General features: G+C 45.4%; 2 protein-coding genes and 1 long non-coding RNA gene across 3 annotated transcripts; 2 read left to right on the top strand and 1 right to left on the bottom strand.

Moving 5' to 3' along the window:
- Window positions 1–32,053: 32,053 nt before the first annotated feature.
- On the bottom strand, window positions 32,054–78,770 carry ERGIC1 (endoplasmic reticulum-golgi intermediate compartment 1). Its single transcript, XM_078855467.1, has 10 exons — window positions 78,473–78,770; window positions 71,241–71,302; window positions 52,557–52,629; window positions 51,626–51,720; window positions 47,266–47,390; window positions 46,315–46,419; window positions 45,345–45,405; window positions 44,339–44,439; window positions 39,680–39,802; window positions 32,054–33,921 (listed from the first exon to the last, which is right to left on the bottom strand). Exons 1-10 carry the CDS (start codon window positions 78,490–78,492, stop codon window positions 33,814–33,816), a joined length of 873 nt encoding a protein of 290 aa, XP_078711593.1. The 5' UTR covers window positions 78,493–78,770; the 3' UTR covers window positions 32,054–33,813.
- Window positions 46,262–53,686, top strand: LOC144931527 (uncharacterized). The gene is made up of 3 exons (XR_013636576.1): window positions 46,262–46,333; window positions 53,115–53,233; window positions 53,663–53,686. It is a non-coding gene; the product is annotated as an uncharacterized LOC144931527 (long non-coding RNA).
- A 17,764-nt stretch (window positions 78,771–96,534) lies between the features above and the next one.
- On the top strand, window positions 96,535–104,901 carry LOC144931525 (dual specificity protein phosphatase 1-like). The gene is made up of 4 exons (XM_078855466.1): window positions 96,535–97,658; window positions 100,480–100,622; window positions 102,253–102,472; window positions 103,017–104,901. Exons 1-4 carry the CDS (start codon window positions 96,932–96,934, stop codon window positions 103,529–103,531), a joined length of 1,605 nt encoding a protein of 534 aa, XP_078711592.1. The 5' UTR covers window positions 96,535–96,931; the 3' UTR covers window positions 103,532–104,901.
- The last annotated feature ends 39,278 nt before the right edge of the window (window positions 104,902–144,179 follow it).

Genomic DNA, 144,179 nt, shown 5'->3' with positions numbered 1-144,179 from the left:
AACACCGTCATGGCGTGGGAAGGTATTCATTAATTGTCGATATAGAATGGAAGACATGTACGATGTAAAAACAATGTTCTTTGTATATATGAACTTTAAAGATCATAGCCACACGCACTCACTCAGTAGGACGACACACGTTTTGCGAAAACGCCTTCCCTGTGCAATTTTGACAAATCGCAGAATAAACCGCCGGGTGATTTCGCCGGTGATATTCGCCGGCAAAATTGCCACGCAGGGTCGGAGCGGCGGCGGCGGCATGAAAAAAAATTAACCCGTAAAAACAAAGTTTTTCACTATAAATCCTTTATATGCGTGGCATCGGTTTAATTTTATTATTCATTTCTGTTTTTCTTGAGTAAGAGTTTCATTTTTATCACATTGGTATTTTAAATTAAATCTGAAAAAAAGTGGAAAATTTAGGAAAATACATTTTACGAAAATAAATTGTCACGCACAACGAGTCCGTGTGCAAAATGTCAGCTCGATTGGATCACGGGAAGTGGGTTAAAAAACGACCGAAATATTTGCACGGTCGTAAGCGCGCAAGCAAGCAAGCAAGTGAACTTAATATAAAGGATTTTTAAAAATCCCGTCCCCCCCCCCCCAACATACAAAGCCGTTCTGCGGGAGGTGGCGCGTTTCGGGATGGCAGGAGGGATGTGAGGCACGGGGCGTTCGTGTCGGCCGACCATGCGGAGGCAAGAGGTAAGGGAGCTGCCAACTGCGATCGCCAGCCTGCCCGTTCCCACACCCCAACAGCGCGCTGTCACAACTTTCGTGCTCAGACGCGCGCGTGTGTCTGTGCGCCCAGTGTCGAGGTTGCCACCTGTGAGGTACAAAAACTAAAACAATTATAGCAAGAACCCGGAGGTATTGTGGGAAGAAAGTGCGAGTCGAAACGATCTCTTTCGCAAATGAGAATTGAGGTGGCGGGTCAACTCCCGTGGACAGAACCGAGCCAGTGGTGGAAATTCCACACTTCTGTGATGTCGGGGTCGGGGGGGGAGGGCGAGGCTGTCCATTGGAGAACCACTGTTGACTTGGATACCTATTTTATCGACCCCAAAGGGTTGATGGGCTCCATCGCCCCAACCAGAATTTCACATTGCGACCTTCTGATTGTGAGCTGCTCGCTCTACTGCTCAGCCACCAGGCCGGTTTATGGTAAGGCAAATATTTCATAATTACTATACAGAGGGGAGAATTATAAATACATTGTCTAGACTGCTGTATTGTTAAACAATTGACAAAAACCGGGCAGGTTAGACCACCACCTGAAAATGAGCAAAAATTGTGTCCATATCATTAAGTATAGCAGTAGTAACCGTTTAATAATGATTATGATTAATTCTCCTATAAAAGCCTCACTGAGTGTCAATACAATTTTACGAGTGTCCAGTTTGAGACGAATTTACGAATGTCCCGTGGCGTGGGCATGGTTGCCACCTCCGGGGTATAATCAAGCTGGGTCATGTCATGCATGGTAAGCAAAATATCTGTCAATAGCGGAAGAGGGGAGATCTCATTCGTGGAACAAGGCACACGCTTAGGGCCCCAAGTAGACTCACGGGGCCCCGCATTCGTGTAAAGATTGAGATGCACAAAATATAACTTCAAATTAAGATCGTGCTCAACATAAAACGTCAACACACACGACTCTACACAGTCTGCATCAATATTCTCTCATCTCCACTGGAGCTATGCACTTTGAAATTGAAAACTAGTTTCTTTAGAACTGCATTTTGTGCTTAGTTTGTTGTCCGATTAGCACGGTCGGCTACGTACGGTGCGAGAGAAGTTCAACGTGCACACACACACACACATCTCGCTTCATCTCGTCTGTCACCGCACTCGGAGTTTAGACATTGAAAGGGGTGCGAGGGGCTCCCGATGGCTCACCACCATCACCGAGACACCACCACACAAATACGTCGCCTTGAGTATTGTTGTTGTTGTTGTTGTTGTCATGTACTGGCGAGACGTACACATCGCCCCAGGGCAGCGACTGCACAAAGAGGACGTCCTGACGAAACCAGGACAGGTGGCAACCCTCAACAAAACAAAGACAAAGACCCCCCCGCCCCCCGTATAGCCTTAACAGCGTGTTGGGGCAAGTGCTGTTAGCGAGCACCTATGAAGGCCACCGCGGCACACGAGGGGGTAAGTGGCCAGCGCCACGCCCGGCCGCCTTTGTCTCCCTTAGTGGCGATGTTTTTACACACCGCATCAGAAGGTACTCATTTGAGTCTGAATAGACCTATGATGGAGGAGATCCCACCACCCAGGGACCGGTTCAGACAATCGTCACCGCGGTGTCGCGTCCCAATCTCCCCCCCCACCACCACCACCACCCCTCTCACCGCCAGCTATGACGGAAGAGCGTTGCACCTTTTGCGAGACCCCCCCCCCCAAACAATGGGGAAACCCGACCCGCGTGACGCCGAGGCTCCCACCTGCGCCGGTTTTACATTATTGAGTCGTGCAGATGTCCGCTTGTTCCCCCAACACAAAGGCTTCGAACGGGTTCCGCCCTCGCACGCCCGCACATCAAACTAAGCATTTTGTCAATGAAAGTAGAGAATTGGACTGTGCTGTCATTTTTTGACAGAACAGGTTGCGCGCGTGTATGTGTGTACACACGTGTGTGCGTGGGGAGCGGTAGTGTAGTGGTTAGCGCGCTGCGCTATGAACCTGGCGACCCGGGTTCGATTCCCGCTCACGGCTAACACCAGTGACGATTATCTGAACCGGTCCTGGGCCTCCCCTAGGTCGACTCAGCCTTAAATGAGTACCTGGTGCGGTGTGTAAACATCGCCACTGGGGAGACAAAGGCGGTCGGGCGTGGTGCTGGCCACCCACCCCCTCGTGTACCGTTCCGGCCTTCATAGGTGCTCGCTAACAGCACTTGCCCCTACAGTCTGTTAAGGCTATACGGGGGATCTTTGTCTTTGTACACACGCGTGTGTGTGTTTTGTATACCGGGAGCGGTGGGCGTAGTGGTTACAGCGCTGCGCTACGAACTCGGTGACCCCAGATATTTCAACTCGACCTGGGCCCTCCCCTACGTTAACTCGGCCTCAAATAAGTAGCTGGTGCACTGTGCAAAAATCGACACTCGGAAGTCAAAGACGTGCTCTTGACTGCACCACCCCGTAGTGCAGCGAGCAGGCCTTATTAGGTGCTCGCTAACAACACTTGCTCCCAGGGGATCTGTGTCTTTCTACCACAAAATAGAGTTCTGTGAGACCTAAATAAGCTTAACTGATCGCTCACAACTCCCTATGCAATCAGCCACAGGATACTCAGCATTATCATTTCCCCTGGTTGATCATATTTCACACGGAGATACCAGCTTAACTATACCGGCAGTGTACAAAACACATTCCACAGGCAAAGCCCTTGTATTACTCTGCTAAGGCATACATCCGACGAGACACAAACTTGTGTTCAAACTTGGAGCTTGAGTTAACATAAGTGGTATAACTACATAATTCCGTGTTTGTTGGAAAGTTAATTATATGTGTGTATCGTATGATATATCATTTCCGCGGTGTGGGTATAACTTAGGCTTACTCTTTTCTCTTTTCATGAAGTCAAAAAAACCTGCATACAGATTTCCGATTTGGTCTGTCCATGCATTTAATAGCTTTGCTGCCTTTTGAGCTGAACCTGCTATTTAAATATGCTCATCACATTTATCAAGTTAACTTCGCAGCTAAACTGCACGTCTCGCCACGAACAGGGACAAGAAGTGACTTAGCAACCTTGCTAGGCGCACATCATAACTCATCAAACATCTGCAGACACCAAGGACATTGAGCAATTTTCTTCAAGCCCTTGCATTGCGTTTGTGTTTAACTTTAGTTGCTTCCTATTCACACACGTGCAGTGCGGAGGCCTTATCCAGCAGTGGATTGACGAAGGACCATAGATTTTGTGTCCATTGTTATGAGACAGCTGGAGAACATGTCTTATATTCCTCCACCTCTACCCACCCATCAGTATAAAGGGGTGCACCACAATTAGTTTGGTTATTATAGGCAGAGGTGGGACAAAGTCATTGTTATGCAAGTCCAAGTCGAGTCGCAAGTCATCAAATTCATGACTCGAGTCTGACTCGAGTCCAAGTCACATGACTCGAGTCCACATCTCAGAGGTGGGACAAAGTCATTGTTATGCAAGTCCAAGTCGAGTCGCAAGTCATCAAATTCATGACTCGAGTCTGACTCGAGTCCAAGTCACATGACTCGAGTCCACACCTCTGATTATAGGTCACCTATTGTGAGCACTTCCGCCTCTTCCAAGACGTCTGGCCAACGTGACAAAGTAGGCCAAATAGTTGTAAAATTAATTCAAATAAAATGAACAAAAAACTACGACGTTTCGATCACAACACGAAGCGATCGACATCAGAAGGAAAAAAAGAGGGGAAAGCTGCCGAAGGCAGGCTGATGACGATCGTTTGTGTTGTGATCGAAACGTCGTAGTTTTTTGTTTATTCTATTTTTATTAATTTGAACCTTTCTACGTGACTTTACCGAAAGACCCAAAGAGTATGAACTCCTGCAGTCACGAAAGCCAAGATTTCGGCCAAATAGCCTTTAATGCAGCTCTCTAGAGATCCCTCTACACGAATGAAGGGGAGACCGACCCTTCCACCATCCGATGAACGCCGTTGGCTACACACGGTGTGAAGGAAGTTCAGCATACGTGCATGAGCATGACATTTCCGAGCTGCACTTTTACCTCTGTACACGAGACTGTCCCTAAAATGCCCTGAACGGTGTCACAGAGAGCCACGTGCAAAATTGCGTTCCATTGAGAATTATTTTCTTCCACTGCTCCACCTTGCAGCTTTTGTTTGTTTGATTTTCCGTGACGCGTCTGCTATTCATAGGACTCATTTGTTTACAATGGCAATATAATCGGTCCACAATAAATAACCGGAGGAAATTGGAAAAAAATTCATGCAAAATATGACACCGCTGCACGTGTTTTTTATATTTGCTCCAGTATCACATCATGCTTTCCATATATATAGCAATTGAAGGCACGGGCTAAATATAGGCAGGGTCTCCTGTGCTGTGGGTGCATCGAGGTGGTTAAATTCTTGGTGCGGAATGCTCGTCAACCAGCTCCACATTGTCCCTCCACCGAGTGACATCGCTGCAAAAATGTGAACACAGAAGTGTGACACCCGGTGAACTGTAGCGGACTGCTGTGGCAGTCTGACGTAGGCATTGACAAATGAATGAATAATTGACGGCGTCTAAATCATCAGTGTTACATGTAATTAAGATATGTTTTTTCTCTTCTCCCTCTGTAGTCCCCAAAGGCCACCAAACACTGCATACTAATGCGAGATGCGCATACCAAATAAGTAAATTTCCAACATGCTGTGCTATTCATAGCCACGGTCGCTGGTGTGACCATACCTCACCACGATGGCCGGTGTGGATTACACTGTTTAGGGAAAAAAAATGTAATACTTAATTACCAATTGCTTAATGCTGCCAGACAATCATCTGACCCATAGGTGGCAGCCATCTCAAGTCAGAGGACGAGAGGACTCTAGCCGCCACGCATATAAAGGATTTAGAGTGAAAAACTTTGTTTTTACGGGTTAATTTTTTACTGCTTCGGGAGACCTTTTATTTTTTGTTTGGCGAGACTCATTTCCCTTATTTGTTTCAAACCCGCACGCCCCGGAACATCTCGTCGTTTAACAGGCAGCGTTAGAATTGATTGGTTCATTGCTTTATCCGGGCAAGGTGTCTGTCCTCCGCTGTCGGTTCGGGCAGTTTCGGCAGCCCTGCAGTTGTGAGAGAGACAGAGAGGGGAGGGCAACGAAGGCGCTCGGAGCGAAAGTCAGAAATCCAAGAAGAATTTTTTTGTTTAAAACCCAAACCTACCTCGCAGAGCCGGCATCGATTTCTAAACATCGATTTTGCAGCTGTGCACACCGCATCGGTCTTCATGAAACCACCCAGCTGCTGGTAATTGGAGGAAGATCGCTTTATCCTTGTAGTGGTCTTTTTTTGGGCTGGTATTGGCTTACCTTCTTGGTCAGCTGGCGACAGGCGCAGGTGTGAGCTGTAATTATGGGCAAAAGGTAAACTTAAATTGAGGCAAAGTTAAACTTGTTTTGCGTTGGGCTGTTGGTTTAGACGACCGAATTCGGAGACTAGCCAAACAATAAATTGGGACAACTCTTTCAAAGGAGTCTGTAGCCTCATCGAGACATTTCTGGGTACATAATTAAGAAACGATTACTAATATCTATATATTAATGTAGCCACAGTTTTCACTTTATTGCTCCTCTGGTCGAAAACAAGGTTGTGCACATTATACTCCCAGTCTGGTGATGTCACGGGACATGCAGGGCATGATGGGACGACCAATTCAATGGTCACAATTACACCTTATACTCTGATAACTGACCTATTTAGTGTACTAATACTCCGACTGCTGCTGTGAATAATATGTAGCTGTTAAATAACAACAGTCGGGCGTTAATGAATACGTTTCACCTTTTTGAACGTTTTATAAACTGATGCATATAATTATCTTCATATAATTAATTAGTGGACAAAATGGATTTGGTTGACAGAGAGAGATTAAGTATTGCCAGATTGTCTTAAGTCTGATGCTGTCCACAAATTATTTAGATTACAGTGGTCCACATGAGAGATTCCAGCTTTGGAAGGATTTAATCCAGCAGTTGATAGAACTGGAGTACAGTTATCCATATGCCCCTGTCCATGAAAGTTGTACTTTCTTTTGTTTGGTTTAATCTTGTAAAGTAGGATTATTCGTAAAAAAAACATGCAACGAATAAACTTAGCTCCCAGCTAATGATGAGGCTAAATCTTATTTTTTTAATATAAAATTTAACTCAATGTATGAAACATTGCCGTGAATTAACAAATTAAAAGTATATATATATAAGTTAGCATATACAGTGCATGATGCCGGCTCCCGGAATGTCCATTTACGAATGTTACATGAGGTAATTTGTAGAGTCAGTGGGAATAAAACTGCTGAAATGTACACAATGCCCGTGGCAGGACCCGATTATACTGGGAGAGCGATTGCCCGAGAGGCAGATGGCACAACGAGGAAGTGACGTGGGTTTTGTCACGCAAAGCTGACATGCGGTGACCCAAATCTGGTGGGCCATCTAAAAATAGCCCTCTCAGCTTGACTCATGTCCAAAGCCATGTGTTGGGCCATCAAACGTACGTGACCCTCACTGCATACGTACGTATATTATACGTGAATCACTGACACACTCTGTACCTCGTTCACCGCTTGAGTAATCACCACCACCATCATCGTCATCGTTATCACAATGGCCATGCCTCGACCGAATGTATAGCAGCAAGAATGATGCGTTCCCAGCTTTTAACATTCCATACCACCCAGAAAGATTTGTAAAATTGATTGAAAAATCGGCTTTACTGCAGTGTGTTGATGATGGCATTATGGTTCCACGATTGGCCTCTTCAGCCACCTGCATACCCACAAACCCTGACCATCATTGCTGCCCATGGAGGACCATCCTACTTGACCTCGAGGTATCCCAGATGATGATGATGGCATTGCCGGTCCAAAATAGTCATACCCTTTACCTAATATAGCCAATACTTGTTTGTTATGTCTCCTTTAAATTGTCTATGATTGTCAATCCTTAATATAGCATTATCATAATCGTAAATTTCCATTAATTACCGTGAGCAATAATACATAATAATAACAATCACCACCATAACGGTCACCGTCGCCAACAGCATGAATCGGCGTGGCCGCTGTGGTATTTTAAAAGCGGACTGCGACGAAATCACCGATCGCGTGAGATAGTGACCAATCACAAAAGGCTGATCGCGGCTTGAAAACGGATTGGTGATTTCCTCACATGTCGTATTTTATAGTATTCCAGCACGGCTGCCAAAGCGCTCACATCGCGTGGGCAGGCCCTTGTCCTCTGAGACCAAGTATTTATGAGCGAACGGATCGCCCCTCAGACCTCTGGCCATGAAAGTGATAATGGTCCCAGAAGCACGTCGATTTAAATTCAAATTTCATTCACCAGTTTTTTTTTTTTGCAAACAGAACCAAGTAAAATCTACATCGACCACAGCTTAACGTTATGCCGATCTGCGTTATGATGGGAAGGACCACACGTACACGCGGCCCTCTACGGTACGCATCACAAGCACTGTGAATGGCATACGCATTAGCATGTGCTCAGTGAAAACAATTCGCATGACACTCGACTGTCGGTATGAGATTTTCTTTTTTTTTTTAAAGGGGTGGGGTGGGAGAGAAGTGGAAGAATTGTGATGAGTGCGTTAATGACAAATGGCTCACTCGAATGATGCAGAGGTGAGCGTCTAATCCTTGTGCTTAGCCTGCGATAGGAGATATTGATTAAAACGGAGAAAGATCCCTCGCATGTGACTAATGCTGTCTGGGGCAAAGTGAATGCCTCTTAACAGACGGACGGGGATGTTAGGCTGAGCTTGCTGCGGTCGTAGGGCTATTGTAGCGCCGGTAACCTGTTTAATGACACACCAGCGTTGACGTCACGGTGCAGGCTCGTGGCATGGAACGGTGGCACACCGAGAGTCCGATCCGCGCGTCGCAGTCATGAAACGCGATCGGCGGGCGGATTGCCCGGCGGTTTGAGGTCACCTGTCGCTGGAGACAGTCTCTCTTCGCGGGGTCAATGATTGAATTCATGTGTTCAAACGAGGTCCGTGCAGGTGGCCAGGTGGCTCAGAGGTCAGAGCGCTGAACTGGCTAGTGCTGAACACCTTGGGTTCGAATCCAGGTTCCCAACAACTGCGTTCGCAATTCAAGGCCGTAGCCATGGAGTGAACATTGTGGGGGACCAAATCTTCCAGGGGGTCTGGGGGTCCCCCCCCAGAATTTATTTTTTTTATTTGAAAATGAATTTCCTGCCATTTCCTGCCTAAAATATTAAAACATTTACAATAATGTCTAATAGTGTATTGTATTACATTGCTCTGTTTGTTCTTTTTAATCTTTTGTTGTTTCATTGTGTGTAATGGCAGAGATTAGGGATTAATAATGTACAACCATAACCACAATCATATAAACAGAAATTTATTTTATAGAAATATATTGGAGGGGGGGGGGGGACATTTTGAGCATATTTGAATATTGGGCGGGGGGGGTCCCCACCAATATATATTATAATTACGGCCTTGTTGCAATTGCAGGAGTGAGTCACCAATGCATGCGCACGCAAACAAAAATGCGGTAATGTTGATTTTGGTTCCGCACTTAATTTTTCCAAATCCCACATCTGAGAATGACGTAAAATATATAGTTTTATTGTCATGCGATGAACGTCACTCACTGTGGCTGTGGCAGGTTGGGTGTAAAACTGCTACCCCCTATAATGTGAACTCGAGGTAATTCGAAGTAATCTCAGCGGTAGCTCTGTAATATCCGCTTTCGTGGGCCAATATCTAACACAAAAAGTTGCACTCCCCTATGAGATATCGAAATGGATTCTTCATCTCGTGTAGACTCTGGTGCACTGGTCTGAGCTAAATATGAAATTGATAAAAAAAAAAATGTATCTCTCCGTTGTGCAGTTCCCAGCGTGTCCCTTGCAAATGAGATATTTCTCGAGGACCGACTTGAAAGTAAAGGACAATGAATTATTATGCACAAACCTTGACGCATTGCGAGGGTGAACACATACATATATGCAGCCGAATTAATTGTCTGGACACATCTGAGCAGTTGTAATCACCCAGGGTTCCTAAGTGATTGCATGTGCTGTTCATGAAACATGATCTGATGTAACATCGTGGTCTCTATAGCAGCTCATCTTTGTGCAAAAACAATTTGACACGTCACAATGGGGGCTATGCGCTCACTCCAGAGTGCTCGTCCGCTGAATGACAAACACTCTACAAGAAGGTTGCGCAAGAGTGACGTTTGCTCAATTAAGTCGCTCATTCCATTCCAAGTGTCCATCGTTAGTCTTAAGAGAAATGCCCTCCTGCGGAAGATAAAATAATACTTCCTGGTAATACGTTTGCATTATTCTGTTTGTAACAAAAAAAATTTGTCTTGAAAAGATTACTCTACATTGGTCCAGAAGGCCTAATGAGTCGGCGGATTAAAGTTATTTAATTTCAGAAGTTAAACAAATGCTTTTGAGAACCTGCGTGGTCCTCTAAAACCTTTGGACTTAACGTGCATTCACACACAGAACCTACACAGCAAAGCCTCTGGAAGCTCAGCGAGGAAGCACCATGTCACCACGAGCTTGGTGCGTGATCGACCGACGATTATCCGACGCAAGTCTATAGGTCCTCGTCAATCCATGGACCCGAATTAATTCAAGGCAAGTTCCAACTCACTATGCATCATCATCGGCCTTGATCAATCCACTGCTAGATGAGGGCCTCCAAGACCCACTGCCTCTTCTCACAATCCTACGATGTCTTCCTCCACCTAATAGCTACACACGAGCGGATTTCATCGCTCCATCTCCCCGATCGACGTCCCCTCGGACGCGTTCGTTCGGCGCTCGCTCAGCCGCCGAGGCTCCACGCTCCCTGCAGTCTGCGGGCAGCTTCTTAGCCGACGGGCGCGGCACTTTGCGTGCCCTCGACCGCCTTCTCTACCCAACCCTGAGCTCAGGGCCGGAGCAGAGGAGCTGAGCCGCAGAGTCATCGGCGCACGGCACGCAGCGCGCCGATGAGATCCAACGAGCGGCGAGCGTCTCATCCGGCACCTCTCATCGGGGATGAGAGCAGCCAGCCGCGAGCCGCCAACTGGGATGGTCCCGCGGTTGCCGTGGCAACCTCATCCCCCTGGCACTGCCTCTCCACCGCCGTGCCAGGGGGTGCTAGGGAGGCACCGATGGGGGGGGGGGGGGGTAGCTCGTTATTTTGACGCTCGTTAACACACTAATGAGGCCACATATGGTTTCCTATTTCTGTTCGGGTTCGAAGTTGGATTTTTTTTATTTCGTTTTTTTTTACCGACAGAGATTGCACAGGGTAAATCTGTAACTATTTTCACTCGTATTGTGCATCGTGACAGATGACAAAATGGACAGAAATGTGTAGATTTATCGTTTATAAAAAAGGACCGTTTGACTATTTTGCTATATCCTTTCATCCTAAAAGTAATTCTCAATTGTGAAATACAGTATGTTTTATTCATATCCCTCTGTTAATCTGCTGCTGGATGAAGGCCTCCCAATGCTGTGTCGGTCATGGGTGCTATTGAAACATACTTCACCACGCTGATCACAATGGGGGTTTGTAAAGAGATGCCAAGGACCGGCTCTGATATCACTCCCCAATGATTTTAGCTGTGGCCCGCAGCCAAACGAAGGTCGCGAGCTACATCGCTCTGTGCGCAACGCACCGAGTCACTCCTCCACTCCCAATTGTATAAACGTCACGTGAAATCGAGTTCCACGTTCATGATTATCTATTTATTCGTAAAAAAACAATCACACACACACGAGACGAATAAATCAGCTCACGTGCAAGCATGAGACAGATTGTTACATTGCAGGACCAATGAGAGATGACAGCGGATTCGGGGATTCTAGATTTGAAGCTTTCGTGACTGCAAGGATTCATATTCTTAGGTTTTTTTCGGTAAAGTCACGTAGGTAAAAAATTTAAATTAATAAAAGTAAAATAAAAATAACATAAAAATCACGACGTTTCGGAGGCAACACAAGCTTCTGTCTTCAGGTGGAACCGTCACAGCACGATTGCTGATACAGCTATCGTGCTGTGTAATTTAAAATTTTTACCTACGTGACTTTACCGAAAAAACCTAAGAATATGGATTCGGGGATGTCTTAATCCAGCAGTGGATTGATGATGGCTGCTGCCGATGAAAGAACACACATTTGACATGTAGTCTTGAATGTCACAAGAGCTTATTGCTGAATTTTTTTTGAGATTACGGTGTTTTTTTCGGCTGGTAAAAAGGAAGCCACAGAGTTCCCTTTCCATATCCCCATTGGGTTTTCCCAAACCACCGACTTTTTGGTATTTACAGGAACTAGATGGTAGCCACAAACTACGAGCCTCCAGCACCGGAGGGTCAAGTGTAGCGCCGCGTGAGTGCCTGGTATGTGACGGCACAAAACATTTACCCGCTTCAGAAATGAAAACACAACAGCCTCTGACATTGTTATATTTCATGCATGCCGCCCACGATAATGTTATGCCTACTTCAGTAAAGTTTCCCTGAGGTTTTCTTTTGTCGCAACAATTTCCAAGCAATTATGCGGGATGTGTGTGCAGTATCACAGAATGAAATTGAGTGCGAAATGTTACACCCCCCCCCCCCTGGTGGGTAAAACGATTAAGTAAGCTCGTCTGCACGTGGATATTCTTCTCCATTTAAGGATCGCGAGAGATGGTGGCAACTTGGGAAGGGTTTCATCCAACCGATGACGACGGGTCTGTACATTTATAATCATTTTTCGATTTAAAGCTTTCGTGACTGCAGAGAGTCATCTTCTTGGTTCCTTCGTGACTTTACCGAAAGAACCAAGAAGATGTATAATCACGTTTTGTTTTTGACAGCAAGCTGTCATTGTTCTTCAACTCTCAACAACACGGCTGCAATCGTATCTCTTCACCCAAATGAAACATACGTATCACGTACTTTCTCTACCCCCCCCCAAAAATGTATATAGACCCCTTCGACTATCCCACAATATAATGTCATCTCATTCAATCTTATCGGGTGAATTGTTGTTTGGAATATACGTTTATTTTAAAACATGATTTGAAAGGCTGATGCATCCGGGGTCAGGTATAGATTTCTGCCATATGTTCAGAGTTGATTCTTTAGATGTTTGTTTGTGAACTCTTCCACAACTCGTGTACACCGCACACAGCGACGTTGCGTGTGTGCATATTTGCGAACTGAACTCGCGGATCACCTTCGTGTGAAAGCCTCCAATTAGAAATTCAGAAGCATGTTTTTTTTTCTAATATTCATGTTTTGTCTCTTTTTACACAATGTCATCCCGATTATGGTATGGGCATCGTATCATGAATTCAAGAATCCATTCAGAACTCTCGCCAAACAGCACAACCGCCGGTATTAGAGAATATGTCCACGGATTCGGATCCCACAGAACTACTTCTGAGATCCATTTATTAAGTCACCTCTTATCCTTACTAGGGGGTAGCACATCCCTACTTGACTTTGATACGGAGTTATGTTTGTCACAAGACAGGGAAAGCGATGTAGTTTTTTTTTATTTTCGGAGCTGGAATTTAGGTGAATTAAAGTGCAGAAGCGAATTTCGTGCTCTGGTTTTTTTTTCTTGTTGCAATTATTGGTGACCAGGAAGAAGGTCATCAACTCACTACAGGTGAGGACCCAGTTAAATCCCGGGTGGCTGAAACCTAGATTGAAACCCAATTTGTTTCCAGTGCCACCTGGCAATGTTCTGAATTTACAAGCATTTTAATAGCATGAACCCGTTGGCCAATTTAAAAGTATAACTTTGTTTTAATAGAGCTGCAAAGAAAAAACTAAATAAAATTGGCAGACTGCTGGAGTTCAGACGATGTCTTCCACTGTGCATCGAGCGAGCGAGTGAGTCACCAACCAGTGACAAACGCGTGACCGATTCAAAGCCCCTAGCTTGGCAAATGGACATGAAACCATCCAATTACAGAGCACCGGCGTAGGAACACATACACAGCTAAAGCGAAGGAGGCGCTATTATTATTACAGCAACGTATTGCAGTAAACGCTTTGTTAGTGATGCAGTCAAATGGAGAATTTTCCCCATTTTCCCAAAAGCCACGCTTGGTAACCTTCACGGGTTTAATCCAGCGACTGTCCTGATAATTACCGTGGGTGTAAAAGCCATTATTATAATAATAATAATACATGCCACCTGCTTCACAGCGTGAATTCATTCACACGAGTAGGCCATTGTGTGCCAGTGTCAAGGTTAAAATTTGCCCAATTCGAAAAACTATTCAATCTGGTTATACACGACAATCATCGCCCCCGATCGGCAGACTAGTGCTCCCCAGGTCGCTTTTGGAAGACGAGACTCATCCTGGTATCTTGAGTCCACACCTGGTGTGAACAAAATCTACCTAAAACTTGAACCATTTTGAACCCGGGCTCACTCGTTCTATGTGAATACGGTGAAAGAACAACAGGCACACGCAGTGCTGCAACAATCACACATCATCAAAGTACAGCATTGTTGTAAAAATATATAAAGAACGTGAAGGAGCAGTACAGAAACTTGTAAAATGGATGACGATTTCTAATCGACTTCATTGTCGTCATTGGCTCGTTGCCTATCTACCGCTGGATGAAGGCCTCCCCATGCAGTTGCCACCCCTCACCGTCTCGTGATGCCACAATCCACCCCACTCCTGCACATGAACTGATATCATCGTTCCGTCTCCGCAAAGGGCATCGTCCCGGGCGTGTTCTTCCCTTTTGGCTGCTATCTTGGCGCCAGTCTCGTGCTTCGCCTATAAACCCAATCAACCACCCAAGCCACCGATTTCCTTAATAGTTGACAGAATTCCGCTATTCAAGTTTCTTCCCTGATTCGTGTCGTTTTCTTTCTTGTCTCTCCTTGTCATTTCCAGCGTGCATCTTTCCACGTTTCTGTCCATAATTCTCAGCTTTCAATCACTAATCTTCTTAGTCAAAGATTCTGGTGCAAGTCACAGTGAGCAATATGCACTATTGGGTACATTGGTTTGTTGATTTTCATTTATTACATTTTAGACTTCAGCCTTCTCTTCTTCACCTATTTATTGCATTCCCTGTGTTTCCTGATGTGCCATCAATAATCCCCCAAGATATGCATATTCGGCTGCTTTTTCCAGTTGTTTCCGTCCGTAAAAAATGTTTTAATGCACCAAATAAAAACAAAAATTATCTAAGTAATAATAACAAAAAAATAACGACCGCATTTTAGTGAAAAAGTGTGGGGTCTGTTGCACTGCAAAAGCACAATCTCAAGGCTATTGCAGTGGCTAGCTTATGTGACCGTACTGTATTGAATAACTCTGCACACTGGCGGTGGAGTAATACGTAAATAAATATGTGGTGGTGTGTCCCAGGTGAAGCGTGTTGGTTTCTTTATTTATTTAGTGTGTGAGCGAGAAACTAAAAATAAAACGGGCCATTGGAGCTACACGATGCATCATACATGCAGCTGTAAGAGGCGTGCTCGGGTTGCCCTCTCATGATATAGGTGCTAGGATGCGTGGCTATCTTTAAAACATCGTGCGAGAACACGCGCCTTGGTGTTGTTTGTTGCTGTGGCGTGATAAAGAAAACAAAAAAAAAGACAAAAATATAAATTGGCCAATCAATTGTTACGCTCTGAATAATTGTCTACAATGGCGTATGCGCTTTGCTTGTCAAGATCTTAAAGGTGTGTACACAAAATATTAAATACGATCACAAAATACCTTGCTATTTGAAGTCACATGAGACGGTGCCTCTTTTTTTCCCCGAACACAAAGGAGGCGAGATGTTAATTACCTCGCCTGGTATGCAGGAGGTCGTGGGTTCGATCCCGACCCTCACGATGCCTGTATATTTGGAGTTTGCATGTTATTCCAGTGGTCGCGTGGATTTTTCTCCGGGTCCTCCGGGTTTTTCCTTCCACATTTAGAATCCACACGCGTTTTAGAGTAATTTTGCTGCTGTACATTTCCACATGATAAGCCATTTCGTTGGGCTATCATTTGTGGCCAGGTCACTTCTGAAAAAGAACCATATAGTTCAGTGGGCCTTACCTGGTAAATAAAAAATAGATATATTTCACTTATTTGCCCATGTGCAACACCTGACACTGTCACAGTTGTGATGGTTCTCGTGAAACAAGGAAAGGTGGCGCTCACCCCACCAAAACCCATCTCAAAAAGTCATCTCGAGGCTTGACCGGTGGACATCCCGCACGAGGTCACGCTTGTTCTCTCTGCGCTCACGTGGCCACGAACGAACAAAACAGACCTCAACAAAAACGCAATGCTCACATCGATGCGTGCAAAAGAGATAAGGCCGACAAATGAAACGCAACCAGCATTCATTGGCGTTGCAAAGTCTGGTGGCGACACAATAGACAAACGCGTGGTTTTTTTTATTCAATCGACGAGTGTAAAGTTCTTCAGTGTATTACGGGCACGATTTTGAATGCATTCTTGCTTCTTGGTGGTTACAACATTCTGTTGCCACGTACGCAGTAGCCGCAAGAAACGCGTACAAACAGAAAAAAAAAACACATTAAAAACTCACTCTCATGAACAAAGACAGCTAAGACACGCAGAAGGAAATTTCATTCGCTTTGTTTGTCAATTCCGAACACGGCGCAGGTGTTTGTTTGTTTGTTAGCATTCACAGCGGACTCGCAGCAGACGGCTCAAGCAAAGGGGGCCATTAAGCCACCGGCGTGAGACATTATCTCACTGCCTCGAAAGAGCTCGGGGAGCACAACAACGGCCAACCGCTCTCGACTGCTGGATCAAAATGATTGGCAAGCAGCGATGCGAAGCGGCGGCCTTCCCTTCGACGCCCTCCCTCGCCGCCTTCAAGAGCCGCCTTGCCCAGATGCCCGCCACCGCTGCACCGCCCGTGGAAGCGCGCGGCTGTCTCGTTCCAGGGCCGAAGCCGCCCTCCAACACCGCACACGTAGCACCGCGATGCCTCAATCTCACCCCACCGTAGAAGGCAAAGGTGCAGCCCTGAAACGTCTTGTTCACGCCACCACTGGATGGCGGAAGGGGCATCTACGAGAGGAAGTTTTTGAGAGGGCATCGGGACTCTAAGAGGGTATTTTGGCCTATTCTTCTACGCTGGAGAGACGTCTCAGCATAAAATATGTGGGAGCGCCTACACTTCACCCCACCACGTGCAACCTGCCAGTGCCTTAATGGCAAGAGGCGGAGGGAGATCGAATCGGTGATCTCTGGCTTGCGTCCCACGTGCTGACCATCACACCACGACAGCATTCGTGTCACTGAACGCAATGCCAGACTTGATCAACGGTCACCTCTGGCGCAGCCCGCTGCCGTGTCCACCCTCCTGGCGTGTGAGGCACGAGAAGACGCTGCGGATTGTGCACTGCACGCTGATCTCAGCCACCCGAGTTCGATTCCCGACCACGGCTACCATCGGTGGCGAATGATATCTGAACCGGTCTTGGGCCACCACTCCCCCCCCCCCCACCCCTCCATCCATCTCCTTCTCCAACGAGTACGAACCAAGGTGGTGAAGTATGGTCATACAACCCCCCATGACCAACATCAGTGTTGGGAGGCCTTCATCCAGAGCACTCAATAAAAAAAATGGCCGTACATTGCATCACAATGCATTTTACCTGCACATTTATTTAATGTAATAATTATAATGCTTTTTTTTTTACAATTATTTGCTCGTTGGTGATATGCTCATACCGTATTCCATATGCGACATGCACCAATGTTTCTGTGGCTGCGAAGAAAATAAACATTCATCATTTCATTTCGCCCGATGACCTTTGGGATATAATAAATAACGTAGTGAATATTGCTGTGTGTGTATATATATACAATAATCTACACATCCGTTGTTGCAGAACGCATGGTGTTTAAGCACAATTAAATGCATTAGCTGACACCCACCACTATCAGCTCTCAAATGTCTTCCCTACACCATCACGATGTCACACAAATTTGCAGACAATTGCTCCCATCTGGTTTGCCAATCCAAGCTGCGCATGCCGCGTGAATGCGAAAGTGCAAACACGTGGCAGTGGTGGCAGCAGTGACGGCTGTGGTGGTGGTGGTGTCGGCAGTGGTGGTGATGTGTAAAATGTGACTCGCCCTCCTTTTTAAATCCTTTATATTAAGTTCGCTTGCTTGCTTGCTTGCGTGCTTGCGTGCTTGCTTGCTTGCTTACGACCGTGCAAATCTTTCGGTCGTTTTTTAACCCACTTCCCGTGATCCAATCGAGCTGACGTTTTCCATACAGACTCGTTGTGCGTGACAATTAATTTTCGTGAAAAAAAAATTCCAAAATTTTACACTGTTTAGGGAAAAAATGTTTAATTACCAATTGCATAATGCTGGCATACAATCATCTGACCCATAGGTGGCAGCCATCTCAAGCCAGAGGACGAGAGGACTCTAGCCGCCACGCATATAAAGGATTTCGAGTGAAAAACTTTGTTTTTACGGGTTATTTTTTTCAGACTTCAACGGAGGTTGAAATTAAATTGGCATCTCTGTGCACGTGTTACGTATAATCACAATGATGTAAGCTCTTTGAAAAGTGACATTGTGCGTCTGCACGCATTCCTGTCTGCAATAGCGCTTCTTCCGCAAAGCTGTGCAGAAATCCTGCACGATCCTTTGTGCTACATTATCTATACATATACCTAATATAAGAATAGGGTTTACCCTTTTTTCTGGCAACAAAACAGGTGTTAAGATGTGAAAAAAAAACTGAAACAATTTTAAACAAGGAATCATGTCTGCATTAACTACAATACTTGTGGTCAGAATGCAAACAAAAAACATACTCTGATAATAAATGCATTGTCCTTGAAACTGATTGGTCCACACCAGAGACAGCTTTCTTTGTAGCCTAGTCTCAAATGGAGTTAGACCATTTGAGACTAGGCTCAAAGACAATGCATATATTATCAGAGTGTGTTTTTTGTTTGCATTCTGACTACAAGTATTGTGTTAATGCAGACATGATTCCTTGTATAAGGTTTCAGTTTGGTGTTGTAACATCTTAACACCTGTTTTGTTGCCAGAAAAATGGGAACACCTATTCTTATATTTTGGTACTGGCAAAGGAGGTCCCATGCTAAATACCTAATATACGTAATTTTTTACGAGTATAATGTAAATATTCTACGGAAAAGGACAAATATATACATTTATACATACATTCAAGAGATTCATTCAATCCTTTATTGATAACCAGATGAGAAGCAATTGACACGTAAAAACATCCAAGGAGACCCGAGCTCACGCGTACACAGCGATACATTTTATACGTTTAAGTTTTTACACATCTATTTTATAGACGGAAAATCGCAGTCATATCTGTATATATATACATACAAACACAAGAAGAAATTACCTTATTATCAGTGCAGTTTGAAAGTATGTGTGCAAGAATGATTACACCGGCAGCGTGACGCCGTCACGAGTGGTGTGACGCCATCGCAGCTCACAAGGGAATGTGAGCGAGTAGAGAGAGAGGGGGGGGGATTTAATTCCTGCAAATTACACAGTAGGAGAGAGAGAGTGAAAGAAAATGGCATTGGTATGTCACGCCTGGCACAGTGTCGTAGCTTAAAGATCCTTTGACACACAAAAGCCCTGCATCATCAGCGCTGATTTCCGACTTTCCGCTGAAAAGTGCTGCTGGCAAGCGTGGCCCCAGCCCTGCTCACGCTCAGATTGTAAACGTTGTCCCAATGTTTGTATTTTCAACCCACTCACGACAGCACGAGATGTGTACTAACATTAACAATTTAACCGTGACTCTTTGTATATAATGCTGAAAATAATATCCTTAGAGAGAGAGAGAGAGGAAAGGTACATATTCTGTGTGTGAGATCGAATTACATTTTGGAAGCTAAGGTTATGAACCTTGGCGTTTTGAGAAATTGCTCAGCCATAGAGCTATCAAAGAACTTAACCATCCTTAACCACCCGAGCATCATGGGGTGAACTGGTGGCGCAGTGGTTAGCATACTACACTGTGAATCCGGTGACCTGAGCTCAAGTCCCAGCCAAATCTAGGATCAATGACGAGTGATATAATTGAACCAATACTGGTCCCTGCCCCTTGTCTATTTATTAAACGCCTCTGACCAACGTGGCGAAGTGCGATCAAACCCACATGACGGACGCAGTGTATGGATGCCTTCATCCGGCAGTGGATTGACAAAGGACTGTGACTTTTTTTTTTGCACCACCCAGACACGTCTATATTGAGCCATCCAGTCACTCCACCACTAAAGCACTCACCCACCCACCCACTCATCCGCGCACCCAACCGCAGCATCAAACCTTTCACTCCATCACCAACCATACACACCCCCAGGCGCGATGGTGCTGCGTTTTTCCAACATGTTTAAATCAAAAACCTCTGCTCCCTGTGTGCCGAGATGGGTAATGAATGAGAATAATGCGCGCCTGCCCGCATTAAACTCACGTTGGTTTCTGCAACCAGTCTCCGAAATGGGAATGCATTTACAACTCAAATAATTAAGCAAATAAAAAGACCTCCGGCACACTCAACTTGAGCTTAAATGCTATTTAGGCTGATCATACTCTCAAACTTGTGCCAAAATCTGCTGTGTGGGTATCACTCTCTTAACGGACTGCCACATCCATTTTTTTAAAAGCTGCGTTGTTCTTTTCACGTAACACCGAGCACACCTTACCAGGTGAAGCAAATGCTGATGGCACAGACACCATATCATATGCAAAATAAAGCAGAGATTCTCTCATTCTCATCGCGTGTGGATCAACGGTGTCGGACAGACTGAAATAAATGTGGGATGTCACTACCATTCATGTCCAATTTGTCCTCACTGCTCACATTAAGCGGAACGTGCATACGGCGTTCAAGCGCGCAGGCTGCCTTATTATCCACAAGCACCCAATCAGGTGCTGACAAATTAGCGACCTATAATACATGGGGGTGACGCAGTGGCACAGTAGTTAGCACATTGCACTACGAACCCTGCTGCTGATCCGGGAGATATAACCTGTGTGCTTCTGGACTGTTGGTCCAGTGTGCAAACCACTAACACCACGGCCGGCATTCGTTTGAATGTGCGCCATGCCATATACTGTATACAGGGTGCTTCAAAAACATGTGAACACTTCTGAGAATTTGTAACAATACCACAGGAAATGTGCCTCCGGGCTCTGGAGAGCAGCTTGGAGAAGATTCCAGGCGTGCGTTGACAACGACGGCGAACAATCGGAGACTCTTTTGAAGCTATTAACATACATGCGTTATCATCTTAACACGTAGGCTTTCGCGACCATTATCATCCATAATACAGGTTTGTGGGCAGGGGCGGTTTCTTCATTAGGGCGATTGGGCGACGCACCACCAATGTCATTCAACCACAGAGTCATGCTAGCCGTCACTGTCAGCCTCTGGATATAGTCCAATCAGCGTCATGCTACGTTCTGTGGAGTACCGCCTCTTTTTGGGCGATTTCACTCCGGCTGAGAATCGCCCCGAGTGGCCCCATAGACTTACATTCAAAGATGTTTTTTTTCTAACGGGGGCGCTGCAATGCATTCTCTATGGCTTCCGGGAGGGCTCGCACTAACGTGCTTACGTCATCATACGTAAGCACGTTTCATCCAACAATATAATGTCGCCACCTAGTGGAATCTTTAATAAAATAAACTTGAGTGGATTGTATTAATAGTGAGTATAGAAACAAACAAGATGTATTGTAAGAGTCACTTTATTTTTCATTAATATTAAAGAAGTGAAGTTGCCTTTACATGCTTAAGCTGTTAATTTATCCATTGCATGGGTGGACCTTATCCTTATCAATCATCCAGACATTTGCCCCCCCTGAGAGATTTTGCAGGAGCCGCCACTGTTTGTGGGTTAGATCGCGTAAATAAATATTTAAATACATATTTACATGATCTAACAAAAAAAGTATGATGGATTTGCTATCATGTTACAGTGCACCTTTTTCATTAAAAACGATAGTCATATATAAGTGTTAAAACATTGCTTTAAGTACCCTGGCCCAAATAGTAACGTCAAGGTGACCACTTGCCTGTTGGGAGGAGGGGGGGGGAGAGGCGTCGTGGTGCACTCACTGCGTCTGAAATCTCGGCACCTGAGTTCAATTCCCGGTCAAGGCTGAAAAACGGTGGCGAGTGATTTCCAGTGCTAACATGAAAATAAAACAATTGTGAGACGAAAGGGTGCGGCGATTTCAACGAAACAACGTCCCAACCAGCAGACGGCTTGGTGCATGCGTGCCTGCGTGTAAAATGCGGTGGCGTTGCGACGTCTTGAAGACATTCACGCACGTGTACGCGTAACACGCGCGTTTCAAGCTGCTGAAACTGGCACTGGAATGTGGTTGAGTCACGTGTGGTATTGCTCACTGATTATCACGGTTGGCTACGTACGGTACGAAAGAAGTGCAACATACATACACACCCTAGAGATAACACAATTAAGAAAGCGGAGATCTTCCCGTAACAGTAGTCTGGGAGGGCCAGTGTTTATGCATCACTTAATATACGTTCATGGATATTGCCCTTGGCTATATCTGTGCTCATTCACAACAGTTCCATGACAGCAGTGCATGCAAATGTCACAGACACCGAGGAATTAAGTGTTTCGGCTTTAATCTAATTACTTTCGCAGATACATTCTGCATGTAATAATCGTTGTCAATGCAATTATGAACGGCTCCTCAATTCATATTTTTTGGGGTGTTCTTTCATTCTCATAATTTTTGTGATTTCTAAAAAATGTTTTTGTCGTTTCCCCAAAAAAATGTTCCCCAATCGTGCTAGCGGTGATGGCAGCGTGCATTGCAACGACGGCGCAAATTCTCACTTTTCATTCTTAGCCAAACGAAGTGCAAGACCACATTGATTGCAATGGTTTTCGCTGTGCAGGCATTGGTGACAGGGCTGAGCCCATCAACTGGCAAGCCTTTGTTGAGAACTCGGTTTAATCTCGGCTGACTTGCTTGCTAATTAAGCACCTTCATTCAATTTTTTTTCCGTATAAAATTTTTGTTACGTTATTCCACATCCTCCCTCGCATCGTACATTGCAACATCCTGACGTTCTGGACGGCATTACCAGGGGCATCGACGATATCAGGCAAACCGGGCTCGTCACAGCAGGCAAGGGAGGGGGGGCAGGACATTGCTGTTTTGGGCCCAGGTATCTGAGACCGTTCTAAGGATTAAGGAATAGACCCCCATGGACGTGTTGTTTTCTTCTTCCTTGAAGCATCTTCATTGATAGACATGAAACAATTCAGCCTTCCGGCCCGCACCCCGCAGTTCGATGTATTGTCACAATTCGATGTGGCATCTCATGAGGATCTATTTTTTTTCGTTACAAATATTTTCAAAGCCTCTTTGTATCCCTCATCGTCCGTTGCGTTTCACGTGCCCGGCTTCGCTCGCCCCGTTAGCCCGCTTAGTAAGATTTGCGTATTATTTCCCACGTGCAGAAAACAACTGATCCTTGTAAACGCACGATTCGATGCGTCTACCTCGAGTGAGAGAATCTATTGCAATTGAAGGATAAAACGACTGTTGCATTCCTCCGCCTGTTCCAGCACCGCACTTGTGCCACCTGTCCGCTCACTCGGCTCATGGCAGCGGGTTTCGGGAACCCTGCTGATGTTGACCAGTACCTGACGTTGCAAGGCTCTCATTTTACCAAACACTTAAACTGCTCCATTTAAAACTTTCGTGACTGCAGGGATTCATATTCTTGGTTCTTTCGGTAAAGTCATTGCTTGTGTTGAAATTGAAACGTCGTGAGAATTGTATTGTTTTATTTTATTTGTATTATTTCCCTTCTACGTGACTTTACCGAAAGAACCAAGAATACTCAAACTGCTGCTTCACTCTGCAAAAAGACAAGTAAAAATAAGAATGTACCCCCCTCCTCTTCCCCCCCAGCCCCCCCCCCCCCGATTCGATAAATTGTCACAATCCAAGGTCGTGATTCCATTGGAAAACACGTGCTTGTTATTCTCTGTTTCTCGGTATCGTTCGGTCTTGTTTGTTCCATTAACCTAAACGTGATACGAGCATATCATTCGCATACATCATCAATAATAGATATTCGCACATGCTCAATGAACTGTCTGTATTGTGGGCGTAATAATCTATTTTAATCTGTGAACCCATGTACCATTACATGTGTATTCTGCAATGAGCTAACAGTTCACGTCATCGTTCCTGATAAAGTCGTATTCACAGCAGCAGCAGCAGAAACAATTTCAGACAACGCAAACAACACAACGGGCAGAGCGGCAGTTGCGCGGTGATTCGCGCGCTGTGCGATGAACCTCACGACCTGAGTTCGATTTCCAACCAAGGTTAAAACATCGGCGGAGAGTCGTGTCAAAATCCGGTTCTTATTATTTTATTGGTTTATTTTTATTATTTTATTATTTCCCTTCTACGTGACTTTACCGAAAGAACCAAGAAGATGAATCCGGTTCTAGCTTCCACCACCTCCACCCCACCACTTGACCACACCGCAGCGTCCAGCACCGTGACGTGTGATCGATCAAACCCCACTTGCCGACACGTTACCGGGAAACTTTCATGAAGTAGTGGATTAAGAAAAAACGTTGTACAATGAAGTATAGCCAGCCATGTAGCCATACGTTTTTTTACGAACCTCTGTAAACAACAGCGGTAGAGCAAATTTCGATTTAAAGCTTTCGTGACTGCAGGGATTCATCTTCTTGGTTCTTTCGGTAAAGTCACGTAGAAGGGAAGTAAGTAGTACTAATCACAAGTAGTACTAATCACATACCTGCATTTCCCATAAATATGCTAAATTCCTCTTGATATGCAAATTATTTTGTCAAGGCGCCCTTCCCCCCTTCCAACCCAGCTTAAATATACGCTCCAAGCGTGGTGGTGTTTCATTCAGACGCTGTCTCCCCGACAGACCTGTTCTTCACCTGAGGACGGCTGCTTGCGTTGTGGCCGAAACGTCGTGATAATTATTTTATTATGTTTTATTTTTATTATTTTATTACTTCCCTTCTACGTGACTTTACCGAAAGAACCAAGAAGAAAAAGTGGTAGAGTAATGGTATTGTAATCAACTGCTGCTGTATAAATAATAATTTTTAAAAATAATGTAGAGTACAGTCCTTTCTCACTGATGGACCAAGGACTCCCCATGTCCATAACCAAAGCAGCACGGAGAGGCATTCATCCAGCAGTGGATAGAGAAGTGCTGTATGTAGGGATGGGGAAAAAAGAACATGGACACATTGGTGACATTCATGTTGTGGTTTTGATACATCGATGCTTTAACATCCACGTTGGTCCCTCTGTTGACATCAGAACTTCGATGTTTTTACCTCTTGAGGTTGTGTTTATAAATATCCTCCGCCTAGCTATCAGCCACCTTCATGAAGATATTTGATAAAAAAAATCAATTATAATTATTGATCCCGCCTCCAAATGTGGTTGACAGTATAGATTGTAGATATGTGTAAAGTTAATATAAGTAGAATTAATTTGCTGTTTGCTTGAGTGTTGGCCCTGAACCAACACATTTGTGTATAATATCATACTTATATTTTCGACATATTTTGGAAAGCAGACTTAAGATTGCGATTGAGTGTATTTTCCTTTAGAAATGTTCATCATCATATTTTTCGAAATATTATGGGGTTATCTCGTCACTATTTTCTTCGATAATAAACATTGCTTTTTAATATTTAACATTGTCCTTTCCTGTAAAATAGCTCGCAAAAAAAACCACCGATGTTTTCGCTCCGATCCTTTCACGTGCATCGACGTTTGCATTAAAAACATCATCGAGTGTCCAATATAAAAAATATATATAAATATCAGTACAAATTAAATAAATAAAACTAATTGTTGTTGTTCTTTTGAATGCCTCTTCCCCTTCGTCTCTGAGCCCAGGCCAGCGGGCAGGGTCACAGCGACGTTGAGCGCGCAAGAAAATATCCCACCAAACCCCAAACCCCAAACCAAGGACTTCCCAGTTTCCACTGCCACACAAACACAGTTTGGGTTTGAACACTTCCTTTTTTTTGGGTTCTTTCTGGTCGTCAGAAACCAGACCGAGCTTCCCTTCTGAGAATTGCGACACGGCAACGAATTGCGTGGAGCTGCCCCCCCCCCCCTGTTTTTCTTTCGAGCGTAAACCGTGCGGCCGCTTACGGGGGGTAGGTCACTTGGGAAATAAGAGGAAAAAAAACCGCAGCACCGCCCGTGGCGACGTAATGTGAGCGTTGGTAAACGTGCGTCAAGTTATTGGGGAAATGCCACCTGTGGAGCGAGTAACGCAAGCGGTTAGCGAAATGAAGGTCGCATATAAAACTTGACCTTTTCTGCGGTATAATAACAATACTGCCCTTTTGACTCGATAAAGCCTGAGTCGTAAGAATCTTTGTTTTTTTTTTGGTTCGGAGGGACCTGCTAGATCATTAGGATGTTTGGCCGATTCTATCAATGAGTGCTTGTTTGTCTTCGTGTGATGGGGGAAACAGGAGAACCCAGGGAAAATCAGCCGAGCGTTCGAATTGAGTAATCGTTGCACTTGTTTACCCAGCCAAAACCTCGCCGAGTCTCGCGACTCATTTCCTGGGTGGTCCTGGCCAAGCAGATTGCCAAGCATATTCCAAATGAGCAACTTGCTGTGCATCATTGTCAAGTTTTGACCCTAACGCCGGCACACAACGGCCCTCAATTGCAAATAGCACCCGGGGATGATTTTAACATCAGACTGTAAAGTAGACGACGTGTATTATTTCGTAGTCATTACACGACGCAGCATTAATCAATCAGGGGGGCGGCCGCAGGATTCGAACCGCGAACCTCCGAGACAAGCGGCGAACGGCGCTGCGGCTGGGCCGCCAGTCCAAGGGGACTGCGCCGCCAGCTCCGTGTCATGCGTCGCAAGCCCCGTGGCCACAATCAAGCCCCCCCTCCCCCACCCCCAGGTGATCGCCCATCCAAATACGAACACAATTCCACCTCCAGGGCAGATTTAGAGCGAACGAGTGGGTTTGTCAGAGGCGAGGTATTTCAGTGACCGTTTAACGCGTGAGAAATGCATTCCAATAGCTAAGAGTAACTAAAGGAAAACTGCTTAGTTTATTTTTTTTACAGCAAACACAGCACATGGAATCCCAGAGCAACGGTCTTGTTGTTTTATTTTTATTTGACCACAAAACCCGTTAGGAAAACACGCGCTTGGGGAAGTACGATGCATGGTCAACACTTCCCACAGTAGCAAACTCTTGAAACACAATTTCTGTTTGACGGTATTAGCAAGATTAGAATGCGCATTCATAATTAGTTTTAAAACTGCGTGCATTTCATTTATATATGAAACAAGAATAAACGGCACCGAATTTTCTAGGATTTTCTTTTAGTATGAGAAAATATTGTATTTAACGATCCTACATTTTTGTTGCCAAAATTAAATTTTCAGGGGAGAACGTAGTCATTAGCCACGTGTGTTGGTTGCCAGGTTTCCTTTGGCCAAATCCAGATCAATGTGACCCATCCTGTCAGATGTCCTATCGTGTTGTATTGCTTGCTGTTGTCACTTTCTGACCCACCCCCTACCATGGACATCTGCGAACAAATAGCTTGATGGCTCATCGGACTCCTCCAGTATACGTGAAGATTCTGATGAGCTGTGGCTCTGGTTCGTACTTCAACGATGACCATCGGGGCCTGCCGGATGTTGTTAACGCGCAGTTCGTTGTAAGGTGCTCGGGGAGTTGCCAGTAGCGAGTGCCGCCCTCCTCGTATGCTCGGTGGGTTTTTTTCCGTGTCCTCCGGGTTTCGTCTCGCATGAAGCCAACGTTTTTCATTCGTGGGATTGGGCAAACATCACAATGCAGCAGGACCCTCGTTAAAAAAACAAACAAAAAGTATTGCCACCCGACAAGGTTTTCCTGCGTTACAAGGACGTTATTTACTTTTCTATTTTTATTGTGTCGCATGTAATCATGTTGATGGTTCGCCAGGCTTGTTTTTAAGCAGCAATGACACCTCCGGAAGCGAACTGTAAACGTTTTTTGCATTTCAAGCGCACATCCCCCTTCTTGGGTGGGTGGGGGGAAAAAGGTGGAAGATTGAGTGGGGAACAAAATTATGAAAACCTTCAAATAAAATAAAATGCAGAAAAACATGTAACAATAAGCCACTAACTCGACGTATTAACGCCACAGCCTTGTGCACATCGGCCTTTCACCATGACCTTCTGTCCGACCTCATCCAAATTTTTACAGGAGCCAGGCATGTAATTACCGCAAGGCCACATGTAATTTCAGCTTTGGTGCCCAGGAGGATTCAGTGGCATGTTTAACCATGTCGCATTTCCTTCCCAGTGACCGTGAATCATTTTCGACAATGGCAGCACAGCATTGGGACGTGCATTAAAAACACGCGGATGCACTGCGCATGTAAAATAATAAACTGTTGCTGAAAAAGGTTTGTTCGCTCGCTTCATTATTTTTTTTACAACCGACCCTACGTGAATGCCTGTACGTGTTACGCTCTTCATGGAGGTTAAGTATGCTTCTGGAAGATGGGAAGTTGGCAACGCGCATGGGAGGGCCAGGAGCGGTTCTGTTATCACTCGCTACTGATGTTAGCCCGCCAATGTTATCCCGATCCCGGCTTCGCTTGCACGATCCAGTGACATCTGAGCGCATTCTGGGTGATTTGGTCCGAGACTGTTAAACACCACCATCCCAATCTGCAGCACTTTTACAACCACAGTTGGATGGTCTCTCCATGCTATGTTAGTCACAGGGGGTTGTTTGACCATAACTTCCCGAAGCTGGTCAGGACCGGTTCGCGCATCACCACTCGCTCACGCATGTTCGCCGTTGCTGGAAATCGATCTCGGTTCACCGGGTTCATTAGCGCATTTTTAAAATAAATAAATGACCGCCATCACCACGTTCGTTGGCGACCGAACGGATGACGACCATCGAGGCAGAACCATCCCTTCTTACGACGCGTGCCACACCAAGGACACTTTTCTAAGTCACCACGCTTGCTGGGGATGGTGGCGTGAGTGCAATATCATCAGCGCTGCACCCCTTCGCCTTTTTACCTCGAAACCACATTTGTGCGACTGACATTTCTGGCGGACATCCGGAATGCGTGCGAGTGCCCCGGTGTGCGCGTGAATCGGCAGCTCACCGCGGGATCGCATTCGGCGTGCGCTGGATACCACGCGGACGCGGCGCACATCTCTATCGGTGTGGAGCAGCTGTGGCCACCGTGGACGTCGGGACAGATAAGCCCAGTGGCTCGGCCACAAAGGAAAGACGGTATTAGCACAGGGATGCACCATGGGGAGAGCGGGGGGGGGTGTGAAAAACATTGGGGAAGTTTGTGAATGGAGCACGGTTGTTCAGAGAAGAATCGAGCGCTTGGAGCGAACTTCGTCTAAAGCCTGCGAGGTCACTGTCGTGAAACCAATGTTGACTTCATCATCAGTCATGATCTATCCACTGCTGGATGAAGGCCTCCCCAAGTCATCGTCCTAAAGTAGATCACTCTCTCGCGATGTAACAATCTCGTCTTGCTCCTGCCTGCACACAAACGGATTTAATTGCTCCGTCTTATGTGCACGACATCCTATCAGGCGACTTCTCTGCTGTGGCTGTCACTCCATCGTTCGTCTTGGTCACCGGCAGTCGTTCTCCCTTCTAGTGATGTGTCCTGTCCAAGCCAAAATTATTTTCTCAAGTCAATGCCGCGTCTTTAGCTTGCATACTTTACACTAAACCACGCGTTCCTCTTCCCGTGCCTGCTTGAAATCACACTGAGACACAGGAAGAGTGAGTTAATTAGTCTCAGGCACAATCTCATATTGCACCATAAATTTTCAGTTATGTTTCCACAAGTAAAAACAAATATATATAGTTCATAGTCCATCAGCAGATTGGTTTTTTTTTATCTTATCAAGCAACATTGGTTTGTCACACTCTTAACTTAGACAAAACAAGACCATTAAAAGTCCACCTTGACTTTCACACGTGCACATATTGGCGCGATCATTCATTCCGAACACACACTTTAACTTACTCTTTATTGAAGGAAACATACTTAAGGCACACCATTTAAAACACCAACGACAAAAAAAAACACAACATGAACATGGATTCACATTTCATTGTCAACGAACTGGGCTGTCTTTACAGCTAAGAAGAAGACGCATCTTTTAGTGCAGAAACTTTGGAACAACGAAGGTTGTGGAGTGTATTTAGCAGAGATTCAAAGTTTAGTTGCAAGAGATGTGCGTGGGTGGAACACGATCTTGTTTACTGCAACGAGTCTTTACTGCAACAGTCCCTGCATAATGCGTCAGTAACAGCCCCATTGCGCAGACAGGATATGAAATTTCAGTTTTGTGGTCGTAATGTCAATTAAATAAACGGAACATTCAATGACTGTCCAGTAGTTCTGCACAAAGTTGAAGGTAGAATTCTGCAATTGTTATTCATAAACGGCTCGGCAAACAGAGCAAGGAATCCATATATGTCTTAAATGAACAGGTCGAGTTCATCAATAATAATAAAAAAATAATTCCTGGTTTAACCATAAATTGCTAGACATGTAAAACTAAATATTTGACATCTATGTAGACTTTTAATGCCACAAACTGTACTTATTACCCTGTTTAAACAAAATGAGCATTTACTTTCTGCGTAAATATGGTTTTCATTGGTGCATATTTTAACTTGGGTATTGTTTAAATATTTTTTTATGGATTCTATTGGTCACTAGGTGTGGCCCCAATAATTTCCTTGTTAATTAGTACACACTGAAGAAGATAAATATTTAGTAAGGCCAATTAGTATTCATAATATCAGTGCTTGCGTCCCATGGAGAGTAATGAAACAACTTGCCCAAGACAGGCATGGCCTCCAGGGTTAATTTCCGATTATTTATGTGACCTCAACACGCTATGTCAGCAAAATAAGCTCTTCCAGATACATCAGAAAATCGTGACAATTTACTCAAACCAAAGCACATTCAGTGGCTTAAATAAAATTAAACAAATGCACCAAAGTGTGTAAGCTTTTTTCGAAAAGACTTCAAAAGCCAACTCAAAGCTTCCACTGATGCGAACTGCAGTTAGAAAGTGTTAGATGCATATGAGAGCGAGATTCGTCGCATGCCAGTCGAGATATATGTTTAATTCTCAGAGCGGGAATTTAGCCAAATTGAGCACAGAACCAAATTGAATGCGACAGATTGCTTGTGCAAATTTCGATTTAAAGCTTTCGTGACTGCAGGGATTCATCTTCTTGGTTCTTTCGGTAAAGTCACGTAGAAGGGAAATAATAAAATAATAAAAATAAAACATAATAAAATCATTCTCACGACGTTTCGGCCACAACGCAAGCAGCCGTCCTCAGGTGAAGAACAGGTCTGTCGGAAAGACAGCGTCTGTCGGAAAGACAGCATCTGAATCAGACGCTGTCTTTCCGACAGACCTGTTCTTCACCTGAGGACGGCTGCTTGCGTTGTGGCCAAAACGTCGTGAGAATGATTTTATCATGTTTAATTTTTATTATTTCCCTTCTACGTGACTTTACCGAAAGAACCAAGAAGATTGCTTGTGCAGTTATTGGTGACCGGACCATCAACTCGCTACACATGAGGTTCAATCGCAGGCAGCAGCCTGGATTGGAACCGAGGATCTGAATGGTGCCAGCTTTAGTGTTTCACTATTGCGTATTTAAAATACATATATCTGACATTCATGGCCGGTTGATATCAGTAGAAACTGCCAGAGGTGGGACAAAGTCATTGTTATGCAAGTCCAAGTCGAGTCGCAAGTCATCAAATTCATGACTCGAGTCTGACTCGAGTCCAAGTCACATGACTCGAGTCCACATCTCAGAGGTGGGACAAAGTCATTGTTATGCAAGTCCAAGTCGAGTCGCAAGTCATCAAATTCATGACTCGAGTCTGACTCGAGTCCAAGTCACATGACTCGAGTCCACATCTCAGAGGTGGGACAAAGTCATTGTTATGCAAGTCCAAGTCGAGTCGCAAGTCATCAAATTCATGACTCGAGTCTGACTCGAGTCCAAGTCACATGACTCGAGTCCACATCTCAGAGGTGGGACAAAGTCATTGTTATGCAAGTCCAAGTCGAGTCGCAAGTCATCAAATTCATGACTCGAGTCTGACTCGAGTCCAAGTCACATGACTCGAGTCCACATCTCAGAGGTGGGACAAAGTCATTGTTATGCAAGTCCAAGTCGAGTCGCAAGTCATCAAATTCATGACTCGAGTCTGACTCGAGTCCAAGTCACATGACTCGAGTCCACATCTCAGAGGTGGGACAAAGTCATTGTTATGCAAGTCCAAGTCGAGTCGCAAGTCATCAAATTCATGACTCGAGTCTGACTCGAGTCCAAGTCACATGACTCGAGTCCACACCTCTGGAAACTGCATCCCCGAGGAACGACACATCACTCAGAATAAAGACTCTCTGTACTTGAGCAGAGTAGTGCCAGTAAAATTAAAGAGCGATTGCCACAACGGAAGTTGAATTTCTCTACATAAATGAGAATTTCCCTTTCACCTAACATGAGAGGCGGAAGTAGCCATTAAATAATCCGATCTTCCTATTCAAATCAGCCTACGAACGGCAAAGCGGACAATTTGAAAGATGCTCAGGTCAAGGTGAAGGATTTACCAAAGCAATGTTGTTGCGATGCACACGTCTGTCACTTGCCACCGAACTGTTGCTACTTAATGCGTCGTGACAACACAAGTGTTTATCATTCGTCATTCGCAAAACAAGCATTGGGGTAAATTGAATGCACCGCATCTTTGCGGGCGATTCACACGCGTCATTTCCTGTTGACAGCTGAGCCGGTGGTGGGCATTCCACACTATCCTATGGCGGGGATGTGTCTGTCCATAAAGACAACCGCTGTTGGCTTCCCTCACAAAGTGGGTAACTTACTTTAACAACCCCGGAGGGATGATGGGCTGTGTCAACTCCCAAGCACGATATGAACTCGTAAAATTTTGATTGCGAACTGCTCGCTCTGCCGCTAAGCCAACTGTCAGGTCGGGTTTTGAAGAAATGCCCCCATCCTTGCTGGCCTATTCGAATCGAAAACTATGGCATGCATTCAAAAGCAGGACTTTTCAACGGTGACCGTTAGATTCTTCCACCTCCCAAATAAATACCTCCCTTTGGTGAATGAACATGGAAAAGAATATTGCCGTAGACACGCTATCTTTTTAGCCAGGCCAACATCCTGACTTGGGCTTAAATTTGAATGAAAAGAGGCCGTTAAAATGTGTCCACCAAAACTGACTGTTTAAATCTGCACACAACGTTTTTAAAAACCAGGCTAAATGCAAGAAGAGAAAACCCCGGCACAACCTGCAAAACAAATGAAGCGATGTGGACGCAACAGAAGGCAACTTCTCTACATATAGTCACCAACTTCTCTAAACAAGATAATTTTGGAATAGCCAAATGGCTTGCAACCAATGTTATTTTAGTTAATCTATTATTTACAAAATGCAATACTCAAGCGCGAGTGCTTCCCAATTCCTATTTTAGTAAACTGATAACATTCGCTGGGGAATGTGCCAACATTCCTTTGGCCTGAAAACAAGTACATTTAAATAATGTTCAGTATCTGTATTCCACCCATTTAGATGAATTACTTTACGTTGAAACAGAGCAGTGTTTTAAAAATTATTCCAAAACTAAATATATTTTTTTAAAGTTTGCAGTGTGACGACGTGCATTTGAGGCCACGGTGCCAATTGAAATTAAGCCTTTTACTACTCCCATCGCAGGGGGATTTATACAGAAATGCTTTTTTGCCGCTTACCCTCCACCCAGTAAACCCCCGAATTTCACTTCCCTCCACCTTCCCAGCAAGTTAATAATTAAATAAAAGTCCAACAACGAGTCCGAGGGGGGTTCATCAGGAGGGCCGGACCACGTCGGAGGAGCTTGGCGACGTTCACTGAATCTTGCCGAGCTGCACTTTCCTCCAGGCCTCGGAGGCGGTGAAGATGACCGAATCGATTATCCCGGCCACGGTGAAGGTACCTCCCACGATGGCGCATATCTGGCGAGGAAAACAGAGAAGCAGCGTTTTGGCAGAAAGGCGATACAAAGGTGCGGGCCCTATATTGACTTGCTCGTGCCACTGCTCATGGAAGAGCCTTTACGAAGAGAGAGTTATTGACAGACAGTGCATTTGGCCTACTCTTCCGCGTTGGCCAAGTGTCCTGGAAGAGGCGGGGAGTACTCACACTTTATCTGACCGCACGCGACCTGCCACTCGACTCAATGGGGCGTAACCACTAAATGTTGCTGGATGGACAGAGGTGGGAATATTGGGTTAACTCGCACCATTATTTCAACTGCCGCGCCAGGAGTTCGAAACCGATGATGTCCGAATTACAAATCCAGTGTGCTGACCGACGGCATCCCATCGTCGTGGTGGTCCTGAACAATGCATTGGCAACGTACTGTTGTCCTGTATTCAGGCTGTGCTGTTAATGGGCGACACTGCTGGAGGTGGCCAGGTAGCTCTGAGGTCAGAGCAGTGAGCGGGAGCCGCTAAGACGCCAGGTTCAAATCCAGGCTTGAGCGTGCAGAGGCAATCATCCAACAGCGTGGATTGAAGAGGGTTTAGAAATGTAATTTTTTTTGCATGTTTTACGTAATTGGTTCACGTCACCTTAGCAGCTATCATTCAATGAACTTTTAAAATCACCCCGCCCCCCACCACCCCCCAAAGAGAATCAAGATCCGGAATTGCAACAGTTCATCAAATCATCCTACCCCCAACTAACAGGCGTACATAACAGCAGGCTTGGCGATACCTTGGAGGTTGCATTGGCAAGCGAGTTACTTTCAAGCTAACCTGATACGGAATGATAAATAGCCTTGCATGCACGTTCCGACGGCGCATGCTCCGAAATTATATAACCGTGATGAAACTCTTATTTTCATCACAGCCCTTCCCTGGGGAACGATAGAGGGCACCCACACTCCTCCCCCTTTTTCCGATGGGGCCACTTTCCCCCATGTAACACAAAACAAATTTAGATTAATGTAAGACGCCGTGCCTAAAAATACACGAGGCAATCAACACATTGTTCTACTACAAATTCTACTATTGCTCATGGCACGAAATGATTTATTTGTATTGGTGAGTTTGTACTCAGTAATTATCTCCCGCTCATTAAATCAATGCAGGGTTATCAACTGAATGCAGACCCCATTGGCTAAACACACTCACATGTGCGGATACTAGAAACATATTACAGGACTGTTTTAAATGTTTTGAGAACAGTTATTATACATACAATTATACATTATACAAACTTTATATGCCGATTGAAACCAGGTGCTCTAGTTATCATCCTTCACGAATGCTAATAATACGTGACAATCTTCTTGGTTCTTTCGGTAAAGTCACGTAGAAGGGAAATAATAAAATAATAAAAATAAAACATAATAAAATAATTCTCACGACGTTTCGGCCACAACGCAAGCAGCCGTCCTCAGGCGAAGACCAGGTCTGTCGGGGAGACAGCGTCTGAATGAGCAGTGGACTGACCTTGACCAACATTCAGACGCTGTCTCCCCGACAGACCTGGTCTTCACCTGAGGACGGCTGCTTGCGTTGTGGCCGAAACGTCGTGAGAATGATTTTATTATGTTTTATTTTTATTATTTTATTATTTCCCTTCTACGTGACTTTACCGAAAGAACCAAGAAGATGAATCCCTGCAGTCACAAAAGCTTTAAATCGAAATTTAAATACGTGACAATTTACTACATTTGCACGAGGAGCGCACAGACAATAACATATGCAGTTTAATTACATTCTTCAAACTGTTAAGAGAAGTGAGTGGGCTTGGTCATGACGCGTCTCTAGGGTGGTAGCCAAGCCATTTGCAAATCCACTAATTCACATGACTCGTATGCCGATGTAATGTCTGTCTAACGGAGACTTTCGTGAAGAACGATGACTCGTATACAACTCTTCAGGTAAGGCCTTGGCTTCATCTCAAGAATGTTTTATTTTTTTCCCCATTGCACAGGTGCTGGTTGGATTGTTACGTGCCAGAATCATCAGAGACGGCGGTGGTTAGGGAGGCCATCATCCAGCAGTGGACTGACCTTGACCAACAGTGATAGTTTTAATGTACAAAGATGGCACGGAATTTACGCAAGATTTCATCTGTACAACATATTCCACGAGTTCATTTCCAAACAGGCTTTGATAGTGCCTTCTGATGTGTAATATTACCGCATCTCTTATATTTAATAACCCTTCCTTGTCATGTATGTTGCACTTCTTTCGCACTGTATGTCATGGAAATTAAGACCAATCCTTCAGTTAGTATGAATGCAAGTGATTTTTACCATTACTTGATGCCGTGTGTAAAATGTACTTAATACAATGAGTATGATTTACAGCCTTCTGTCAATCCACGTCTGGATAAAGACCTCCTCCCTGCACTGTGTTGCTCATGGGGTTGTGTTACCATACTTCACAACGCTGACCAGTGCGGTTTGGTGACAGGCCATATTCTACTTAAACTAAAGTTCTATTTAAAGTCTAATGTTCGACTGTCATTAATGCTTAATGCTTTTTGCATCATTTAAGGTTCTGTATGCCACTGCTATTGACCTTCATCGCACGTTTACTGCACTGCTTTCTTTGACCCAGGTCCTCCCTGGGTGAGCACACGGTAAGTCTCACCGTGCTCTCGCCTGCTTATAAAGTAGTCGATAACAAATAATCAACACTCACATAAGCGCTTATGACCATACACATCCACGCACTCACGCACGGACAAACCCACGACCCGCGTACTCGCATCCCTACATAATGCAACACTTGCAGAGGGCATCTGAATTTAGCCACGGCCCAGTCCAACCCGAGGGTGTCATGGAATCTTTAACATCCGCATGAAGACAGGAGCCAATGAACGCCTCCACGGAGGGGGTGGAGGGGAATTTTCTTCTTCTTTTTTTGCTGTTGTTGTGCTTCATGCAAAGCGGCCGGATTGGGTTTCAGTCCGGAGAAGCCAGAGACAAGAAGGGCAGCACCGGGAAGAGCCCTGGGCCAGCCTCTTGTCTGTATCGAGTTCGGCATGCGGATGGCCACGTCGGGGGGGGAGGGGGGTGGCCGACACGGTCGCTTGTAATCGAGTCGGTGGTGCCGTCACAGGAAGTGCGTACGCTCGACAGGCGGGGTGGCGAGGGGAGGGGGGCGGTCCACGTCAACTGCCGTCAGCATCCCGGCCACCGAGCGCCCGACCCGTCGCCACCGCCGCCCCCCCGGTGCCGGCTCCCACGACCAAAGCTTCCGCGTCGTGTCGGCAACAGCAGCAGATCAACAGCAACAACCATCAACAGCAGCAGTAGCAGCACCATTGCCAACACCAACAATAACACCACCAGCACCACCACATCTACCAGCACCACCGCAAAATACAAAGATCCTTCGGATAGCCTTAAAAGACTGTTGAGTGAAATTCTGTGAGCAAGCACCTATGAAGAAGACCGTCACGGCACACGAGGGGGTGGGGGTGGCCAGCATCACGCCCGGCCGCCTTTGTCTCTCTAGCCGCGATGTTCACGCTAATGCGAGCTCAGGGAGGCCTGCGACCGATTCAACGGGAATCCAACTCGGGTCAACGGGAATCCAACTCGGGTCACCGGGTTGATGGTGCAGCGTGCTAGCCACTACCACCACCACAAGCAGCACCACTACCTCAAGCACCACAAACACCAGCACCACAACTACCTCTACCAACAGCAACAATCAGCACCACCACTACAACCAGAAGCTGCACCACCGGCACGACAACCAGCACCAGCACCGCACCACCACCGCACCACCACCGCACCACCACCACCACCAATACCATCAGCAGCACCATCACTACGAGCACCACCACCTGCTCCTTTCCCCGCAACGTCCCATAAACCCGCCCAGCATCTCCCCGGCACCCTTCCAGCACCTTAAAGTGCCTGACTGTGCTAATCCACACCGCCGTCTCACACCCAAGCATGTTTATCACAGCAGTGTGTGAAGCAGGTGCGCTCTCGCTTAAACAAAGAGCTTTTGGCAACGGGCGCCACACATTAGATCGGTGGGTTTATCGCCAAAGCTTTTGCCGGCGCCGGAAATTCAAGCACAGAAATGTCACTGGCAGTGTTGCCAAATGGTGGCATCCACAGTACGCCATTCCCATTTGTTGATGGTGAACGGTGGCTTTTGTGTGTGTGCGCGTTTTTTTATGGTGTCGGAGGAAACGAGAGAGAGAACGGTGCAGAGAGCCGCACTTAAATCGTTTTTCGGCGATCAAAATGGAGGGGTAAAACACGGTATAATTTTCACTTAAGGTATCAATTTTGCGAAATTAAATTTTCTCCGTAGGACAAAAGAGAAGTTCGGCTGCGTTATGGGGATACAGGCAGATGGAGGCCATTGCCTGTACACTGCTTTCCCAACGGTGACTGAACGTTATTGTGTACACCAGCACCCTGATGTACATCTTTAGTGCAAATAAGAATGTTATTCGGTATTCTAATATACCAACACATACCGTCAAAGAATATATTCATGAAACAACGCTCACCGACACACTCTTGCCACTGTTCAGCTGCTGTTTCAGTATCAGCGTCCCGACAGAATTGACATGTGAACACCTGTTCACGTGTCAAGAACCCAATGCTCTCTGTACCGAAGGCGTCAGATGCCACAAAGTGAGTGGAAGTGAGAATAGGATGTGACAGCTTAGCTCGTGGCATTTCATTTTAAAAAGTCGCCACAGCCTGCGCAGATGGCCGGAGCCGCGACACATTTCCCCAAACGTGCATGTTTTAGATCCCCTTCCACTCACGGCAACTTGTCTTTTTTCCAGAGGCCACGGCCACGGAGGGCATACCTTCCTGCAGCCTGACCTTATTGGCATCCTTCAAGCCAACAAGCACGGTCCAAACCTGGCCAGGGCCGGGATAGGTGACCACACAAGGTTTAGAGCCAGGTGACCACAGATGGTGGCATTGGGGCCGGGATTAGCAGGGGACAAACTCGCCTCCGAGGCCGCAGTCCTCAGGAGAGGGCGATCGCGTCCGTGGGGCGAGTCGGACGGGATGAGTCGCCCCCGTTCCCGTCTAAAGAGCCGGTGGCGTGCTCCGAATGCTGTGCATGATTCACGAGGACAGTGGGAATTAACCCCTGCTGACCCGGATACAAAAAAATTTGCAACTGTGAGTCACCAAAGTCAATCTCTGAGCTGGACAAATCCTCCCCTCCCCCACCACCACTTCCCCCTCCCACCCCCCCCACCGACTCCCTTGATACCTAATTAATTTTCAACAATAAAACCGGAGAACGAATTTTTGGGCGCGCAAACGTTGCTGCCCTGGACTCAATGATTTTAGATGCAGAGTTGGTAGATCGCTCATCCTCCATTGTGTGCATGAGACTGCCAATTTACATGTCTATGGATGTGTCAATATATACATGACAATGTGTGTGCATGTGTGCTTCTGATGAGCGTTGACGCAGTCTGGTTAGCACAGCCAGTGACCTAAGTTTCGATTTGCAACCATGGCTAACATCAGTCGGCAAGCGGTGTTGGAGCCCGTACTGTGACTGGCACTAGGTTTACTCAGCCATGAGTTAGTGACTCGTGTGGGGTGTGTTACCATTAGCACTGGGGTGCAGCACCTTTCCTATACGCTCACTGACTTCGCATGCATATGCGAGAGATCTTTGTCCTTCGTGCGCAAATAAACAAAAATCCGACCATTTTGAAGCAACACTGGTGGTGCCGGCGCTCACTCACCGTGGTGATGAAGCGGTACACGGGCTGCCTCCTCTCCACGTGCTTCACAGTGATGGGGCTCAGGTCGTAGCGGAACCAGATGGCCGGGATGATGCGCCCCGTGTGGCTGTATGCCATGTACTCCTGACCACGCGTGGGTAGTGGACAGGGGTGGACGCACAAAGCCACACCAAGTAAGGCGAATGCCGTTAGCGAGCGCCTAAGAAAGGCCGCCGTGGGCGTACGAGGTGGCCTGGCCGGCAACACGCACGGCCACCTTTGTCTCCCCAGTGCTGATGTTTTACATACCGCAGCAGGTACTCATTTGAGGCTGAGTCGACCTAGGGGATGGCCAAAACTGGTTAATTTAATCACCGCTGTGCACCAACCACCGCGCCACCGCTCGGCACATGGATGCACGTCAATGCCGGCACAGGCCCCCCGCACCTCCGATGAGCACACATTGGCTACGTACAGTGCGAAAAAAGTTCAACATACATACGCACACACACACACGTGCACACACACACGTGCACACACACACGTGCACACACACACGTGCACACACACACGTGCACACACACGTGCACACACACACACGCACGCAAACGCGCGATGACACCACCCCAGGATGGCACGAGAAAACACGCGCACATGTGCGAGGGTGCTTACGAGAATGGCGCGGAAGTGCGCAAACGATGCCGCCATTAAACAGTGGCCGGAATGGCACCAAGAAAAAAAGCTCAGCTTAATCCCCTTATGGGCTAAGCAGATTAATAGATTTAAATGTATCCTTACATCATAACGATAATTGGAATTCTTTCCGGTGGGCAAATGCCACCTCGGAAAAAAAAATTGATCCTTCGTTTCAATACCTCTCGTTCCTTTTGACATTCCCCGCAAAGCCACTTTGAGCAGTTTTAGCTCCCTTCCTTAATAACGAGCAGGATATATGTTGGTAATTAGCAGAGGTGGGACAAAGTCATTGTTATGCAAGTCCAAGTCGAGTCGCAAGTCATCAAATTCATGACTCGAGTCTGACTCGAGTCCAAGTCACATGACTCGAGTCCACATCTCATAGGTGGGACAAAGTCATTGTTATGCAAGTCCAAGTCGAGTCGCAAGTCATCAAATTCATGACTCGAGTCTGACTCGAGTCCAAGTCACATGACTCGAGTCCACATCTCATAGGTGGGACAAAGTCATTGTTATGCAAGTCCAAGTCGAGTCGCAAGTCATCAAATTCATGACTCGAGTCTGACTCGAGTCCAAGTCACATGACTCGAGTCCACACCTCTGGTAATTAGATTTGTTTTTGAGGCACAAGGGAGAACACGCAATGTGACAATGAAGCAGACATGCCTACAATCGAAGACAATTGTAGATTTTTTTCAAAATAACTTTCAATCCCAACTAATCTTTACGAACAAAGGCAGCAACATTGGGATGACTCATATACGCACGTAGCTCGATGCTTACCTCCTTTGTTTGCAGATGCTAAGTGTAATTCCTCTAAAACTCGTTGACATTTTGGCTAAGGATTTAGGCAGTGATGCACACTGCACGTCTTGTGGAACCTTTCAGGTCCGAGTTAATATCACACCGCAGGGCCATTTCTCTTGATGGCCTGCGGCTGTTTAAAAAAAAAAAAGGGGACACACACTTCCTGGACGAATGTCCCATCTGGCAACAAAGTGCTTGGTCGTTTTCACAAGTAAGCCAATTCACATCCCCAGTCAAGTGGCCGAGTTCCACACCGACTGCCTTGCATCAAAGTGGCCAGCGCCTTGGCAGGTGCTATCTGCTGATGAGCATCGAGAGCCAAATTAGCGGCCTGCGCCGCGTGAAATCCAATCAGGAAAATGCCCCCCCCCCGCCGCACCCCGCCCCCACCACCCCCAACTGGTGGCTCCCGTAACCTCCATTCAATCTCCCCACTGAACAGCACCTCTCCCTCTGCCTGAACCTAACACCACACACACACCCACCGATCCACCCACCCCTCCCCTTCTCTTCCTCCTGGCCCATATCCCATCCCATTCCTCCCACCCCCCCCTGCCCCCCGCCCCCCAGCTGGAGATTAAAAGACAACTGTGATCCTTTTAAAGCCACATGAAACACCAGCCGTGCCGAACCGGAAGGAAATGGACATTTTTAAAGCCGAGTGGTGCCTGTGTGTAAACAGAGACTGACTTTGTCAACAGATCCGCTGCGTATCGTATCCAGTCTCTCCGAGCCGTCAGCTCACTGGGCCACCATGCACTGTACCTGGGGTTTTTTTTTTCTCAAGAGAGGGTGCCGTGAATTTGTCCCAGTTACACAAACAAACCTGCTGCTGCCATCAATTAGCAAATTGCTTTCACGCCCTCCTGCACAACTTAGCTTCGATTCAGTTCCGTTAGCTATTACACATTTGACAGCGACACTTTACAGAGGCCAACTAAACTAAACCAGGACATTAGGGGCGGCCTTCATGATAAATGTAACGTTGAACAGCGAGGAAAATGAAAATGTGGGCCCTTTGCTGGCGTGGAAGTTAATGATTGCACATGTTGATAATCAAATCAATGTATTTACTGAGCGTAATTATAACCCACATCGTGCAGGAAGTGAACGCTGAGCCTCATCTTTTTTTTCTGCAGTGACTAAAATAGAATGTGCAAAGTTTATTGGTGCTATATTAAATTATATAGCTGATATATTTACATGGGAGGCGTAAACAAAATGTGAGCAGCCGATAACATTAACACCGTGCCACAGCCAGGCTTATTTTCCAACTATTTTAGTATACATCTAATTAATTTTAAAAAATACTTTAATAATAATAATTTAGTAATTGTCCTTTATTTAGCTTTCATTTACATTTCCGGGCAAAGATGAAAGAGACACGGTGACTAGAGACAAAACGGATTTCTGCTACCGAATCTCTCTCATCGCGTAGCAGAGCGGGTGTCGTCCAAAAATGTGTAAAGAACGAAGGCAAACAATCTGAAAAGTTAACAGACATTTGATTTCTGTGTTAACAAAAAAATAGTGACACGGTAGCGAGATGTTAACTATCTCGCCTGGTATAAAGGAGGTCGTGGGTTCGATCCCAACGTCTGTATATTTGGAGTTTGCATATTCTTCCCGTGGTCGCATGGATTTTTCTACGAATCCTCCGGTTTTTCCCCTTTACATTTATAAACATGCGTTTAGAGTATTTGACTTCGATAAATTTCCGCTTGATATGCTACTCCGTTCAGCTATCATTTATGGCCTGGTCGCTATTGAAAAAAAGCTACACACCTCAGTGGGCCTTACCTGGTAAAATATAAATGGTTTAGTTGTAGTTTGATTTCAAGCTGGAAGAGCCCCAAGCTTGGAGTAGGCGGCAGTGGCTGAAAAACCACGGAGGAACTCGAGGGCCCTGCTCATCATCTCTGTCTGAAAAAATGTGCCTCGACTTTTGGACTAACACATGCTTATGATGTTGATGCAAATACCTATTGTCGTTTTTATATTAAGAATAAAAAATATATATGTCCTGTAAATAACCATGTACGCTTATTGTGGATTAACTCATTCTTGGGCCACCCTGTATGAATGAGGGGGGAAACTATGTTTTTTATAAAAACAAGCTGCTACATGTCTGTGTATTATTCTAACACCTTGCTATGAACATTTTTAACGGTCGCCACATCAGTTATAAACCACATACGATGCACGGAAAGATTCGTTTTTTTAATTTAAATTGAAAACGTAAGACACAGGTGTGCCGCTGAGACCTGGGTCTAAACACCGTGAGCATCTGTGATTCAACCGGGTTCTCCCAAGTAGCAGCGGGTTCAGATTCTCACCCCGGCCACCAATGACTGTACAAAAGAAAAACCCAATTATATTAAATAACTTTTTTACTTTCCTTGGTTAACAATTTCCGCTGTGGGAATAAAAAAAAAATTGTTTCGGCAACCACGTAACAAATATCTCTACAGCAGGGCGCACGGGAAAGTACGACACCTCGATTTTGATAAAGGGGTCACGTGTAGAGATTTCGGAAGACGTTCTGCGATGGGACATTCTACATATCAGCCCTGGAAGAGTTACAACTGGCCACTTCATCTCACGACGTGGCACTTGAGGTAGTGGATTTCCTCTTTAGCAGCCCATCATTAACCATTGCTACACTTTTTTGTGACAATATACCAAGGATCGGAACGAACATCCTAGAGGATACCCACCGAGGAGGTGGGACCCATGAAAATCAGCTGGCGTGCAAGCAGGTGCCAAGTGGATTGTTACATCACAGGATCCTGAGAGGAGGCGGTGGCTTGGGGAGGCCTTCATCAGAGGTCGCAACCGGGTACCCGATACCCGTACCCTACCCGATACCCGGCTACCCGTACCCGGCCGGGTACGGGTAGCCGTTTGCGACCCTGGTGCGGCCGGGTACGGGTAGGCCGTGAGTCACTGGTGAATAACCGTTTGTCACTCATTTCGGGTAGGGTACAGGTACGGGTACTCGTACCCGGCCGGGTACGGGTACGGGTACCCATTTGCGACCCTTGTGCGGCCGGGGCCGGGTACAGGTAAGGAATCAAAACCCGTTTGCGACCTCTGGCCTTCATCCAGCAGCGCATTGACCATGGTTGACAATGATTGGCATGGTACACTGCCATCCAAGAAGCTCCTTCAACTGACCTTGAATCCTGCGGTGTACTGGTAAGAGAGTTGTTGGTGTCCTTTAACGTCTTCATAGACCGTCGGCACAATCTTGATGATGTAATCGTAGGAGGAGAGGGCTGTGAAGAAAATAAGAAAAACAAGTACTACAGCTCATCGTTTATCCTGAATCAGTCCGTAAAGGTGACTGACTGTTACATTTCATGGTGGGCACTGCTGCCGAGTCGGATAACCACATTCTATGTGGGTTTATATCAATTCAACTTAAACTACACTATTTTTTATTTTACCAGGTATGGCCCACTGAGCTATATAGCTCTTTTTCAGAAGTGACCTGCCCACAAATGATAGCCCAACTTAGTGGCCTGTGACGTGGAATTTTATCGCAAGCAAACACTCTCAACGTGTGTTTCTAAATTGTGGAGGGAAAAATCAGAGGGCCTGCCAGAAAAATCCACGTGACCACGGGGAGAACATGCAAACTCCAAATATACAGCAGGAGTCAGGGTCGGAATCAAACCTACGACCTCCTGCATACCAGGCGAGGTATCTAACATCACAGCACCACGGCGCCCCTCTCGCCACCGTGGTATTTGGGATGTTAGGGAGATGAGCCGTGCTTCAAATCGTGACAATTCATGGAAACCGCTGGCGAGTGCACAGTCACAACTCGAGCTTCCAGAAAGATAAATTTGAATATTTATCATGTTTACATTTGGTTAAATGTCAATTGTACAGAAATGGAACCACAGCATGCCGTGCAATTCCTGAAAATCGGATAATTTGACAGAGGCATCACTCATCAGTTTCTAAATGTTCTTACGCACTTGCCCTTTTTTATTCCGTTAGTGTATAATTACCCATATATTACTTAAATTATCATTTGGATTCGTAGTGTCTCTATAATGTACTTAATTGTTTTCATTTGCTTGTGTGTACGCCAAGGAAATTGAACGTAATACTCAGTAAATTCGAAGAATGTGAATGCGCGTCAGAATGGGAACGCCGTGTACAATAAACTCACGGTTTGATTCGATGCGATCGGTGTTCTTTAAAGCGTTGAATGCACCCTGAATGTTTGCTCCCTTTAAAAACAAAGTAAAACAACAACAAAAACATCAAACATTACGAAAGAATGCGATGCGCAGAGCCCAACAATGTTTAATTTGCAAGCGTTTTTCTTGTTGCAAATCACGAAGAAATGTACAGCCCTCTGACAACCCACTACTTCGTAAAGCTATCTCCGCACTATATACGTCATGAAGGTCGTATGACCATGCTTCACCGTGCCGTTCAGTGTAGGTCGGTGAAAAAGGCACCCAGGACGATTGGTTCAGATATCACTCGCCGCTAATGCTCGCCGCGGCTGAGAATCGAACGGAGGTGGCCGGGTTTATACGGCAGTGCACTAACCACTGTGCCACCGCCGGCTATGGCGCTAGGCATCAGCAAAGTAAGCGGAAGCTTGAGGCCCCAAGCAGCTGAAGAGGATCCCCAGATTTATAAAAAAAAGATGCACCAAATGTCAGCTCGAATTCAGATCCTGATAAACATAAAAATCAAAATTTCTCAAGAATTGATATTTTGCCTGCAGCCCTCTTCTGTCATCTCACTAAATCTCTTCCTGCTGTCCACAATCTCTTCTCTCATCTCCACTAAATCTCTTCCTGCTGTCCACAATCTCTTCTCTCATCTCACTAGGAGCTTAGAAACTGAAAGGGGGTGGGGGGCCGCTCCGAAAATACTTGAATACAATTTTTGTTATAATTTGTGCTCAGTTCCCCCCCCCAACCCCCAATGGGTTGACGACACCACCGCTGGCCACCGCTCCACCCCCAAGTCACAAAATGACCCTTGCGATTCAAACAGCCGCACTTCCCGTGGCGTTCCAACATCAGTCCTCCTCAGCGGCAGTGGCGGCAGTGGCGGCAGCGGCGGCAGCAGCGATGCAGCCTGTGTGCACAGAGATAACCTCTCTGCCTTCTCGTGCTTACATAAATCTTCTCTCCGAAGGTGAGCTTGTGGATCGTGTGCGTCATGTCCGGCTTCTCTGGCTGCATGAGCGCGCTGTGTGTCGACACGTGGAAATTGCCCGGGACCTGCAAGCATTAGACACGCGTTTTGCCGACGTTTAAAAAAAAAAAAAGAGAAAATAAGGCCGTACTGTATATTGATCGCAAAAAAAATAAGTCATTCGCAGGCTGCACTTTCATTCTCACTCTAGCCCTCCACCTGAAATATTTGCAATTTCCGCCACCCCCCGCCCCCGCAGGGGAGCCCATCGCAGACGCGAGACAGCCTGTGAAGTGAGCCTTGTCAATTGCGAAATAGGATTACAGATAACGGGGGACCGAACGTTGCTGCACCGCGAGAATCGGTTTGTGGCTGTAATAGCTGTAATGGCTACATCGTTGTATCATTACATACATGCCGGTCGGCTTGATGATTTTCAAGCGTGAATCGCATCATTCCCATCAGGCACCGTAATTACAAGTGACGAACACAACAAATCTGTCACTGCACGTAAAATATATTCACTCTCTTTTCTGTCCATCGACATTTGGGACGTTCAGGCCATTGTTTTTCTGCAGGCAGACTGTGGACCGGTTTCGATAATAATCAGTGTTTCTTGTCAGCAGTCAGGCCTGTTAAACAACTTCATAGGCCAATAAACAAAGTATTTCATGTGCAGAGGCATATTTCACAATGTGTTCATTATTTAATGTGCAATGGTACTCTCTTGTTTATAACCTTACTCTTTCTAACCTCTACAGGGGTTAAATATTTATTAATTAAAATTGGTTCTTCAAGTGAGGCTTTGATGAAGGCCTGCCGCGTACAAGTAAAAAGCATATGTTGATATATTTTCCCTTTGGCTCGTAACATCAATAATAATGTAAAAATAGCCCAAATTTAAATTGCCGCAGGATGTGACGTTTGAACACCTTGTTAATGAGGAAAACTCCTTCAAACCGGCAGCCGCTGCCCTCGTTGAGTGGGATTTTTATTGAGTTCTCGATGAACCCCACCTCGTGCCGCCCCATCTCATCCTGGATGTCCAAACCCACCACTGGAAGGGGGGAGGGGGGGGGGGAAAAAACTCCCGGTTAAGCAACGGAGACAACCGTCTTGGGCAAGCGCCGCTAAGCCGGAGGCCACAAAGACCGGCACGGCACACGTGTGAGCAATGATGCAACCACCACTTTGTGAATGGCCGCTGGTTTCCCCGGTTCGGATTCTGAGCACGCCGTAGCAAGTCATCATTTTAGACTGAGGACCTCGGGAAAATGCAGGCCAGGTTTACGTGGCAAATGCTATACAAAAAAAAATCCGCTTTGATATGTATAGCATCTAAAAAACACTATTTTATTTTTTTTACCAGGTAAGGCCCACTGATCTGTATAGCTCTTTTTCATAAGTGACCTGGTCACAAATGATAGGTCAATGAAGCGGCTTATCATGTGGAAATGTATAGCAGACAAATACTCTAAACACATATTTATAAATGTGGAAGGAAAAACCGGAGGACCCGAAGAAAAATCCACACGACCATGGGGAGAACATGCAAACTCCAAATATACAGGTGTCAGGGTTGGGATCGAACCCATAACCACCTGTATACCTGGCGAGGTAGTTAACATCTCGCCACCATGGCAACTGCATCTCTACACCCTACGCAGAATAAATTAAATTTTGACTTAAAACTTTCGTGACTGCAGGAATTCATATTCTTGGTTCTTTCGGTAAAGTCACGTAGATAGAAAACAAAAAAAACTTTTTTTTTAATACGTTGAAAATAAGAAAAGCTATTTTTTTTATTACATTTTTTTTTCTTTTTTTATCTACATGACTTTACCGAAAGAACCAAGAATAACAATGAATTCATTTATATTTAACCAGACATTGTTGCCAGGCGTTCATCAAATATCGTTGACTTTTTCCCAATCAACAGCAACACACTTTCTCCTAACTGAATACCAGTGGATGATTCAAAGTTATTTCACAGCTCAATACACGGGGCAATGCGAGCCCTTGATCTCTCAGATACAAACCTCATCATGTTCTAGCTTTACAGGCCCTGCATGATGTGTGGAACTCACAGAGCCACAGTTGGTACTTTATATGGTCGTAACTTTTTTTTTGCAGTTTCATGAATTACCATCATTCACCAGCCCACACTGACTAGCGAAGTCAAGTATGTTCAGACGCGTACCATGCCCAGTATAACAGTAAGGCCTTCATCCAGCCAAGGGCTGCAGATTTGTATATATATGTATATGTGTATATATATCATGTGAAGGCTTGGCATGCGACAAATAACATTGAAACGTGCTGCACGGTTTGAACTTTCTCGAGTGCCGACTTATTCCACCGTTGCTGCAATGGGAACTGGATTTGATTGTTGTTCCCATGACTTTTCAAATCAATAATAGGGTCTCTGTACATGGTTATCGACAACTCGACAACTGATGAACAAACCTAGTGCTTCTCACAGAGCCACGGCTAGTCACAGCCCACATCCGAACAAGAGTGAGTGAAGCAGAGGTCTATTCTGAGTCCTTTCCCAGCCTCTCAACTTGTCAGTCTGTGGTACCCCGGAAGGCACAGGCACCGCTGGGTGCAGCTGCAATAGAATTCTTTAATTATGCCGAAACACGTCGAGTCATCCGAAGCTGCTGCCCGATGCTATTTCAGGCACGGTGTGTCACTGTCAGAAGAGTCACACTCTGTTTGCAGCAGGGCGGGGGGGGGAGATCACTTTCTGTGGAATTGGAATGGGTTCGGCGCTTTGCCTGCGAGCAGGCCTCTGCTTGCCGCGTGTACACGTTGTTGGCGTGCCCACAAAGGGAGCGGTATTGTCGCAGTTAGCGCGCTGCACTACGAACCCGGCCACCTGAGTTCCATTCGTGCTCAAGGCCAACACCAGCGACTATTATCTGAACTGGTCCGGAGCCTCACCTAGGTCGACTCAAATGAGTACCTTGTATGGTGTGTAAACATCGACACGAATGAGACAAAGGCGACCGGGTGTGGTACTGGTCACCCACCTCTTCGTGTGCCAATCTGGCCTTCATTGGTGCTTGATAACAGCACTTGCCTTAACAGTCTGTCAAGGCTATATGGGAGATCTTTGTCATTGTGCCCACATGCCAGATCAGAGCTGTCAACTCACAGCCCAAGATTCCCAACATTTAGGTCTGTCTTGTGATGCCTTTATTTAAACAGCTGTCATTGTTTAGCTTGAGTGTTGTGTGTTATCGCCTTTCAAAGTTTGGTTTCTGTTTAATTAAGCGACGTCGTGATAACTAGCTAAGAAGGCCCAATAATATATTTTTATCATCACACAATTCATTAGTGGAGGTGCAAAGACTGTAATTATATATTTTTTATGAATATGACATCATCAATTTGGATTATGCTTATGAGATCACTACTATTTTCTGCACATTACTTAAATGTTTCCTCAACCATTTAAGTTATTTTCTGTCTATTACGTAAGTTCAGCTATGTGCCAATTTATAAAAGTATTCTAGTGTCTGAATCACAACGTAATTGTCAAAACATTCCAAGGCACCAAAAATAATGTTTCCTATAATAGGCCTTCTTTATATACACAGACACAATGGTGATTTGCCAAACTCTACGCCTCCGCTGTTCAATGTGCAACACGCTGACATTCAATTAAAGTTCCGGAATTAAACAAATACAGTCGATAATAATAACTCACTGAGTAGGCAAATTATTTAATTTCTAATTATGTTTTAGAAGGGCTATAAAGACAAATGTGGAAGTTTAAATTGTGGAATATATGCGTTAAACCACAATCCAAAAATACCCCAAAAAATTTGCACTAATACGCACAATTGTTATCCGGCTTTATTTTGCCTGAAAGTTTAATGAGCAGTGCGTTTACATGAAGCCCGATATTTTTAGTTTTTACTTGGCTTCATCTTGTGTCCGGAGCACGGTTGGCTAATGTACGGTGCGAAAGAAGTTCTACATACATGCATGCATGCATCTGATCCACGCACCACACAAAGAAGTTCTACATACATGCATGCATCTGATCCACGCACCACACGATGCTTTTCAGAGTAGGTATCGGCTTGAATATGGCCAGGAGATGGCCGTTGCAGCGAGGACGTTATGAATCCATCCGTCCGGCGCTTTGAGCATTACTCTCTCAAATCCGCGAGCATTCTATTGGTACTCAAATTTCTTCTCACATGGAGCCAAACACTCGTGAAAAATGTAATTGGGCAAACGTTCCAAATCAGCACCCTCGTGAAAAAATATAGAGTTTTGACACCCAATGAGTTTTGTGTAAAGGACATTTACTCTTACTATATTTGTATACCGAGTGAATGTCATTCATATCGATTAAGATATCCTTAGGGATACACAAGTAGTGGTGCCACTGCAGATAAGAGAGAGCCTGTGTGTGCCCCCATTAAGCTGAATCGTGTGTGTAGTTTTACAAGAAGTCCTTGTTCACGTTCAATTGAGTAACTGTATACAGAGTAGTCCATTGAACTACAAAAAAAGCTCGTTTACAAGGTGGCTCTGTTTGTTTTGCATTCAAAAGCATTCCACGTGGTGGCTCCATTAAGGCATTACATGGCTATTTTACAAGCAGTCGTTGCGAATGGTAATGGCACGTGGCACTACGTTCCCTTGCTCTGCCATTGTCTAAATGTGGAGTTCGCCGGCATAATCTCCCAGTGTATACACCGCAGTCGGTGAAAAAGGCAGGCCATGTGTGGTGGGTTAAAGTGTGGGTACTCTCACCCTCTTCTAAGACTTCTGGACAGCGTGTTTGAGTCGCGGGCAAAATGCCCTCTCTATAGGAGTACTCTTGAGCTCCCCGTATTAAAGGCCCGTCCGCCAGCAGTGGCGTGAGCAAGCAATTGCAGGGCTGCCCCTTTACCTTTTCTTAATATCTTTTTTATTGCGTCTTGCAATCTTTTTCTTGTTTCAGATGGCTGATGTAGATGCTAAGCAACAACTACATTTTCACATTCAGGTGGTTAAGCCAGATAACCGCGTTCGGAGCAGCGGAGTGCGTAGCTGTGATGTCTCCGTCACATTGGTGGATCGGGCATTGCGTCATTGTACGTTGTACGGCCTGTTCTGGATAACCATATTCGCAAACTGGATAGTTTTTGTGCATCAGGTATCCGCATCTGCCATGGTTTGTGCGGATGCGGTTTAGGATGCACCGAGATGACGTGCATCTTGCGATGCACCTTCTGGTGGATGCATGTATGTACATATATAAGCATGCACCGGTGCATTATTACTGACCATCGCATTGTAAATTCAGGAGGCTGATATTCAGCTTAACTTCTATTTTTCCCGTGCTGTCTTTTTCCGGGTTGTCCACGTAGAGCTCACTAACGCTGTGAACACAACACGGCAACATAAAACAACAAAAAATCCGCCCATCAACACGGACAGCATAAAATATTCCCGAGGAAATGCCAATTAAAGAGGCAAGAGTGAGACTGCACGAGTGAATCATTTGCCACAAAAACAGTGGGTTTATTCCACGTAAGCACATTGTGCACTTTAACACCAAGAGAAAAAATAAATTCTGCAGAGTCAAAAATAATAATTTAACATTTTCGGTTTTGGCCAAAAAATTTCAAGATGTGAGTCATGTAACATTTGTATTCAAGCTTTTCTGCATGTTCCCAACCAATCTCAATACACTCATGACATCTTTTTCCACTCTCCCAGTACTATTTCCACTCTCCTAAAAAGGGACTTTAAAAGACAGTGGGGTATCTATAAATGGACTTCACCCAATAAAATGGTAGTTCCTTACTCAGGAAAGCACCGCTGAGTCTGAATACTGTTTTAAAGACGATCCTTGCATTATGAACTTTGGCCAGTCCCATGAATGAGCATTTGCATTCATGTGGGAAAAGATAGGAGAACCCGGGAAAAAACCGGCCACGCATTCGAGGGGGGAGACATTTAGCACTGCCATCTCCTGGCCACACTTCACAGCTCCCACGCCTACAACTCCTGGCAAGCCCTGGTATAGGGGTCACCCATCCAAGTATTAACCAGGATCAATATCCTGCTGCGTGTCCAAGATCTGATGCTACCAGGTACATTCTGAGTAATGCGAAGGTCATTTGGTCGTAGCCTGTCTCTCCCTTGGTATAAATTAAATTATAGTCCATTAACGGTGCCAAAGACAGCATCGACGTGTGCATCAACAACTTACATTTCAGTGGTGATGAACCCCGAGAGTTCGGAGAGGAAGAGGAAGAGAATGAACACGCAGCAGCAAATGGACACTGGAACACAACGCACAGGCCCAACCCGCGCCCCCACATCACAATGCAGTTTACAAATGAGCGTTAGACTTATTTTCTCCAATATTGATTACCCGTGTACCAGCGATTTTCTGGCATGAAAATAAAACCACCCATCACAGTTCACAAACGGCAATTTTCACAGCCACAAACGCGCTGCCACCAAGCTCCCCGAGAGCTTTCGCAGGGGCGGCGGCGACGGCGGCGGCGTCTGCCTGTTGTTGATAATGGCATTTGTAGCACGAGTGGACAATCTGCGTCATGTCACAGTTAGGGATAAAGTGCATACATCTATGGCACAGTTGCAGGAAAACCCAAAGGCAAACATCGCATCCCGGCAAGTACATCTCCGTCGCTTTAATTACTCGCGATGCAAACACGCTCGGATATTTTTTTTCTTCTTTTACTGAAATCCTCTTCGAGTAATAGGACACTCGACTTGTTAGTGCAAACAGTGAATGCAGCAGGATGAACGTGTTTTTTTTCAGCGTCCGCGTATGTGGAGACGGGACGTGGACCGGCACACAGAGTTCCGGTCAGCCTGCTCTGCCAGACCCAGTTCCGTCTCGCACATCGAGGAGAAGAGGTGAGCGGATTGACAGACAGGATGCCTATTGCAATCATTATCATCATCATCATCAGCAGCAACAGCCTTGATCTATTCTAGATTTGAAGCTTTCGTGACTGCAAGGATTCATGTTGTTGGTTTTTTTCGGTAAAGTCACGTAGGTAAAAAATTAATAAAAGTAAAATAAAATAAAAACTCACGACGTTTCAGAGGCAACACAAGCTTCCACCTGAAGACGGAAGCTTGTGTTGCCTCCGAAACGTCGTGATTTTTATTTTATTTTACTTTTATTAATTTTAATTTTTTTACCTACGTGACTTTACCGAAAAAAACCCAAGAATAGGAAGCCTTGATCTATCCACTGTTCAATAAAGTCTTCAGTCCATGTGATGGCCTTCGACTTGTGTATGTTGTCTAACTCGTGTATCCCTCTTCCTTTCATTGTAGATATTACTCGCGATGACAAGTCCATCCCCTGGTCACGAGCTAATCACATTGCTCCATCTCCGTGATGGGGTGGTACAGTCCCCACTCGCTGACATTTTGTCAGCGAGTGACAATAGTACAGCACTTTTTAGACCTCAACGCATGGAGCTAAGTGATCGAGAAGAGAAGTTCAGTTGTTCATCAGCATCAATAACAAATTGTCAAAGCCAGCGCAAAATATCACATTGAGGGATTGTGATTCCACGTGGACAAAATCTGAACTTGTGCTTTCATGGTTGGGGTCCCCTGCTGGCCCTACCAACTAAGCTATGTCTCCATCGCAATATGCGGTAGCCCTCAGCTCTCCTGTCACATTGGTTATATAAGAGTTGCTGGCAATGCAATGTTATTTGTCACACCGAATACATGCTAGATCATGTTGAAGTGATATTAGACATTGTATACTTGGGGTGGTAGGATTAACCTCTGACTGTGCCCTCCCCACTCTCCCCCACCCACCGCACCACACATCCCCATCCAACCAGCAATTCAATGAATTTAGGATCATTATTCAAAACAAATTTTGTATTCTTGTTTTAAAATTGTGGTGAATGGTGACGCATCTAGTGGCTGCAAGAGGTGATACGAATCCATTGATTCTTAGACACGAAATTTTATTCCTGTATTCTCAGTTTAATCATTGAACTGAGGATTACATATAAAAATGATGCGTATATTATCTGGGGTGGAACAAGTGGCACAACAGGCAATGCACTTCACTATGAGCCCAGCGATCTGAGTTTCATTTCCGGCCATCAGCAGCAAGTGATATCTGAACCGGTTATAGCGGCCCTCACCATCACCTTCACCAAGCCACACTGACCAGCGTGGTGAAGTATGGTCAAACGACTCCCGTGACTAACACGACCCCTGCGGGGGGAGGCCTTAATACAACAGAAGATTGACAAACGTCTGTAAATTATGTTTACACACCACACAAGATACCCATTTGAGGCTGAGTCGACCAAGGGGAGGCCCAGGACCGGTCCAAATAATCGTCACCGGTGGTGGCCGTGAGCGGGAATCGAACTCGGGTCGCTGGGTTCGTAGCGCAGCGCGCTAACCACTACACTACCGCTCCCCCCACACACACACACGTGCGCGCGTCCATTGGTACACATACACGCGCTTGATGCAGACACACACACAACTTTCAGGGTGCGTACGGCAGTAAACGACTGAAATAATAAAGCAGCAATGCTGAGCGAAGAACGCCTTAGACCTGCAACACATTTGTATGGCACTTTACTCGCGGAGGGTTGGGGGGGGATGCGTGACGTCAGCAGGCACACTGCGTGACCCTTCCGCATGCGGGTGACATGACAGAGATGTGACGTCACAGCTCACTTGCCGTGCAAAATATATGCATTATTGCGCCCCCCCCCCCCCTCAAAAAAAGACAAAAGTCTATTTTCATAATTTTTACATGGTGTACAGTCTGGAAAGTACCCACATGGCAAATTTCAAGTTTGTTGCATGTCGGGAAGTACGCTAAACATTTTCAACAGACACACATTCACAAATTTCCCTTTTTATATATATATTAGCATATTTTCTACTGATTCACATTTCACCTTTCTGTGGGCAGAGGCAGCTGTTTCGCAGCATGCCCGGGCCTGTTGATTACACCCACAGAGCACAACTGAATAATTGGTGACTCACTCACTGTTGGTGGCTGTGTTGGTGCCCATATGAATTATATTACTCAGCTGCATATGTGCGTGCATTAAGTTGTGTTATTTCAAAAGGTTGAAGCCAGCTTTTGGAAGAGCTCAGCTCATTGTTCGGCAATACATTTTGATGGTTCGGAAATGGCAAACAATATTTCTTTAGGTTCATGTTTTGATTTAAATTGTTCAGTGGCATCGAAAACAAATAACAGGTGCTTATTGATTCAAGGTTATGCTTAAGTTAACCTCGGTCTTTGACATGGCAAAACATAGAATATTAAACTAAATATATCGTAAGGCATTTTTCACAGACCTTCGTCAATCCATTGCTGGATAAAGGCATCCCCCGTGCCACGTCATCCATGGGAGTGGTTGGTCATACTTCACCATTATGGCCACGTATGGGTGTGAAGGAATTACACAGGCCAGGTTCAGAGAGCAATGCGTTAACCACAATGCCACCTCTCCACAAAAAGATAACTGGCGACAAATAAAAAAATATATAAGGTACTGTACAATAGAACTCATCTTAACGATGGCTATTGGTTCCATGAAACCGGGCGTTAAGTGATTTGGTCGTTAAGCGAGTATAGGAAATACACGTTAAAGGCTTAATTCGTTCCGATAGCATCGAAAGTTACCCTATTCACCCAAAAAACGTACTTTATAATATTTATAAACAATACATAAAGATACCAACAACATTATAAACACATAATATTAAAAGAAACATGGTTAATCAATGCATTTAATAATATTTACCTACAACAGCCTGTCGTTAACAGGGGAATGGTCGGTAAACGAACACATTGGGCTCTATGGAGGCACTACACTACACTATACACTACACCACTATACACTACAATATACACTACTATACACTACACTACTATACACTACACTATACACTACACTACTATACTCTATACTATACACAACACCACTATACACTACAATATACACTACACTACAATATACACTACACTACTATACACTACAATATACACTACACTACTATACACTACACAACTATACACTACACATTGGGCTCTATGGAGGCACTACACTACTAAACACTACAATATACACTACACTACTATACAATACAATATACACTACACATTGGGCTCTATGGAGGCCCGTCGTTAAGCGATGAGTCGTTAACAAGGGTGATCGTTAACAGGCGTTCTATTGTACGTGAAACTCAACACCTTTGTCAATAGCACCGTGTCCTTCAAAGGAAAATGTATATAATAGGCAACAATTCTAGATTTGAAGCTTTCGTGACTGCAAGGAATCATATTCTTAGGTTTTTTCGGTAAAGTCACGTAGGTAAAACATCAAAATTAATGAAAATAAAATAAAATAATTGAGTTGCATTTGTGGTGATTGCTACATTAGAGAAACGAAACGTCATGTTTCTGATCGTGTCCGCGAGCACAAGTCAGATCTGAAACACGGCAGAACTGATTCTTCTGCCGTTGCCGATCATTGCTACAACTCGGTGGGCTCTCATGAAATTGTCTTTTCCCAGACCAAGGTTCTCTGCAAACCTCCCGGCTACCATCAAAGGTTTGTACACGAAGCCATACAAATATACAAACACAGACATAATTTCAACCGTGATGATGGGTACAAACTGAGTAATCATTGGAAAGATGTTATCAACCACGCAAAAAAGACTTAATTACACTTTTTTGGGCCATCTTATCTGACAGGCACTATTTTACTTTACTTTACCGAGTGTTAACATCCCCAGTTATTTTTAACAGTACTCTCTTCATTGTTCAGCCAGCATTGGTATAAACATGGGCATTTTCGTCCCTTTGTTCTATCATGTGTATCAGACCTCCCCTCCCCCTCTCTGTCCATTGTGTTGGCGTGTGCAGCAACCGCGTCCAAGCCGTCGCCCATTTTTTTGGCCCTCCCTCCCGATACGTTCCATTCATTGGCTACCACATTCTGATGAGCCCCCCCCCTCTCCTCCCCCCTCCAAACTTGCTTATAAGGGATTACATCTTGAATCATTGCCTCACTTGATGCAGCTAATCTGGCTGTGACGGTCCCACCTGATGACGGAGACTTGTGTTGCCTCCGAAACGTCGTGATTTTTGTTTTATTTTATTTTCATTAATTTTGATGTTTTACCTACGTGACTTTACCGAACAAAAACCTAAGAATATAATAGGCAACGTTTCGGGCAATGGGCCTTCTTTAAAGCACATGGAGAGGCCAGCGAGATCAGGTTGATAACAGTTGGAGACTGCATTTTACACCAATGGGGATGAGCATGACATTCAAAGCCAATCATTAATGAGCCTATGGGTGAGGTGTGAATAAGATAGAACACCGTGACGTGAGGGTATTTCCAGCGAGGGGAGAATAAGCTGTTGTAAAAAAAATCACTTTGCAAACATCTCACGTGATCCAGCAGTGATATTTTGGACATTTAATTTAAGTATCGATTGCCCAATACTCTACTGCAAGATATAATCAGAGAGACACGGTAGTGTCAACAATTATTAACTCCCAAAAGGTGTGGTTGGCACAATCTGAAACGCTAATAAAGACAAAGATCCCCCGTATAGCCTGTAACAGACTGTTGGGGCAAGTGCTGTTAAGCAAGCACCTATAAAGGCTGGCACGGTACACGAATGGGTGGGTGGCCAGCACCAAGCCCGGCCACCTTTGTCTCCCCAGTGGCGATGTTTATGCATCGCACCAGGTACTCATTTGAGGCTGAGTCAACCTAGGGGAGGCCCAGGAACGGTTCAAATAATCGTCACCGGTGTTGGCCGCGAGTGGGAATCGAAGCCAGGTCACCGGGTTCGTAGCCGCAGCGTAGCGCTAACCGCTGCACTTGCCGCTCAACGCCGGTCTGCGCACACGCACACAACACTCTGGGCGACATGAAAACCACCCGCGGCTTTCACAAACATATCCTGCGGACGTGCGTGCGGACAGCGGGCCCCGAATTATTGAAACGAGCGCACGGGTCCGTAGCAGACTACGGCACTTTTATCTCCTTCCCTGCATCTACCATCCCAGCAGTGACGTGCGATGAGGTCAATGGCTGGGGAGGCACTGGCTCGTGTCAGAGCCAGATTCACACACTGAGGGGGGCGTGTCCTCTCTGAGGGGGGCGTGTCCTCACTGAGGGGGGCGTGTTAGACACGTCCCCCCTCAGTGAGGCAGATGTGATAGCTGCCTCCCCGGGTGTTTTTTCATTGCAGTTTCATGACGAGACCAGCGAGCCTAAATATGTTTATACACATACGTGAAATAAGTTACCTGGAGTATGGAAAGCGAAGACATGAATAGTAACAGGCACGCTCCATCTGGTTTCTGAGGGGTTGCGCAATCAGAGGGGAGGCTGAGCTCGTCGCTGCCTCACCTCTCATCTCTCCCTGTGTTTGCAGCGAAGCTCCGCAAATTTGGCGATTTTGAATATAAAAATGATTGGAATCGTACAGAAATTACATTTATAACACAGATCAGTGGAAAAATCGTAATTTTTTTAAATTATTATTTTAAACATTTGGTAACAGCTATTTTCATTGGAGTATGTCAGGTGAGGCTGTGCCTCCCCTGCCTCCCCTGACCACACGTCCCTGCATCCCAGGGCGCTGGCTGCAGTGAGTGAGCGCTTCATTGTTGGAACACGCTTCCAGGATAAAGCGGAGGAGGAGGAGGAGAGAGGGAGGGAGGGAGGATGAGTGACTAAGCGAGCCACTGGAGAGAGGTGGGGCAGCAAAGGCTGCGCGGAACGGCTTCCCACGGCAGAGTCATCGGCGGGCGCAGAGAGGCCAGGGCACGGCTAATGGAGTCGCGCAGAAGTGCTCACTTCAAGGCGATGCTGTCCACGTGCTTTAAATAATAATGAGCGCCACAGACGAGAGGAAAATTATTTACCTGCACTTCTTTGTTCACGTCACCTGTCTCGCTTACCGCGTAGGTTTTCGTGGTAGGGGGGGTGGCTTCTTCAGCAAATGTTAACCACGATTATTTCAGGAACTATTCAATTCCTGAAAGAAGCGCCTCGGCACGTGGAGTCAAACGTCAAGATATCGTGCCGGTCAAACAAAGTAACAAGCCGAACAACACGTGGGAGAGCTATGAAACAAAAATAAGTATGGAAAAATACAAATGAAAGACACGGAACGAACAGCCAATGGATTCCGTACTGCAGCTGTAGATTTATTGAGAAGGGAGCTGACCTTGGTGAAGGATGTCAGTGCATACCAGAGGTCGCAAACGGGTTTTGATTCCTTACCCGTACCCAGCCGCACCAGGGTCGCAAATGGGTACCCGTACCCGGGTATGGGTACCCGTTCCCTACCCGTACCCTACCCGAAATGAGTGACAGACGGTTACTCACCAGTGAGACTCACGGCCTACCCGTACCCGTACCCGGCCGCACCAGGGTCGCAAACGGGTACCCGTACCCGTACCCGGCTGGGTACGGGTAGCCGGGTATCGGGTAGGGTACGGTTATCGGGTACCCGGTTGCGACCTCTGGTGCGTACCGTTTGCCTGGCGAGGCAGGACCACATGTGGCACAACCACACATTGCTTCGTGTGATTCAAACACATCGAGTTGACCGACGCCTGGTTGTGGAGTGCTTGCCAGAATATCGACGTCTCATGCTGGGCACGGTGAAATCATTCACCTTCCTGGCCAGCTCTTGTTCAAAGAAGTACAAGACAAAATCAGGTTCTGGCTCATATAAAAAGTTGAAGTTTTGTTTATTATCAGTTCAGCAGTTCCACTGCTGGATTATATTTTTTCCGCCTGAGGACGACCGCTTGTGTTGCGATCGAAACGTCGTGATTTTTGTTTTATACCTATGTGACTTTACCGAAAGAACCAAAGAATATTTGTAATATAGTACAATGTCGCATATCCGACTCTCTGGGGACTAAGGTATAGGCGGATATGAAAAGGTCGGATATGTAAAGACCGGGATATTGAGAGTTACGCCACTGGATAAATGGCACAAGGCTTCACTGCACTTTAGAAGTATGCAAATGTACACGAGATTAAGAATACATTGCTGAGTGAGAAGAGATTGGATTTGTGATCATCTATAGAAAATGATGGTGAGACCAAGCACAAATGCTGCACTGGGTGCGGGTGGTTAACGGTAAAGGTGGATATGTTATGGGCGGATCTACGATATTGTCCTTAAATTAGTTTCATCCCTATGTCAATGCACTGCTGGATGAAGATCTCTCTGCACATCGAGTCCGTCATGGGGGTTGCTTGACCATACTTCACCAGCCTGGGTTAGTGAATAAGGTGGAGGTGATTCGAGCCCAGTTCAGATAGCACTCATCATTGATATCCATGGCCTTGAATCAATATCAAGTCACCGAGTTCATACAATAAATGTGCTAACCATTGCACCATTGGTCCCACCCACCACCAAAATCCTTATGACTTTTTTTTTTCTCAATGCAATCCGAAGTTTTTTTTTTATAACAGTGATTAAACAATATCTTCAAAGTTTAGGTCACTGCAATCTCACATCGCTTGTTTGAAAGGAGTCTCTGTTTGATTTAACGAACATTTTTTAAACCCGGCACCATTAAGCAGTTTACCCACTTACAAAAAGCTACCCACCGACTGTGGAAGGGGAAACAAATAGTTGTAAAAAGTGGATGGTTAATATAGGTATGGCACTGGCAGTCTGTAGTAGGTAACTCCTGGGCAATTTCCATAAATTAAGCAACCTCAAGAGTAAGAATTTCAAAATAATCCTAATATAGTCATACATAAGGTGTGCAATTACGAAAGTAATTATTGCCAGTTTTAGAAACTGCCTTTATTTATGGAATAAGCGGAAAGGTTTGACACGTGAAAATGAAAGCACCATTTGCGCCATCGCAGCGTGGATGAAAATCTTCATCCGAGTACGTGCGACACAGTGACATTTTACGAGCGTTACTTTCTTAGCAAAAAACGGTGGTCAAATTATTTCAATCTGAATGACAGTCCTAACTGCTTGACAAACTAAACCGCAGTTAAATATTTACTTGACTATTTAACTTCTTCTAACGATTACCCACGTAACTATAGGACCCCTTTGCCAAAATGAAGATATTGAATGACAGTTTTAAGATATTGGTCTAGCACGAGTGGGACAATGCCAGAAATGTGGCTGTCTCTGGTTGCACGTCCAAAATTATTCAACTGCCCTCTTGCAAAGCGATCATCTGCAGATCAAAACTGCCACAACTGGACAGGAAACTGACGATGCATTCCATCCATGGGAGAACATGCCCATCTGTGGCATCCCTGCGCCTTCGAGTTAATTGGGTCGGGACCATCAAAACCGCATGCGTTGCTGCGGAGAGCTCTGAGACTTTGGGAGTCAACCCTTCGAAGATGCGGCCGGCATATTTATGGTTCCCGTTCACGCTCAACACCTAAAGAGTATGTGAGACGGGCCTGTGTGTGGGCCAGCTTCTTCGTAAGATTCATCAATCGGAATTTGCCCGGGGACAAGAGTTGGCACATCACTCACCCGCATTGCCTGGGATTGTGGAGGCCATAAGCATGCTTGTGGCTTGTGAGTACACAACTTTAGAATGCATGTGTTTAGCGTGGGAGGCGTGTAACACGTACATTTACAGGGTGGCGCATTACTCATTGTAAGCTGGTGCTTGGGTACTGATGGACATAGGGATGTGGACGCACACACCGCAGATGTTCCTGCACAAGGCTCCACAAAACATTACATCTGTACCAGTGTTGTCGATAGAGCACAGGCGAGCATGCGCCATTTGCCTCGTTCGTAACGCGTTATATATATTTGCACACGCCTTTCTCATACGCTGCGTGCGTGACGCATCCTCGCAGGCCCATGAGTAAGTGGGAGCGATGATACAACGGAGAACAAATTAATGTTTGTCCACTTACCCCCTTTTTTTTTTACCACATTCGCCCACACAGACCGAAGCTCATGTTTTAGGTATGCCTTATGGCCACCCGCCTTTGCTCACTCTGATCTTCAAAATATGCAACCACCGACGTGAAGGTACAACTTAAAAGGTATACGCTCCTGAGCACTAACGGTGAAGCTGGGTACAACCAGGTCCATCGTAGCAATTGCACTGCGGTGAAGAATACATTTTAGATTTGTTTTAGCATTCATCAGCATTAACAGCCATGATCAATCCACTGCTGGAGAGAGGGCCTCCCCAAGTTTGTGGCCATCTCGCGCAATCCTCCTCCGACGTAATAACCCACCGAGCAACTGCACATGAGCGTATTTAATTATTAAATTACTCACCACTCATAGCTATTTGCCAGTCCAGTGGCTGGAAGAAAGCCTCCAAAGGTTGCGTCGGTTGCGGGGGATGTTTGACCGTACCTCACCTTGACGGACAGAGCGGGATGGTGAATGGGGAGCCCGGGATTGCTTCAGATATCACTTTTCCACTGATGCAAGCTGGGAATTGATATCTAGCCGGGAATTGAGCTCAAATAGCCAGGTTCATAGCGTGGCGTGCTCACCACGGCACCACCGCTTCTCCATTTCTTCTCATTATTATGGCAGCAATATAATATTTTTACAACGTATACGGAACAACCATACACATTTATTTTCAGATAAATGTTTTGGTATGAAGGAAAAATGCAATTATGAATTGTTTATACATAACTATCCAACCCATAAGTCATATCTGAAATGGTTTGTTTGTTGTCTTTCCGCTCTGCACCTCGAAATGGCACGTTTGGCTACGTACGGTGTGAAAGAAGTTCAACATATAAACATACAATGGAATCCAATATTTTGTGACAACACTGATAATAACTACATCAAGATGGATGAGAAATTACAATTGTGCCTATTTATATTTGTTGTGAAATTTTAAAAACCAAACAAAGACTAAATAAAACAAATATTTGTTTTACACACACCAAACCCACTTTACAACAACAACAACATATACATAATCACACGAATAAATATAGAACTGTAAATTGAGAGAATCGCATGTAACACACGCCAGCGCTTCCCACGTACATTACGTGTTAAAACGAATTGTCTTGGCGAAGGCACCTTCGCCGTGTTGTTTATAGCTCAGCCATCAATTTTTAATCATTTGCCTCCAGGAGACGAGATGCTTGCCCTGCCGCACCCACCCCATTGGCAAGGTGGTGGTGGTGGTGGTGGGGTGCACAATTGCCCTCGCCGCGTCTCAGACTTCATTTACGACGAGTCCAGGCGGAGCCCGGGTCTTTACACCAAGGACGTCTTTTTGTAAAGCATCGGGCAAAAACCTTACGGAAGACGGCGGCCGCCCGTGTCTGACGGGGGGGTGGTGGCATTCCGCCTAACGGGCTGTCGCGCCGGGAAGTTTTCTCCCTGGAATTTTGAGGAGCGCGGTGATTAGTGAAGTGACAAGAGAGTTGGCTTGATGAGACGGTGGGGGTGTGGGTGACTCAATGTGCGAGTGTGTTGGTAGGGGAGGGAAAGTGGTTGCAGCGAGCGCTACGAACCCTGTGACCCGAGCTCGAATCACGCTCATGGCCAACACCAGTGACGATTATCTGAACCGTTCCTGGGCTTCCCCCTAGGTCGACTCAGCCTCAAATGAGTACCTGGTGCGTTGTGTAACAGAGGTCGCAACCGGGTACCCGATACCCGTACCCTACCCGATACCCGGCTACCCGTACCCGGCCGGGTACGGGTACCCATTTGCGACCCTGGTGCGGCCGGGTATGGGTACGGGTAGGCCATGAGTCACTGGTGAGTAACTGTTTGTCACTCATTTCCCAACGTCTTGTCTCTTCTCACAATTCAAGTTCCTAGAATCAACCCACCCGCGCCTGCAATATGGCTTCATCCCAGAGGTCGCAATCAGGTACCCGATACCCGTACCCTACCCGTACCCGGCTGGGTACCCGGCTGGGTACGGGTAGGGTACGGGTACGGCCGGGTACGGGTACCCGTTTGCGACCCTGGTGCGGCCGGGTACGGGTAGGGAATCAAAACCCGTTTGCGACCTCTGGTGTGTAAACATCGCCACGAGGGAGACAAAGGCGGCCATGCGTGGTGCTGGCCGCTCACCGCCTCGTGTGCCGTGCTGACCTTCATATGTGCTCGCTAACAGCACTTGCCCCAAAAGTCCGATCCAGGCTATACGGGAGATCTTGGTCTTTGTTGAGTTGTGTGGGAGGCGATTTAGCAGGATGAACTGAACATTCAAGCCAACTGTACAAATCCTCAGCAGTCGCATCAAAAAATCGGCCGTTCTCTGGATCTCTTTAAGCCGGCCAGGGCAACTGTCTTCTGCTCGTATACCTTTTGCAATAAAAATTCCCAGTTTGTAATTTTGTACGATTAAAATATCACACATCCATCAAAGAAAACAAAAACATTCCTCTAAAAGAGATATCTCTTGCTGTGAAGAATGCCCATTACCTTGAAATGTTCCCCATCTATTATATTTATATTTAGGGCAGCGTTGCCGACAAATGTGTTGTTTTGCGTGCAGCGGTGGCGTGGTGGTAAGCGCAGCGCGCTTATGACCCAGGCGCTCCCAAGTTTGATTCATGGTCACAGCTAACATCAGCGGCGAGTGATATTATTATAAGTGGCAGGTATTGCTGCACAATAAACTGAGCAATAACCAAATTACAGAACTTATTACAAAATAACACCAGTAAGCTTAAAAAGCACACATAAAAATATTTTTCAGAAGCAGAATATGTATTCATACTGGAGAAAAAGTGAGCTATCAAATTATCTTTTGCACAGATGTGTCCGGCACACAAACACACACACTCTCCTGAGTGCAAACACGGAGCCCATTTACACGTTTACAGGTAACATCCTGGTGTCTACTCTGAGATTGTCTGGCAACGTTTGTGCCACTTTCCCACCGCTCGCAATGATGTTTTCCAGTTTGACATTCAGGTGCTCCTGTGCTGCTGCCAAAATGAATGAAAGCAGTAAAATTTAAGCAGGTAAAAATGCATCAACAATACTCACTGGGGTTGCGATGGGTTTTTTTTTGTACTGGGAGCCTTGCCGGTTGGTTTACTGACATGCACTCACCAGAAACCCGGACGACATTCCCCAGTATACGAGCATGCGCCATGAACAAGCTGAGCCAAATATCGCATTGGATATCCACAAGCCACTGCGCGTTTTCACCAAGACACAGGCTCCGGGTTCTGCTCACTATCAACGACTAACTCGGTAAGTGACATCTAAGTCGCGGGGGAGGAGTGGTGGTGCAGCGGTTGGCGCACTGCGCTATGAACTCGGCGACCCGAGTCCGATATACGCAGCCACGGCTGACATCATTGCCAAGGGACATCTTAACCACACTTTCCACGTCTCTGCTCCCCACCTTCACCATAACCCACCCTCCCCCGTTGACTAGCGTGGTGCAGTATGGTCGACAACCCCATAAATGATAGGACAATGGGAGGCCTCCATCCAGCATTTGATTGTCAAAGGGCTGTAAATTATTATTATTATGATGATGATTGCTGTATCGTATCCCAAAGGCATCTAGGTCAACCTCTGTCAAAGCTAGCAATAAAGTACATTGCAAGGTTTCACCATTCACATTATTCGAATGCCCTTAACCCAGGAAAGTCTCACCGAGTTTTAAGACGACTTAATCAGCATCCTACAAAAGGATGTTTGGCCAATTTCATTTATGAGTGCATGGCATTTGCGTACAAAAACTTACCCAGTACCCAGAAGCCATGCACTCGTAAAGTTTTAGCACCAAACCCTTGCCTGAAATGTTTACAAGTGCACCAACATAGAAATAAGAAGACACTGCTTATGGGACAGTGCAGAAAAATGTTGTACTATACTTCTATGCCCACCCAATTTCATCAACCTGTACGGACCTGTATAGTGATTTAAATCAGATGACCCCCAACAACTGCATGGCTTGGAAAGGCCCTCATCCAGCAGTGGATTGACAAAAGGGCTGTACATGTGCATAGAATAAGGAATGAAACCGGAGTACCGGAAAGAAAAAAAACTCATGCATATGATGGGAAAACACTCTAAAGTTCTGCACAGATAGATTTAAAAAATCCGTTGCTCGACTGCCATCTCCCGGTCATGCACTTCACAGCCCAAGCAGGCTCTCATCCAAGCACTAACCAGGCTCAAACATGCTTAGCTTGCGAGACCTGATGAGATCAGCTGAGATGGTCATGGGCGTGTCTTCCAGCCAAGGACTCGCCAAGGAGTGGGCTTGTACTACTGAGAAGTTGATGCAGTAAATCGGAAGCATGCGTTAATAACAATAAGCAGCTGCGGCATAATCATTGGGATGTTCTGCCAAGTACAGCACCAGGGGGATTTCTAATGAGCGGCAGTGGGCAGTGGAGAAACGAAAATCCATCATCGTACTGCACTTCTTTGCTCCCACACCTATGCTCCACATTTTCACCGACCCACAGAGACCATGCGGCGAAGTCTGGTCAAATAGCCCCCGAGCCCCCGCATGGCGTGGGTAGGCCCTCATCCAGGAGTGGGTAGGCAAATGGCTGTACAGCAACATTAACATAATCTAGAAATAATGCAGCTAGTCTCGTGACGTGTATTTGATTTGTTCCAAAGTACAAATTATGTAAACACAGAGCTGATCTAAGTATTGCAGTGCGAGTCCATTTGTTTTAATTAAGCTTCTCTTTGCCCACGGCTGAAACCGCTGAGTAAAATGCGTAAAGTATACAACACAAATTAGGTTGAAGTTGGAATACACTACTTTATATAATTTCAAATGAAGCAATGACTGATAATCCAGCACTTCCTGATTCACTCCAGCCAATGATTCACCTGCGGTCCATCACCTCCCTATCACTCTCCTTTTGCTCCTACCAAGGTTATTTCTCCCATGAGCATCACTCACTGATTCCTCCACCCACGTTGAGAGCTCCTATCTACCCGACTGTTTTGTCTTATCCACGCGGTGTTCGACCACCACCATCAACGCTGCAGGTCACAACGATCCTCTTTCTGCTTCTTCCCTCAAACTGCTCCACTTTGGAATCCCCTCCCATCGTCTCTTGTTCAAAGCTCTTTGAACCTCGCTCCTTTCAAGAAACATGTTAACCCTTATCTGTTATTATACACCGTACTTAAATAGGGCTGTTTGTTGATCGCCACTTGTAATTTTGGGGCTTTGCTCAACAACCGTGCCAAAACAATTATTTGGAATAAGCAGTTATTTCCCATTACTACCATGAGAATAACCATTCTGCTGAAACGTACTCTCATGTGGAGGAGAAAAACAACACCTGACTCACAACCACAAGAATCAGGAATTCTGAATAAATCAAGCGAGAGTATTAAATTACATGCATGGTCACACCATACCCACTTGAAATGCCTTCGTGGTCTTTCTTGACTATTTGAATGTGTGCGCAAATGTTTGAATCATAGCTGTCTCTGTGCCTTGTGTCTATGTGGCGTGGTGGTTAGTGATGCGCGACGAACCATCTGAATTCGATTCCCGGCCACTGATAACCACACATCAGTTGCGACCGAAATGAGTACCTGTAAACAACAGCACTAGGGAGACAAAGGCAGTCGTTTTTCTGTCTGAATTGCCCACCTGCGCGCTTGGCCAACCTTCACAGGTCTTCACCAAAATTTGGATTTGGGATTTTTAAGGACAATTAGGGATATTTTTTTTTTATTTGTCGGATTAATCTGAATATCGGGAACACATCCCAAATTTTGGGTTGTGGGCATTAGGCATGTTATGATGCATTAATTGATCATTTAACACAGTATGTTGTGATCTCGTATATTCATTGAATCAAGCATGCTAATGTTGATTACCTACAATATACGCAAATTATATGCTGAATATATCCTCATGTGTCAACTTAGGCAATCAGAGCATACACAACCGTGCAAACACATACGAGATAATACAAATTTAACTATTACAGGAATGAACGCTGCAGTCCAGCCGTGGGCATGAATTATTATAAGCTTCGTGGGTTACTGTCACTTTTTTCACACGTTATTATCTAACGTAACTTGGCTTTCGTGGTTTGCCCCCACCATCGTCCAAAACGGGCGGGGCAGGTATGAAGATGCCAGAATTACCCGTGGAACTACGGTGACGGGCAGCGATGGGTCTTGCGAACTCTATTTGGCAAAAGTGCAACGCCGTTCCGCGTGACACACGGCACACGTGTTAAGCCGCTGCCTTCCACCCAACCGAGTCATCTCTGCCACAACCGCACGCAATAAAGTGAAGCAAAAGCCGTCACACCGTGGCTGTAATGCACACGGCAGGTGCACTACCAGACCTGCATCCTGTGTAGTGCCAACCACGAGTACACCATCAATATTACACGTGCGCACGTTTCATTCGCATGCAGTTTATAAAGCATATTAACCCTTTCCCGTTCCGATGATGTACGTGTATGTCATCAGTTTTTCTTCCAAATCCATTCTGATGATGTATGGAACCGGAAGAAAAACTAAGATAAAATCAATTTTGACTTAACGCTTTCGTGACTGCAGGAATTAATATTCTTTGGGTCTTTCGGTAAAGCCACGAAGATAGAAAAAATAATAAACATATCACGGCGTTTCGATCGCAACGCAAGCAATCGTCATCTACGTGGCTTTACCGAAAGACCCAAAGAATATAACATAAGTATAACTTTATCGGTAGCGAGGTTCCCACAAGGCCATGTGGGAGGGCGTGTGGCACAGTTTGGTGCCAGCTATAGTAGAGTGTGGTCGTGTCGCTACGATTCTCATTGTTGAGTGCAATGTCTTTAAAAACAACGGCGCTACGCCTCTCTAAATAAAATTAACGCCGGACCGTTTGCATGCTCTAAGATTCAGCGGTGAACGGCACCGACCCTGCACCTTGCAGTCGCCTCGGAACGGGAAAGGGTGAATGCGCATCCCCGATCACCAGTCTTCTTCCTGAGATTACCCCCACTCACATGGGGGCCTGCTTCCTCGCTCCTCTTTCTCCACAACATTCCTGTCCTGGGCCAATTCTCCACATCCACGCCACTGTCCTTCATCATCTGACTCACCGCTGCATGGCACCTCTGTCTGGGCCTGCCTCTCGGACTCCCCGCAGGATTATTTCATTTAGTTTCAGTGCAAATGACCACATCATCCAAGTCATATAAAAATGAGCCATTGCCCAAAACGACACCTATTATATATACGTGTGTGTAGACAAATATATATATATACGAATTATGTATCCATAAGTGGTTTGTTTTTTTGGGTTAGATCACGATCTAACCCAAAAAAAACCTCTATTATGGATAACATTGGTCGCGAAAGCCTACGTGTTAAACTATGTATGCATGTTGAACTTATTTTGCACTATATGTAGCCAACTGTGCCCGTCATATGTATATATTTGACAGGCACGTAATTGACGATTGTGTCGGGTTTTGCAATATCTGTGCTCATGCACTACCGCCAATGCATTATTACAAAACAATGTTAAACGTGTGGGTTATGAGCCCCGCAAATTGCAACGATTAGAAAGGTGTTCCGCAAGCTTTTAGTTGAGCGACCTGCAGTTGACAAACTTCGAAGTAACATTTATTGCAGTGGAAGTGCAGAGCAAAGCACAAAAAAACGCGACGATAAAAATGTTACGTGAATACCAATAGTGCAATGATCCTCTAAGCACGAAATAAAATATAGTATCATACCATCACGGTATATTGCAGCAGCCAGAGTAGCCAATTCGTGGGCTGCAGCTATGGCTCATAGTGCTGCTAGGGACGAGCGAGAACAAGCTCAGCACTGGCAAATTTTAAATGAACCACTAAATACTTACCTTGCGAGAGCTTAGTGGTCACATCAGTTGTCAGTCAGTGTGCACGGGTCAAAGTAATCAAGCCGAGCGACTGTCAAAATTACTCTGTGGCATTAAAATGCCATAATTTTGTTTGGGTGGATGGGTGCCAGGAGTGAAATGGATTCTTAAAATGTGGGATTTCAACACGTTAAAAGGTCAATCCGAAATGTGCCATTTGGTTGCTATCCAACTATAGAAAGAGGCACAGAATATTAAATTACCAGAGAAGAGGCATAGAATAGAAGTAATAAAATAATAAAAATAAAACATAATAAAATTCTCACGACGTTTCAGCCACAACGCAAGCAGCCGTCCTCAGGCGAAGAGGACGGCTGCTTGCGTTGTGGCCGAAACGTCGTGAGAATTGTTTTATTATGTTTTATTTTTATAATTTTATTACTTCCCTTCTACGTGACTTTACCGAAAGAACCAAGAAGATGAATCCCTGCAGTCACGAAAGCTTTAAATCGAAATTTAAGGCATAGAATATGCAAGTACACAGAGGAAGAAAATCAAAACAGCTGACCCCCCCCACGCATGAGTGGGACATTTGGTTTCAGAATTAGAATCTTTATTTATCCTGGAGAAATCCGATGAGCTATGAAGCTCTTTTTCACAGGTGTCCAGGCTGAGATGAAAAAGAGACTGCATGTTATAGAAGAGCACCGTACCTGGAATGGGCTTTTTTTTAAAAATAAACTTATTAGTTTGATGATTATACTTGGTGACCGTGACGATGGAATCACATGAACAAGCGTAACATAACCACAACAATTTTACTCAACTTCCCACAAGGCGGCAATTGCCCCTCCCCCCCTGCAATTCACCGATGAACGAACATCGACACGGAATTGCAAATTAATATGGCAACCGCAACAAGAATGTGATTAAAAATATATATTTTAAATGAATCATTTGCACTTGTGATAGGACTGTGTGACAACCAGCCATATCCGGATGTGTCTGCTTCGTCTGAGTGGTCCATGAAAACCAGATAAGGATGAAACGTGGAAGTGACTCACCCAGTGCCCCTGTGTAGGTTGGCTGAGTCAGATCCTTTGGAACCTTACGGTAAATGTCCAACCTAAAAGAGAGTGGGGGTGAGAATGGAATTGTAATCGAAATACAGAACAACGATAGCACTAAACACGCTTATGTGTTACCATGTTCTCCAGATTATAAGACATGTTCTTCCTGGATATTGTATGTTGAACTTCTTTCGCGCCGTACGTAGCCAACCGTGCTCATCGGAGGTGTGGGGGAAGGACAGAAGCAATACGTGCAAAATATTTGTTGCCACCCAGTCCACGTCAATCAGTTGTAGCACACGTGCGGCCAGATTTTAATAACTTTGGTGGCACCAAGTACAGTCAACAAATGTATTGCCACTACAAACTTCTCCTGTTGCCATATTCTCCAGATTTTTTTTACAAGCGTCCACCCTATCTATTTTATTACTTTATATTTTACAACCTTGTTGAAAACTTTGCCAGAGCGTCGTATTTTCAAGGTTTCTTTTAATGAATTAGAAGTTTGGGATCGACATTTCTTCCTGGAGAATCTTATCATTCGGAGGGTACGGTATTTTGTGATAAATGGGTGAGTCGGTGCGATTTTCATTGCATAAATGAACCCCTTCTCATTATGTGTCCAAGGAATTAAGTAAATGAACTGCCCACCTGTTGTGCTGGCCCATTTATGCGCAAGTGCAAAGTGCGTTAATGATATCAACGCAATCAGAGCAGACGTGCACAGCCAGGGAAGCACAGTTTGTTTTTTCGCGAGCGTGGAAATGTCACGTTAGCAGTCACAACACATTGCACGCGAGCAAGGCCATTTGCCTAACGTGTTTACCAAAACAAGATACCGACTCCCAACCGAACGCACAGTCAGGACCGTTGCCAAACGTGAGTTGTGCCATGACACAGACTGAAATCACGCCAGTAACCATCACCACTGATGACACACCAGACGGACTAAAGTACGATGTCACAAACTAATGTTTTTTTTCATTTTATAGAGATCCCCAATTAATTGCATTCATCATACTTCTAACGGCAAAAATAGATGTCGACTAGCAATTAAGGGGATATTTTTAACACTCCATCTAAATATGTATTTATTCTCTTACCCAACATTTCGGCTGATGACCAGATCATCTGGAATGCGCCTGATCGCGTGAGACCTCGGAAGCAAAGCAGGGCCGAGTCTGGATAGTATTTGGATGGGCATCCACCACGCTTAACATTATTGTAGGCTGCTGTGGAGCTCCATGTGGAGCAGTAGAAGGCAGTGGAGCAAAATCCATCGTTTACTGTATTTGTATGCACCCAATTCTAAATCTATGCTCCTCACTAACCGGCGCTGACCAGCGTGGTGAAGTATGGGCGAATAACCACCTCAACAAAGCCCACACGTCATGGGTAGGCCCTCATCCAGCAGTGGATTGACAAGTGGTTGTACAGGTACATATGTACTGTATTGTGTTTTCCGTTAGAGACGTGGACAACATGGATAGTTGTTCAATGGGACACCTTCGCGTGGCCATATCGCAAAACGAAACAAATTCATTAATCCTTAAATCTACAACGTGCGAAAATTGCACTTGAAATGGACAGGGGAGCGGCGAGAGACTGGATTGGAGAAAAAAAGTCTTCAGATTTCCGACACGTGTGGTGGCACTGATGCCGATGTGCGGCGCCGATGTACCAGGCGGTGAGAGGAGGGAGTGAATTCCAGGCGACCAGAGTGGCAACAGAGAAGCGACGACGTTGCCTCGTCTGGGCGCGAAAGACGAGGCTTAAGGAGGTCACTTGAGGCAGATCGGAGGTCGCGAGATGGTACGTACAACAATCATGGTGCAAAAAAAAAAAACCTTGGCGTCAATATACGGTAAAGTTATTTCCGTTTTATTTTCACGTTTGACATTTTATGGGGAAGAATGGTTATCTAAAAAGTCACGGGTACAATATATCAGGAGCAGAGAAGATGGGATTTAATTTTGGCCACCGTAAAAGTTATTTACAGTTTTCTGAAATGAGTATTTTTCACCGCCCGATTGAACATAAATCAGTAAATGGCACGTGGCACCACGGCATCAACAGAAGCGCGCTGCACTGTCGCATCTTGGCTGGGCATCCTTGCTAAATATTTTAAATCAATAAATCACAAACTAAATAAATCAAATCCCAAACAATGATGTTGTGCCCTCTCATTTCTCAATCCTCTGGCACTGTCAGTCTCCATATAAAAAAAAGCAAGTTGTCTTGTGCGTGTTTGCACAAGACGAATGTAGAAATTAGCAATTATTCAACTAGTTTTGTGCTGGAGCGCTAGTTGGGTTGGCCACGTATGGTGCGAAAGAAGTTCAACATACATACCTACAGTGTTTACTTTATACATTAAACAACGCAAACACAGAAACACAGAACCAGGATACAAAGGGTTGCTTGTGTCCGGTATTGACGATTGAAGGTAAAAACCGTGGCACATTGGTTAGCACACTGCGCTGTAAACCTTTCTACCAGAGTTCGTTCCCTGTCATGGCTAGCACACGTGGCGAGCGACATCTGAACCGGTTCTGGACCCCCACTTCACCAACCTGCGCTGATCAGCGTGGTGAAGGATGATCAGAAAACCCCCACGGTGCACACGGCCAGTTGGAGGCCTTCCCATTGCAGTAGATTGACAAGGGGCCGTTACATAATGTATCACTATTATTTAGTGATGGTGGCATGTAAACTAACAATGTAAACTACTAGTTTTATTTTACGAACTCAGGCCCACTGAGCTATATTTCTGTAGGTCTTTTTTCAGAAGCACCCTGGCCACAAATGATAGATCAACGAAGTGGCTTATCACGTGGAAATTTCTAGCAGCCAAATACTGCAGGACATGCATGGAAATGTACCTCTTGCCATGTTGCATTCCTATACATGCACGAAAATTTTGGTCTCGTGGTTACTTCTTTATGTGTTGGCTATAATGTGATGCCAGGGGTGACGCTTTGTGTAAACATGCTCAGCTTGTTTAATAAAAGCAAGTGGTTATCCTGAATTATGAGACCATACTAATACGAAAAATATATATTGCTCTCCGGTATGTTTTTGGGCTGTACCGCGTATCGTTCGGCACGATGTCTGACGTTTCGCTCTATGAGCTGGGAGCTTCTTCAGGAACCGCATGGAGCAGCTCGCATTTCTCCAGCAACTATAGAAAGTTGCTGGTTGCTGCTGGTGTTTGCTAGCTGCTGCAGATGGTATTTAGCTATTTATTAGCTTATTTATATGCAGCCTTTTGTCAACCCATTGGTGGATAAAATAATGTAGGCACGATGTCAATCATGGGAGTTGTTTGATCATACCTCACCAAGCTGGTCAGTGCAGAATGGTGATGTTTGGTGCCAGGACTAGTTCAAATATCACTTGCCACTGACTGATGTTAGCTGTGGCCAGGAATCCAACTCAGGTTGCCAAGTTCATTGCACATTTCGCGACCCACTGTGCACCCATTGCTCCAGCCCAAGGTGTTAAATTTGGAGAGAGAGAAAACCATCTTAGTAAAAAATTACATTCGCTGGAGGTTGCATTCACCGTTTAATTTATACAGAAGCTACATTTGTATGCAAGTGATAAAGAGAAACCCTTTAATCAAGTTAAATGGCAATCACTACCTGGAAATGTAATGGGGGGAAAAAAAACCTATTCCAAACACAGTATCATGGAGTCGCACTTTCTCGCACACACTAGTTTCTTATCAGAGCAAAAAGTCTTATCCTTGAACATACAGGCTCTGTGCCAGTGTGATAAGACACTGAAGATATCATCTGATAGAAGGCACTGCATTTACAAAATCCTATACGGCAATTGAGCATGCCTATGACCAAATCACCCACAACGTACCCGATCTCATCAGATCGCGGAAGCCAAGTGAAATTGGGGCTTGGATAGTGGTGCCTGGATGGGTGACCACCGTGCAGCAAAATATATTCTTGTACTGTCCTTCTATGTCCTCACGTCTACGCTCCCTGCATTCGCTAAACTGCACTGACTAGCAGAGTGAAGTACGGTCCAATAACCTCAATGACCCACACAGCATGGAAAGGCCCTGGTGGTCTAGCAGTGGATTGAAAAAAATGGATGTGCATTTACAAATAATGTATTTGCATAAGCATGTAAACAAATGAGTGCTCTCATGTGTTTTTTTTCTTCTGAACAGTGAATTCCAGTCAAACAGCCGTCCGATTTGATTTGTACAAACCCATCCGCAACCCATCCGGAAATAATGTGGAGAGGAGTATATACAAATAAATACAATGTATTTCTTGTTCAGCAGTTGCGATAACAGTCTTGCGAGTTTGCTATGACCCAGAAGTTTACCGTGACCCTGGTTGTTTCACCAGCTGAGTCTGGAGCGAAGTATGCGTCTCTGGCATGTGCCAAAAGGAATATGGGCACGCAGGGGGTTGGTTGTACGTTGCAAATGAGACAAAACAGAAAGCCAGTTGTCGCCATATTGATGACACAAGTTTACTTCAAGCTAAGCCCTCTGTGTGTAAAAGCCATTGGCGGCTCCGTGGTTGAGTGCACACTGCATTATGAATTCCCACAACCGGGGTTCAATTCCCTGCTACGGCTCGCATCAGTGGCAAGTGATTGCTAGAAGAAGAAAAAAAAACCTCGTGGTCGAAACAATCCCCCATGACTGACACGGCGTGAGGAGGCCCTCGTCTCGCAGTGGATTGAAGAAAAGGGGGCTTTGGGTATAAACTATGAAACAAGAAGACACGACAACGCCAACATCCCTATAGGTCAGACAAGTGAAAGAATTGCATATTACTGTACTCTCTGCCTGCCCAAAGGGAGGGGTACACGTTCAGTTGTTAGCCAATCACCAAGTGCCACACAGCACTGGGCAAACACAAGCACTGCAATTGCATAAACACACCAAATCTACCGGTTGTACAAGTGAGATATTTGCTGCAGTTACTGTATTATAAGTTTGTTTAAATGCTACAAATACCTGCATTTCGTGTTTAACGCTGATTTAGTTCGAGGTACTGTAAACACACATGCCCTCCTAAAGCAATGTAAATACCACGGGAAATTATCGAATTGGCGAGTGTGATCGGATAATTTGGCACAGTGATTATGATAATCGGAATTAATTATAGCATACTCTTAGTTCTTTCGGTAAAGTCAAATCTGGCTGTGACGGTCCCACCTGATGACGGAGACTTGTGTTGCCTCCGAAACGTCGTGATTTTTTATTTTTTATTGTTTTATTTTTATTAATTTTAATTTCATTTTTTACCTACGTGACTTTACCGAAAGAACTAAGAGTATGAATCCTTGCAGTCACGAAAGCTTCAAATCTAGAATTACTTATAGGAATTCGAGACAAAGTCCTGTATGCTGTTACCCACAGGGTTGGACGTTGATAGGAACGTTTAGAACAGGGCACGCATATTGGGTTTTGTATGCGTGTCGGCAGTCACGATTTTGCTTTTAAGTCTGCGGAGTAGACACGGATCTTCCAGACACACAAAACAGAGGCCAGGGGTCATAAAGCTGTTTGAGTGTATTAATTATAGATGCCAGGCACCGGGGTCACCCTCTTAGGAGCAATTATAATTGACGTCTAACAATGCGGTATTGTGTTTAAGACATAGGTGTGATTAAAGAGACCGGGGAGTTTTGTTGTACAACACAAGCGCAATGCTCCTTTGTAGAAGTCGAGATTATTATTCACGAAATGTACAGATCTTTCGTCTTATAACCACCATACTTGATGCCATGTAGTTCACAAGGATATTGCTAATTGTCATGGTCAATCTACCGTTGGATCAAGGTATTTCTCAAGTCGCCACAGTATAATATTGACTTAAAACTTTCGTGACTGCAGGAATTCATATTCTTTTTTGTTATTTTCTTTCAACCTATCTATGTGACTTTACCGAAAGACCCAAATAATAGTAAATTGATTATATTGACTAATTTTGCGTTATTGTTTCCTGATGACGGTCACGGTATCATCATGAAGTTACACAAGAGTTACGAGTTGTAAAGCAAGCAGTCATAAAGTAAACAATGTTTCATTCATCAACAACGTATCATACAGATTAAGACGTAGGCTTTCGCGACCAATATTATCCAGAAGATGTGTTTTTGGGGCGTTAGATCACGTACATATGAATGTGTCGTTAAACCCGTCACCACCCGACACAGCCAATTCGTAAGGTTTGTCACGTGAACGAAACATGCCAATTAGTTACTAGTTCAGCACCCCCGGTGTGTTGGAGAATAAACCCACAACATTTATTTCTGGCTGTCGCCTGATTAGGCTGGTTGCAATTACCGGCGAAACGTCGCACTCGAATTGTAAATGTTCGTGGGTTTTACTCTCCAACACACCGGGCGTGCTGAACTTAGTACAAACGAATTGGCAAACCCTTGTCTGTGTCGGGTGGTGACGGGTTTAGCACGACACATTCATATTTACGTGAGCTAACACTCCCCCCACCGCAATAAAAAAAACCCTCTCATAAACGCATCACAAACCTGTCAACCCCTTATCAGTACCCTACCTTATTACAGACCAATTCAGGCATTACTGGCCACCCCGTGGCCCTATAAATCTCAACGTCCATCCTAAAAAAGTCCCATCACAAGGCAGACACACAAACATAAAGCCACGTTTTTTTTGCCCGTATTGAAACTCTATGTACCTGTACATGAATACTGGGTGAAACCGTGTGGGTCGACAACTCTCAGCCATTCCAACACTCAAGCGGTGCAAAAGAGGCAATCGGGCGAACTATGAAGAGGGCCCTGCCAGAAATCCACTCAACGCTAATTGAAAACGCCACCGCCACAACTTTTGGCCTAAGAGGGCCCTCTCAGAAGGCAGCTGAACCAGTCTCAAACAGCTGAAACACCTTCTGCGGAGATTAAAGCGGGCCATTAAAGTGGGTTAATGATCCTCAAATAACCATGCGGGTCTTCATTCACCTTCCACCACCACCACCCCACACACACACCCACACACACTTGCCCATCGCTCGTTCCAACCAAAAGTTGCCCCCCAATTTAAAGTGAACAGGGTGGTGGTGGTGGTGGCGGCGGGGATGCAAATCGCTGCGACAATTAACATCAGCCGAACGCACTATTGTTACAAACATCGCAGCACGAATATATCTGGTAGCGCGTGTGTGTGTATGTGTGTCTACCAGCGTGTATCTTATACTCAGACTGACCTTCGTACGTCAAAAGGCATGTTGATAAAAAAAAAGTCGCACACACCACACACACAAAACAACTAGCGGCTCGGCGATTTAACTCCTACAACGACGTTTACGTAGAGAGACGACGCTGACGATGATGATGATGGCGAAGGCGGCGTTAGACTCGTGAAGCGTCAAAAGCGACGTGTAACTTTGAAACTTGCGTGTACTACAAGCGTTGTCGGCGCGTTCGCAACCCGGCGTTCCCGGCACGGGCGAGTGGATTTGCCAATGCACATAAGGCGCTGTGCACACTCCAAAAACCCTCATTGGGCAGAGCTGGGGTGTTACACACACACGGAGCTTCGTGCTTGCTATTCAGGGGGGTGTGTGTGTTGGTAGGGGGGGGGTTGAGTCGGTTCGTCCAATCCCCACGCTCTGAGCTGCTGCCTCTTACCACTTATTCCGTGTGCGATTTGCAGTTTTTCAGCAACCCCCCCCACCCCCATGTTCGCTTTGGATTGCCCTGCCTCCGTTGCAACTTGGGGTGGCTTTGGAAAGTACTACGTTTAAAGTTGTGGGTGGGGGGAGTTTGACCAAGCCAAGGCAGGCGACGTCTTCCGCGTTCACGGCATTACGTTGAGGGTGCCACGGGCCACGTGTTCGCTTCCTCGTGAACACGCCGCAGCAGTAGCAGCAGCGAAACTGTAGTAGGGTGGTGATTTCCCTTTATAGATTCTAGATTTGAAGTTGTAGTGACTGCAAGGATTCATACGCTTAGGTTATTTCGGTAAAGTCACGTAGGTAAAAAATAAATAAATATCTTCTTGGTTCTTTCGGTAAAGTCACGTAGAAGGGAAGTAATAAAATAATAAAAATAAAACATAATAAAACAATTCTCACGACGTTTCGGCAACAACGCAAGCAGCCGTCCTCAGGTGAAAACCAGGTCTGTCGAGGCGACAGCGTCTCAATGACGCTGTCGCCTCGATTAATCCCTGCAGTCACGAAAGCTTTAAATCGAAATAAATTAATAATTATAAAAATTACAAATTTCCTTTTAGATACCCCACTGACTTGTAAATGATCACAGTCTTGCCAAGAAGCTTCATTTCTCGTGGAATATTTTTCAGGGCCCCTCCCACCACACTTCACCAACCCGCCCCCCACAACCACCGATAATTGATTGGGGCTATGAAATATATGTTTTTCATTCAGATCTGGCCCGGACAGCTCCGGCTGAAATGAAATCCTGCTCTGAACTTTTTATTTTTATTCTCAACATGCGAATGAATTAAATTGTGTCAGCGATGGCTCCATATGTTACACAAGAGGGTGCTGAGAGATGCAATAATTGTATTGAAATTGGTGGGAGACATGAAGATGCTTTGAAATAAAATGTCCTCTCTGTAATGTCTCCATTATATGTGTTGCAATATGCGCAGCTGATGCTTAAACATGCATCACAGCTTTGCCATAGTGAAGTGAAGGGATTATTATTAAATGTTTCCATATACGATCAGTGCGTTTGGTGGTGAGGTGTTGTAGATGTTTTTTGCGAGCACATTTGTCCACTTCTGGATGAAGAACGTCCCCACGCCGTTTCAGCTGTGGAGGTTGTTTGAACATACTTCACCAGAGAAAACACAATTTATATGTTGGTGCCTTAAGAACTTAGACATATAGTGACCCCGCTGTGCTCAAAATGTTACAGTATTTAGATGTTATAAAATAGTTGATATATTGGATGATAGTTACTACATTATAGCAATCTATGCCCTCTAATGAAGAAGGGTCATTTAACAACAAAAAACGATACGTAACTATTTTTTTTTTACCAGGTAAGGCCCACTGAACTATACAGCTCTTTTTCAGAAGCAACTTGGCCATAAATTATAGCTCAACGAAGTGGCTTATCATGTGTAAATGTATAGTAGCAAAATACTATAAACGCATGTTGATTCTAAATGTGAAGGGAAAAATCGGAGGACCTGGTGAAAAATCCACGCGACCACGGGGAGAACATGCAAACTCCAAATATACAGGTGTCAGGGTCGGGATCGAACCCACGACCTCCTGGTAATGTAGTTAACATCTTGCCAACATGGCGCTCCTTTACCGCATTGTTAACCTATTATAATATTTTCTTTTAAAACAGAGTTATTGGTACATGGTATTTGGTGATGTTTGTTGAATATGTGATAGGAGATGACAGTACAGAAAAGTCGTTTGTGAACTCGTATTTAGGGATATTTAAATGGTATCTCTTCATATGGATTGGATTTATCCCATATATGCAACAATTATTATTAAAAGGAGTGGTCCCAACATACCAATGCAGAACCATCCTAAAATAAGTATTTACATCGGTGAGATAATTCTCCTTAACATAATGACATCAATATATGTTCAAGTTCGAATGAAGTTCGTTTTATAATAATTTGGTGCCTGATAGTAGCTTGAGGCACACACATGTCTGCAATAAATGCAAATGGTAGGTCAACATGAGAACAAGTATGCAGTGTTTTTTTAAAACGTCTAATAGACCTACTATGTTCAAAATATCTGAGATTAGCAAGACATCAAAGCCCCAGTTATTTTGTCTCCACTTACAAAGTTTGTATGTAAGGCTAACGGATGACGGCCCTTAACAATGGGGCATTAAATATAAGAATAGGTTTTACCCTTTCTGGAATTAAAACAGTTGTGCTAAGATGTTAAAACACCTAACTGAAACCTTTTGCAAGGAATCATGTCTGCATATGCCAAATATACTTGTGATAAACATGCAAACAAAAAACATGCTCTGATAGCATATGCATTCCTTGAAACTGATTAGTCCACACCAGAGACAGCTTTCTTGAGAGCCTAGTCTTAAGAGGACGCAAAAAGGCGACCAGCACAAAGACAATGCCACTATCAGGACATTGAGAGCTCGGCGTGAGCAGCTATATCATGGGACCTCTCTTGTCAGTATCAAAATATAAGAACAGGCTTTTACCCTTTCTGGCAATACAACAGTTGTGTTAAGATGTTAAAACACCTAACTGAAACTGATTGGTCCACACCAGACAATGCATATGCTATCAGAGCATGTTTTTTTTGTTTGCATGTTCACCACAAGTAGATGATAATGCAAACATGATTCCTTGCAAAAGGTTTCAGTTAAGTGTTTTAACATCTTAACACCAGTTTTACTGCCAGAAAGGGTAAAACCAATTCTTATATTTTGATACCGGCAAGGGAGGTCCGAAAATGGGGCATTAAATGCTGAAGATATCTGCCTCCCCTGACCTACATTTTTATGGCGTTGAATTGTGGTGGCCATATGTGGCCTATTGTTTTTACCAGTCTCCAAAATTGCTATAGCTCTTAAAAGCGGGTTTATATGTCAGGCCACGTATTTAGTGATACGTCACCCAAGTTGGAAAGCACACACGTGTCCCATTGTGCGTGTGTGTGTGTGGATATAGCAGTCCAGCAGACGTGTGTGTTTGTACAAAGCTGTACAAACGAATGCAGGGGAGGAGGTGCTATGCTATGAAACGATGCGAGGCCACCGACTGGTACTTGTGTTTGCAGAGCTGGCCACATGCTGTCCACTGCAGTCATGCTGCGATAATTTAACTGCTCCCCATATGGTGCACGTCAGGTTTCAGCAATACCCCCCCCCCCCCACTGGGTGTTAGGAGTTTATATGGCGCGTATAAGAACCGTAGACCCTACTTGGCAAGAATGCCAGCGGAGAGGACCAATCTCCTATCCGTTTGGGAAGTTCAGAGAGCAATGCTTTGTGGAACATTATGCAATATTGTGTTCACATCCCTATCATCGTCATTGTTATCATCGTCATCAGTGGCATATTACCATCGTTATCATCACCCCACTGTCATCACCATCATGTGTTGCCTTTCATTTGAATGTTCACTATCACACCACAGCCTTCATGCCTGGTGTTTGCCATTACAGTAGTGTGTATAGTTTACATAGGTCTTCACGTCAGTAGAGTCTCTAACATTCACATCCTTGATAACCATCTGAAATGAGTGGGATTTGAAATAATGAACTCTTATTCGCTATATAAATTAATCAATGCGAATAAATATTTGCTATATTATTTGGTGCCAATTTCTACTTTGGCCGACGCACTATTGCCCTTGCCTTTGACATTCTTTCACCTTCATCTAACCATATTTCTCTCAATCATGCCCTCAAAATTGTAATGCCGTCTTTTGTCTAGGAGATCCTTAAAATATCTATTTCTGTTTGCTTTTGGGGACCAAAAACTTGAAACGTTCTATTTTTCAGTGCATTCATGTCCCAGATGCACCCAAGTCGAAGTCTTGTCAAAATCACCAAACACATCACATTCCCAATTGGCAATGTTACTAAATAATAATCGTGCTCTTTAACCGTAAAAGCCACGCTAAGTCGCACAGCTATTCTGCAGGAGGATTCTGCCTTGGGAGGTTTTGGCAATCAAATTATGAGAGTTTGGTGTACGGAAGGCAACCAGCGTATCTGGAGTAGACCCCAGACATATGAAGGTATAATACTACAATTTCTGCACAGATGGGTTCAGTCTGTTACTGCTCTGTCATTTCCAAGTCACCTAGCAGCCGAAACCTACAACACCTGGGATGCCCTTATTACGTGGCCTGTCACAACGAGTCTTCTGTGATTATTCTGAAAAAATATATGTATTCACCTACAATTCTGAGCACTTCATTGTCGTTAATTACGTCTGAGCTGCGAAGACGTTCAACGTACACACACACATACAACTGTTTGAACTGCACAAGTCACAGTGTTAGCTTGGGGAAGTGGTGGTGCAGCGGATCGCTCACTGGGCTTTAAACCTGGCAACCAAAGTTCGATAACTGGCCAAGGCTAACAACAGTGATGAGTGATAACTGAATCACCTCCTACCTCTGGCATAGTGGGTGAACCTGGTCACCAAAGTTGGTCAATCAATTCGATGGTCAATTAACCCCACGATAAGGAGACAAGATGGGTAATCCATGGGCGAAAGTCCAGTTCAAATCTCATTAAATATCCATTGTAACAGTCCCCTAAAACACAGCCAACAATGGATGCGCTTCAAATTATAATTAGGATGAATTAATGATTACGATTAACTTAATTAATTATTACACGTCAACAGCCTAAACACAAATGGGATGCTTCGGCTTGTGCGCATAAATTATATTCTTGAATGAATTTAGAACCAGGCTCGAGGCCATTGCGACGTTATATCTGTTTGTTCTTCTTACAATTCGTGACCTTGGAAGGTGTGGCACAATGCGTTTGGGTAAAAGTAATTTGCTCACGATTCCACTCCACCGCTTTGCTGTTGTCTACTTGACACGGCTCTGCCGGTGTGCATATCCGAGACTACACGGGACACTGAAACCCGTGTGTGACGTCATTGCAGGAAGCACACAAAAGCGGGGCATGCATTGAAGAAAATCAATATTTGTAAGGATTTTTTTGATGGTATTTCCATTGTAAGCGTGTGTGAGTCAGCGTTTTCTCTCTACGGAGAGGAAAAAAACAATCTTCACGATGGCGTGCAGCGATAACACGAACTGATTATTCAAAGTCCAGTCCAATTCTCATTATATATATACATTGTAACAGTCCCCTAAAACATAAGTCTCCGTTATTGATTCCCCTTTTAGTGCTTTATTTGTTTGACATTGTCGTTCGTCAAGGAGTCAGCATGGCTATGGAAATTGTGTTCATCATTATTATTGTATTTGTATTATTCATTGTGTGGTGCTGTTCTCAGAAGTGCATTTGGTGTGTGTGTGTATGTGTGTGTGCTTGTCCTCGTGGGGAGCGGTAGTGTAGCGGTTAGCGCGCTGCGCTATGAACCTGGCGACCCGGGTTCGATTCCCGCTCACGGCTAACACCAGTGACGATTATCTGAACCGGTCCTGGGCCTCCCCTAGGTCGACTCAGCCTTAAATGCGTATTTGGTGCGGTGTGTAAACATCGCCACTGGGGAGACAAAGGCGGTCCGGCGTGGTGCTGGCCACCCACCCCCTCGTGTACCGTTCCGACCTTCATAGGTGCTTGCTAACAGCACTTGCTATACTTGCTATACTTGCTATACGGGGGGATCTTTGTCTTCGTCCTCGACTTCGCTTTAAAATAGCACGAGGGAGACAAAGGAGGCCGGGCGTGGTGCGCCCTAAGAGCACTTGCCCCAATTGTAATCTATTGGGGCTATAATTGTGGCGAATCTTTGGTCTTTACTGTGTGCATATGACCTCGTGCGCTGGGTTCGGCCTCAATAGGCGCTCGCCGCCAATGACTTGCTTTAGCAGTCTGATAAAAAGGCTCCAAGGGGTCTATTTGTCTTCGCCACTGGTGGTTAACTCCACATTCCCATGACGGTGTATTCCATCTCCTGTTGATTTGCCCGCACAAAAGTGGTTCTCAGTTTATTGGCTCGTGCATTTTAGAAAGACGAGGTCGTAACGTACGCACACGAGTAGCCCGGCCCTCCATTAATACACAGAGATAACGGATTGGAATATGAATCATTATACAGTGCATTATGCAAAGGGATTTGGGTCACAGCATCCGTGTTTTTTTATTTATTAATTAATTAACAAGTCAGGCTAGAGCGAGGACAGCGTAATACTCATGCCCCCACGCCGTTGTCACTCGGAGGGTTCAGAATCTTCATTTACCCTGGAGAAATCTGATGAGCTACGGAGCTCTTTATTCTTTCACAAATATACAATAGGGGCGGGTCAGAACGTTACAATTAACTATTTTTTGTTTATACGATGGGAGTGCAAAGTAAAGTATAGGAAAGGGAAGCAAAGGGTTATTTGACCACGCTTTCACCTCGCTGGTCAGTGCTGTCTTGGTGAAGTTACCAGACCCAAGAACGGGTTCGGATATCACTACACCGTACCCACCGACTTTGATTATGGCCGAGGATCAAACCTATAGCTCCCTCCATCATAGTAGTCAAAATGAATATCAAATTGCTTGTTTCAAACATGCCAATTCGCCGAAATGTGTGCGAAAAAACATGGATTGATGCACGCTTGGAATTATATTGAGGAACACGTGGATTCGAGAACTTATGAAAATTTTAATGAGTCATTTCGACTGCTTGGGCTTGCAGGACGCGTCGCGAGAAGGGATGATGGTTGGTGGTCGAGACTAATGAAGGAGTGGCAGCCAAATCAGTGAACGCACGAGAGAGCAGGCCTACGTCCAGCCACGGAAATGAATCAATAAAGGCAGGCCACGTGCAGCAGGAACGACACGAGTGATTGCATTACAGGCCCGTGCAAGAGTTTGGCACTGGTTGGGGAGGCCTTCATCCAACAGTGAATTGAGCATGCCCGACCATGATGACTTCGCTTGGCTATCTGTCACAGGCGTATAGAAGGCGGACTACTGGGATTTTCATTGAACTGTGCACAAAACTATCCACCCCCGCCTCCTCCACACACGCACACCTCGCTGCATTGTTGGCAACTTAAGCAGATACACGCTCCACCATTGTGCGTGAATGTGAACTTTATCGTGTTTGTGTCTTTGTCTATATGGGGAGCGGTGGTGTAGCGGTTAGCGCGCTGCGCTACGAACCCGGCCACCTGAGTTCGAATCTCCGCTCACGGCCAACACCGGTGACGATTATCTGAACCGGTTCTGGGGCCTTCCCTAGGTCGACTCAGCCTCAAATGAGTACCTGGCGCGATGTTGTAGAACATCGCCACTAGGGAGACAAAGGCGGTCGGGCGTGGTTACTGGTCACCCACCCACTCGAATGTGCCGTGCCGACAATTCATTGGTGCTGCTCGCTAACAGCACTTGCCCCAACGGTTTGTTATGAATATACGGGGGGGGGGGGGGGTCTTTGTCTTTGCATGAGCATGTGCCGGTGTGCGATCGAGAAGCATGACCGCGAAGTGTGGAAACTACGACTGTGAGAGAGCCTGCGAGATAAAGCCGCGCCAGGCTAAATTGGGGCTTTCCACCCCCCCCACTTCCGTTTGGGGAGTAGATTATTTCAGTCAGCAATTGGTGGCACTCAAGTGGGCCCCGTCTCCTCTCAAAAACGCCAACCGGTCGCACAACAGACGGGGGGAGGGGGGGCCGCCCACACACACATCACTGCGAGCGTGCCAGCCAGTTGCCCCCCCCCCCCTATTGCATCGTCCGTGAATCCGCCCTGCCTACACGTGCACTGTTCCCTTTTTTCCCCCTGTCTAGCGAAGCATGGTGCAATAGCCTGGAAGGTTTTGTGGGGGATTCCTTTTCTTTCTCTCTCTCTCTCTGTGTGTGTCTCTCTCTCTCTCGCCTTGCTCTTCCAGTCACCATCTGTTTGTCGTAGGCGTCGAACCTTCGTTATCTGTTCCCTTTTATTTGGCGTTTCCCTTTGATGCGATGGGGGCGGAGGGGGGGGGATTTCAAGCAGTCAAGCCCGATGGCCTGTGGAGGTGGAGTTTGGGTGGTCATGCAGAGTCGAGTGTTAGATGTTGTCCGGGGCGGATGCGAGCACGCGAAAGCAATGATGGTCGAGCGGTGATTGCGATGAACAGGGCCGCCCAGAGGTTTGCTGGAGGGCCCCCGGGGTCAGAATTCCTTATTCCACCATCCACGGTGTTCAAACCCACATCTCGATGTCTTTCGACAGCAAAGAAAAAACACGTATTCCATCAAATATATTAACTTGTCACAATACACACACACACACTCGTGAATCCCGGACCAATCTGACCCCCTCAACACGTCTGGGCGATCCTGGGGTGGTTGGTGGATACTCCAAGTTAGCCCGAGGTTGACTCGAGCCCGCAGAACCAATGATGGTCGAGTGTTGGTGTTGATGATGGGAAAGGGGGGGGGGACATAAAAGTGAGAGGTTTCGTGAAGAGGAGGTTGATGGTGTGGGTGGAGGTGGGGGGGGGAAGAAGTAAAACTTTCAAACCCACCACCCCGTGACGACCTCCTGTCTCTCCTAACCCCTAATTACACACAGACACACGTCTACTCGCCATTTGGCCACGTGTTTACTCGGCTGATGGGGCCGGACCGCACGCTCGTGCGCCGTGTTTACTGGTCGACAAGAGGGGACTGTAGTTTTAACAGGGAAGGGGGGAGGAGGTCCATTGGCGCCCAGCTTTGTGCTTTGAAAGCCCCCTTTGATGCCACAGATATCCACTCGAAGCTAAACGCACTTAATTTAATCTGTAATTCAGGGTCTTCTAATCTGTCGTTGAAATTTGTGGAAGGGCAAAGGGCGGCCGTGTAGTATAGGAGGAGTCTTCTGTTATCGTTTTGGGTTTTCTGGCCATTCACAGATTGATGGTTGGCGTTGGATGTGCAAAAACCTATGGCCATGGGTCGCTCATAGAGCTTCAATTCGTAACACGGAAGGAACGAACTCCCAGCTACCAGCGGGTAAACAAACGCGTCGGAGTTTCCTCTTCTTCCTCATGCCACCTCTTCGTCAGCACAAACTCTCATCACGCACTGCTGTGGTGTAGCATGGACAACACATCAATGAGTGGAAGGATTAAAATACAAATATAACCAAAACTCCGTTCTGCGTCCCCACACAGACAAAACAAATCCAACATGATTTAACCTATTGGCTTCTCAGATTTATAATATCGAACAGAAACATTTTCCAAGTAAGCAAATTCGGACTTTACAGGACAACGTACAGTTTTGTTTTTTTACGTTCATATAGAGCACTCATGCCAATAACAGCTGATAACCAGAGGTGGGACAAAGTCATTGTTATGCAAGTCCAAGTCGAGTCGCAAGTCATCAAATTCATGACTCGAGTCTGACTCGAGTCCAAGTCACATGACTCGAGTCCACATCTCATAGGTGGGACAAAGTCATTGTTATGCAAGTCCAAGTCGAGTCGCAAGTCATCAAATTCATGACTCGAGTCTGACTCGAGTCCAAGTCACATGACTCGAGTCCACATCTCAGAGGTGGGACAAAGTCATTGTTATGCAAGTCCAAGTCGAGTCGCAAGTCATCAAATTCATGACTCGAGTCTGACTCGAGTCCAAGTCACATGACTCGAGTCCACATCTCATAGGTGGGACAAAGTCATTGTTATGCAAGTCCAAGTCGAGTCGCAAGTCATCAAATTCATGACTCGAGTCTGACTCGAGTCCAAGTCACATGACTCGAGTCCACACCTCTGCTGATAACCCAGGAGCGTTTATTTAAACAAGTGACTGCCGATGAGACCCATAATGTCGAAACCATTCCAGAATTCGCTTGCTTTGACGAATGCTGTACATGATAGTATTGGTCTGGAGAGCATGAAGCCTGATGGACGTATAATACTTGTATTTATTTGGAGGGACGCAAACTGGAGTTTCCATCCCATCGTGGAGCACTTACAAATCGCTTTGCTTTTATAGTGCAAGCGTCTGCCCCATTGTACTCGAAGATGTTCTCCAGTGACAGTAATTGCATTTGGGCACAGGGACATAATTGGCAACTCCAGGCCTCGAGGCAAGAGGCATTCCATGTTTCCATATCAACCGATCTACTCCATCCGCTCAACTTTGTAAAACAAGACCGAAACAATTTACAACGTCTGTTGATTGGCATTTATCGGGAACAATAACGGTTGTGATAATAATGCCCTTTGTTTATCCAGGAAAGCCTCGTAAAAGTCTTAAGAATGTTTTTCAGAAGGATCCTGCTCCATTGGAATGTTTCGCCAATTCCATTAATGTCTGGCTGATTGGCTTCGTGTGGGAGGAAACCAGAGTAGGCCGGTGGAACTCGAAGCGGTGGCGCTGTGGTCAGCCCACCATGCCATAAACCTGAGTTCGATTCCCGAACAACGAATGCTATCAGTGGCGAGTGATACGTCGACTGGCGCTAGGCACCACTTTCACCAATCCGCACCAGCCAGCGTGGTTTAAGTAGGGCCGTGTGTATAGCACGTGTCCGGCACGTGACGTATAGCACGTGCCCGGCACGTAACGACGCAATAGCCACGCTAGTACGCATCTTTGCGCCATAGATATTCGCTCGAGCGGAGAAGGCATTCTCTTTCACCGCGAATGTTAAACACGATCACGCCTGACCTTGCCAAGTTAGAAGGAAAAAAAAAATTTAACAGAATAATCACTTGAAGCCAGAACAAATTGATACCAACCGCACCGAACGCCAACAATAGCCGCGCGGACGTGAGCCGTTCGCCAATGGATTCTAATCGTGTTCAACATTCCCTGACTCCATATATGCGCCCATCTCTTGGCCATAATATTCTGCCCCGATGTTCTCGCTCGAGGAGGAAGGGCGGGCAGAACACATTTTCTAGGCTCTTTCCAGGAGTCGAATAGCCGTTAAATTAGCCACACTTGGCTTAACACGTGTCCTTCCTCGTATAAAGAAGGACGGAGGTTGCACATCCCTCGGGAAATAAGTGCGTGCAAGGGAGTTACGTGCGTTGCTACATACGAGGCAAGCCTTTCCTGTTAACATTACAAATCACGTAACTGGGCCAGGTGGATTGCCACCGTTACCAACCCCAAACATCGCCTATACTTTGATCGTTGGGGCCAGTATTGTTTTTAGCGAGAGCGTCTCTGACAACAGCAGGCGCGGCGCAAGAAGGGGTGGGTGGCCAGCACCACGCCCGTGGGAAGTTTCGTCTCCTCGGTGCTGGCGTTTACACCCTTACTGGACATCTGTGAAACATAACTTCATAGCTCATCGGATTCCTCCAGTATAAATACAAGATTCTGATTCAGACACTCCGCACCAGGTACTCAGTTGAAGCCGAGTCGATCTCGGGGAAGGTTCAGGACCGGTTCAGATATCACTCGCTGCCGATGTTAGCCATGGTCGGGAATCGAACTCAGCCGGTCGGGTTGGTAAAGCAGTGCGCTCAACACTGCGCTCCATCACACGGCACGCATATAAAGAAGCCCTCCCACAAAACACAAAACCTGACTGACACTTCTCACCCTCGGCAAATTCTTTGCAAGCACAGAAGGCGTGCACGCGAGGGCGAGGATGCTCATAATGTACCCGCTGCAAGACCGAAGGGCTCGTGACACCTTGGCACGTGCGTGTGAGTGGATATGCGAGTACAGATGTCGGCCTTCGCGTTACCTTCTCATCCGAATGTTGCACCTGCTTGGTGTTTTTTTTCTTGTTGTCTCGTTAACGCGCTTAATTGCACCCGCATGGTCTCACTGTGTCAAAAAAAAAACACGCGGTCAATTCGTTCAAAATTTTAGATGACGCTTGAAGGTTGGCTTCCCAAACACTGCATCCAGTCCTCGAGACTCACCGCGGTTCGTGTTTCCACGTTCACCAGTTGTTCTCTAATCAATTACACGTTTAGTCGTTGCACACGCCACGCGCCTGATGATTGACAAGCACGTTCCACGTGACGTAGAGAGAACGATGATTCAAATTCAGATAGAGCTCGTGTGTGTGTGTATGCGCGTGTGCCACAGGGGGAGCGGTGGTGTAGCGGTTAGCGCGCTGCGCTATGAACCCGGCGATTCCCGCTCACGGCCATTATCTGAACCGGTCCTGGGCCTCCCCTAGGTCGACTCAGCCTCAAATGAGTACCTGGTGCGGTGTGTAAACATCGCCACTGGGGAGACAAAGGCGGTCGGGCGTGGTGCTGGCCACCACCTCGTGTACCGTTCCGGCCTTTATAGGTGCTCGCTAACAGCACTTGCCCCTACAGTCTGTTAAGGTTATACAGGGGGTCTTTGTCTTTGTGTGCCACATGTGGGGAGTGGTAGCGCAGTGATTAGCGCGCTGCGCTACGAACCCGCCGACCCGCATTCGATTCCCGCTAGCGACCCATCACGATAATATTCCAACCCGTCCTGGGCTTCCCATAAGTCGACTCAGCCTGAAATCAATACCTGGCGCAATGTGTAAATATCAGCACTGGGAAGACAAAAGCGGCCGGGCCTGGTGTTGATCACCCACCTCTTCCGTGTGTCGTGCCGGCCTTCATAGGTGCTCGCTAATAGCACTTAGCCCAACAGTCTGTTATGACTATACAGGGGATCTTTGTCTTTGTGTGCCACATAACGAAGAGAACGCTGATTCAGGAATGTTTCACCATGTAACTCGTAACTCACGTATGATTAAAATTGGTAAATATGGAAAGGCGTACCGTGGTGAGTCAAGAGGCATTGAGTTCGGGAAACCCGAGTTGAAGAAATGTAATGTGTAATTCAGAAAGAGGAAGGAACCACGTTAGTTGATGCGTATCGTATGAATAATATTTACAATAACTTATAAATACGTAGGTTTATATGACAGCGCACTGCTTTTATTATACAGTAGTTAATTTGATTTTAACTGTAATTATTGGTAAGTAGAGAGTTATAATATGGATAGGCCTATTTAAATGCGGTAAGTTTGTAAAATATAAAGTTAGGATTCTTAGTTTATGTTCAATATGTGTAAATAAAAAATGCTCTTTGTGCATTGCAATTTGTTTCCTACTTTGCTGTACTCATTTCAACCCTGTTGTTATCTCTTGGAAAAAGATATGCGGACTTGGTTAGCTTTTGGTTATGGATGTCAAATTTCTGAATGACTTCAACAAAAAAACATTTCAAAGGCTTAGAAACGAGTAGCCATCTCTACAGGTGTGTGCGTGTGTCGTTATTGAGCGCTACGAACCCTACGAAACCCGAGTTCGATTCCCGCTCACGGTCCTGTGCCTCCCCGAGGCCGATTCGGCCTCAAATGAGTACTAGGTGCGCTGTGTAAACATCGCCACTAGGGAGACAAAGGCGGCCGGGCGTGGTGTTGGCCACCCACCGCTTCGTGTGCCGTGCCGGCCTTTACAGGTGCTCGCTAGCAGCACTTGCCACAACAGTCTCTTACAGGCTACACGGGGAGTGGTGGTTGTCGTTATTGAAGAACAATGCTTGCTCGCAAACATTTTAGTACTCCTTAAACGTCCTTTATTATTGTAAATGTTTGTGTGTTTTTATTGTCAGTGCCTTGCTTACAAAAAAAACCCTGAACCTATATTTGTGTTTCTCCGATAATGTCAACGGTTTATAGCTCTTGGTTTAACCTGCCGCTGAATGGAGGCCTCGCTACTCTGTTGGTAGTCATTGTTTGACTGTGCTTCTTCAACACGCGTGGTTCAGTCAGGCGTATTTGTTTATTTGTTCAGTGCGGCTTGGGGACGAGGAGGCCCGAGGATCGCTTCTGATATCACTCCGCCACTGATGTCAGCATTGGCCATGCATCAATTCAAGTGGCCGGGTTCACAGCGCAGTGCGCTAACCACTTGCGCCACCGCTCCATCCCCACGTGTATAAATATGAATTATAAATCACTCGTACGAATTAATAATGCACGATTAAACGAGATAACAGCACTAAATTGGGTTACAATTTGTTTATATATTTTTAAAGGTCTCTTGCTTACACAGGAATTATCGCCGAGTCCCAAGACTAATTTCCAAGAAGTTGCTGCGCCTGGATGTGAGGCCTGCCGTAATTCTATTCACGGATGTGCTGCTTCATGTGGGGATCAAACAGCACAACTTGGAGAAAATCCACCAGGCATTACGTGGGGGTCGGGGGGGGGGGTGACGATCAAACACCCCCGCCCACACCCTCCTCACACACTGCAACACCTGGCAAGTCCTGCCGGGTCACCGATCCGAGTACTAACCAGCAGCCGGTCAGTCCCACTTAAGGTTCCGAAATCCGACGATATCTACCGCATATATATGTCAAACAACAAAAACCACTGCTTTAAAAGGGCAAAAATATATAACGGCTGACGTTTCGTGCAATGTCCCTTCTTCATAGGACATATGTCGGTCTGATGGTAGTAGGCAACAGTGAAATTGCAGCTACTATTTCATTGCTGCATGTACGCACCATGGCCAAGCTACTGCAGTGAATGTGTATTGTATATGTGCTGCACGTGTTAGTGTACATACAGTATAGACTGAACGCCTATGACCAATTCATCAGGAATGAACACGATCTCGTCAGATCTCGGAAGCTGAGCAGAATTTCGCCCGGGCAGTGCTTGCGTGAGTGACCACGAAACACGCCATGTGTACCTGTGCAATTCGGTCGTCACTGCAGGCCAATGAAGCAACGTCAGTTGTTGTACTCTACTCAACGTCGTGAGAATTATTTTATCATGTTTATTTTTTATTATTTTATTAATTCCCTTCTACGTGACTTTACCGAAAGAACCAAGAAGATGTTGTACTCTACTTATATGCTCCATCGCCTTCAGCAACCCGCGTTGACCAGCGTGAGGTCAAATAATTGCCTACCGCACGCACGTCGTGAGAGTGGCCTTAATCTAGCAGTGGTTTGACAAAGAGGTGGGTTAACATGTACGTATCATTCATACGCTACAGCAATTTTACTGGAGCAGTTACACCTGATGACGGAGGCTTGTGTTGCTTTTGAAACGTCGTGAGTTAATTCATTTTAATTACATTTTTTACCTACGTGACTTTACCGAAAAAAACAAAGAGTATGAATCCTTGCAGTCACGAAAACTTCAAATCTAGAATGTGCATATAATATTATGTATGTACTAAGGGCTTTAATTAGCCTGGCCGCAATAAATTAACTTGACATGTGTGTTCTCTTGGGACAGAGAACACATCAAAGCGCGCCTTATACACTGTATATTGTTTTTCTTAATTGCCCCACATAGCCATTGTGTTGTGCATAAACCCTCTAAGCGAATTAATACTAATGCGGATTTAGGGTCCGCGATTGTGTCGACGTGTCGATAATTCCGCACTAAATCTGCTCCCGTCCGAGTCCCCGCACATGCGAGCCGGATGCGATGCCCATGTATGGAGCTCGAGTCGGCACTCGCGAGGTTGTGTGGCAGGAGGCAGAGGGAGGGCCTCCGTGGCTCGGCGGTGGTGGGGGGTGTGGTGGGTTTCCTGTCCTTGTCAGGGGCCAGATCCACGTGGATATGGGGTTGGGGAGCGGCGGGCGGGAGGGAGGGAGGGGTGGAAATAAAATTTATAACAGAAATTAAGAAATATAGTCCCTTCGGCTCGGCTTTAATACCGCTTAGGGGCCACGATATCGCTTTAAAAGTCACCCGTGACTTAATATTCACTGGCGATCACTCCGTTATTAATACGCGTAATAATAATAACAACAGGAGCATGGTGCGTTGGCTATGAAAGGCAGTGAAGACGCAGCCATGGAGTTGCTGACGCCACTGGTAGCGGAATGGCTTCCAGTAGAGGAAGCTGGAGACGACCTCTGTGCAAGGCATTGACGATATAATAAGGCAACGAGCTGAATTCAAGAAGGCTGGTTTTGTGTGGGCCGTAGCATTTAGATACAACCCACTCATTGATTAGATTGGCCAACAAAACCAAATGCTGCAGATGCGACCCTCCTGAAAGTCTTGAGACACCCAGTAAGACCTTCCTGGATAAATAAAGGGCGGCTTTATTATAGGCAATGTACAGCACTTTGGAGCGTGACATTGTTATTGTCCGGGTGGGGACAACGCTTTAAGCAGAGCTGACACAGCGGCTTGTTTGTGTGTGTATACAGTCAGTATACGTGTGCGTGTTTTTGTGGGGAGTGGTAGTGTTGTGGTTAGCGCACTGCGCTCCGAACCCGGTGTATCGAAATCGATTCCCCGACCACGGCTAAAACAAAGTTGCAAGTGATTTCTCAGAATCAGAATATTTAACAAGACTCGAGAAATCCGATGAGCTGTGAACCTCTTTTTTCACCGACGTCCAGTATTTTTACAGATGTCCAGTTTCTCAAGCTGTATGTACTGATTCTCCCGTAGGTCGACTGGGCCATAAATGACTACCGGGCGCGGTGTAAAACAAGGGAAACAAATACGGTCGGGAAGTGGGGGGGGGGGTACACCAGCCGGACCTTAATAGGCGCTCGCTAACAGCCGATTTCCAACACTCTTTGTTTTTGGGTTTCCCATAAGAAAGAGGAACAAAAACTCGGAGTTTATAATCAAAATGTGTTCTAGTTTAGCAACCCACTGGTTTCCCAAATGTGCAATTGTTTCGCATTTGCGGCCACTACTCGCGTCGTGTGATGCGGGTGATCAGTTCGTTGTTGATTTTAAATCGTGTCCTGGTTTATAGCTGTTCAACGATGATGTGGACTGTCGCGTGTAGTTTATTTACAGTTCATATAAATTCGCATGCGGCCCCTTTGTCAATCCGCTGCTGGATGAAAGGGCTCAAGCCGCGCGCCGGTCCTGGAGGGTTGTTTGACCATACTTCACCACGCTGGTCAACGCAGGTTCGTATCGAATTCTTTTACATAAATACATTGTAAACATAGGAAGGAAGTCGATATTGTTTCGATCGTATCGTAGTGCGAGGAATATTTTTTTTTGCATTCGTCCTATCGACTTTCGAAAACTATCAATTTGAATATTGCGTGCGTATTTGAATAATCCAGCTTAGTGTCGTAGTTAATTTACAAGTCTGACACTGCTGATGAGACCAAGTTGTTGGTCGGGAAAGCCAATCGGCTGATGCGCACTAATGCAATATTTCCCGTATACGTGGAGAGAGAATGGAGCGCTGTTTGCACTGTGTTCGTGATGACGGTGGTGCTGGGTGGATGGGTTGCTGCTGGTTCGCTACGAACCCAGCGACCCGGGGCTCGATTCCCGCTACGAACCTGCCGACTCAGGTTGGATTCCCGCCCACGGCCAACACCGGTGACGATGATCTGGACCGGTGCCGGGGCCTCCCCTAGGTCGACTCAGCCTCAAATGAGTACCTGGTGCGGTGTGTAGTAAACATCGCCACTCGGGAAGAGACAAAGGCGGCCGTTGCGTGGTCCTGGTCACCCGGGTGTGCAGTGCCGGCCTACATATGTGCTCGCTGACGGCACTTGCCCCACCAGCCTGCGCAGGCTATACGGGGGACCTTTGTCTTTGTTGGGGAGGCGTGGGGGGTGACGGGGCGTGCGGTGCGGTGAGAGCGGGGCGGGAGCAGCCCGTAGGGGTGGGGGGGGAGAGTTTGGGGAGGGGAGGGGGGGTGACGTAACGCCCTTAATCCTTATATGGATGGTGACGTCGGTTCATTGAGAAGAATGGTTATAAATGAGACGCAGGAAATGATTCAAGAGAGAGAGAAGCACACAACACAGACGCACGCTCACTCACTCGCTCGCACTCACGCGGTGCGGTGTGAGCCCGACAGCTGCGGCGGCTGGCGGGTTGTGACAGAACGCAAGAGACGCGTATCGCTGCCACGCCATGTGGGGGGGGGCCGCGTGTGACTGAGCCGAATTGTCCCGGCGTGTCTCGCTTGGCACATGGGCTTGTCTCCTTTCTCGGTTAAGGCTCCGTCCATTTGAACGACACCAACAATAACAACAACCACCACCACCGCCGCCAAGGCAGCAAGCAAGCAGCAGTAACATCATCACGTTAGTTCGTTCCTGCCCCCGTTGACACCACCCACCAACCCACCGGCTCGCAGCAGCGATGGTGATCATGGATGTGTTCGAGACGGAATGGAGCCCCGTTGAACCACCGCAGCCCATCGACTGCTACGTGATACGCAAGCTGCTTCTGCGCGAGAGAGACGGGGAGAGCAGGGAGAGGGACGTATCCAGTCCATCGGCTGCGATCAACACCGCCAACAACAGCGCCAGCAGCAACAACAACAACAATAACAACACCACCACCAGCAGTGCCAACAACATCATCATCACCACCTCCACTGGCACCACCACCAGCAGCGCAGCAGCAGCAGCATCGATGACATCGCCGCCGCAACCATCATCACCATCCCTATCACCACCACCACCATCATCGCCTCTTGTGAACAGCAGGTATCTGCTGCTGGACTGCCGTTCGTTCCTGGCGTACAGCGCCTCCCATGTACGGGGTTCTCTCAACGTACACACCAACCCCATCCTCCTACGCCGCCGCAGAAGGGGCATCCGTGCCACCAACGTGGCCACTTCTGCGGGGCAGGCGGAGGGGCAGGCGGCCGAGTCTGTGGCCACGACGTGGACGCTGCCCCTAGCCGAGCTGCTGCCCAGCACGGAGGCGAGGGCACGGCTCCTGGCCGGGCTCTACGCGGCCGTGGTGCTGGTGGACGAGAGGACGCGAGAGCTGTCCGCCCTGCGAGCGGACAGCACCGTGGCCATGGTGGCTTTGGCGCTGGGCAGGGAGACCCGGGGGACCCCGGTGTACTTTCTGAGAGGTGAGCTCTCGGCCAAAAAGACAAATATCTCTCACCCCCCCTCCTACTCACACAGCCTTAACAGACTGTCGGGGCAATTGCTGTTAGCGAGCACCGCGTTATCAACACTTCTTACACGCACCAACACGCGCACCAACACACGCACGTGGGTGACCGTACTGACTGACGGGTTCGTTTGCTAACGTTAGTGGCGAGTGACACGTTTTCGCCAAACCCGCGCTGAACCGGCGGTGATGAAGCATGGTCAAGCATTTCCCACGACCCGCACGGTCTGTGTGTGTGTGCTTGGGGGCTGGCGACAAAAGGGACTGGGGGTTGTCCGTGTTGTCTGATTAAAATCTATCCATGTGGCCGTCGCCCCGGACGCGTTATCGGTCTTCTTGGTTGACATTCCGTCACGAGGCTTGTCCATCATTGGTCATCCTCTGATGTGTCCCGGAGATGGAGCGATGCGGTTAAGAGATGGTTTGGAGGCAACGCCGCAGGGAGACGGTCCATCCAGCAGCGGATATACAATGTCTGATGCGTGTATGGAAGGATATTAGTCTGTCCAGGATGAGTGGCGATGCAGGCAGTGGTTATCGCACTGCGTTATCGGAGCATGGACCATCTGGGGTTGTTTCGCGGGCCGCAGCCAACCTCGGTGGCGACTAAGTGGCACCTAAAGCGGTCCTGTGCGGCCCCATCTTCACCATTCTGCACTGACCAGCATGGTGAAGTATAGTCAAAACTATACGTGGGGTTCGGGGGGGGGGTAGCCTTTATCCAGCATTTTACTGAGGAACGCTGACACTTTATTTTTGTAGCGACGTGCGTTTTAAAGAGAGCAGATGCAAATTTCTGGTTGAGGTTACACTAGTTTATTACTACCAGTTTCACTCTGTACGAATAGTACATGTGGATTATGTTATATCCCACGAATTGTACAAGGGTTATCGTAGGGTGCTACTTGTAAATGCCAAACAAAGGAATGTGTGAGTGTAACCATTGGGGTGATGTCGGTGGTACGTACAAGTGGAATGTCTGGTCTGTGTCTGGATTAACATTCGTGTCACCTGCTGGTCCCAGATTCAGCATCATCATTTCGTTCGTGTTTACAATGTGTGTGTGGTGAAGTCATTTATAGTAATTTTAGACTATGTCCACAATCCGTACTCTCTACCGGATTAAAATGATGTCATATTTACTCTTAAGACCTATTCACGGAAATGATATATCACACTACAGTACGTAGAACGTTTATATTTTTTACGTTAATATTGACGATGGTTAGCGTGTATACAACGTTATACAACCCTATACATTGTAAACAAACACGCGTGATAGTAAGATTATAACCTGCGCGCTTGACTTTTTATATTCAAATTTGACCTCGACGTGTTGACAGTGGAAGCTATATAACCGGGGGTCAAAGTGCGATTTGACACGGGTTCAACTTTGTTTTCAGTGACATTTCAATTTAACCGATGAATCCTACATTTCCGCGAACCATTAAGACACAATCATTATTACTCAAAATTAAACGCATTACAATGGTTCTGCACAAATCCCTTTGAAATGTTGAGTTGAACTATGTTAATTGGGCAAACAATGGCTTACCATTCATAATAACCCCGAAGCTGGTCTAGGTGTCATTGAACACAGTTCCGACCAGAAACAAGAATCGCAACAAAACCCCATTGGACACTGGATACACACGCCTTGCAAAAATAGTACGCTTACTTACACGCGTGCACGAGCTCGCGCCGTGGATCGAGGACTTCATCCCCGAACGCCGGTAACATTAATTGGATTCGTCGCGTTGTTTGTGAAAGACGAGAAAAACAAACACCCCAAAAGGAGCGGCGCGCCAAAGTCAAATAATGTTGGTTATCGTCACGCGCATAAGGGGTTTGCTCACCGACCAAATGCGCAGTCGGTGGCGTGCGCGTGACAGAACCGAGCACGCCGATCTTGTGAATGAGAGAACGCGTTAACGTGCAACGCATTCACGTTCTTCCACTGGGGCGACCTTGTTACATTTTAAACCAAAACAACAGAGCCCTAAGCATCGTTAGAGATTGCTATGCTGCTACTACTACTATTACACCATAAACAACACTGCATAAAAAAAATTGGAACGGGTCAGACTATTATTTTTGGGTACGCTACTATTTGACGCCAGACCACACACCATTTTCGTCAATTCATAAAATTCCTCGTCTATTACATAACAAAAGACCCCTGCCTCCTCTCGAATGGGTTTTCGCCTGGCCATGCGTCGCGTGTACGTGTGTACGTGTGTATAGGTATATATTTATGCATGTAACATAAAATGTATGCATGTAACATAAATAGATACCTATACAGCCTAATTAATTAACACTTCGACAGCGAATTGCTACATTGTAAGACCCGCCGTCGGAAAATAAGATGCACCCCCCAAACTTGCGCCCGTTGTCAATATAGTTATTGAAATCTGGTGATGCACATAAACACACAACTAACGGATTAAAAGACGCACCATGTGTTGATCTACAATACTGGCAGGCAGGGAGGGAGGGGTGGGAATGCGTCTTATATTCCAGAGAATACGGTAGTCGAGCGAGGGAGTCTTCTCGAGGGGGTGGTGGTGGTGGGGGGGTGAATCTTGCAGCGTCGCCAAGAAAATACAAATTGCTTATCGGTAGCACCTGTGCAGGCCAGGTTGGCATGCGCCTCCTACAGTCGCTGTGCCTTCACAGCTGCTGTGCGCAATGCTTTACGACTTGTTTGTTTTTTCTCTCTCATCATCCCCAGCTCACCAGCGTGATTATATCATATTTTCTTCCCTTCTCCCCAGGAGGATATGAGAAGTTCCACCGCGATTTCTCCGAGCTGTGCCTGGACTCTGCCTTGACCTCCCCGTGCAAGACCACTCCACCTGCCCTGCTGCCACCAGTGCCCATCCGCTTGCACACAGCGGGAACCCCAACCTACGACCAGGTGCACATCTCCTCGGCTCGCATGGACAGGCACATGCCACGGGGGGCACCTTTGTCAATCCCACCTCCGCACGCAAATCTACACCTGCCACGCTGCCAGCCAGCGTACCAATGCCCATCCGCTTGTACACACAGCGAGAGAAACTCCCTCCCCCCCCCCGCCTTACCTAAAGGCAGGCGAATAGGTAAACCGTCTTGTGCGTGCACGTGCAGAGCCCCCTTTGTAAATCCACTGCTGGATGAGAGCCTCCCCGTGCCGTGTGGGGTCATGGGCACAATGTATTTTTTTTTTGCACTGCCATCTGCTGCCCGTAATAAAGCTTTTACTGCCTTACATTGTACTACATGGGGCCTTGGTGTTGCTTCGTAAGCAAACTATTAACTCACAACTCCGATTTAGCACGGTTGGCTACGTATGGTGTGAAAGAAGTTATACATACATAAATAAAGCTCTGTCCTACAAATACAGGTTATATGGGAAGGTTGTTAGGAATTTTCAAGGAATGAAAAGGTGAGCAACTGAGAGGTTCTTAACCGGACATGGGGATGGGAAAGTGTAGGACAAAGAGGTTGTAGGATGTAGTGGAATGAAGGAGGGCAGGTTATTCGGGCATGGTTTGGGAGTGCCCTACAGAGGTTGGTGAACAAGAGGATGACCAAGGGGCCACGTGGTTGAGATACAGTAAGAGCATACCTTAAATTTTGGGTGTTGACTTTACAACTACGGGATGCTCTGGTAGGAATTTATGGCAAGGTGTGGTGGCCTTTTGACGTTAACAGACTGAGGAATACCACGTGTGGTCTTATTGTTGAAGAAAGTACGGTTAGCAGGCAGGCACTGTAAAATTTATGTTTGGTAGTTGTGGCCAAGCACTATGCCTGACTGAATTTTCTTCCTGATACACGTGTCATGTGTTCAACTAATTTTAGGCTGAGTGAATCTTAAGGGGGACCTAAACCACATTCAAACACCACTTTCCTTTGGTGTTCTCTGCCAGGAATAGAAAACCATGTCACCAGCATCGTAACAAAGTCCACTTGCGTCACATTTTATCCTCGCTTTGTTCAAAAGCACACCGACGACTTGACCTCACCTGTGTGTAAACATGTTGAAATGCCAAGCCAAGTAGGAGATGGTGCATGCTTGTAATTCTGCGCTTTGGAGATCAGGGTTAGTTTGTTACACATTTTTTTAAAACTTCCAAATGGGAAAATGTCAGTAGCAGGGAATTTTGCTGTATCCGTCTGTGCAACGCTTTGAGTGCTATTTCCTCTTGTGCATGAGTTATGCTGCTTCCCTCCCACACATAATACCCATTAGAATGTGATTCACTCGTGATAATTCAGTCTCTTGATGTGGAATTTAAAATTATGGACAGTGGTCGTTATAAAATGGGTACGCCACAGTTCGTCGATCGGCAGGTCACGTGCGATCTGGGTCAAGCTTGCGTACTCCCACCTCTTCCAATGGAAGAGTAGGCCAAGATACCCGCTCTGAGGATCTCTCTCAAGCCCTTCAGCCGGCATGGGTATGAGAAAACAATTGCAGGGCTGTAACCTTAACCTGTTGCAAATATTATTGTTGTTATTATTATTGATGCCAATGTTGTTGTTGTTGTTGTCTCATACAGGGCGGTCCGGTAGAGATCCTTCCCTTCCTCTACCTGGGCAGCGCGTACCACGCGTCCCGCCGGGAGCTTCTCGACGACATCGGCATCACGGCGCTCCTCAACGTCTCGGCCGACCTACCCAACCACTTCGAGGGCCTGTTCACCTACAAGTCCATCCCCGTGGAGGACAACCACAAGGCAGACATCGGGGCCTGGTTCCTGGAGGCTATAGACTTCATCGGTGAGCCATCATTTCACACAGAATCAGAATCCGCATTTATCCTGCAGGAATCTGATGAGCTATCAAGCTCTTTTTCACGGATGTCCAATGTCATCTAATGAGTTTTTTTTTTTTTTACAAGGGCTGTGTCTACCACACAAAAATACCACCTTGGCCGGTCCTGAACAGCATCTGTTATGTCCATAACGATAACCTAAATAGTTTGCTGTATTCATCAGTTGAATTCATGCTGCTGTATTTGGTGGTTGCATACATGCACAGCTTTCACGAAATAAAGGCGCAGTTGGACCAACAATAAGGCAGCGTGTTTGCCATTTTAGAGTTGACATTTCAAAGAATGCAACGTCGGGAATGACTAAATGTAGCAAATGTGGCATGACCACACCAACCAGTCACTACCAGCCCGGCCACTTTTTTTGTTGTTGTTGTTGCACGGCTGCTGCAGCCGTGGGAGGGCCACGCCTGCCGACTGGCGCCTTGCTTTCCCCACCAACAAGAGGTCACCTTTTCCGTAACCTCTCCGTCCGTTCGTGTGTTTGCCCAGACTCAACGCGACGAGGCGGCGGTCGCGTCTTCGTGCACTGCCACGCCGGCGTGTCGCGCTCCGCCACCATCTGCCTCGCTTACCTGATGAAGACCCGGCGCCTCCGCCTCGACGAGGCCTTCGAGTTCGTGCGCCAGCGGCGCAGCGTCATATCGCCCAACTTCAACTTCCTGGGCCAGTTGCAGAGCTTCGAGGTGCAGATCCAGCAGCAGCAGGCAGCCGTGCGGAGCCCCTGCTGCGCCCTGCCAGCGCCCGACGCCGCCCAACCGCTCGCCGCGGCGCCCGCGACCGACGATTGTGTCGCCGGCGATCCGGGCTCCCGCTCGCCGGTGCCCTCCCTCCAGCGGGCCGAGCCCGCCGAGGACGGCGTGAGGGACCCGGGGCCCGGCCACGGCGCGGTTGCCGCCAAAGCCGCCGCCCCGTTGCAGGCGTTCAGTTTCCCGAGCCAGCCCTCGCTGAAGAGCGCCGACGCCATCGGTTTCGCGAAGCCGCTCTCCGCCTCGTCTCCGTGCTAGCGAGCGCACGCGGCGGCGGTGACCGGCAGGAAAGAAACTGTTTCGCGTTAAGGTCATCCGCTGCGCAGGATTTACGGACGCTATACGCCTCGCAGAGCTGCACTGGTCGTAAAATACAATAAGTAACAGCACACCCAGTGCGGATGCAATAACTGCCGATCAGATTTTTTTTTTCTTTTAATAGTGCAATATATTTATGTTACAGTATGTCAGCAATACGAGAATGGAGTGTTAAAAATGGACACACGAAAAGAACTGCTCGTCGAACGTGCACTTAAAAGCGTACACGGTGTATAAGCTACTGGACATTTAAACACGTACGGAAAAAGAAGCACGATTTACAAGTGCGCACCGCATGTCAGATGTTCGTGTGTGCGGACGTATTCGAATGCAATCGACCTTACCGATTGACTTGTATTGTTTCAATCGGAGATAACAATAGGTTCCCCATAGCAATACAGTTGTTGTTGTTGTTTACTATAAGGGTACCGTAATTTGTTTGTGTTGCTTTAAACTCCAGTCTTTTACCCCCTCTCCCCCCCCCCCCCTTTGTCGTGGTGGGGCTCGGTCACTCCGGGCGAGTATTAAAGCAATACTCTGGAATGCATAAACACTGTAAATGTGTCGTTGTGTACTCTAGTTTGGTATTGTCAGTCATACACGTTTGCTCAGGTTGTATAATCTCCAGCCGAGTCGAGGAAAAAAAATCTAAGAATCCAGCATGGGCTGTAACTGGACACGAGTGGAGATTTAACTTATGAAAGTAACTCATTCGGAATGTTTTGATCGTCACGAAAAGAAAATCGCACCCAAATAATTTATATAACATAGGCCTATATGTGTAAATGTGTGTGTGTGTATATTATGTGTGTGTGTGCGTGTGTTTTAGTACGACTTGGCACTGGATTAACTGATAGTCATTTTTTTTTTCAATTGTTGCCCTTGAAAAGCTGTCGGATCGCTATCTATAAATGTTCCAAAGACGGTCAAAATTGAAGACGCTTGGATTTGCATCCGTTTGGCAAAGTTGAAACGCTGACCGATCCCACGGTGTCAATTCTGACGATATTTCCACAGTGGGTGTCACAGTGGCATTACGAGTCTGGTTTCATTGTAAATAACACGTGTTACTGTAATAATTGTCCACAGGTGAGGCTTTTATGTGAGCTGAGAGCAATGTGACCTCTTCCATAAAGAAAACCCTGCAACACGCATTAGGGTATGAAGGCTTCGACAACTCTGAAGCTATGTATGTCTTATATACTTGAAAAATACCAATATATTCGTTTACAAGTTTCTTGAATTTGCAACTTGTTTAATGTTGTCTGTTGGTCAAAAACATTTGTGTGTTCCGTGTCGTACAACACAACATGCGTGGAATAAAATTTGATGTACGATTCAATATAACTTGTTTTCCATTTCTTGTCCGTCTCCATCGCTTTTATGGTGCTCTGAGGCCTGGCAGCCAATGTTTGAAATGTATATCCACATTGCGTCGTATTCGTTGGTTTCCAATTTGAAAACAAAAATATCTTCACATTTTCTCCACACTGAAAGAGGATACGAATGCAGATTTCGACAGCTGCTGAAATAACGCCATTACTACTATTTTACTATTTTAATTTTATTAGATAAGGCCTACTAAACTATACAGCTCTTTTTCAGAAGCGACCCTGGTCACAAATCACATCTCAATAAAGTGGCTTATCGTGTGGGAATTTATAGCAGCCAAATACTCTGAACGCATTTTTCTAGATGTGGAGGGAAAAACTGGAGGACCCGGAGTAAAATCCACCTGACCACAGGGAGAGAGACACGCAAACTCCGAATGTACATTCATGAGGGTCGGGATTGAAACCAACGACCTCCTGCGTGCCAGTTCACATGTCGCCTCCAATGTGGCGAAATTAGAGAGGTACACAGCTGAGAATGTGCTCGACAAGTGTCTGCACCAACACGAAACAACATAACTTCTAGGAACTGATGCACGCCGATATCTGGCACACGTTTTATATAATTATATACGTAGATATATAACGCAATGTTCTACACGTCGGGTGATAAAAGGCGATACTGTAAATTAAAACAACACAGTGGTTGGCGGTATGAACCCGGGGTCTGGGTTAACATCGTCTCCGAGTGATGTCTGAACCGGTTCTGGGCTTCTCGCCCCTCCATCTCCCCCCCCCCACCTGCACTGACCGGCGTGGTGAAGTATGGTCAAACAACTCCCATGGCCAACACGGCATGGGGGGCTGGGCGGGGGGTAGGCCTTTATCCAACATCGAATTGACAAAGGTCAGATGCAATTATAAGAGTAATTAGTTTACATACATCGTACAGACGACAATATTTTAGCTCACAAAGCCACAGGGTTTTACCGCACGTTTCAAATTCGGTCAAATGGCGCAGATTAATAGCCCTCAACCTCCGTTTCGCGGGCTGCCTTATTTCTCAATGGAAAAAAAAACAACCAATCGCGCCCTCGGCTTAACTTGGACGAATGGCCCTAAACCTTTGGAGCACAGTAGTAGTATTGTTATTGTTATTAACCTCATCCTCTCCTTTGCAGGAACAGCAGGAAGCCGGGGGCGGGACGTGGAGTCGGGAAGTGGTTGAGATAACCTTGGGTGGGGGGGGTGGTGGGGAGGGAGGAGGCTCTCATAGTGCCTTCTGTTTTGTGCCAATTTTATTTTGCTTCATGGATACTCCAAAATGAATATACAGTTATTACTTATTTATCCATGTCGGCCAATATCGTATTGGCCGAAGCAAAACGTGATGCATAGTATTTGTTAATAAAAATAAACGAAATCTCATTTCATACACTCCAGCCATATACCTTGCTGCAGTGAGCCATAACATTAACGGAGAATGTTCTAATATGTATTAGGGTCATAGATTTAGACACAACATTTGCATACTTTGTAGCCAATGGGTTGTGCATAGCTGATTACATCATTGTAAAATATTGTACTCTAGATTTGTTTTTGATGCTTCGAATTTATGTCAACCCGAGGAGATGGAGTGATGAATTGAGCTCGGGTACAGCAAGTGCTGGCGGAATCGTCCGTCACAGGATCGTGAGATATCGTGACTGCTTGGGGGGGGGGCCTTTAACCATGAGCATCAAGCAAACTCCGGTCATCCTTGCAGCATCTTTTGGCGAGCCATAGAACAAAGACGGTCACTGCATCGCGCGCTTTCAGACACGCTTCTGCGGCCGTCTGGAACGCACTTGCGATATTAGGAAGCCACTGGAGCTATGCACTTTTGAATATAGATTGAAAACTATTTTTTTAGAACTGCTTTTGTGTGTAGTGTGTTGTCCTTCCCCCTTCACCTCCGATTCGCACGGTTGGCTATATACGGTGCGAAAGAAGTTCAACGTACATACATTAATGGTAGCTAATCATGAGTTTACAACATGTTCTAGTTCACTAGTCAGTAGTGCAGTGGTTAGTGCACTGCATGATCTGAGTTTGATTCCCGGATAGGGATAATATCAGTGGCGAGTGATCTTGGCACCGCCTCCCAGCCTTCATCTGAGTGTCGCAGCAAAAATCACGCTGCAATGTGCAATGAAGAGACAAGATAGATGTGGTCAACAAGTAAGAATAGACTAAATAATAATACACAAATAAAACAATTACAAAATCAACACATATACATGGAAAGAGAGAGGGCGTGTATTTCTGCCAGAACAAATTGTGTCACAACAGTTTCACTGGTGAAGTATGGTAAAAAAAACATGACTGACATGGCATGAGGGTGTTTTCACCCAGCAGTGAATCGGGAAATCTCTCTTTAGCGAGGGAGGTCTGTAAAATGCAAGGTAAGTTACAAATGTATGGATGAGCTGTTCAAAAACCTTTTTTTTAACAATGATAAAAATAGGTGGTTTTAAGATCACACCACAGAATCACTTGAAATCCCACGTTCAAATGTTGGGTTTCAACTCACCTATGTTTAGGTGAGTTGATGATCTCTGCTCAATCACCAATGACTGCACGAAATTAATAACATTTAGTTTTTAACTTAATTTTGCTAAATTCCAGCTATGAGAATTAAATATATGAGACCTGCTGACTGGCATTCAATGACAATGTCTCTGTCGTAGGGAATGTGGGGAAGTTAAGTAATACATGATGTGGGATACAATTAGTAATTCGCAAGGATCTCAGAAGTCGATATGTGTCATCTCCTTCCAGGGAGTGATTCTGAATGGACAATATGTCTATTCAGAAGCACCCATGACGTTATTTCAAGGCACCAATTTGAATAAAAAGTAAGCTAAAGAGAAATAAATGTACAACTAAGCCAGTAACAACAGGCGTACAAATATATACCAGTAGTGTGAAAATATGGCGGTAACGGTGCAAGGATAATTTATGATTAGAATGCTGCAACATTGAGACTGTTGATAAAAACATGAAAATAAACAGTATCCCATCCTCCCAATGTGGTTTCGTAAAATACATTTTCTTAGTTTCTTCGGAGAATATATTTTTTTATTTAAAAAAATAAAATAAACTCCTGGAAAGAGTTCACAGGATTTCAGATAGAATGCATAAGTATCAAGATTGTGTGTGAAGATGAATAATATATATCTTTTTAAGTATTCATTTATTTTAGTATTTTGCTGAACTTGTGAAATTTATAGTACAAAATTCGTTCAAACAGTTTTCATTACTTATGAAGTGCATGCGTAATTAAAACACTTAATGTCATAATCCGCGTCTTTACGGTCTTGAGGATGAATCAATCATCGATTGCTCTCCTAGCACAGGTCTTTTGTGGCAGTGGTAACCCAGTGGATGAGGTAAGATACCTTCTGTCTAATAGCCCTGATTTTAGGATAATGTTCGGCTCCATATATATTTATAGAAACAAATAAAAATGCATCCTCGTTGTTCTAGTGACATCACATCCTTAGACGATAATCCATTTGGAACTCTCGCAGGGCAGTACAATGATTTGTGTATTAGAGAACGGCTCACAGAAGCAGATATCATGGGGGGTGGGAGGGGTGGGGCTGGGTGGGGAGGGGCTGATCACCCCGTGGTGCCCTTATAAAACTCAACGTTAAACCTACTCACGCCGGCTTGTGCTCACCGTTGACCTCGGTCATTGACCGAGCAACCCAACGTTCCTACCAGCTCCCTCCGCAGGAATGTGTTTATTGTATAACGGACAAAGTGATTTTTGTCATTCTCTGAGCTAGAAGTTAGCCAAATGAAAATCAGAACAAACTGTTTTACATGATGGGTTTTTGTGTACAGTCATTGGTGACTAGGCTCAGACCATCCACCCACTGCACTTAAGAACCCGGCTTAATCACAGGCTGCATACCTCTTAACAGACAGATGTTTAAAGCCGCACTTCTTTCCATGGAGATACATTCACTTATTTATTCATGTACTGTATATATAACCAGGTGAAAGTCCATTGACAGACTTTATTCAAGGAGACCTGTTAAATACAATGAGAGCAGGAAGGAGCAATTAAAAATATAAAAGGGTAATACAAACTGGGGCATAAATAACAAATGACACACATTAAATCTTCAGAAATTGTACACATTGGGTATAGTTTTGGAAAAATCTGAAAATAGATACATTCAAAACAGATATATAAACAAAAATGTTTTGTCCAATTAATATAGTAGCTGACCGAAGACAGACAACGACAGAGCATTTTCTAAATGTCATGAAAATGTCATATTGTTCCACGCGTAAGAAGTGCCACACTTAAGAGATAATGTTCAAAATTCAACGCGTTTATATTTAGACATTGCATAACATACGGAAGCCAATTTTAAGCTGCAAAAGTTTCCTTGGGAATTAGCATGCTCTTTTTTGTTCTTCATCGAAATTAAGTCTGCAATAACGACGCTTAATCTATCCATTTAAAAGTGCAGTCGTTTGTGTGGTGCACCGTATTCAACAAGTACAGCACTTTGTCATGCGCTGACGCATTTTCAGAGAGTGGCAGTCTTTGTCTCAATCACCGGCAGGCAGCCGCTCGTGCTGGCAGCCGTGCGACACAATTTGGGATGATTCTTGTGGGAGGCGAAGGGACGAAGTGGAGGCTTGAGAACTGTCTGAGTTGCGGTTCTTTGTCCTCTTTCTGGCCATTGCCCACACATTAGCGCTTTTCAAAGACGCTTGCGTCATATTTTCTGTCAGACGACAAACTGATGCGGCCGATAATGGAGCCTCGTGTAATGCTTTTCGCGAGAGTGGCATTCGATAGCGGCTTATGTAATGATAGCAATGGTGAAAGGATGGCAAGTGCAGATTTGCAACTGCAGAATTTGCGCACGATAATGATTTCGAATTGGAAAATTGTATTTTGCCACTGCAACGTTCGACACTGGCTATTTGCGTTTGTATCGTGACATCGCTGTTGGAATAAATCAGCTTGCTAAAATGGCAACATCGCAGCAGTCATCATGATCGATCACAGCAATACATTGACATTACTCACTTCAAGGACAGAACATGCCTCGAGAAAAGAATCAGAGTCGATGGTCTAGACTATGAACAGAATGGCAGCCAATGAATGGAATGCTTCTGGGAAGAAGGACATCCATGAGATGGAGCGATAGAATCAGCTCACGTGTCGGTGTGAGACGGACTATTGAGGGGTGGCAATGACACGAGGAGGTCATCATACAGCAGAAGATTGATTTAATTTCGGATGATGATTATGATGATGAACCACTTAATGTGGGATTTTATCAAGATAATACAACTAGCAAGAATAATGCATTGTATTTTGTTCTTCACAAATTGGTTATTTGATGCTAACAATCAGTCTACAGCTTATTTGGAAATCCACCAAATTTGGGAATACAGGTTAAAGTCAATTTCTGTTTCGTGGATATTTCGTTGACATTTGGTGATATATGAAAAGGGTAATAAAATCACAATTTGGTGTTTTGTCCAAAAGGGCTAGGGAAGGACCCTGGGAAGGAGAGGTCATTGGTGCAACAAGGAGGTCATGGTCTCTCCACGACACTCCATGGTAGTTGCTTTTCAAGTTGAGGCCACATTGCCTGGTAACTATGGTTGGGTTTTACTTAATTAGGCTCTATTGGCTTTTATAAAGCGTAAAAGGTTAAGTATTGCGACCCATGTGACAACAATGTAGAATATTCTAAAAATGCTTCTTTATTTGGCACATTTTATTGGAACAAAATAAAAATGTGTCCATGAACAAGACAACAAAATAAAGTGCCAATATAAAATCCCCAAAATGATTCGAAATGGCAACAAGGTTAGCAAATGACTCATGCATAATAATTATTAAATGCTGCCACCTCCTTGTCCAATGTTTCTTGGCTGGACGGACGGTTTGAAATGTTCAGACCTTTGTGCTCATATCCTGAATTTGTCCTCTCTACCAGCCCACTAATATTGACATTAGCGCATTTTTTTTTGTACCTGTGCAGGGACAAAGGCCAACAACGCGAGCACGTTATAAAATAACCATTTTTTCCTCCTCCTGCTCCTGCTGCTGCCGCCTGCTCAACACGCTCTGGGAGAGGCTGCGCCGTGACTCAGAGTTTCCCCGCTTCTCGTTGACTAATTTCACCACCGCCGCCGCCGCAGCCTCTTCTCGCGCGCGTGCGCATAGCTGGACGCGCCTGCGGTGGTCGATGCACGCGAGGGCTGTCACGCTGGCATCTGCGCTCGCGCGCGTGCGTGTGCATAACGCGTGCACGTGTGGGTAACGTGTGTGTGTGTGCAACGCGTGGCGACAGTGTGACCCAGCGCGGAGGCGGATGGAAGCGGGTGCCCAGGGAGACGTGGATAAGCCACACCAAGTGCCTGTGGGTGGATTTCAATAGAGCGCCATCTGGCTACCAGGGCTTATCGTTGGGCTGCCAGCTTCCTATGACACCACGTAGGTTGAACGAAAGCGACTGTGCGCACGCCTAAAGGCTGTTTGCGTGTACGCGTGTGCGTGACCGGTTGATCAGATATCAGTCTGAGTTCCTGCGTTTCGTACCACCTTGTGTCGTGTTTTTTTTTCGCCAGCCCATATAACGTGTTCCATCAGTTACTAGCTCATATGCTGAGGTTTTATTCGGTTACATAGTTTAAACGATGCCATTGTTTTTCACCCAAAGCTTGACTTGCTCGTGTCATTACTTGCACACGCTTGACAATGGTGTCGGTAGTTGATTGCAACGACTGGTTAAGCGTTTCCCTAACCTCTTCATTTTGAATACCGATAGATGGGAAAGTGCACCCTTTGTATGCCTGATGTTTCTATCCTGCGATGTATCCGTGTCTCCCTCTCAATGGGCTCTTAAATGACAACAATCACAGTTGTAGTGTCATCATCATTGTGACACTTCAAATATGATAATGAAGGCGTCCCCTTGCTGTCACCAGGCGTCACGATGACTGTGATGCCACAATCCACCTCTCCCTGTCCACGGTGGTCATCCTTTCCGGCGCGTCCTCTTCTGTGGCTGCCACCATCCTTTCGAGCGATTCGTCCTGCCCATGACATTAACAGCAATCAAATATGATGTCTCTGATTTGCATTTATTCTCTGCTGATCCATTTGCTCGTCCACCTACCTCTTGGGTGTTATTGTAAGCGAACATCTAACCCTCTGTTCTCACTTTTCAGGTTATGCTTCATGTTATTTATTTGTCAGTGTTCATGTTTCTGATCCGTATGTCATAGTTGTTGGCACGTGGCGTTTACACTTGTGCTCAAGCCTGCTTGAAAACAAGGTGACTTAGTGATGGTTCTCATGCAGTCCATGCTCGTGAGAGTTCAAAGTTTGCATAACGTTTGCGTAGTAAGTGTAGCGCCGCTTAACGGAGGCTCATCAAAAGAAAACCGTAGCATTATCGCTGCAGCATGCCACTACCAGTCACTTGCCGTCGTTCCATTAGCTCACCACCCCAAGTCCTATTTAGATCAATCTCAGCAGCGCAGCATCACAGCTGCAATAACTTTGAGGTGCATACAGACAGCATACAGATAAATATTGAGGAATTTGTGAAGTGCTGATTTAAGTCATGTTAAATATCAATTTATTATTAAACCATCTGAATAATGGTCACGAAAGTGTAATTGTTACATTTGAAAGAGGAAAAAAATGCAAAATCAATAATATTCCATAATAAAACAAAGTCAATATTTGTCTCATTAAAAAAAAATACACTGCTGCTAATTTAACTGTTCAACAGAGCTGGAATTATTTCATTAATCGTGCCATAGTAAGGAACAAACAAAGGTGACCATTATTTTATTTTAAATTAAGAACACCCCAGAAACGGGGGTGGGAGGGGGGGCAGTGGGAGATTTTGCAACGTTAGCATTAACACACACACACGCACGTCGCATGCGTAAATGCAAACCAGCCAAACCCCCCCCCCCCTCCATTGCAACCCGCCCCCCCTCCCCGGACCATCCCTCTCCTCCATTCCCCGCGCTGTTCGACCACGGATTGCGTGGATGTGCGTAAGGGCGTCTGCACCGGTGCCGATAACGTCAGGCGCCTCCGCAATTTCAAAGTGTGCCCTGCTCGTTGCGTTCGGCAAAGCAAACTGCGCAGTCGCACGGAGGGGGGGGGGGATGACTCACACCTGCGCGTGAAAGATGACGAGGAGGAGTCGGCGGCACGAGGGGTGGGGGAAGTGAACAGACAAGGGGCAGATTCTTAGGTTTTTTTGGTAAAGTCACGTAGGTAAAAAAATTAAAATTAATAACGTGACTTTACCGAAAAAACCTAAAAATATGAATCCTTGCAGTCACGAAAGCTTCAAATCTAGAATTAAAGACAAGGGGCAGATGAGCGCGCATAAAAGAGAATGCGAGGCGACGGAGTCTACCGCCGTATTCCACTTACATCGCACACAACAACAACAAGAAAAGAGAGACACATATTCCCCCTCGCCCATCACAGCTTCAACAGAATGTCGGGGCAAGTGTTTCTTCGCGAGCACCACGCCCAGCCGCCTTTGTCTCACGAATGGCGATGTTAACGCATCGCACCTTGGGGAGGCCCTGGACCGGCTTGACTATTCGCCACTGGTGTTCATCGTGAGCCGGAGTTTAACGAGCATCCCTGGGTTCGTCGGGCAACGAGCTAACCACCACACACACTATCGTTCGCCGTACATCATGCACACACACACACGCGCATCAAAATAGATGTGTGCAGCCTATGTGAGCTTGTTGAAATGAAGAAAATAAGACGGATGGAAAATGTCACGGTGATTTAATGTTAAGCTTATTGGAATTTCAATCTTTCGCCGCCATCATAATCATCATCATCAGTCCTAATCGATTCGCTGTTGGATGAAGACCTCTCCAAGCTTCCGCCAGTTCTCACGGTCCTGGGACGTAAGAGTCCGTCCAGCGCCTCCACGCTAGCGGATTCCATCGCTCCATCTTGACGGAAGATAAAGATCCACGGTGGAGATGGAGCAATGAGTAATTGAATATGTTCGAAAAATAATACATTAGACGTGAGTCACTGGGCACTTTTCATGTCCCCTTCCCCAATCCTTTCTGACCACACGCGTTCGTGTTGCATGTGTGCGAGTATATACCGTACACATCATGGAACGTTGAAAAGACAAACATTCATTCATTCGCGTGTTTATGGAAATACGTATTAATACGCATGCACAAATAAATATCCAACTAGTGCCCTCCCCCCCCCAAAAAAAGAGGCAGTTGAGAGGTTGTGGAATTCCCGTGCCATGTGCTAAAAATGTAAATTAGGTGATTTGTGTGGAAGACGTAATTCCATTTAACTCAATGAATATAGATGCACCGGATGTGAGAGCTGCAAAAGAAAATCGGCTGATTAATATATTTTTTTCGTGACGAACTGTTAAAAGTGCGATATTAAAATGAAGCATGGTGGTGGTGAGTCATCGGCACGACCGTAGCATTGCACCAGTGGCGTTGTAGCCTAATCAGTTCTATTGACATTGTCTTGTGATTCACTGCACTTTTTTCTCATAACGTATCTGAATCGCTAGTAAAGTTTCAAGAGATGATCCCAAAAAAAAAACACATTTGTCCGGACACACTTTAAGCCATTTTAAGAGAAACATCTGAATTATTTTTTCATGAAATGTTATTGTTTTAAAACGAAAAAGCAGGTGATTTTTAATTAAACGTTTAAGACCGTAAATTGCCATTGTATGCATGCTGTAAATGTCTACGTAGTGACACAGACTGGGTTACAAATGAGTATGGAAAATATATTTACGTGAAAATAATTATGCATATTATACATTTTCACTGCATATTAATTGTCACCATAAAAAAGACACATGCATTACACGACAACCCTTTAAATTTCTAATGTAAAAAATTACTGTGTACACACAGATCACCATCATAACCTTGCTCAATCCTCTGCTGGACAGAATCTTCCGAATGCTTATGATTTCATAATTATTCATTCCCAAACTGATCAATGTAGATCCAACGAATCGTAAAATAATCAAAGCATGAAGACGCCGCCAATGATGTAACGGTTTACAAAATTAACTTGCTGGCTTGGCTTCTGAGTAAGAAAAATAACAATTATTGTTCATATATTTAAAAACATCACTACTTCTTTCTTGGCATCACAACATCTGCCACTGTTGCTTTGTGTGCCCATATTTAATTGCACAATATCCCATAGGTCATTCCCATTAGATAATTGTGTGCATACCCCCCCACCCCCACACTTTGACTGCCCTTCCACCACTCGTTTCAAACCCAGCCCTATTGCTACACCGTTTCAAGTGGCGTCTGCTCAAGAGTCAAAGCGCTCAGACGTATCTGATTATCCGACAAACCAGAGGAGGTAATGATGCATTGATCCATTGATTGCAATTGATTCTCGCGATAACGACGCGCGCATCAAAACTGCGCGTGTGAGAATCAATTTTCCTTCGATTTGCAATCGTCGTACGTAGTGATACGCTGTACGCGAATCGCGGGGCCCACTGAACACGCCGCAAGGCAAACAACATTTTCTTGGTTCTTTCGGTAAAGTCACGTTGAATGGAAATAATAAAATAATAAAAATAAAACATAATTATTATGTTATTATGTTTAATTTTTTATTATTTTATTATTTCCATACTACGTGACTTTACCGAAAGAACCAAGAAGATGAATCCCTGCAGTCACGAAAGCTTTAAATCGAAAGCGAATAACATTGTGAAACAAACTATTGGTTCTTGAATCTAATCGCGACCCAAAATAATGGCAATTCATCGAATGGCAAGAGGTGGCGAATTATTGCAGCCCTCCTGATAACTGAACTTCATCATACAATCACATACTGCAACATGAAGCAGATGAAAAAAGCATGCACCCAACAAAGCACTTGTATCGATTATGTGACACGTCCAAGAAAACAATGCAGCCCCACAATTACTTGCTCACATCACTGCTCGCAGAAGGTCGTCCACTCGAGGGATCTTGATCGGACACCTCTCTAGGGTACTTTGGCCTACTCTTCTCCACGCTGGCCAGACGCCTTTGAAGTGGTGGGAAATACCCACGCTTTACACCACCACACGTAAGCCCCTGACCGACCGTGGTGGGCTCAACTTATACTACTGGGGGCACTGGGGCGAGGGTTTAAACTGCCGAACGGGAATCGCGCAAACCGTCTTAAAATAACAAAACATTTCCCCCCGTATAGCCTCAACCGACACTTGGGGCAAGTGCTGTTAGCGAGCATTTATGAAGGCTGGCACGTGAATCAAGAAGGGTGGGTGGCCAGCACCACGCCCTGCCGGTTTTGTCCTCGTAGTGGCGGCATTTTCACATCGTACCAGGCACTGATTTGAGGCTGAGTTGACCTAATGGAGGCGCAGCACCGGTTCAGTGGCAATGAGCGGGAATCAGAGTCGGGTCGCCAGGTTCGTAGCGCAGCACGATACCCACTACACTACCGCTCCCCATGGACAGTGAGAGACAATACCGATATTCTTCACAAAGCGTTAAAGTCTACTAAAGAGACAGTGCATTAAAAACTGAACAAACAAATAACAGACCATGAAAAGCAATGGCAAACAACGATTGGCCAGAGAGCGAAGTAAATTGAAATGGGAACGTGGTTGAAAGTGTGAGTCACTGAGTGCTTGTTACGTCATGTGTTTCTGAGTCACCAGAATCATCCGCGTGTCCTACAGAAAGATTGTGGTGGATGATTGGAGAGAGCTTATGCATTCTCACGTCAAAATAACCATCGCGAAATCGGACGGCAATTGGAATTGATAGGTTGAAGCCTGTCACTGGCTGGAAATCACTAGTGTCAATCAACCCCCTTCACAGATTCGGCTTTTTATCTTCAAATTAAACTTTTATGGTTTTATCTGCGCTCCTCACTGGAGAGCAGTTAATGTCGCTACCAATACCAATAAACGTTGCTATGTTCAATAATAAAGTACAAGCAGGGTTCATTAGGAGCGCCGGTTGTATTAAAGGGCAAGTCTTCTGGAATAATTGTGAACATATGATCGGAACTTACTGTGTGACTTTGTGAAATAAAATACACAGCTGTTGCATAATACCGCACCAAAAATCTAGAACACATGGCAAGGCAGTGGTGGGTGTATGGTACATGGTCAGGGAAAATCTATGTACAATGAGGCTATCCTGTATAGGTAGGCAGAATGTTCATCATATATAAGGCTTTCATTTTTAGATGTCATTTTTTTTTATCACGATGGATGGTGGTACGGTGGTTAGCACAGTGCACTATGAGTTTGATTGCAAGCCACGGTTAACATCAGTGGCAAGTGATGAATGCCCCAGTCCAATGTTCCACATTTACCAACCAAGCCTTGGCCAGAATGGTGAGGGATCGTTAAATAAACTTCACGACCACAAATACCAGCTATTAAAGCAAATCCTGGAAGGAAAAATCAAAGGGAAAAAAACGACCAGGACGGCCAAAAACGACGTGGCTCAGTAACATCAAAACATGGCTACAATTAACAACAGCAGCACAAACACTACACGCCGTGCTAGACCGGGACCAATATGATCGTGAAGTCGCACTCGCCGTTAGGCAGCACTAAAGAAGAAGACTGCGATGGTGTGGGGAGGCCTTCATCTAGCAGTGCATTGGCAAGGGGCTGTATACTTATAAACACGAATTAAGTCTTCCAGAGTTTAATTTAGAAAATGTCGTTTTCTCTTTATCGTTAACTGGTACCACCTCATATTGTAAATAATTTACTCATAAACACACAGTACATTACAATGTACACACATGTTTTACTTGAATTAACATAATTCTTTAATAATAGGTGAAAAAAGGTGAAATGGGTATGAATTTTGAATTATTAATATGCAATATAATGTGAGTTGGGGGAGAGGCGGTCCGGCGGTTAACACATTTCATTAAAAACCTTGTGCCTGAGTTTGATTTTCAGCTATGACTAACATGAGCAGTGAGCGCTACCTGAAACAGTGCTGAGAACCCCTACTCGTCACCAAACCCCACATTCATCGCCATTTCGTGTCCATCACAATATCAACATCGCAAGACGAGACTTCCAAACCCGCAATGCGGTGAAATATGGACAAACAACGCCATCGGCTGGGGATACCTTCATCCAGCAGCAGATTCGACAAAGGGCTGTAAATTATGTTTTTTTTACTATCATCTTGGGATTGATGTAGAATTCTGAATAGGAGCTAACTCATAAAAACGAATATTGAGATTGATGTTCCATTACTGAGAAATAAAAAACAACAACCTCCGTGACAGGCACAGCATGGGGAGAGGAGGCCCCTCCGTCGAGTCATGGTTTGACATAGGACCAAAACAAAAATAACAATACTCGTTGGTTCATTCGGTAAAGTCACGTAGGTAGAAAAAACAATAAATCACGACGTTTCGATCGCAACACACAAGCGACCGTCTTCAGGTGAAGACAGTCGCCTGAAGACGGTCGCTTGTTGTTGCGATCGAAACGTCGTGATCTATTTTTTTTCTTCTACCTACGTGACTTTACCGAAAGAACCAAAGAGTATGGATTCCCGCAGTCACGAAAGCTTCAAATCAAAAATAACAATGACCTTGATTATCATTATGAATTTGTGATTGCACAAGTAAAACATTTTTTTTCGACAAAAACTAAAACATAATGAGATGTATCCTCAAATTCTGAAGGACCGTGACCTATTTTCGCAATGGCAGATTGTTGCATCGTCCGTCTGTAGCGCGAGCGCTTGTGCGTCACGCGCGCGCGCACAAAGCATGAATGGAGCTGAAAGCAAAAGCAGTAATCGCTGTGTAAAGCGCACCCCGTGAAGACGGCAGCGGCAGGCAGTCTGCTTTGCAACGCAGCAGATCGCGCACGCTGCCACGCGCGTGCGGATTTCGCCGTTACACGCGGGGCTTCTCGGATCGCTCGGTGGCGCAACGCCCTCGTAAATGTGCGCGCGCGAGTGTGCGGCAGTTGGGACAATTTGCATACTGAAAGCCGGTTGCGTTATTGCCGTTGTTGTTTTATCGCATTTGGGCATCTGTCTGATATACCGTGGGCTCAAAGCTGCAGACTTGACCTGGTGGTAACGACAGATGGCCTGTCTGGAACAGAAATTGGTGCCCAATTTTGGTACCCAATTTCTTGACATTTGTGTCACTGAAAAGTGCCAAAAACCCTTTGTGTGACCTGAACGAATGTGAAAAACGATTTTTTTTGACTGACACTTTTTTTCGCTGACAAACACTTCTTATATAAACCGAGTGGTTCAAATAACGGAGTTATAACCTTAATTCTGTGTTAAATTCCCTGATGTTTGTTGAGCACCCACAAGCACCGACGTTTCGTCGTGAAATGTTAATGAAGCACAAAGCATTTGGAAGACATCACAGGCCACATTGCCAAGGTGGCGAGATGTTATCTCCCTCACCTGGTATGCAGGAGGGCATGGCTTTGACCCTGACGATGCCAATATATTCGAGGTTCGCATGTTCTCTCCATGAAAGTCGCGTGAATTATTCTCCGGATCCTCCCGTTTTACCGTCCACATTTAGACACGTGCATTCAGATTATTCAGCGCCGCTACTATAAATCCCCACTTGTGATGATACAGCCACTTAGATGAGCCATTACGTGTAACCAGGTCACCTCTGGAAGAAAGTTTATAGCGCAGTGAGCCTTACCTGGTAAGTAAAATGGTAAAAATAAAATGCTAGTTCTTGGCTGTTCTTGTATCGAATGTGATGTAACAAATCTTATAATGGATGTGCTTCGTCTAAATGTCACGAAGCCTTTGTTTTACATGAAACAACACTTGCCTGTAAATGCTTATGAATGCAGAATTTAATAAATAATTAATCTTATTTAGAAACGGATGAAAGTCCATTGAGAAAATTATATCTTACAATAAAATGTGTTGATTACATTGCAAAAGAAAAAAACTTTCAATCACACATTTTGAATACTCTTTTGATTTACCACTTTCAAACATTGCAATCACAATTTTTCAAAACAAAAAATACGTAAATAGGTGCAGCGAATACGACCAACTAATCTGGAATGTGCTCGAACTCGTAAGATCTCAGAAGCTCAGCGGCTTTGAGCCGAGACAGCGCTGGGATGGGCGTTCGTTCTCCGCGCACGGCAAGTGGTGCGGAGCGAGGTGGTTGCTCAACAGCAAAGGTCAGCACAGAAAAGTCCATTGTTGTACTGTACCTCCCAAATCTATGCACCGCGTCCTTCACCAACCGACACTGATGAAAGGTCAAATAAACCTCACCACCGTGATGGCGTGAGAGACCCTCATCCAGCAGTGGAATGACAAAGGGTTGTACTGTATATGTGCAACGAACACAATTACATTTCTGTATGAGCCCAATTAGTATATCAGCCAGGATATCTCTACAAAAAAACTGCCTACATATCCGGGCTAAACTTAACTTCATTTTCTCATGGAATATTTTCCAGATGGCCCTGCTACCCCGCCCCCAATCCGAATGTTGGGCGTTCACACACTGATCTTCACACGCACGTGCCACTCTGGCCGAGCGAACTTTGGCAACAATGACCACAGCAACATCAGCTGGTAAAATGCCAGCCAGGTGTGACAATTCTCTTTTTTTGGTGATACTGCATTGGCAGTGCTGCACAGGAGCAAATAACAGAAACCCAACACATTCATCAATAACACTGCCCCGAAGAGGAAAAAAAACGTATTCGTGACATGTGACGTTTCAGGCAATGGCCCTTCTTAATGTCAGAGTGATCAGGTGTGAAATAGTTTGTTTTAGGTGGGAACTGTTGGTTAGTGGCAACATTGGCCCCTAGCAACTAAATCTGTGAATCATGTCCAGTATGTATGATGACGTGACTGCACACACAGACAGACAAGATGGTAATAATAATGATCATTCGCATGATACATCGTAATGCAATGTCATTTGCAGGCTATTAAATTCAATTTAAAAACTATTAAATGGCTGATGGTGAAATAAAAAAAAAGATTTCACTGTTAGCAGGGAGCCATCAGAAAAAAACAAAGCGGATGTGATATATAAAAAAAGGCACGTGGAACATTCGGCATGTGAACATTTACACGTGTTCATGCACAGCCGTTTTACCCATGCACTGGTAGATGAACGCCTCCCCCCACTACGCAGGGGGTTATTTAACCATACTTCACCACGCTGGTGTGTGCGCGTTGAAGTATTATTACATGACGGTTCAAGTAATGATTATCCCTCGCATAAATGGAATGCATAATCACAATTAATTAAGGCGATTCCATTTAATCATCGACTTGTTTTGTCAAATTTTTACTGTTTTGTTTGTAATGTTTAAGGAGATGGAGTGGGGGGGGGTTGTACAGTTTTGTTCATCCCAATGAGCCGGAATGTAACATTAACATATCAGTTTCATACATTATAAACAATTGTGTCTTACACGCGTGTCTCGATGCTTGTACAGCGAGTGTAACTATCGATTTTAATCGATAAATAGACGCGTAGTGTACGCGACTTCTCATTAAAACCTACAGTTACCACCGTGTCAGCTCCCCCCTGTTGTCATGATTCTTCTTTTCCAGTTTTGGAAGGTATGCGACAGCAGGGATGGGTGCTGAATCTACATTTGAAGTTTTTGTGACTGCAGGGATCCACACTTACAGTGCTGTGGTTCAGCGCCAATGCCTCAACATGCCCACAAAAGCGAGCCAGTTTTTTGACCCAACAAGTCGCCAAAGCGTTTGCCGAAGTCTGTCCGACCCCGGATTCTTTCAAAGCGGCAGAGCTTGTGCAAGTTCAAAGCTTCACCTGCACGCGTCCAATGCGTCTATTGGAAAAGAAACTTGTGAGAAACACAATACCTCGAAAACACCGAAAGTACGTTTACTAATGAGAATGAATAGCAGGTAGTGTGGGCTTATGAGAGCTTCTTGGTAAAAAAAAAATTGAGAAAGTGTTCTTTTTTAAAATCATGGTTAGCTTCTATGTGTGTTCACGTCATTACTCTCAACAGAGACAATTGTACCGGGGATTTTTGTTGCAGAAAACCTGGAGGAAACAGCAAGTTCTAAAATTCCATTTAGCAAATGTTTTTCAGCCCGCATCTTAAAAACACAGACCGTGTAACCAGTGTTGACGAGGACACGATAAAATAAGGGCACGAGCTTTCGTTCACCAGCTGAATGCTGAGCAATGTAATTGTCAACACTCAGCTCCTCCGACTGATGCAAAAAAACTGCAAGGAAGAGACATAATTGCACTTTTACATCGTGGCAGAAGGCAAGAGAGCGTGCGAAAGCCTTCAACCAGCGGTAGTTTCATCATGACTGCTTTGGATGATGATGATGATGCTGATGATGCTGATGATGATGAATATGGGGGACATTTGATCTATTTTGCAACATTCCAACGGTGGTGACTGTTGCTTTCGGGGCGATGCACGTTTCTTGCTGTGAGAAAGGAAGCTCTCATATCCATATATATACGCACACACACACACACGATTTGTTTACCCGTTCTAGGATTACATAAGTGATGAATGGATTAGACGGTCAGACGGAACATCCAAATTTATACATCCGGGAGCGCTACTTAAGCACTCAGATAGGCATAGCAGCACTGTAAAGGCTGCATTTAATTCTGTGTAGAATTGAAGGGATCAATGGTGTTCTTGTACTGAATGGAGCTGTTCATTGATCTGTAAGCTTCCTGTACATGAATGACCAGTGTATTCATAAAGAAGCAAGTGCCCTTGGTGCGTGGATTTTAGTTCATACATTGAGTCATTATTTGGGGGCACTTTGTGTGTTGACATTGCATCATCATCATCATCGTTAGACATTGCCAATCCACTGCTGGATGAAGGGCCTTCTCACACTAGTGTAGTGAGTTCTCAGTGAGTCAGACGACGTAGTTGAGGCACACTCTTTATATTTAACCAAAAGGCGGTAACAATGCTTGAAGGGGTAACGGCCCCTTCACCCGTACTCAATAGGAAACACCCCTAGCGCTATTCCCTGACTGTCCTATTCCCAGTCCTCCGCTATGAGTGCTAGGGGAGGCTATCTGATCCGGCCCTGGTCAAGCACGGATCCCGGCACCCAGCTAACCAGGCCGTGTTCTTACAAGAGCAGCGGTCCTGGAGCTCTTGGGGCCGCGCCACTGGCTTGCCCAGCTCGGCCCTGACAAGGACAGCGAGCCAGGGGAGTTCCAGGGCCTATTCTGCCGGTCTTCAGTCTTCTCTGGTAAGCTTCTAACACACTGGCCCCGAGCCCTCTGGCTCCCCACCTTTTATAGTAATCTTCTCCGAGGGGTGGGGCTATGGGGGATCACAACGCCCCCCATGGCCCCCCAGGGTTAACGGATGCGGACGTGGATGTAGACACCCGTGTATGGGTGCAGACACCCTTGTGTTTCTGTCCGCCTTTCTCCCCGTAACAACCCCTACACTAGTACTATCCCTCGTGATCTTGTGATGATGCAATCCACCTCACTGCTGCATTTAAGCTGATCTCATCATTTCATCACTGTGGTGGCTATCCTTTTGGATGGGTTCCCTCCTTTGGCTGCCAGTCCATCACCAGTATCGTTCATCGGCTATCAAGCCCTTCAACAGCGATGTGTCATGCCCAAGCAAGCTGACTCTCCGCAAAAATCGATATGATGTTACTCATTTGGAATTACTCTGCATAAGTCTACGAGGACTTGTCAGCTTTTGTTTCATTTTCTTTGCCAGTGAGTGTGTTTCCCATTCACGTGTCATTGCAGGCAACATGCAAACATTAAACGTGTTCCTCTCTAGGCATGATGCCATGTTCTTTTTCATTGTCGAATGTGTCTTTCCAACAGCAATCCCACCTGTTCTGGTTCATCTCTTTACGTCATTGTTTTTTATCCCGAGATATACAAACTTACACATATCCCATTGGCTTTTTTCAATTGTGTTCCTCGAATAATGAATAATGATTTCCTGCTGTTCAATTAACTTGCTGAACGAAACTTTTATTATCTCATATTTAGCTTTGGCCCTTACGCCTGACAACTTTGTTAAATTCCGCAATCATTTCCTGAAGTTAATTTCCTTTGGTTGTTGTCCTCTGAGATTGTTAATTCTATTCCCATTAATTGTTATGCAAATATAATATTCAAATTATATCTCATGATTTCACTGAGAATCGTCTTGGCAAGAGCATATCTCCATGCCCGATTCCTCTTCTCATTTTGTATCTTGTTTTTTTTTTGTAAATGGTTTTGGATAATTTCTATAAATATATATTTCTATATGAAGGCCTCAGTTTGAAAGAGCAACAGCTTCCACTTGCATCAGTTTCCATCGATTAATTCAAGAATTTTCCACTGAATCACATGCCTTTTAATAGTCGCGTGGATACAAAATTCGTTGTAAGTCCACAAAAATATTCCTTTGTGTATGCAGGTGGTCAACCACTACAAATTACATCCATTAAAAAAAAAACGGGGTTTCTTATCAACAAGCCATTTGCTTGTGACGTTTATAATATAAATGATAAGATAATATTAATTTGTAACAAACATAACGTTTTTGCTGCTACGACTAACCACCATGAGTTTAAACCACAATTCTACCATGATAATTGCATAACTCAATGATAATAATATAATGGTACAGTAATACGGGCCAGAGCAGTGGCACTGTTGTTAGCATACTGTGCTATAAACTTGGCGATTTAGGTTGCATTCCCGGCCACAACGAACATCAGTGGCGAGTAATATCTGAACCAGTTCTGGGAAACCTCCTTTACCAACCCACTGACCAGTGCGATGAAGTATGGTTAAACGAACGACATGGTGTTAGAGAGGCCTTCATTCAGCAGTGATATGACAAAGGGCTGAACATGATCATTATATTTTACTATTCAGTAAGACAATAAATAAAACATATTCAGAGTATCAGAGAAAGGTTACTCTATAACGCTTAGTGTGGTAACCGAGTGTACCATCACGGATTACCTTTCTGGAGTGACCCTCCCCCCACCCCGTGTGCCGACTTTCAACCGAAAACAGTCAAACTGCACTCACTGATCTAGAAGCCACTGGCACAATCGTCTAAGGCTGAATGGTTGCCTCGTGTGGCCATATTCAAGTTCATTTATTGGGTATAGCCCTGTGAGCCATTCGGCTCTTGAATCGGGTGCAACTGCAACAAACAAAAAACAAAAACATGAACAAGAAAACATCTTAAAGTGAATATGTGACTAAGCGCAAACAGAAAATCCAAGAAAAGACAGCAAAATATTGCAGAAAAAACACCGTACACCAACGCTGTGTGCAAAAATCCCAGTGGGATGCAAGTCAAACAACAACAACAACAACCACAAGACAACTTCGATTTAGGCCATCAGTCTTACTCCGTACTACAACAAACAAACATGGCCAAACCAGTAAACTTTTCGAAATCACCAAAATAAAGCAATGAAACAGTGATCATAGAAACTGATGGAATTTTCACAATAAACGACAAACAACATGTACTACCAAAACCCTGCAGCCATAGCTGGCTGCATGAGTCACTCCACAACAGCAGGAGTATTATAAATTTTCAATGCACCTTTAAGATCAGCACGGCGAAGCACACACGATAAATGGAGTGGGCACACCATCTTCCCTTAACGAGACACACACAAAAAAGCAACGAGCTTGTTCGACGGACGGTTAGCAAACGAGGTCTAATTTTTTTAAACCGATAACAAGGCAACAGAACACAAGTTAACATCCATCCTCTTTTGTACGTGTAGGAGGCAAACACAATTCTGCATTTCTACTATACGGTTTGCTCACACAATTGGGCTTAATTTAAACAACACTGACAATCAAAGCACTAACAAGAGATTTAATTGTAAGTGAGCTGCATGCAGTGCTATTTTTCTTTTAAGTACTGTTTCTGTGCTATTTCAAAATGTCAATAACACTGAACAATTCATCAGATGTCAGCACAGCACCATGACCGCTCCACATTCGAAGAGTAAACAGGGCGACCCGCTCACGTGGTCAATGTTGCATCTCTCTTGCCTATAAAGCGATCCCGTCCCAGTCAATCGGGGATGGACAATTGCATTGGACTCGTTTCTAGGACCAATATCAATGTGCTTGCTTTCTGAGTTACAACTGTGTCATGTCACCCAACGATACATACTACAGCATGGAATGTGTTGCTAGAAAGTAATCTTAAAATGACGTGAGTGTTTCATATTGAACTAAGGTTTTGCTGGAACGTAAAAAATCACGTCTTTATGTGATGCCCTTTTTAATGTTTATAGATTTTTTTTTGGTTAAAATGTAAAAGATACAAAGGCAAAGGTGCAGGGCTGAATTATATATTATGCACGTCACTGCCGGCAGAAGGCCCTGCACCCAGAGGGAGCTCGTTTCATGCTGGCCAGACATATCGGGAAGAGGAGGGATTACCCACATTTTACCCCACCACGCGCATCCTGCCGACCGACTGTGGTGAACCCATTTATATGATTGCATCAGAGGGGGAGAGTGGCGGGGGGGTTAAGAATTGTGCCCAATGTTGCAACTGCCAAGGCTGGGAAATCGAATCGCCGACCACCGCAAGTGCAGTGTGCTAACACCGTTCCCTTAAGACGTGTAGAATATGATAATTGGTTTTTTACCCTTCTATCTGGCAACAAAACTGACACCAGATGACGCCTTTTGGCGTCATCTGGTCCAACCCATGTGAGACTAGGCTCTAAGGAAAACTGTCTCGGGTGTGGACCAATCAACTTCAAGGACAGTGTACATTATCAGAGTTATGTTTTTTGTTTGCATTATGACTGCAAGTATTGTGGTCTATGCAAACATGACTCCTTGTAAAAAAGGTGTCAGTTTTGTTGCCAGATAGAAGGGTAAAAAACCAATTATCATATTTTTTACTAGCAAATGAGGTTCCAATGACGTGTAGAATAGTTCATTGCTTTTGTGAACCAGCCCCCCCCCCGCCAAAATCATACTTTAGGAATGTTTGTCTCAATGGGCACTCGCCCGATTTTGCAACACGGATGTCGATCTAGAACGAAGTATTCCTGACTTGGGTGAATGGTGCATGGGACCAATATTAATCTATTCGGAAAGCAAAGAAATCATTGCAAAGATCCTGGGTTTGATTCCAGGCAGCCACTCATGATTTTCAGATTCTGAGGTGAAGAGGGTTGATGGCCTCTAACCGGTCACTGCCGACTGCACAGAAAACCCATCAAAACATATAAAAATATAAATGCGCTATAAAGCATATATGGAGTGCTTCTGAAAAACGTAATAGTGATAGTGGAAAACAAAATGCCAATGTGTCTCAAGTAGAACGTTTTCAATCATTGCACATTACCCCTATGACATGGATCAGAAGCAAGGACGCCAACAGAACATTTGGAATCATCGCTGAAAAGTGTTGTGCAGAAAAGCGTGGAGTGACGCAGATTCGGAATTACGTTTAGAGACTGACAGAGGAGCCCGTGAATCAGGGGACAGACGCAAATCGGATACAAGATATTGATTGTTCAGAAAAGTAAAGCGGGCTTGGGCAGGATACATCGCTAGGACGGGCAATGACTTTGGGGAAAGACTGGATAACTGTGTATCAGAGAATGCACTCACGGTTTACACAATGCACTAGGTGCTCGTATAAGGCGGAGTCGACCAGGACCAGTCCAAATAAGTTTCATCCATGTTAGCCGTGAAGAGGGAATCGAACTCGGGTCGCCGGGTTCGTAGTGCGGGCGCTAACCACTACATTGGGTAAAGACAACAGCGACCGGGTTTTTGTCCTGGCCATCCACTCCATTATGTTCCGTGCCGGCGTTAATAGGTGCTCGCTAACTGCACTTGCACCAACAGTGTTTGAATGCTATAGGGGCGATCGTGTGCTGTGTGTGTTATATGATCTGTGTTTAGATTGTCCAGCAGTCTCCACGTTAGTTGCTATGCACATGTTTGCGATGCTATGAGCATACCTGAGTCACCGCCACATTCGGAGCCCACGAGCTTTATTGTTCTGTTAACTGAGCTGACCGAAAATAATTTCCATCACACATGGCGTGTAACAACACGGCGATTACTGAGAAGACGCGGATGACGCACGTACAATGCACACGGCATCATGCATTCAACTTTTACTCGCGCTGTATAACGCATTGTTAATGCAGCGTTAGGAGATTTGTATGGTGCTTCCACTGGTATCATGAACTAAACACATTTTTTTTATTTTACCACATACAGCCCACTGAGTTTGTATAGTAGCTCTTTTTCAGAAGCGACCTGGTCACAAATTGTAGCCCAATGATGGGGCTTTTCGTGTGGAAATTTATAGCAGCCAAATAATCGAAACTATAAATCTGAATTTATAGCAACCAAATAATCTTACCTTCATGAAAGTAATGACGTTACACTCATTATGGGACGTGATTTCCCCCAACCACCACCACACGCTTCCCCATATTTCTTCATTTTAATAAAACCTTGATGGAAACACCATCGTATTTGTTTGAGTGTAATATTGAACTATTGCCAGATAGTAATAATAATGTTGTAGTAATAATAGCTAGACAGATGTGGCATAACATATGGAGTATACGTACACTCATAACCATTTGTGGGCTTTGCCTGCTTGTGAAATGCAGGCAAATGACTTGGTTCACCTGCGATGGGCATTGCATATTTGTGTTTACCATGAGACAGACCAATATTCGGATGACCATTCCTCGAGCAGTGAAACCAATTAACTCTCAGCGAGAAGAATTGGGTGCCCTAAAAAGCACAAATTTCAGTTTTCGTAGTTATCTAGTTCTGAGCACAGACTCGACTATATTTGTACCAAGTTTGAGCTCTATGGTGCTTCCGATCGAAATCTCTAATTTCGAAATTCTAATTTCGATCGGATCATTGGGGTTTATTAGTAAAAAATCGGCATTTTGCGACCCCCACTGCCACTGAGTAGCATATTATTACGTGCCAGAGACTCTATGAGATGATAGGGCAATAATCTGAGTCCATAATTGGCAATAAGTAACGGCAAAGCAGTTGTAAGTGACTAACAGAATTTTGCGCAGTTGCGTCTACAGGACACGACTTCCCTGAAGGCATCAACACCTTCAGCGAGCGCGATGCCGATCACACCGCGCGGTTCGATTTCGACCCTCGATCGATGGCTGCGCCATCGCCGCACACGCGTCGAATAAAAAGCAAGGGACAAGTCGTCACTTACTAACAACTCCTCTATCATGTTTCATTGCTGGAGGGGTTGTCCCCCCCCTCTCTACCTGAAAACCCTGGCTCCGCCATTGTTCCCGACCATCGTTAAAACTTATATCGGTTGTATCGGTCATGTTTGTTTGAACGTTTGCTCCCGCGGTCACAATTAGCTATGGCCTCCAACATTTGTTGGTATAATTCTATGAAGTTGCGAACCAAAAATTATTTTTCTAAAATACAAATGCACTCTAATAAATGTAATAATTTTCGTTGTCATGGAATTATTAATTTAAAATGAACGCAAGGGGCCTTCCACTGCCGTTAATGCTTTCTAATTCAGTCCGCATTTCCTGCTCTGAATCTTCGCAGGTTGTGTTTAGAGTTTTTTTTGTATCTCTTCAAGTACTCGACCGCCCCCCCCCCCCCAAATGTTTTCTCTACTCCGATGCTGTAAGGTCACGGAGATCGCCCTCGTTTGAATAGCAACAGCGGCAGTTACAAGACAATATGAGCAGGTTTGGTAATTTGATTGATAGTAATGGCACTTAAAGGACATTACTTTTGACCCGCGGTGCACTGTGTGTGTACGCGTGTGCGGGGAACGGCCGCGCAACGCTGTCTTGTCACATTAATTATTGTGATGGGCTCCTCACAGAAATGGCCGAGAGGAAGTGGGGCCCATTTGTTTGAGTGGCCAGGACACGTGCCGTGTACGTCGTCGTAACGTTCAGATTTACGACTGCGGGAGTTTGAAGAGGGGTGGTGGTGGTGGGGGGGGGGTTAGGAGACCTAAATAAGATTGAGCGGCTAAAAATTGAGCCGAGATGTAGCGTCGTAGCGCGCTGGAGGAGACATCCGGTGAAGAGCTCGCAATGTTTACCACAACAGACTCGAAAGCCGCATATTAAATGAACAGCTGCAGTTGACTAAGCAGTACTTGTTTATTGCACGGATTCCTTATTATACAGGCGTGCAGATTGAATGGAAATTAAACTGCGATGACGGGCGCTTTGTGAGAACGGCGTGGAAACGAGGAGATGCGAAACAGAGACGTGCATCACAAGTGCGCATTGTAGAATACAATTAAACAAGAGGAATTGAGTGAAATTGAAGGGTGATGCAGATGACCTTTGCAAGCAACGTCCAATCAAAATTGCCAGTGTATGTTGCCTACGCTGCAGGGTTAATAAAGAGAGAGATTATGCGTAGTTACTTGGTGACTCACCACATTAATCAGGGGAGGTACTGCAATGCTGCCATCTCCAGCATTATACAGTAAGGGGTGTGCACACAATCAATATTTCATAGGATAATAATAAGAGGCAATGACTCACCAACCCACTCCTTGACTTCTCCGTAGAACGCTGTCAAAAATTTGTCCTTCCGTCGAAAGCAAGACTTTTGAATTATTCCACGCCAATATTGATTCGGCAAAACAAACAAAAAAACATGCACTTAAACGTGCGGATAATATTTCGAACGCATTCATGCGGTAGAAGCACAATAAGGGAGGTAGAGAAACAACAACAACAACAACGAAAACCCCAACACGTTCGTTATTGAAACTGCCCTGTGAAGTAAACGTCCATTTCTCGTTGAGCACGGAAGTTAGTAGCGTACGAAGGGAATGATCGGTCTCGTGTAACGTGCGACACGACGGCGTTACCGCTCAACGGAAGAGGGAATGCGGGTTGTCTTCCCGTTGACATTGATCGTGCTTTTGTTTTTATGGCCGTAGCATTGATTTGCTACTCATGTCACACACACACACGGCGATGTCTCGAAGATCCGTGGGGAAATGCTGAGGGTTTGTATGACTGGGTTTGCATCTCCCCCGAGCTCAATCAATCAATAGCTTTTATTTAGCGTCAGGTAAGCGCCGTCGAGATAACAAGTCTACGTTGCAATGCAAACCAACTCGAGTTACATCACGTGGTGCCCGCTAATGTTTTACATATTTATACGATCATAGCTCCACCGACCTGTCTTCAGGTATTTACCGTGTGATCGTTAGGTTTCATGTCCGACGTTTCGCTCTTGAGTGCTTGGAGCTCCATCAGGAGCCGGACATCACGCTGAAACAACAACGCGCGGTCCCATCGGAGAGCCATGGAGCACGAACCGCACGAAACTACTCGGGAACAAAAAAGCGAAAAAGAATAAAATCCGCATTTACCTACACCGGTGCGTTGATCGTCTATTCAAAGCAGAACGCTTGCGACGGTAACACGGCACTCGTGGGTCGAACAATTTTGCCAGGATGCACAACCAAAGTTGTTGATTTTCTGCATTTTCCACCGAGAGCTGTTGGACTACGCGTGACAGAGTGCAGCCGTGGAGCCATGAACGAGAAGCGTCGCAACGTGGAGATTAATACCCCCCCCCGCGCGCGCAAGGGGAGCGTAAAGGACAACAAAGGGCTCGTTATCGCGCCCGGAGATTCTCCCGCAAACTTCGTCTGCTCCTTGCAAGTTGCTGGCATTGTAATAATGATGTATGCACGCTTGTTGAAATTCTTTCACACCGCACGTAGCCAACCGTTGGCAATCGGAGGTGCGGGGAGGACAACTTACTAAAGACAAAAAGCAGCTCTAAAGAAATGAGTTTTCAATCTAGATTTTAAAGCGCGTAGCTTCAGTGGCTTCCTAATATCGGAAGGAAGAGCGTTCCAGACGGCCGCGGAAGCGCATCCGAGAGCGCGCGATGCGGTGACCGCCGTCTTTGTTTGACGGCCTGCAGTCAAAAGCCGCCGCTGCTGCTGCGAGGTTGATCGGAGTTCGCGTGATGGTAGTTTATGCTCCCTGACGTAATGACAGCTGTAAATGATTAATTGGGAGAGAATTCATAGGGCGTTGCGTTGGTGCCTGTGCGAAATGTGTCGCTCGAAAATTTCTCACTCTGCCCAACTTGTGTCTTTGTTTGGTCTCTGCGCGTTTGATATTGATTTGAAGCTTTCGTGACTGCAGGAATCCATCATACTCTTTGGTTCTTTCGGTAAAGTCACGTAGATAGAAAATTAATAGATCACGACGTTTCGATCACAGCACGTGTTTGTTTATTTACTTGTTTATGTATGCCGATTGGGTCTGTACAGTACTTATTTACTTTGGCCGGCATCCTGCAACGACGCTAGATTTAGATGCCAAATACATAAATAGCAATCACCTTTGCGATGAAATAAATGTTAAGTTGACTGTGTTGGCAGAGAAGCACAGGAACAATTAAAATAAAACGCGCCAAACGATTATGTTTGGCCTGGCGCGAAAGCACAAACATAAAAAAAACGAGCTCATGTTATATATTGTTATAACAGGCCAATGCTAGGACAGGCAAAAATCATAAGCAATGGCTTATGGTAAAAGAGATCTCATAGTGGCTCTTAATGTGTTGGGCTCCGTCAGACTTTGAAAAAGAAGTGATAGCTTATCGCATATTTCCCTTTGTCGGGCCATGTTCATCACAAATGACGAATGACCGCGAAAGTGTTTTTTTTATATTTAGCTTTATTTAGCAACGCGGTATCATCCTTGCTGCCAACATCGCTGAATCGACAGTCGTGTGGAAATTGACACATGTGACAAAAATAACTTGAAGTCATTTCTCAATCTACATGTTAGAAAAAAACAACGCGCGCACGCACGCACGCACACACCTGCAGATACATTACACGTGCTTGCAATATCAACTCATCGCATGCCACTGTGGAAGGGCTTGGGTGTGGCCGCTATGACTCCCGCGGAAGGCAGGTATGAATTCCAAAAAAACAAGGGAGGATGTGGAGGGAGGAGGTGGCTGAGCAAGAGGCAGGTGTGGCTGTGCCAAGCCTTGGGTCTCCCAGTATTATTATTATTATCCCAGGTGAGGGTGTGCCTTGTGACAAGATGGCTGTGACATATGCTTTCAAATCAGGCGTGTTCAAGTCAGCTCTGTTTACAAAACACCGGTTGCCTTCTGCTTTAAGAATGACGCGACAAAGTAGGAAATGGAGTTCAACCTGACCTCTCTGGCAGTCCCCGAGTAGGTTGTTGTGTGTACGTTTAAAATACAGACCCCGGTTGTTACGCGTAATTACGTTCAGCTTCACACGTGTACACAAGGGACGTGACGACTACGCGCGCACACAAAATGAAATGTCCCCGTGCAGCCACGAGAGAATGTTGGGGACGAGTGCAGTGAGAGAGCACCCATTCATTCCGGCGCACGCGACGCACACGATCCCCTGACTTTGATCTTCCACGAAGCTCATGGGCCACGAGCATAAACCTCATCCGCGCAACCTCGGCAATATGCCAACAGATGCTTCGTGCACGAATTGGAAGATGTGGACATTCTCCGGCGTGCCACTGTGGTCACCCAGAACAGACCGTGGGTAACATACCAACGACTCAACGCTCGATTCACAAACGTGAAGGAGGAGGAGGATGGGGAGGGGGACATCTTCACAATGATGCACCGCTCCACAACTGCTGACGCAATTCTTGACTCAGCCACCTCGACAGACGTCAACATTGGCCGTACGAAAAATAACAAAAGAAATTAAATTATGGCCGGGACAGTGTACAAGGGGGTGGTGTGGCCAGCGCCACGCCTGGGGTGGCCTTTGTATCCCCAGTTCTGATCTTCATAATTGCTGGGGCGGGGGGTGGGGAAATAAACCACCAGGTCCAATCCGCGATGTGCACACCACTGAGTCACTGCTCCTTATAACAAAGATGCCCCGTATAACCTGACTAGATTTTTGGGGCAAGTTGCTCTAAGCGAGCACCAATGAAGGCCGGCACGGCACACGATGGGGTGTGTGGCCAGCACCACGCCCGGCCGCCTCTGTCTCCTCCGTGGCGACGTTTAAACACTGCACCAGGTACTCATTTGAGGCTGAGTCGACCTGCTCCTTACACGCGTACACACACACATAGACATGCATATACAAACTGCAGGCGCGAGGGAGTATACAGTACATATATATTGCGACCAAGACTTGAGAATAATGTACAACGATACCAACACAATGGTAGGCTTACAGTCACAGGTCACCTGAATGCGGTCATTGCATAAGCGCATAACTGTTGGTTAAATAATTATTGTTTAGCCATCTGCTAACCCACTGGTGGATGAAGGCTTTGCCACACTGTGTCAGTGTTTGACCATCTTTCACCACACTCATCAGTGTGGGTAGGTGCAAAAAGGGGAGCCAGAACCAGGTCAGATATCACTCGTTTCTGATGTCAGCCATGGCTGGCCATCAAACTCAGGTCCACCACATTCCTAGCTTTGTGCGAAAACCACTGCTTCAACCACTGGTATTGGTTAAATTATTGAAACAAAACACGAGAATGTGACTGTCACTACACGAAAACTGATACTTGAAATACACTGCATTAAAATACATTTGACAACCCATACGTGTAATACGTATGCACGTTCTTCTAACTCGTGTTAGTTTTTTTTAACAAGTCGGCACCAATTAAATTGAGCAGCGTTGAAATTTTTTCTTCGAAATATTTCTCCTCTAACTGACTAGAACACGCATGGGCGTGAATGTGCGTCTGCGCATCGGAGTGATATGACTCGCCAAGGCACGATTTTGTATGACCGCTAACTTGTGCATTAATCATTAACAGGCATATTCTATATATGGAAGGTGTACCTGACAAGAACGTCGTCTCTATGTGCCATTAAGGATTTATTGCAGCAAGTCACGGAGCAACTCATGTTCACGTGATTGATGACGCAGACCGCTCATGGCAGTTTTATGACGCATTATAAATCTAGAATTTGAGAAGCGCATTCAAAATTTCCATCTGATGGAAGAAAATAAAGCAAGGTGACAAATAATAACTATAATGGCCTCGGTTTATTCAGGAAGGTCTTAATTAGTCTTAAGGTTTTTTTTACGAAGGTCTGTGCTACACTGGGATGTTTGGCCAATAATTTAATAGATTTTATTTATCTTCTTGGTTCGTTCGGTAAAGTCACGTAGAATGGAAATAATAAAATAATAAAAATAAAACATAATAATTCTCACGACGTTTCGGCCACAACGCAAGCAGCCGTCCTCAGGTGAAGAACAGGTCTGTCAGAAAGACAGCGTCCTCAGGTGAAGAACAGGTCTGTCAGAAAGACAGCGTCTTTCTGACAGACCTGTTCTTCACCTGAGGACGGCTGCTTGCGTTGTGGCCGAAACGTCGTGAGAATTATTTTATTATGTTTTATTTTTTTTATTTTATTATTTCCCTTCTACGTGACTTTACCGAAAGAACCAAGAAGATGAATCCCTGCAGTCACGAAAGCTTTAAATCGAGATTGTATTTACTTCAGCTGGTCCAATGAGCTGTTGGTATCGATTCCATAGGCGTCCTGCGCCGATACAGATGTTACAACACGGTTCACATCTTCGTTACAATCACGGTCGCATTGGTGGCGATGCAAACAACAAGCATCGGTGCATGCTTTGCATGTTCCAAGAATAGGCAACCGGTTGAAGGTGTACACAAAATGAATATGACAGTAATGGGTGTTTGGTAAATGGGAAGAAACGAAAGTAACCAGAGGAGACCCACCACGTCATCAAAGATTCCATATTTGCGATGCGCACGTCATGGCCGCCTCGAATTCCAAGTGTGCAAATGTCAGTTTAACACGTAGGCTTTCGCGACCAATATTATTCATAATCAACGTTTTTGGGTTTAGATCGCGTTATTTATAAATGTGTCGTAACCCTCCACCACTCGACACGGCCAATCAGTGAATGCAAATGTATTGAGAGACCTGCGGGGTCTGTACCTGGGGTGGGCTGCACTGTTTGTGTTGCTGGTTTGCTACCCTTCCCCCACCATGCGTTTACTGTTGTAAAATCGGTAGGATTTACTCTTCGTTACTTGCTTACCTTTTCTTTATTTTGCACTCCTTATCGGTGTATTTTGTATTGATTGGTGTTGTAGCTTAGTGACCCGGCTCGACTGGACATCTGTGAAGAAGACTTTCAATGCTAATCCGATTCCTCCAGGACAAATAACCAACCCCCCCACCTGTTTATCTTTCGAGCTCATTTCAGATTATGGTGACCGGTTCACAACGATCATAATGCCGAGATCTTCGTAATATTTACGTTAATATTTTGAATGACTGTATTGAGTAGTTTTCAGAAATTCTAGAAATGAATAAAACAAATTAACGTCGTATTTTCGTGTTTAGATAAATGTGCAACACAATAAATTGTCAACAATTGAATTGTAAATGTCGCCACACCTGAAGCTTTATCCATCATCTACTTTACAATCACCAAGTCCCGTCTAGTTTGGACAAACACGTTGCTTTGCTCGAGAGTGAAGTCCAGTCGTACTGATCTATCATGACTGATATATTATGACAACTGCAAATGTACGTACAACCACGAGCAAGTCTGTGCATGCGAAAGTGGGTTTACAAGTAAAGATCTCATATTATATGTACGTATGATATGCCTTTCACAGTGGTTGCTGAGAAAAAAGCAAAGGCCTAAAATGCCAAGTGGTCAGCATCAAATAGCACTAATGAAGGTTTAATAGAGGAAGTGTTAACAGGTTTCTTGAATTGAATAAGGTTGAACAAACTTGGGAAGGAATTCCAAGTCAAGCAGTATGAAGATTGAAGCAAAAAGTGAAGTGTTTATGGCTGCAGTGTGTTGATTTAAAGCATTACGGATGAGATGAGACATTGTCTAGTACACGAGCCCTCTTTGCCGGGGAGAAAAACAGAGACCGTCAGAAAATAATCTCATAATATAAAGGGTGGCCCAAAACTCAGGACATATAGGGTTATTTCATTAAGTTTAACACTGGTATCAAAACATTTTTATTGTTTATTATTTAAGTTATTATTATATATATTATCTTTATTAATATATATTTTTCTTCACAACAAATGCTGAGAAGATATACTTCCAGAAGGTCCTGTAGCCAATGGATTGTGTACAAAAACATGTATTTGTTTACTTTTACATACAAAGAAAAAATATGGGAAGGATGCATTTTTTTTGTAATCAACATTCTCCACGACGATGCTTATTGATTATTTACGGTGCGGATGAGACCAAACGAGTCTGGTTGAGCGCGTCCTGTTAAGTTGTCGAGGAGACACAGCGAAGAGTACTGTAATAACGACGTGCATTTGATTTCGATATGAAGCTTTCGTGACTGCAGGGATTCATCTTCTTGGTTCTTTCGGTAAAGTAACGTAGAAGGGAAATAATAAAATAATAAAAATAAAACATAATAAAATACAATTCTCACGACGGCTGCTTGCGTTGTGGCCGAAACGTCGTGAGAATTATTTTATTATGTTTTATTTTTGTTAATTTATTATTTTATTATTTCCCTTCTACGTGACTTTACCGAAAGAACCAAGAAGACGAACGTGCATTTTATTTGACCATTGGCAGTGTGGGTTAGTTTGAAGCGCAGCTGTGATTCTAGATTTGAAGCTTTCGTGACTGCAAGGAATCATATTCTTAGGTTTTTTCGGTAAAGTCACGTAGGTAAAACATCAAAATTAATGAAAATAAAATAAAATAAAACAAAAATCACGACGTTTCGGAGGCAACACAAGTCTCCGTCATCAGGTGGGACCGTCACAGCCGAAGCTGTGAGTTAACGAGCCACCGTTCCCCAGTGCCCATGGGCTAAAAATGCCCTCTTGCCGACGCGTGTCATTGCTCCCCCCCACCCTCCACCCCCCCCCACTGCTACGGCACGCGAGACGTCAGTCCATTGATGCGCGCGCGTGCATGCGTGTTGCCACGCTGCCCTGTGGCTGGCCCACAGCACGTGGCATCGCCATCGCGCGCTTCATCATTTAGTTATGTCACTGACACGCCGGACACAAAGGGCACAGCGCCAACATCAGGGACATCAACGCTGCGGTGTACGACACTCAGTCAATGGACTTAGCCGGGGGGATGTTAAATGAGTGCGGGATAAACCGCGGGTTAATTTTGTTTTGGCACTCAATTGGCTCGGGGGTAGGATAGGCTGCTGGCGCCGATCCCTCCTTGCGGTCTGTTCTGACTCAGGTTGCAATTGTGATTGTTAATCTCAACGGAGCATGGTCCCAACCATTTGTTTTATTTTCTATACTTTGTTTGATTGCACCCCTTCCCCACCGGCAATTTTATCCAATTGTGTGCTGTCGGCGTCGTGTTATTCGATTACAAAAAAAATACATTCGGAACTCTGCAGCTAGCAGTGTATCACCTTGTGTCGTCAGAAAATGGCTCCGGAATATGTCACAGGACATCTAAAATGCGCTTTAATCAAAATATTTGTCGAAAATAGGAGCCACACATTTTAATACCCTGCAGAGATCATTCACCAGAATGTATATCAAAATTTACGTTTGTCTCCAAGTCTCTCTGAGCTGGATCAGCAACGACAACGGGGATCGCACTCCAAACGACAGCCCCAAGGTCCCCTCCCGGGACTCCTCTTATACTCTCAGCGTGGCCTGGCTCCGCCCCCGGCCACGCCCCCCGGCCACGCCCCCCTTCTGGAACCTACCAGCGGGTTCTCGACGTGTCCCTTCCGTAACCTTTCCCCTAGATCCCTCTCTGGTCTATCACGTGACCTGCTGTCAGTCAGGGCTGCTACAAGCCGCAGATCCCCTTCCCTGCCAGCAGCCAGCACTATGCTACTAAGTGACCGAATCTATGTCACTACACAGGTAATATTCTTTGTTTTTTTCGGTAAAGTCACGTAGTTAGAAATAAAATTAAATAAAACAAATCACGACGTTTCGATCGCAACACAAGCGGTCGTCGTCAGGCAAAGGAGTCAGCCTCTAAAGGCAAACTGTTTACACAGGTAATAGCGCATTGGACCTCAGGCTGTCTGGAACGGAACCTCCCGTTGTCTGCAGGAGTTGGTTTGTCCATTGCGATGTCTGTGGCCAGTGGGAGTCAGGCAATGAGCGAGCGAAAAAGGAAGCATTGACGGGGTTGGACAGGGAAAAGGGGACGATGTTTAATGTGATTTGGAAAGTCCCTAAACACTCTTAAAACACCACTGACTCCAACCAAAAGAGCACATATCATTAATATCGATTTGTTCACGAAACGTTAGACAAATATTAACATGGTAAACATACACAGTACGTGTACCATACCACCGAAGGTTCCTCTCGCTTATGACAAAATAATTTCCCCCAACGCATTATAGATATATACTGGAGTATCATACTCAAATGTGATTACGTGTATTAAACAGAAAGAGTAGAATGTTAATTCTTAACGTCTTCTCACCGTTAGCTGCGAATTAATTGTGGTATTGCAGCATTCACTATAACAGGGGACATCGCTGCCTTATAAACAACACTGGGACGCCTGTGTCCGCTCTGTGGAAGAGGAGGAGCAGCAGCAGCAGCACATTATTCCATGAATCGATTGTGTGACGAATAGGGATTGTGCTTGGGGGAAGGTTGCATCGGGCATGCCATTCACGAGTGCATCGTACCGTACTGCCTCTAAAAGATGTACCGAAAGCACCATTGTTCATATTCCAGTCTCTTTGTTTCGGATCGCAGGGATTATATACACGTCCCCATCAGCTTTGGTCAATCCGCTTCTGGATGAAGGACTCCTCCCGAAAGCTGCCACCACCGCTCACAAGACCGCCATGTAATAATTCACCTATGCACCTGCATATGGAATGATTTCATTGTTCCGTTTGCCTCGGTGGAAGCGCCCCCTGGGACATGTTCCATTGTGTGGTTGTGTACACGTATAGGGTATACACAAATTACGGAGTTGTTTGGAATGCAAGATATTTATCTAAATACACGGGCTGGTATTGTATTTTTTTTTAAAGCAATACATATGAACGGTTATTGATCTCCACACCAAGGTGACGATGGCCCTTTGTCCCGGTTTAAATGCATCGCTATCAATATATAAGCAGGAAAATAACGAGATCGTCTGGCGCATCTAGTGGTGCGTGGCGAACATCAACCACAATTGTAATTAAAGCACGCATAGGGAAGCAACGACGTACCAGGGTGAATATGGCGATTCCCTTGCCCTATTTCTCAGGTCTAGGGGCTTGTGTTAAAGACTCAGCTCAGGAAGAGAGAGAGAGGAGGGGGGGGGGGCGCTTTGTGCAGTGAATTGTAAAGGGTTCGTGACGTCAGACGTTTGGGTCACGTGACAACAGCCAGTCTTGTTGATGAAAGTATGAAGGAAGGAGAGAGAGAGACACACACATTGGGATGATGCTGGGAGCCGGTCACAAAGGAGGGGGGGGGGGAGAATGATTAAATACTCAGCAACCAAAAGGTCCTAAATTGGTCAGGGCAATGGGTTGTAAAAGTATACCGACACAACGCGTACATAGCGTAGATGGTAAAGACGTTCACGCAGATTATTGGATATTGCCTTTGTGCCCAAAATGGATTTGAGACGGTGTTACCTTGATTATACTGTCATACGTTTTAATGTAGCGTCGGGCAACGCTTTGAACATATACAGTACAAGCAAATTCCAAGTTTAAAATTGTACGTAACTTTGCACGGTGCAATTCTGCAATACAAAGCAAATTTGTCACTTACAATTCTGATCGATTTTCTTCCTGTTCTGAAGTAGTGGTAGTGTCCCCCCCCCGCCCTTAAGTTAGTACCCTGCATATTATCTATAATTAATAATTTGGTAGTTCACCAGCATTGGTTTAAGTCTGACACCGCCGATGAAACAGTGAACGTGAACCAGTCCAGAGTTGAGCAGTGGAATATGTCAAACATTTTTTGTATGCGGAGTAACAAATATGACTAAAAAAATTGGCGTTGTATCTACTTATTTGTTGTTTACAATTCAGTTATGTTAGAGTGCAAATGGCATCATTGATAAGTGACCATACATGTATTTTATTTGTTTGCCATATAATGCAACGTTTTGATTTGCATTCGTTATGAGTGTTATTTGAGGCACAAATATAGGACGGTAGAGCGATCATTGCGAAACTGGTAGAAACTGTAACGTTATATTCTTGGTTCTTTCGGTAAAGTCACGTAGAAGGGAAATAATACAATAATAAAAATAAACATAATGTCTTTCCGACAGCCCTGTTCTTCACCTGAGGACGGCTGCTTGCGTTGTGGCCGAAACGTCGTGAGAATTTTATTATGCTTAATTTTTATTATTTTATTATTTCCCTTCTACGTGACTTTACCGAAAGAACTAAGAATGTGAATACCTGCAGTCACGAAAGCTTGAAATCAAAATTGAACTGTAACGTCCACAAATGAACATGGAAAGCCTGTGTGAACTTAACATATCGGGGGTTCGATGTCCACAGGACTGCCTTACAAATTAGTTGACTATTTCCACTCTTACAGAGAATATACGCAGGTCTGCATTCAAGCTGTTAAGAACGGTAAAGTGATGGTTGAGCAGCGCACGTTGCTAAAATGGATGATGCCCCTACTGTGGATATCTGTGAAAAAAAGCTGTATAGCTCATCGGATTCCTCCATTATAAACAGATATGCTGATTCTGATCAAGAATATAGGGACGTTAGTGGCAGCCAAGAAATGGAAGTCGTCGTAGAGTGTGTCTGCCGAGGAGATGAAACAATGAGATCAGTTCGCGTGCTGGTGGTAGGTGTACAGTATTATTATTCTTGATACCGCAGGATCACGATATGGCGGACGGATTTGAGAAGCCTTCATCCAACAGTGGACACATCATGACCGATGACTGGCTTCCCCCCACGTACCAAATTTGTGCTCATAAATAAAATTGGACAGACATCCCAAAGCAGGATACATACTCCTTAAAAAAGAACAAATAACCCGGAGGTTCAGCAAGGTTTTCCTGCGTAAATAAAGCACATACTATAAACACCATTTTTGTTATTGTTGAAGGCAGAGCAGGTTGTCTTGTGGGATAAACAATGGTTCATCCGCAACGTGACTTATCATGTCGCGAGAGATGACAGCGGCTTGGGGAGGATTCCTTCCAGCAGTGGATTGATTATTATTATTTGTATCGATGATGATGTTGGTGGTGATGATGATGATGATAATATTGACGAGTAACACACTTCAAGGCATCACTGCCCCGGCAATGCAATCCATGCAGCGGGCACGCGCGCCCCGGGATAATTTCGTGGGACACGAAAGGGTAAAAAATACAAAGTTGAGTCATCCGCTTCCAACCTGCCCAGGCACCCCCCCCCCCTCTCCACACCGCTCCACATGAAACTGCATTAGCCTACCCCCCCCCAATCCCCTTTAGATGTAAGAACATTGCCGCATCCTGCCGTGGCACGGGCTGTATTTCCGCTGGCCTCCGTACCAACCCTTCCCCCCCACCACCCCACATTTCTTAGCTACAGTCGCGGACGCATGAATAAGTTATACGTCAATGGGCTGTGTGCTAGGGGTAAATGCTACATCAGTCCAGTGCTCTCGGCGTTGTTTCGGGTCCACTAACAATGGAGGTATTTGACGCAAGATGCGTGTTCCATCGTCCCGAGACGCAGCTTTGTGAAGAAGAAAAAATAAAGCAAACCAGAGCACTGCTCCAAGATGTGTTTACAAATGAATTGCTTTGGTATATACAATTTCGTGATTGAAAGTTGTTGGCTGTTGTTTTTTTCTAAAACCATGCATCTTAATTAATGCATTTGTTTATTTGTTTCGACGATGATGGATAATGCTGCCCGTTTTTCTGTTACTGCGGTTGTTTATTTAAAAAACGAATTTTTTTTAGTGGTTTATGGATTGTCTCGCATTTTCCAAAATAAATAGGTTGGCGAGTGTTTTCGGAATGGAAGATACCGTGCTTCTGGTATAAGGTTACATAATGAATTACAGCGAAAGGGGCCGTCCATAAATGACGTCACGCACCTGGGGGGGGGGGTGGTTCAGACATTTCTGACGATGTGTGACGAGGGGGGAGGGGTGAGAAATGTGACGTCACGTAAAAATGCGCAACTTTAAATAAATATAGACAACACGTTCTACTTAATTAAATAGACTTTTCATTACATGTTTTCTCCTACAACATCAGAGTGCAGCGGCACTACAATGACAAGAGTTTAAAGAGATTTGAAGCATTTTTTTTTTGGGAGGGGGGGGCAGAGATTTGTGAAGTCATATTTGAGGGAGTGCCTGCCTTTTTCTGACGCCGTGTGACGAAGGGGGGGGGGGGGTCAAAAATCGTCCAAAATCGCGTGACGTCATTTACGGACGGCCCCAAACATGACCTACCTTTGTCCAATCCATCGAGACAGAAAACACGGCATTATAACCCCTACTGCCGGTGCCCTGGTCAAATTTCTCGTACGAACAAGTTTAAAAGAACAAAAAAAAACAATTCAAACATTTACGACATTATTTTGGAAGACGCCTGCTGTGTCGAGGACGGCGGAGTTCGTTCCCATCGTGCTGGTGAAGAACAATGGAGTCTTTAAAAAAAACCCAGTGCTCTGCCACCTATTGTGGTCTTTCCTCCAAATACCATCCCTCCCCACCCCGCCCCAAAACCTCCCTTACCTGCCCGCCTACACCGACCTACCCAGACACCCAGCACACGACCGTGCGGTTTAACCTTCGAACGGTGGATGAGGAGGAGGAGGAGGACTGTGGGGGGGGGGGGAGTTTAATTTTAATGTGTTTATAAACGCCGACTGATTAAATTCATCATCCGGCACCATTAATTAATAACCGCGATGTATAATGCACGTGCGCGGGCTCACTGCTGTACACCTACGCGAGCGTCGTGCAAATTGGGGTCTTCTCCATGAATGCAATATCCCCTACAACCCCCCCCCCCCCGCGAATGAATACCGACAACCATCATCATCGCATGCGGTCCATGCGCTCATGGGAGCAACGGCGGAGAGCGAACACAAAGGGTTCACAGGAAGAAGAAGAATTAAAAAAGAGACTCAAGCGCACT

This window comes from Lampetra fluviatilis, chromosome 4 (assembly GCF_964198595.1).
Source record: "Lampetra fluviatilis chromosome 4, kcLamFluv1.1, whole genome shotgun sequence".
Taxonomy (NCBI): Eukaryota; Metazoa; Chordata; class Hyperoartia; order Petromyzontiformes; family Petromyzontidae; genus Lampetra; species Lampetra fluviatilis.
This window is presented reverse-complemented; position numbering and strand designations above follow the sequence as displayed.

Excerpts from the sequence above, each read along its gene's own strand:
- ERGIC1 (XM_078855467.1), bottom strand. The coding sequence starts at position 78,492 with ATGCCTTTTGACGTACGAAG. Across the intron at positions 44,440-45,344 it reads CGATCGCATCGAATCAAACC|CCCTCTCCTCCTACGATTAC; the intron begins GTGAGTTTATTG and ends TTTTCTTCACAG. Across the intron at positions 33,922-39,679 it reads TGTACCGCTTCATCACCACG|ATATGCGCCATCGTGGGAGG; the intron begins GTGAGTGAGCGC and ends TTTCCTCGCCAG.
- LOC144931525 (XM_078855466.1), top strand. The coding sequence starts at position 96,932 with ATGGTGATCATGGATGTGTTCGAGACGGAATGGAGCCCCGTTGAACCA. Across the intron at positions 100,623-102,252 it reads GAACCCCAACCTACGACCAG|GGCGGTCCGGTAGAGATCCT; the intron begins GTGCACATCTCC and ends TGTCTCATACAG. Across the intron at positions 102,473-103,016 it reads GGAGGCTATAGACTTCATCG|ACTCAACGCGACGAGGCGGC; the intron begins GTGAGCCATCAT and ends GTGTTTGCCCAG.